We start from the raw sequence: 115,721 nt of genomic DNA on the forward strand, positions 1-115,721 counted from the left end.
ACTTGTATAACTGTAGGCAGGTGGGGTGTGGCTGGGGGAAGTGGGTCACTGATGTACCCTGGATGGTTCCTCCTCCCTGCAGCCCCTGTCTCTCCACTTCCTGATTTCTGGCCACCATGAGGTTAGAGCCCTCCCGCTCCATGCCCTTCCACCGTGATTTCTGCCTCAGCTGGCCATGGACTGACCCTCTGAAACTCTGAGCTCAGATAAACTTCCTCCTATAAGTTTTTCTGGTAGGTACTTTGGTAACAGAGAGGAAAGCTAACAGCGGAGGCGTTCGTTCTCCAATGGCATTTCCTGGATTGTGTCTGAAACCTCTGATGCCCTGTCCTCCTTTGGTTTTTCAACTCCCACTTCTCCAACACTATTAATTTCCACTTTCAAAACAGCCTACACACGCCTGGGGATATAGCTCAGTTGGTAGAGTGCTTGTCTCACATGTATAAGGCCCTGGGTTCAATCCCCAGCGCCACAGGAAAAGAAAAAACAAAACTGCCTAGACAGTTGCTTCTCAGACTTCCACACCAAGCAGTTGGGATTCTTATTAAACTAGATTTTTGATTTAGCAGGTAGGTCTGGGGCCTGCCTTTCCCACAAGGTCTCGGGTGACGGCGATGGCAATGCTGGTCTGGGGACTACATTTTGAGGAGCCAGGGCCCAGAAGACATCTAACTTGAAACACAACTCATCTTCTTTTTATAAACTTGCTCCCATCCTAATTACCACCTTTTTGTCAATGATTTCATTACTTTTTCAATTTCATATTCTTTATAGGGTGTTGCTTTTTTCCATTCTCAATCAGTTAAGAAAGATTTTTTTTTTTTTCCTGCCTTTGGGCTTTTCTCCCTTGGAATCCTATTATTACCATTTAGCTTTTTTCTTATGCAGGCCCTTTCTTTAAAAGAACTCACAGGAATTTATGACCAGATTCATCAAGTCTATATTCTTAGATTTGAACCTCGAGTCTTTCCAGTTTACTATGTGTCAGGCAATGTTCTAGCACTTTTTTTAATGGTCAAAACAAATGTATAGGTGTCCATCTACACCTAAAAATAATAAACATTTAAAAAATTTTTCTACATGTTGATGAAAAGAATGTGCATTCTGTAGCTGTTGGGTGGAATAGCTGTACATGTCAGTTAAGTCCATTTGATTTTACAATTATTTAACGGTTTCTTGACTTTTTTTGTCTGAATGATCTGTCCATTGATGAAAGGAGAATGTTGAAATCCCCTTCTATTGTACTGAAGCCTCTCTCTCCCGTTAGGTCTAATAGTGTTTGGTTTTATAAAATTGGTTATTCCAATATTAGGTTCATATAGATTTATAGTCATATCTTCTTGCTGAATCAATTCCTACATCATTTAAAAAATATATTTTTAGTTGTAGTTGGACATGATATCTTTATTATTTATGTGGTCTGAGGATTGAACCCAGTGCCTCACACATGCAAGGCAGGTACTATACCACTGAGCTACAGTCCCAGCCCTCCTACATCATTATATAGCGATTTATATATTGATTTTCTGTCTCTTCTTGCAGTTTTTGTCTCAAAGTCCATTTTTGATGGATGTAAGAATAGCTGCTACTCCTAGCTTTTAAGTTCCATTTGTTTGGAATACATTTTTATCATTTCACTTTTAGATTGTGCATCTTTTCTTTTGAGGTGAGTTTCTTGTAGGCAATGTGGTGTTTGGTTTCTTATTTAAAAAGATTCATTCAGTCAGTATACATCTTTTAATTGGAGAATTTGTCTATTTATGTTCAAGGTTGTTATTCATAGGTAAGGACTTCTGCCATTGATTTTTTTTTTTCTAGTTATTTTGAATACTTTGTTGTTCTGCTGTTGTTCATCTTTGCAGTTTGATGGTCTATTGTATAGATAATGTTTGATTCTTTTCTATTTCTCTTTTGTGTGTCTTTTTAGTAGAACATATCTTTTCTCATGCTTTCATGGTGGTAATTATCTTTCTCTTCTGGATATAGGATTCCCTTAAGTATCTTTTGTAAGGCTGGTCTGGTTGTGATAAATTCTTTTTTCTTCTTCTTCTTGGAAGGTCTTTAATTTTTCTTCATTTCTGAAGAACAACCTTGCTGGGCATAGTAATTTTGGTTGGCAGTTATTTCCTTTTAGGACTTGAATACTACATTCTACTTCCTACTGGCCTGTAGGGTTCCTGCTGAAAAATCTGCTATTAGTTTATAGGGGACACCCTTAAATGGGACTTGCTGTTTTTCACATGTAGAATTTTTATCTTTTACTTTTGACAGTTTAACTATAATATACTGTAGTGAAGATCTTTTCTGCACATCTATTTGGGATCCTATAAGCTTCCTGTACCTGAGTTCCATATTTTCCCCAAGATTAGGGAAATTTTCTATTTCATTGAACTTCTATGCCCTCAACTTTTTTCTCTCTCTTTAAGGTATTCCATGAATATGAACATTTTTTAAAAGTGGTGTCAAAGATCTTGAATGCTCACTTCATTCTTCGTTTCTTTCTGTTTTCTTGTCTCACTGGAATATTTAAAAAGATTTGTCTTCAAGTTCAGATATTTTTACTTCTGCTTGATCTAGTCTGTTGTTGAGGTTTTCAATTATATTTTTTATTTAACTTATTGAGGTCTTCCATTTCTAAGATTTCTGTTTGAAACTTTTTCAAACTCTCTTTTCTGAATTTATCATTAATTTCCTGCATTGTCTTCATAATTTTATTTAACTATTTATCTGTATTCCTGTGGATGTCATTAAGTTTCTTTATAATCATTCTTTTAAATTCTTTATCAAGCATCTCATCCATTTCAATTTCTTTGGAATCTGTTGCTTAAAAGTTGTTATTCTCGTTTGGAAGTTTTCACTACCTCATTTTTTCATATTTCTTGTGCTTCTATTGAGATTTATGCATCTGGTGGATTAGATATCTCTGCCCCCTTTATGGGGGGGGGTCTTCTTAGCATGTAACTCTCTTGAATATGTATCATGGGGGTATTGATTTCTTATGCAATGTTGACTTTCATTCTAGCTGGTCTCCTTCGCAGTCTCCCTGTAGCTTCTTTGGCTGTGATCATTGACTTTTGCACAGTGTATATCATGGCAAATTTGGAGAGACCCACTGCCTCTGTAGGCTGTGCAGAAGTTGGGTCTAGCAGTTCAGGTGGGTGTGGGGTTCTGTGGGCTGCTCCTCCATGGGAGCAAGGTCCCTGTGAGGCAAGGTGGTTTCCATAGGCACTACTGATACTAGTTGTGCCACTAGCAAGGTCCTCTGGCACTGGTGGACCAAATAGTGGTAGGGGGCCTGAAGCACTTGTCCTTTGACCAATCAATGGTGTGGGCCCAGACTTCAAATGGCAGAAGTGGTGGTAGGAATCACAGCACCTGCTCTGTGGTGCTGACACCTAGTTCTGACAACAGTGCATAGTTAGACAAGGTTTGGGGTGACCATTAGTGGGAATCCAATAAGTCAGGTGGCAGCAGGAACTGTCCTATTTATCTCTGCCATATCAGTGAAAGTGATTGCAGGACCTTGGCCAAAGCCAGGCAAAGTTTCTCTCGGGACCCTCTTTGCTCTGTGTGCCTGGGGATCAGGAAACGGCTAGCCATGAAGTTGCTTAAGGCTCCCTCAGCACAACACTGTGGGCAGGGCAGCAGCAGTGACTGTAGCATTCCCTCCTTGCCCTGTCAGAAGCAAGTCTCTGAGCACCAGTGCAAGGGGAAGAAGTGGTGGGAACTGTGTGAGTTTCTGCCTTGGGTCTTGGCCCTGGTATGTGTCCATGTGCTGCTGGCCACACTCCAAGTCTCAGAGGACAAGCTCTCTAATCTTCTGGCTCAAGGGGGGCACCTTCCATGTTCCTCTGTGTTGCAACACCTGTTCCCTACAATGGAGGTCACCCAGTGGACTTAGATGACACTCACTCTGCTGAGCCAAACTGGGCTCATGAGGCAACAACTCTAAAGGCAGTGCAGTGGAATGTCTGGTATCCCAGAGACAGGAAAGTGAAAGTGTTTCTGACCCCTAGAGTGGCCCAATACCTCAATTCTTAAGATGATCCTGGCAGCTCACTGGCTGGGAGATGTTGGGAGATTCCCTTTCAAAGCAAGGCTACTGTGCAGATTTCAGGTTATTTATCTAAGTGGGCTGCAGGCCGGTGAGGTGAAACTCTCCAGTAGCTAAGATTGCCAGCATCCACACTGATAAGAGTTTCTCAGGTTCTCTTTCACACTTACCCTGCAAGGGGGAGACTCCCCTTCCCCAGTTGTGGAGACAAGATGGCAAATACCAAGGTATTTTGCTTCTCTTAGTATGCCATTATCCCAAGCCTCTGAATTTTATAAGGTTCTGGTTTCTTTCTTCCTAATTTTTGGTGTTCTTCCATGGTTACTTACCCTAAAATGCAGCTATACACCTATTATTTGGGCTCTTCTTTGTGGAGGAGGAAGTGAGTGTTAGAAAGTGTTGGGTGTCTCTGTTTAGCTGTCTTGAATCCCCTCTTTCATTTTTTAAATATTTACATATGTGTATAAATTTTCAAACTGTTAAATTAATCATTAGTCATTTTCCTGAAAAATTTTTTTCTGATTTTTCTGAAGTTCACTGAATTGAAACAATTATTTTGTATTATGTCAGGTTATTCCTGCATGAATCAGCTTGGCAATAGGAAACTAGTAGAGAGGGATTTTGAATTGGAAAAAGGTTTCCTTTGAAAACATGCGTTCCTGATTGTTTTTTGATCTTTGTGGCCATGCACTGGTGTCTGCACATTTGAAGAAGTAGAAATCTATCCCAGTCTTTGCAGACTGACTTTATTTGGGAAAGCCCTTCACCAGTCAGCCCATCCAGAACTTCTGGGCAGGCCATCTGGTATGGTGAATGAACAAGCTTGCTGCTGGAGTCCTCAGGCAGTCTAGCTTGATCTCTGTCAGCAGTCAGCCTGCCCTAGAACCTGGATCTGTGGGTGGGGCCTGGATCCTGGATCCACTGGGTGGACTTGTTGGTTGTATTCATGTTGAGAACTTTGGAGCATGGGTCTGCTAAATAGGGCCAGAGCCTGTATCCATAGGGGCTGGCCTGAAGCCTGAATCCACAGGGCCTGACCTGGTGCTAGGGTGGGTCTTGAGTCTGTGGGGGCTGGCCAGGTGCTGAGGTGGGTCTGGTACCTAAATCCAAGGGGCTAATGACATATCATGTCTGCAGCCGGGATCTGTGGAGCCACCCTGAGTCCAAAGGGGCAGACCTGGGCTTCACTGGTTCCATGGGTGCTAGTGCTGTGGTTGGAAGCAAAGTCTTGGTGCTCACTTTCCATTCTTTTCCCCAAGAAGAGGTATCTCCATGCTGTGCTGCTTGGGGCTGGGGAAAGGGGTGACATGGGTAATGTAAACTGACTTTTTATCTTCTTCATTGTGTCTTTTTCTTATTTCTGAGTTATATCCAGGTGCTATAAAATCTCACTTGGTTTCCTTAGTTCTTGTGAAGATATTTTCATGTGTGGAGAGTTATTCAAACTGTTTTTGTAGGGGGGTTAAATTATGTTTTGTGATTTCTATCTGGGTAAATTTGGCCACATTTCTTATCCTTTGAGCATCAATTTTGTCATTTCTACCTATCTTATAGCGTTATTGGGAGGAGTGAAATACAATAATAATAATACACAGTGCCTGGCTTACTGAGTGGAAGATGTTTTGACCTCTGAGATCCTGATTGTAGAAGTTTTCAGAATCTCTTGAGGATGTGATATTGTGTGCCACGGGATATTTCTTGATCAAGGAACACTGGCATCATATAGAATACAAAAATAACTTTGTAATCACTCCCATCTCATATTTGGAGGGAGTTTGCATAGCTTGAACATTAGGCTTTTGTTTTGTTGCAATGTTATTAGGGATAACTGGGGCAGATGTAGATACAAAAAACTAAACTGACCTAAAAAACAAATGGGAGCAGAGATGGCGGGGATGGGGGCAGGGGAGAAACTGAAGAGAATCGGCATGGTAATAAGGAACTGAGTGGAGAGGGATTTTGAATTGAAAAATGTAAAAGGAAGAGTCAGACAGATGCTGGATGAAGACAAAGTTTGGGGTCAAGAGATGTTTGAAGGATTTTTGTTGTTGTTTGAGTGGTACTGGAGGCTGAAGCCAGGGCCTCGCACATGTTTGGCAAGTGCTGTAGCACTGAGCTACGTCCTCAGCCCCTTTTTAAATTTTGTATTTTGAGACAGGGTCTAAGTTGGCCTCAAACTTTCCATCCTCTACCTCAGACTCCCAAATAGCTGGGATTACGGTGTGCTCCACCATGCCCCGGTCAATAATTTTTATAAGAAATTTTGCTTTAAGACATGTAGGGTTATCCTCTCCTTCCACATCCCCAAGAAATTTGTAGTAACGGCCTCTACTACTCTTCAATGCCTTGAAGGGAGTTTTGTTTGTTAAGTAAAAGGTTTATTTGTTTTGATGCCCAGAGAGAGACAAAAGTTAAGAATGGTGCTGCTCATGAAGGCCTTGATCTCTTTGGCTTTCCTCCATCTGATCTGATCCTTTCACATTAGTAGTCTTCTGGCAGATCAGTAGAGCTGGAGGGCGGTGTAATGGTGAATGCTTTGGGTGGGGAGGATATTGTGGGAGTGACCACCAGCTAGTAATAACCAGCTCCTGGGTAAAACACTCTTTATGCAGGACTGTATTCTGAGTTTCTCTTCCTCAAAGCTTTCATTGAGTATAGAGTAGAGGTAGAGGGACTGACTCAATTGAACATATCATACAAAGCATGAGGCTATGTTTAAATCCTCTGCATAACTGCTTCCCATACTCATTATTTTCCTGCCCTTGTCTACACTTTCCCCAAGCTGGAGATCTGGGAATGGCATATGCTTCCAGCCAACAGGTTCAGAAAAGATACAGAAGCCATTACTATTCCTCTAGCAAAGATGGGCAGGCATGAAGTCTTGAGCAAACATGAGTGTTTGGTGTTTTCCAGATGTTCTCCTATCAATTGTCTATACTGCAAATAGGTATAGAGTATCAACCTGCAGATACCAGCCTGCAGTCTGGGGCTGCTGGGGCTGCCTGGAGTAGGGTTTTACTGGGTTGGAGTCTGAGGCAATGCTGTACTCACTTCCCTCTTTCCCCCACCAGAGGGCGTCTCTCTTTATGCCTTGCTGCCTGGGGCTGAGAGGGGTGGTGTGGTTAAGGTACAACTGCCCTTCCTACTCTCTTCAATATATCTTTTATTTCTATACTATGCCCAGGTGCTGTGACATCTAACCTGGTTTCCTTAGCTCTTAAGAAGGCATTTCATGCATGGGAATAGTTGAAATTGACATTTCCCTGGGGGATGAGTGCTGGAAAATCCTACCCATCATCTTGCTGATGTCCTGATCTAGCATTCTGCAGTGTTGACTCACTCATTCCTTACCACAGCCCTCTGAGGTGGACAGTATTGCTACCTCTACACTAGATGAGGAAACAATCGTGGGTTATGCCAATTGCGAAAGTCAGGCAGCTATTAAGTGTCAAGACTCAGAGAGCCTGTGACCCACATTTAAACTCACCAGAATCTTGATGTGTGACTTTGGCAATTCAGAATGACCTCAACCACTTTCCTAGCTTATAAAATGAAAGAATGGTCTATAATGACTTATAGCTTCTTTCCTTGTCTGCCTATGCAGTCACATTTTTTTAAATATATTTTATTTTTTGGTTTTAGGTGGACACAATATCTTTATTTTTATTTTTATGTGGTGCTGAGAATCAAACCCAGTGCCTCATGCATGCCAGGCAAGCGCCACTACCACTTGAGCCACATCCCCAGCTCCTGCAGTCACATTTTCTATTGCTTAATGTCAATGTTGAGCAGTGTAATCCCAGTTACTCAGGAGACTGAGGCAGAAGGATCATAAGTTCAAAGTCAGCCTGGCCAATTTAGTGAGATCCTGTCTCAAAAAAATAAAAAGGGCTGGGGATGCAGCTCAGTGGTAGAGTGCTTGTCTAGCTTACAAGACTCCTGGGTTCAATTCCCGGTTGTAAGGAAGAAAAGCAAGTGAGGCAATTGCTTTGTCACTCTTCTGTCCTCAATCTCTCTGCTACCACTCCTCCTCCTCTGCCCCCAACCTTGCCTGAACTGCTACTGTGTGACCTTGTTAATCTCTGTTGTATCTAGTATACCCAAACCTGAAATATTAGAAACATTTCATCCCTTAGGATTTCAGCAGGAGATTTCAGCTTTCCTATCCTGCTAGCGCTGACAGTAAAGGATTGCTTTAGGGAACCACCTGCAGCAACGGAAATTGAACTATTGACCAGATAAACTTGAGAAAAGTGTTCAGCTTAAACATGGAAGGAAATCAAGAAAACATACTCATGGCCATTAGAAAAGCTTTTATTTAGAAAATAACTACTTAAATATAGACATCTCCAAATATAAACACTTTTCACAGGAGACCTTGCATTACTGCCTGACACCAGCAGATGCTGTGGCCAAGGAGTCCATGGGGTCTCCTGATTCACCAGGATTTTAAGGCCAAATGTAAGGTTGGAGGAGTAGTGGCTGTGAGGCTGTTTTTAATTCCTTTTCTTAAACAAATTGCAGTTTCAAATTCCAAGCTAGGCTTCGTATCTAGGGAAGATCTCAAGTACAGGAGCTCTGCTAAAACAGGATTTTTAGGGACAGATTCTTAGGGTAAGGGATTAGCAAGAATCTTCCTGTGACTGGGTGGGCGGGGGGTCTTGACAGGCACTTTGGAATCTGTTTGGCTTTCAATATTGTCTCTGAAGCATGGAGGTTAGTGGTGAAACTAATCTAGGATGAGCTCCTTCTGGGACCGTGTATCCTGACTCCTAAGTCCCATGGGCTGTCTTCTGCATCTGCAGATATAACCAAATGGTGGTAGTGAAAGGAAAAAAGCACCTAATCTTCCACCAGGCCTGACTGGATTGAGATTAATATAGAACCAATACTTTTAATGGATGACTGGAGCTCTGACCCTGTTATTCTAGAGAATTCTATCGGTTACTCAGTACGGGGAGAGGTGGCCACGAGACGGAACACACAGATGCATCTAGCAAGGGAGGAACTTTCAGATGAAAGGAAAATGAAGACCTTAAACACTTCTTGGTAAAAGAAAGCGGTTGAGTTTTGTGTAACCAATTTCGGAAAGCAGTGAAATAAAACACTGTATTTTAGCGGCTTTGTATTTGTGTAAGAAGAGAGACAGAAAATGTGTGCTAGACACTGGAGGTGTCTCGGAAGTGTTGAAACACCAGGCTCTGTGCAATCCTGACAAGCTCCTTGCCACCAGCAGAATCACAACCTAAAGGGGCTCCACAAGCCTGGCTTTACTTCATCCAAGTCACAGCTTCAGGTCAGGTAATCGTGGATCACGGGGCCACCCCAGACTCAGTAGGTTACAACTGATGCCAGCACAGCTTCCTGCATATACAGAACACTGGTCTTCTGACCGGAAATTTCTCACTTCCAAAGGCCGACCCCTGCACTTGCCTCTCTTCTCATGGTCACTGAATCACTGGCAAGCCCCAGGGTCCATTTCAAATTCTAGAAATTCTAGTAAGCATCAAGGTTTACAACCCAATCAAGGAGAACAAGACTTGTCTTGTGCCCTACCATGTCACGGTTAAGCAATATGGCAGGGCCTGGGTCTTGGGCGCAGGTGCCTCTTGGCGGCCCACCAGAACCTTTCAGCAGACTGAAAGCCAAGGCAGCAGGGTTGAGCGGCAGGCACACCAGGCTCAGGTGTACTCGGCTTTGCGGATATAGTTGGATGGGACATAGCCTTTCTTCCCGTTAATTTCAGCTAACCACCACTCTGTATTGCCTGTGACATCTTTGAACTCCAGGATTCTGAGTCTCTGATTGGCTGACACACTCAACTCATTTGGGTTTCGTGCCTTGAAGGTGTAGACAGCAAAATAGACCTGTGCGGGGAGAGAGTGTGAGTTAGAAATGGAGCGTGCTGTCCATGGAACGTGCTGGGGGTGGGTGGTAGGGGTGTTTCTGTAGCTGCATTCGGCTACTGAACACTTAAATGTGGCCAGTGAGACAGAGAATTGAATTTTTAATCTTAATTTTTAACTTTAGATCGTTATACATGGCTGGAGGATCCCACAGTGAACAGGGCAGATTCAAAGAAAACCAAAGAACTTAACCATAGATCTCCCAGTTGTGAATCTGAAAACAGCTTTTGTTTTTCTTAAAAAAAAAAAAAAGTGCATTTAAAAAGTGAAAGATATAAAGGCTCTACTCAAATTCACAAGACAGGGACAGGTCATTACAAAAATAGGAAAAAAACTCAAGTAGTGCTAGAATTTCATTTCTAAATTCTACACATAAAACACTTTTTTTTTTTTTTTTGGAACTAAAAACCAAAAGTAGGTTAAATAGCAAGCTTTATACAACATAAGAACAACTAGTAAGCTGGAAGAGCTAGAACTGAAAGAGTGAAAAAAGGTTTCATCAGGACACCTTTTTACTGCCCAGTGATAGTTCTCGGGCGCTCTCTGGACCCCTTTTGCTATCACAGAAGGTGCTCAGTGGTAAGGCAGGGAGGTTCCTGCGAGCTGGGTAAGATCTGTTGGCTCTCGGATCACCCCCAGATCTGGGCAGGCTTCTGCCTCCACGTCTCCTGTGCCCACTCCCACTCCCACTGGGGTAAGCCGGGGCACTTACCTGGTTGCCCTTTGCCTCACTGCTCTCCAGCTCTTCATTTCTATCTTCCAGAGCCTGGGCTGCTCGTGTACATCCTTTTACAAGGTCTCTACCTTGCCCATTTCGTCCTGGTACAGAGGAACCAACCACCTCTGGATGCCTTGAGCTTCGGCAGCAGCTCCTCAGGGCAGCAGCAGGTTGGTTTATATCTCTAGCCGCATCAACAGAGTCCCCTGGCCTGGGCTGGCAGGTGGGGTCTGGATCTGAAGGGCACCTGGAAAGGCCACTCTCTGGACTGCTCAGGTTCAAGGATGCACTGAGAATTCCTTGGTCATACTCCTTCAACAAAGATGCATCTTGAGGCTGCTTTGGGCAAGGCCCAGATGTAAAGGACACGGCCATGCTGCTGGGGTTGAAGGTTAAGGTGCTGTTGCTGTTCTGTCGTGGGAATCTCGGGGAGGAGCCACTGTGCTCTGACTCAGTAGAGGAGTGGCTGCCCACAGAGGCATCTGAGCGTCGAGCATTGTAGGGCCTCAAGAAGGAGCTGTACACAAAGCCTTTGGTGACTGCAGATGTAGCAGAAGGCAGAGGGAGGCAAAAAGCAGGGAACCAACAGTGAGAAACTGGTTTAAAAGCTAGGTTGATGGTAGCAACAAAATAAGATGCCTAGTGACAAAACAGACCAGAATATTCAATCCCAGGATCCAAGGGGCATGGATAGAATGAAAAGCTATGGCTACCTGTCAATTCATTCTTGTCACAATCTTATAACAGGAATAGGAGGCCTGTGGACAATGGAGAGGCTAGTAATTAAAAAATGCTGAGCTTGGTGGCACATGCCTATAATTCCAGCAGCTTTTGGGAGGCTGAAGCAGGAGGACTGAGTTCAAAACCAGCCTCAGCAACTTAGTGAGGCCCTAAGCAATATTAAAAAAAAAAAAAAAAAAAAAAAAAAAAAACTGGGAATGTGGCTGTGGTTAAGTGCCCCTGGGTTAAACCCCTGTACCAAACACACACACACAAAACAAAACTACATGTTTGAGACTGGGCATACAAAGAATTTAGTAGATCATCTAGACCATGGCTAAGTCTCTGCAGAGTGTATGTTCAACAATACATGTGGCAAAGAGGGATCTGAAGACCATCCTTGTGTTGAGGAGCTCCTCATACAAGACCTCATTACAAGTTCGAAGCCAGCCTCAGCAACTTAACAAAACACTACCTCAAAATAAAAAACTAAAAAAGGCTGGGGATATAGTAGAGAGCACCCCTGAGTTCAATCCCCAATACCATTTAAAAAAAAAAAAAAAAAGAGAAGAAATGATTTGGGATACTGTGAACATTGTTCAGTAGAAAGGTGTTCACGGGAGTTCAAATACACAGAGCACATGTACAGCATAAGCTCACTTTTACAAGGGCCTGCCCTCCTGTCTGAGAGGGCACACAATGCTTAAACTCTCCACAGCAACAATGTTAACACTAGGATTATAATTAGTTGCACATTGCTTTGTTCAGAATTTGGCAAAAAAGTTACTAAAAATACTTTTATTTTTCAAAGCTTTTTGGATTTTGGAATCAAGGAAAAAGGATGATAGACTAATGTTATTATTTGTAATCTTATTTGAATTCTGAACCCCCCCCCCCGCCCCGCCGAGCCGCCCCCCCCCCCCCCGCCCCGCCGAGCCGCCCCCCCCCGCTTGAGTTGTTTTAAAAGTCATTCTCTAAATAGTTATAAAGTAAAATTGTTTATAGGGAGAAAATTTAAAAAGTAAACAAAACCCACAGGTTTCCAATCCACACACAAAGGCAAATTTACAGAAAGTGGAGAAGGCAGCTTATCCTGGGGCTTGCGAAGGGGCTCCACCAGGCAGCCCCACTGTCTGGACAACATATAAAGCATGGCAAGATCTTGCAAGATAAGTCAGGGAACCTCTTCTGGAATTTGTCAAAACAGAACCAAAACAGGTTGGTTTTGTTTTGGTAATGATCTGACATGAACATTCTCCAGAGCTGAAGAGGACTTTTTTGGTTGTTTTCCTACTTTAGTTCCTTTCATCTGATATCCAAAATGCTTACCTCCATTGTCAATCAGCCAGCGGTTCTGACTGCCCATGGGGTCTTTCTTTTTGATCACACCCACCAGGTCACCTTCCAAAAGTGAGACATCCAAGTCCTGAGCAGCATTGAAGTTCCGTTCTGCCTGGAAGAGTTTCTCAGGGGGATACCTTGCCAGCAGGGAGGCTCTGAGTTCTTCTGACTGTAGCATGTAACTTGGCTGAAAGGCAACAGAAGAGACACATCAACAAGAAGCCCTGCCTGGCCATTACTCTAGCAGCCATATTTAATCTCATCTTGCAGAGTCTGAGAAGGGAGGCACTAACCATCAACCGCTCACCACCCCATCAGATGCTTTCATAACTGAGTAAGCCCGAGTAGCTAGGCAAAACTCATGGCCTCTTCGTAATGCTTTGGTACCTTTTGTAGTTAAGAAAAAATCAAAATGCCTAAGTAATATCACTGGGTTGTCTTATAATTTGCTAGATGCATCTAAATAATTGAGTTTCTCTATCTTGACTTTACCATCTATAAAAATAAGTAACAGTCATAAAAAGAAAAACTAAAGGTAATAATAAATTTGGTTCTCCCTTTTAAGATAATCTAAAAATCTATGGGATTATAAAGAGCAAAAATATCATTAGCAAAGGCATAGCAGCATATTTTTAGCTTATGAGCCCATATAATCTGTTGTTCCTTACCCTAATGTTTAAAATATGGAAGAACTGAGTTATAAAAGCAGTTGGTGATTAACTGGCCAAAATACCTTTCTAACTCACGATCAAAAATTGGCAGACCTAGCAGATATACCCTTCAATCAATGTATTAATACTTCACTAAGAGCCAAGCTTGACATTCATATCGGGTGTGAGGAAACTACAGATGGCTACTATCAGGTACCAGGAGGCACAATGCTGATGTTCAGGAAAAGTAAATGAAGGCATGAGCCAGTGACAGATGATGCCCAATATAAACTGATCACCTATAGAGAGACAGCCACATCCACCAACACTGAGGAGGAGGATGATATGATACTTGCATAACACTTATTATATGCCAGGGATTTTCTTTTCTTTTTTGGTACTGGGGATTGAACCCATTAAGCCATATTCCCAGTACGTTTTTATATTTAGAGACGGGGCCTCCCTGAGTTGCTTAGCCTTACTAAATTGCTGAGGCTGGCTTTGAACTCATAATCCTCCTGCCTCAGCCTCCCAAGCCACTGGGATTACGGGTGTGCACCACCTCATTTGGCATGCCAGGTGCTTTCCATATATTAACTCATTTTAGCCTGTGAGAACCCTATGATGTAGGTACAGTCATCATCAATGTCTAGAGATGAGGAACTAAGGCCTAGAACAGAAGCAACATGCTCAAGGACAGTGAGTAAGCATCCATCCTGATGAACCCAGATGGTCCAGCTCTGGAGTTCACACTTCATTCTCCCCACCCCCGTTCCAGGAATTGAATACAGGGCCTCACACATGCTAGACAAGCTCTCTACTGCTGAGCTACCCCAGCCTTTTTAAAATTGTTATTTTGAGACAGGGTCTCACTAAGTTGCCCAAGCTGGCCTTAAACTTGTGATCCTTCTGCCTCAGCCTCCTGAGTAGCTGGAATAGCCGGGGTTTGCCACTATGCCCATTTGGAGTTCATACTCTTAACCCCAAGGCTGTGCTACCTCTCAGTCCATACTCACCAGGCCCAGGAGGGGCTTTCGAGCTGACTGGCGGTCTGTCGTTTTCCTCTCAAAAGGCTTTTTGGTAACTGGGAGAGACTCTGGGAAGAAGGTGAAGACCTGGAGTTGCTGCATAACCCTGCTGTGCTCCTCATGGAAGATGGCGATCAGGTTCCCCTCTCTGCCGGCCACTTTGAGTAACTGAGTCGATGGAAAGAGATGAGACGGGAAATGAGAATAGGGATGAAAGATCCCTGGGATCAACAGAGCCTCTTTAGAACCAACTGGAAGCTGGAGTTCTACTGCAGTTTGCCGGTGTGAGCTACCAACCGCAGACAACATAAGAGAGGAAGTGCTCTGCATCGCCGCCTGGGTGGCAGCACTTCCGGGGATTGCTCAAGGTGGAGAAAGTTTTAAAAGCCCCAGGTTTCATTCAGGGCACCATCAAGAGAGAAGAATTTCTGAAGGGCTGGACTGAACGTCACACTGAATCCCGCTAGTTCGGATAACCTTTTGAAAAACCCCACCTTGCGCTCTCAGAAAAGCCCCAGAACTTCAGAGATGGCTTTCCCACAGAAGGTAAGGGACTCACTGAAAGGAGCGGCTGCAACTGTTCCAGCGCCTGCTGCACAAAGTCGCAGTGGGCTTCGGCGTAGCCGTGGATGCAGTTGGTGAAGAGGCCCTGGGCGTACTGCTGGAACTTGGGCAGCTCGTCCAGCAGCTGTGCATTCAGGGCCTCGTAGTTGTTCCGGGCAGACTGGAGCTCCTCCAGGGTCTTCTTGTCCTTTAACTTCTCTGCCCGTTCTGTGCAGTTGTAGAAGTCCAGAAGCTTGTCAAAGCGCTTCTGTACCAACTTGTGGGGCCCTGTAAACATGCTCAGTAACTGATTCAAGGGAGAGATGACAAGCCGCTCTGTCCTCTCCTTCTGTAGGGACAAGAGAGGCACATTGTTCAGAACCCTTTCTTTCCGAGTCTCCAAAACACCTGTGAGGCTGACATTGTCATGCCTGTACCAGCTGCTTTGTTCACAGTGGACACAAGCTGACCCCACGAAGACCTGCAGCTGGGCCCCACTAACAGATTCCATAAAATAGCATACACATCACCAACAACTCTCAAACATCAAGGTATTTTTTTTGTAAAGGATGCTAATCCCACTTTAGCTCCTCAGTTGATGCATGCTAAACTGCACGTGGATATTTTTGCAATAGAAACGAGATGTGATAGGCTGGGGATATGGCTCAGTGGTAGAGCATCTGCCTAGCACATGTGAGAGACTGGGTTTGATCCTCAGAACTGCATGAACACATAAAATAAAGGTATTGTGTTCTCTACAACTTAATTTTTTTTTTTTTTTAAATGAGACCTGATAGTCTACCGGGTAACATTTGTTATGTGTTGTTCATACAGCTTGATTTTTTTTTTTTTTTTTTTTTTTGGGGGGGGGAGGGCAGAGTAATTTTCATATAACTACTTGGTAATATCTGTTTTTTCTTTTCAAATGATTTTTCTTTTCTTTTTAGAAGGACAAACATTGAGGGTAAGGTATTAAACAGATAAAAGAACATAAAAAGGTACTTAGTAGCATCTCATTAAAAGTAATTTACTGTTAGAACACCTGTGAATTTCTCAAGTGTGCCTCCCTGTTTTCCTTCAGCTATGCAGAGAACTCCAAGAAACTCACCCCATCCAATTCTTTTCTTAGTTGTCAATGGATCTTTTATTCTATTTTATTTCTTTATTTTTACATGGTGCTGAGGATCAAACCCAGGGCCTCACACATTGCAGGCAAGTACTCCATCACTGAGCCACAACTGCAGCCCCCACCCAATTCTGTTTTTTTTTTTTTTTTTTTGTACAATTAATCCCATATACACCTGTTTAGAAGTTCCCAAGCAATTTGGCCCTTTCTTCAGAAAATGGCTTATATTTTATAAAGATCTACTTGTTAACATTTTAACTTGAAAGGAATATTTAGAAATAATTATCTTTTAATCAGAATTACCAGTAATGCCAGATTAAATTTCCTAATTTTCTTTTCCTAGTTTGCCCTCTGAAACTAACTTGATCACACACACACAAAAAATCCATTGAATACACACAGGCCCTACTTGTCCCCCAAACTCGGTCATATTCTGAATATAAAGTTAATATGAACATAACTGATGGGCGGAATTAACTGTTGCATGAACTGACATTTGAGATGACCCAGGTACAAGAAATAGGCAGAATAGAGCCACTTACAAAATTTGTAAAGAGCTGGTCACTGATGTAGCGATGCACCTTCTCAAACTGCTCCAGGTCGCGGTGTCCCCTCTCCATGCACAGGTCCCACATGCTCACGGCAGCCACTACTTTCACACAAGCTGATTCCTGGAGCCAGTTAGAGACACAAGTAAGAATACACAGAATTTTCTAGCCTTCATCACTCATCCTGTACAGAAGTCTGAAAGGGTTCCATCATGCAAACTCTCTTCACTAGTACACTATTTCAACTTTGAAACAATAATTTTATAAACATTTATGGGGCACACAAAGAAGCTAAGACTTCTGGTTACAGAAAAACTGGTGAGGTTTAAAGAGCATAACATTTTTCTGTGCCCTCTAGATGACAGGCTTTCTTAATTCACCAAAAAAGTAAATAAAAATTAGAACCAAGATGATTCCTGCAGAATTGATGATCAATCACCTCCCCTCCTGGAGTCCTGGCTCCCGCTTCACCTTCTCGGGAATGACTGCCCCGACCTCCCCTCCCCTGTCCTGCTTCCCCTACTCTGACTTCAACTCCCCTGATGATTTTCACTCTGCTTCTTCCTGTTGCTGCAAAAAATATGAATGCTTGCTAATTGTCTCCATCTCCCTTCCCACTTAGTCAAGACAGTTTGAGTCCAGGGCTGGTTTTCTTTGACTGCCTGGCACAATGTTGGGCTTTGCATTCTGAATTTTTATTTTTTATTTTTTGGTACTGGGGATTGAATACAGGGCTGCTTAACCACTAAGCCACCTCCCCAGCCCTCTTTTATTTTGAGATAGGGCCTCACTAAATTGCTGAGGCTAGTTTTAAACTTGAGATCCTCCTGACTTAGCCTCTCAAGCTGCTAAGATTACAAGCATGGGTCATCATTCCCATACCTGGCTTTGCCTTCTTTATTATGTTTAGGGATGCCTATTAAATTAACTCAAAATCTAAAAGTACTAACAACTCCATGAGGGTATTTCAGGGATAAACAAAGTAAACTGATCGGAATCAAAGCCTATCAATTACTCATACATTGGTTTGATATTTTATAATATTTTTTAGATCTTTTGTCTTTTTGTCCTATATCTATACACATAAATAAATCCAGTACTTTGCTGGGGGAATCCTCCTAATTCCTCTTCAATTCAGAACTAATGTAAAACATGATGTCCTTTTTTCTTTTAGAAAAGTATTATAAAGTCCCCAAATATCAGGCCATATGCCAGTATAGATACCAAATTATATGGTCAATGAATTTTAGTTCTTCCAGGCTCTCTATCAGCCAATCTACCTAATTTTATTATTTGGCAGGACTTTTCATTTTATATAAGTGACACAATTGTTTTACATGTTCTCTCTTCAATTTCTGCCATTGTGGTCAAAATCAAATTGTGCTGTCCACTGAATGGCTATCAATGTTATACATATTCTACCTCAAAATAATATTATCCATTACTATGAAAATGCTTTCTAAGTTGGGGGTTCAGGCTTGCATTTGCTATAGACTCATCAAAATTAGGCAATAACCCAAGAATCTGTAAGGCAAGGGAACACACTTGGTAGCTGCCCTAATATTGTTCTTGTCAAATCTCACTTTAAGCTAATGTGTCCTGGAAAGTTTTATAAGCCTTAGTTTAGACCTAATTACATTTTTTTTTTTAAACCTAAAGGGAGTTATTTCAGATCAGTGGGCATACTCAATAAAAAATGAAAGATCTGGAAAACAATGCTGGATGCCCACATCAGACCTTGTAACTAAAATAATTCCAGCTAGATCAGTGATTTAAACTTAAAATAATGGCACAATAAAAGCACAGGAGATATTTTTTGATCTTGGGATAGGAAAGGCCTTTCTACATGACACCAATCTAAGAAGCCATGTTTTATAGCAACACAATCCACAAAAGCTGAGTTATGGGTCCGGCCTAGATGCCCATCAACATACGGATGGATAAAGAAAATTCGGTATATATACCCAATGCATTTTTATACAGCCATAAAAAATGAAATCATGTCATCTACAGGAAAATGGATGGAACTAAAGAACACCATGTTAAGTAAAATAAACCATACTCAGGAAGTCATAAATTATGTTTTCTCTCATAAGTGGAAGCTAGAGAGTAAAAAAGGGGTAAAGGGGAATTTTCACCAAAAAAGGATAGGGACGAGTGGGGAGGGAAAAGAGGGAAAGGGGAGGTACCAGGCAATAAAACTGACCAAATGTTACGTGCACATATGAGTATATTGTAAAGAATCCTACTATTTTATAATTATGATGTACCAATAAAAGTAAATGAAATTAATGCAACAGTGCTGATCTTGTAAACATTGGATTATTTTTTAAATAACCTACAGGCATTCCAATGAAAAGCACATCTTGGGGCTGGGGCTCAGCGGCAGCACACTTGCCTGGCAAGTGTGAAGCACTAGATTCAATTCTTAGTCCTTTTATTTATTTATACATGGTGCTATCAACAACTAAAAAAAAAGCACATCATGTCAAAATGGTGAGTCTAGATTTCTTAACTTTCATTGAACAATATGCTCCATGAACAAGAAAGTAGACAGAATTTCTAACTAGAGCGATGCTGATACTTACCCGGATATGCTGGAGGTAGAGAGAGAGGTCTCGAATAAAAGATTTAATCAATCTTTCTTGCATTCGGAAATTCTTTTCCGTTTCTTCAAATACTTCATCTTTTATCTGTTCAAAATAAACAAGTGCTGTTAGGAAATTGGGACCTTCTCTCAGTCTATCTTACTGTCAAAATTGTCTTTCTTAGGAACATCTTTCATTTAAATATTAACACTTGGGCTGGGGATGTGGCTCAAGTGGTGGCGCGCTCGCCTGGCATGCGTGCGGCCCGGGTTCGATCCTCGGCACCACATACAAAAACAAAGATGTTGTGACTGCCGAAAATTAAAAAATAAATATTAAAAAAATAAATAAATATTAAGACTTTAATGTTCTCCTGAATCATACTAAACTGAATTTAAACACCTCTGTGTGGCTTGAAAGACCTCTAAAATACACATGGGCCCTCCTATCTCTAGCCTCCCCTCTTCACCATCCCCTGGCCCTGCCACACCTGCTGACCCGAGGCCTTTTCTTGAGGGACTCTCCCTGCCTGGTAGGCCCTGTCCTCTCCCTAGGTCAAACCTGCCCCACTTCCATTAAAGCTCAGATGAACTTTTGGGCCAAGAAGAAGCTCACTTGTTGAAATTTTCGTTTTTCAAAGTATTACTGACATTGGGGGATAAGTGTAAAACTTAGCAACTGAATATTTTCTGGCTTGTACTTTCTTCTAATTGTTATCCTAAATATTTGATATAATAGAATGAAGACTAGAGACTTCAGATCTGCTCTCTGCACTGTTGCTAAACTGCATTTCAAGTCATGCAATCTCCTACCTTTTGTGTCCTTATTGGTAGCACAGAGTATCCAACTAAGTGATCTTTTGAATCCTTTGTAGCTTAATATGTCTACAATTTTAGATTTACCTCCCCAGAGAGATTACAGGTTCCTTAGAGGCTTTAAAAACCACAATAATTATTATATGCCAGCTGATCTGGCCTTCTAATTTGCCTTTGTGTATATTGTAAGTAGCACACCAAGGAACAAATGGAGGGTTGAGGGGTTGGATTCACTTCATCAGTAGCTGCAGGGGCCCTGCTTCCACTGGCTACAAAACCAGAGGAGGGAGCAAGAAGGGAACTGTACCCATTGACAGCAGGCAGCTGCCCCATGGAGCCCTGAAAAGCTGTCAGATGCACTGTGCCTTCAGGGGCAGGGATCTCACCTGGGGAGCAAAGCCAGTGAGGTGCTTCAGGTGACTGCTGACTCGGTTGGATTTCTTGATAATGGAGTGGATGTTCAGCTTGGAAATTTTTTCCATGAGGCTATCTTCATCACCCTTCCGGTACTTGAGCACTAGGGGTTGAGTCAAGATGGTCAGTCAAAAAAGCACTTTCCTGAGCCTGATTAAATGAACCTAACAACCTGAAAACATGCACATTTTCCCCAAAACTAATATAAGATGGAAATAACAACTCAAACTGGAGCTAGTGTTTGTCAAAGAGCTTACAGCTGAGTAGACAAAATATTCCAAATAATCATTTTTGAACAGATTCAATACCTGAAGAATAGCAGAGAGAGGCTGTGGGCAGCTGAGAGAAGAGCTCAAGAGGAAGAGGAGAGGGGCAGAGGGACGAGGGAAAGAACCAAAAGCTGGAGTCAGGGAAATATCTGAGTCTGGTGCCTGGCTCTGTCACTTAACTAAGGTATGGCCTTAAGGAGGTGGCTTTACTTTTTTGAGCCTCATTTTCCTCTGCAATAAAATGCAGAAAGTAATAGTAATTTTGAGCCCTATAATTCCACTAAATTATAGTCTCATATACAAATGAGATCTTTATATCCAGTGGTCTCACATGGTTAAATGGTATACATTAGTTACCTGATTAACAGTGTCGTATGTCAGGCACGATCTGCAGAAATGCCTAGAGATACCAACAGAAGGATTTCAGGGGGAAGACTGGATGGGAGTAGAAAGGACACTGTTGTAGAAAACAAAGACTACATCACATCAGGAGACAGAACCAAGAGAAAGGGCTCCATGGCAGAGAGCTCTCAAAGCCAGTCAGCATCACATATGAATATGGTTGATGTGACCGAGGTAGAAGAGGGAACAATTTTAGATAACTTTAGATAAAGTGTGGAGAGCAGTAGACAGGCAGAGGTTACACAAACTAGTAACTAGTTAGCAGTTACACTACATTATGGATTCTCCAAGGATATGAAAACAAGTCAATCCAGCAATCACCATGCTATGGCAGCATGGTGATTAGGGCCTCAGTATTGATAGCATGGAATGAACTGGATCTATTACTTCTATCTAGAAGGAGGGGTGTCGGTCAACTGATGGTAAGGTGCTGGAAGGGAACGTGAGGGGCAGGAATGAGGGGACCCCGGGAGGCAGGCAGATTGAGGTTTTTCTAAAAAAAGATTAAAAAGTCCCAAGTTTACAGGAGGCAGTTAAGACCTCCAATTACGTGTGTAGAGAAATCTGAGCAGGGATTGAAGAGAACCGCCCTAAATGAGCAGAGCAAAGGAGCGTGCTGCAGACCTCTCCTGGGCAAGCCCTGTCCAGTCTGCCTGGTCTGGGGTCAAGGCTCTCACTGCTTGCTACTTTGTCACTGGCACCTTATTTCCAATGGTCCACAGAGGTGCTTTTCTTACTATTACTCTATTTTTTTTCCCCCCAGATATCACATTTGTTCCAAATTCTACTACCCTTTCTTTACCACAATCCTATTATACCTACCACCTGCCTTGTCCAACCTTGAAGTAATTCTTTCAAGAGGGAAGGCATTCTCACAGGGCACACCCACTTTTCAGCAGTAAAGCTGTTCTTACCCAGGTCCTTTCGACGTTTATATTCATTAATGTTAACATTGATTTCTTTGACAGCAAGGACTGCGCTGGTTAAAGGCACTTTATCTGGGTGAGATTCTGGAGTGGAATTCAGCAGCTCTATTAGCAGCAGTGGGTAGCGCATCACTCTCTGTACTGGTTTGATGAGGAAGGAGCCCAGGTTAATATAATTGGTGCATCCCCTGTAAAGAAGGCAAAAAGAACTTCAGTCAGTTGTCAATAATACAGTGTCTCAGGATTCTGTTATTCCTGAATAGGGCTCTGTCCCTTTACTCTGTTTTTCATTGTCCTTCATTCAACAAATACATTGCTCAATGACTGGCCCACGTTCTAAGAAACATGTTGGTAGGGATCTTTGTTGTTGTGCAGACATTACAGAGAGCACTTACACAGACTAAGACTGTCGCAGACAATATGGATTCACCATTGTATACATGGTCTATTGTTAATTGAAAGTTTGTTATGATTACTTATTGGGCATCTGATAAATACCAAGTACTGTTCTTCTAGGTGCTGGGAATTTAACAGTGATCAAAAAAGTCCCTGCTATGTAGGGATTAGACAGGCAATAAACAAATAAATATAAAAAGTGCTATGGAAAAAATATGGCAAGGAAAGTCTACTTCTAGGTTTCTATCCATAAAGAACATAAATCATAAAATCAGGTTACTACAGTAACATCAATGTTTAGAGCAGCTCAATTTACAATAGCTAAGCTATGGAAGCCAACCTAGGTGCCCTTCATCCAATGAATGGATAAAGAAAATGTGGTACATACACATAATGGGATATTACTCAGCCATAAAGAAGAATGAAATTATGGCATCTGCCAATAAATGGACAGAACTAGAGAAATAAGCCAATCCCCAAAAACCAAAGGCCAAATGTTCTCTCTGATGTGTAGATGCTAACACACAATAGGGGGAGGAGGGAAGAATAGAAGTTCATTGAATTAGAAAAAGGGGAATGAAGGGGGGGATGGGAATAGAAAAGACAATAGAGTAAATTGGACATAACTTTCCTATGTTCATATACGAATACATGATCAGTGTAACTCAACATCATGTACAACCATAAGAATGGGAGGTATGAATGTTTGTAAAATATGTCAAAATACACTCTGCTGTCATGTATATGTAAAAAGAACAAATAAAATAAAAATAAATAAAAGAAAATCACCCTTTGAAGGGTTAGGAAAAATCAACAGAATGAGCTCACACATCAAGTAGCAAGAGCACTTACCATTCACTGTACAGGGTCCTACAGGGCAGCGGGCATGAGGACAAAGACAAAGAGCTTATTAGAGAGATGACATTAATTTTTTTCATTCTTCTTAGAATTTACCTACACACTGGGAAAAAATTACATGGGATAAAAGAAAATGAGGAATGTCTATGGTGGCATATCTAGTCTCTTAAAGTTAGTAATCCCCTATCTTCATTTGATGTATTTATCTGTATATTTATAACTTGCCAAAGACCAGGAAAATCTTATCTAAGAAGGTATACTTGGTCTTCTCATATATGCTCTTTATTTTTATTTTAATACTGAGCATTGAACCTATGCACACTTAATCACTGAGCCACATCTCCACATCCTCAGCTTTTTTTATTCTTTATTCTGAGATAGGATCTCACTAAGTTGCTGAAACTGGCCTTGAATTTGCAATCCTCCTGCCTTAGCCTCCTTGTTCCTGGGATTACAGTGTTATGCCACCACACCTGGTTCTTATACGTTCTTGTTTATTTGGACCAAACTATCTTCTTGAGTGCTGCTTTTCCTTTTTCTTCATCTTCCTTTATTTTCCCCAATACTGGGGATTGAACCTGGGCCTTACGTATGCTAGGTAAGTGCTCTAATTCCTGGCTGCTTCCTACCCAAAATGTTGACTTAATACTTGGTACAGAGGACAAGTGATTTAAATGGTCAAAAATACAAGCAGGAAACCTTTAAGATTTCCATGTATATAATGAGAAAAGGGCAAGCAGGTCATTTAATGGATCCTGTTTAAGATATGACAGACAGTTGTCATAAGAAGTCTGGGCAAATACAGGATGATTGCTACAACAACAATAGAAGCAAAGTGGTCAAATCCTACTTGAGATCTGCCAAGGAGTTCTGAAGATGCTTCTGGATCTTCTCATCCTTCTCATAGATTTCCAGCAGTGAAATGGCCTCATCATGATTCTGGCAGTAGACCCTGTATGTTCCCTCAAGTTCATCCCGGTGGTCAAGAAACACAGGTCCTTTGGAGTACACAGAGGCATACAGCAATGTCAGTAATTTTCTTCTCGTTATCATAAAGTGTATCACCAAATTTTAACGTCAGCTAAATCCTGTTATAAGACTTGAGGAGGCTATCCATCAAATTAATACATTTCCATGTAATAGCTTAAAGTTGGAATCATTTAAAGCAGAATTAACATTTTACAAAACTACAGATTAAACCCAGAAGTGCTCTACCACTGAATTATATCCTCAGCCCTTTCTATTTTATTTTGAGATGGGGTTTCACTAAGTTGCCCAGCCTGGCCTTGAACTTGTGATCCTCCTGCCTCAGCTTCCCAAGCAGCTAGGATTATAGACATGCACCACTGCACTGAGCCCAAGCAAAATGTAGAGAACCACCTTCTTTATGTATTTATTTTTTAGAACCCACACACAGTTATTCCCTGAAGTCCATTTAAGTATAGTAAGGCATTTATAAGCATCCTCCATGTGGGCGTGTGATCAGAACCCTATAAGAATCCCCTCATACTCAAATCTCCAAGAAAATCTGCACAAGGACAAAGAAATCCTTCTACAACAGTGGTTTCTGACTTTTATTTGTGCATAAATTAAAAACATAGGATAAGTGCAATTTATTATGCTATACTATATTATATTGTAATGTTTCAAAAAGCCCTAATCTGTGGTATAACAACACATGTATTTCTTTTTTTTTAAATATTTTTCAGTTGTCAATGGATCTTTATTTTATTTTTTTATTTATATGTGGTGCTGAAAATTGAACCCATAGCTCACACATGCTAGGCAAGTGCTCTACCAGTGAGCCACAAACCCCAGCCCCACATGTACTTTTTTATACAGCATTAAACAAAAAAATACAGCAATCAGCATGACAATCACCATACTTTCAGTGACATAAGAAACCAGGAAACATTGCTTCTAGTTAAGTGTTGCTGAAATTTTAAGATAATTGCAACAATCTAATGTGATATGAACCCCTGACCTCATTTGGTAACAGTCACAGATATTGCTAATACTTCATGGTTGGTTCCTATGTTCACACTTTATACATGTTAAATTTCAGCTCAAAATTTGTAAAAATTTTTTTCTAACCAAATCCATATACTCTGAAATCTATTCACAGGCTCCTGGTCCATGGCCAGTTAGGCATATTGAGCTGGTTCCTAACCAAACTTCTACACAGAAGTTTCTTTTATAGCTGCTTCCTAAGTGTGCGGATTCCCTGGCTTGTTAAAATTATTCTTCCTCTTGCCCTGTTCCTTCTGTCAATATACTCCATCCTTCTACCTTCAGCTTGCAGTGCTCCACAAGAAAACACCTCATCCTTGTTCTCCTCCTTCAAATATGATCCTACTTCCTGCTTCCCCCATGACTATTCCTACTATGGCTCTGGGCATAACCCTCCCTCAGGGGACCCCAACCCATTCTCTATAATGTCACCTTTGTTCTTGTGTTGTGTCCCACAGAACTCCCTGTTCTTGAAAAGATCGGTTTCTTTAAGTTAAATCTATTCCCTGATGTATGACTCCTTTCTCTAAGAGAAACTGGATTGTTTTTTGCCAACCTTACCACCTGCCACCGGTCTCATTGAAGTCTCACTTCCGCCTCCTGCACTCAGCAGACACAGCAGTGAGAGTGAGGCTGCTACTTTTTGGTCTTTGGAGCGACTTTGGAATTCCTGAGCCTCCAATGTGTTCATTCCCACCATCCCAGATTTCCCTGCCTTTTCCTCTGCGTTCTTCCTTCTGTCCCATTCCTGACCAGCATCTGAGAACTCTCACTTGCTGGCGACTAATATCAGTCACACCCTCTGTTCACTGTACATCACCACCAACAAGCAGAGCTACACTCCAGTCTCCAGGGGTGCATGATCCAAAAATGGGCCATGAAATCTACTTAATGGGTCAAGATCAGCATTTTTTAAATGAAATAAAATGGAAAAGGACACATAAGAAAACATCACATATAGTAAAACAACATGTATCCTGTGCCATTATGTAAAACACCCCCCCAAAAAATGTTAAAAATAACTTAAAATCCCAGCCTGCGTCACATAAACTGCTGGGAGATACACTGTAGAGAGGACAGTCTGCATTATGTGCTGCCATTTGTGTGCTGAAAGAAATGGGGCTAAGGAACTGGGGTAGAGAAAATGTGCAACTGATGGTATGTGATAAACCGTCTCTGGGAAGAGACTTAAGGACACTAGTAACTGGTGGCTTCTGGTTGAGAAGAGCAGGGTGGCTGGGAACAGAGAGGAGGCTTTTCATTAAGTTTTTTTTTTTTTGGTACCTTTCTAATTTTGTGCTATGTAAATGTATTAAAATAAAAATTAGACTAAAAATATATTTCTCTTTCTCTCTTTCTGCTTCCTGGCTGCTGTGAAGCAAGCAGCTTTCTTCTGTCAAGTCCTCTTGCCACAATGTTCTGCCTCAACTTGGGCCCAGAGCGATGGAGTTGGCTGACTGTGGACTGAACCTCTGAAACCTTTCAGATTATCTTCAGGCCCCACTTCTTAAAGATCTCATCTCCCAACATCATCACCCTGGGGACCAAACTCACAACATAGGAATCTTGGGGGACAAATCACATTCATACCATAGTGCCTGCTTTGTGCTAGGTACTGGGAATAGAATACTTCTAATTCTGTCATGGGCTGCCTTCTGAGTGGAGGTCCTACTCATTTCATCTGGGATCCAACCCACCCACAGGGGGCCTTCTGCAGGGATGCTCTTCTCATCCAGCTCAGGCTCTGACATCCTGCTTTGGGTCATGGCTGGATGGATGCCCTCCTTACCTTGCTTAACCTGGGACACTTTGTGTCAAGCATCTTTAATGCAGACATACCATCTTCACCCTCCATGAACTCCACACAGAACACTGGCTGCCATCTCCTGCCTGGACACTTTCCTCACCCTATTCAGGCTCTGACACCCAGCTCTCCTTACAGCTCAGAGTTCCTTCCCATCTGCGGATCTTCCCACCTTTTGTTATTTAACATATTTACCTCTAATCTTTTTTCCATATATTTTTAAATATGCTGATAATTAACTATGGTTTTCTATTTTTATCCTGTTTGTAAAAACACATTTGCCCAAGACATTAAGAATATTTCACATAATAAAAATTTTTTAAATATCTTAAATAAAAAAGGAATGTTTCATGTAACATAAATGACACTTAAAAATAAAATAAAAATATACTAAACTTAAGTTTTTAAAAAATTGCTTATATAATTCATATCAATCTGTAAAACCTTTGCTAATGGTTTCACAAAGCTTTTGCCTTTCTTGTCCTTTTCAGACCCTGCACTTATCAGATGATTAAATCCTGTCCTTTACCATTCCCCACTGAAGGAACTGGCTGGCCTTTGGGGTGACAGTCCAAAGCTACACTGCAGTGTTCACCCCCCCCCCCCATATATGTGCCCTGCCTGCAGCCCCTCTGTAAGGCAGGGCCACCCTGGCCTGGCTGCTAAGCCATTCAATTTCCACGATTCTCCATCACTTCTCCCTTTGTGCCTCAACACAGCTAAGCCTGCCACCTGAGCTTTGTTTGACTTAGGACAAGAAACGAAGGGAAGAAGAAAAAATACTAAGTGTCATCCACCAGTGTGATGAAGCCTGGCCTGGGGATTTCCCAGAGGCAAGACCAGCTCAGTGCAGGTGCAACTCTCACAAACCTACACCTCAATTCGCCCTGACAAGAACAGCTTACCCTCCCTTTGTGAAAGAAACAGCTGCCAACTGACCTGGCATGAACATAGGTATGAAGAAGGGGGAAGAATCCCCAGGCTCAGCTGGGTCTGAAAGGAGGGCCTCTTGGTCAGGCGGTCCTCTGACCCCTGACTCTATCTGGCCCAGGCCCTCAGCCTGTTCCTGCTGTCCATCCTATGTAAGAACAAACCATTTGCTATAAACTGTAAAGTCTTGAGTCATCTTTGATGTGAATGGGACTAAAGGAGAAAAGTCACCCTAGGAAGCTGGTTAACTAGGACTAGTAGAGAAAGCTGAACACGACAACAAGTAACAGAACAAACTGGAAGAAAAGCGAGTAATTACTTGATTATAATTAATCCCTCTCATTGCTTTTATAATTCAAATAAATGAATTATAGGTACTTATAAAATCTTATAAATTGGCCCTTATGCTTTATTATTACATTAAAGTTGGGTCACCGTGGCTTCTTTCTAGTCAACTCATCATTGGCTCCTCCTTTCTCACCTTCCTGGCCTCCAGCAGCAAGGCCCCAGGCTGCCGTTTCTTTACTCCTCTATAAAGTGACAAACATACAGTTGTATTCTATGACTGACACAGAGGTTAGTGGTGTGAACTTGGAAGACAAAGACCTGAGCTGAATGTCAGCCCATCGATTACTAGCCATGTATACACAGGCAAATTTCCTTCACTTTCCTCATCTGTAAAACAAGACTCAAGAGTAGAGAACTGAGATCCAGTATGATAATCTTGAGATGCAGAGTGTGTGATAAACACTCAAGAAACATTAACAAGGTTGCACTGTCCTTCACATTCCTCAGCCACTTCCCCCTTCCTTCAGGAGGACAGAGCCCTCATTTTGTTCCCGTATCCACTTTTCCCCAGGTTAAGCTGGGTAAATGCTGCCTAGTCTAACCCAACAGCATGACCCCTTGCCCCATTCCAGTGATCAGTTTAGGAACACTGGGACTCAGTTCTGGACAATGGCTGGGCCACAACCATCAGTCTGAAAGACACCATACTCGTACTCTATGACATCTAAAACTTCTATTACTAACATACTTTACCACCTCAAAACAAGCTGAGGTTAAGAGAAGCAGCAGTCAAGTAACCTCTGAACTAAATAAGTAACATGTCACGTTCCTAGCATAATGTTTAGCACCAGGAAGGCCCCTTCCCACCCCCGACCTCCCATGGCTGAAACAATGGGAGGAGCTCATACCTACAGCATTGCTGATTTCCAGGGCAGCCAATAATTGTTTTGAGACCTTAATCACCATTGGCATATTTCCAAAAAGCCCTTCAAAATCGATGTTTGGTATCTGAGAAAATGAAACAAAGTATAAAGATGCATGGAAATGAAATTAATGGCATATCACTAATATTAGGAACGTCTCTTCAAGGATTTCACAAAATTTGCCCAGGTCATAGTCTTTACTTGCTTTCACCAAAAAGTTTCTAGGACAGAGACTTCCAACCTTTAGTGGCACACTTTATCCTCAATTCAACTATGCTTCAGTTTGGATGTAGAGTATCCCCAAGAGGGCCATGTGTTAAAAGGACTGATTGCTAGCTTGTAGCACTATTGGGCTGTGGGGGATCTTTAAGAGGGAGGGCTTAGTGGAAGGAAGTCAGGTCACTGGGGACATGCCCTTAAAGGGGATCCTGGGACCCTGGCTCCTTCTTTTCTTCTCTCCGATTCCTGGCTGCCATGAGGTAAGCAGCTTTGTTCTACCATGCTCTCCCCACCATGATGTTCTGTCTCACCACAGGTCCCAGAGCAATGGAGCCAGCTAATCAAGAACAGAAACCTCTGAGACTGAACCCAAATAAATCCTTCTTCCTTATAAGTTGCTTACCTCAGGTACTGTGTCACAGCAATGGAAAGCTGACTAATATAAACTACTCTTTGCTCCTTCCCCACCATCACCTTAGTCTATAATTATAGTGCAACAGCCATCAGAGACTTTATTTCAAACCCAATAAATCTGTGGTGAGAACTCCCACATCCTAATGCTTCAGGTTTGGAGGACCACGTTCAAAGCCAGGCTAATTGTGTCCATTAGTTCCCACCTGTGCCTGCTGCAGGGGAATCATAATCCGCTCAATGCACATTTCCAGGTCCCGAATATAGTCTCTTTCTGTCTGAAGAAGTTCTTCCACCACCTTGGCTCTCTTCTCCAACATCCTCTGCTCTGGGTTTTCAGTGGACACAGATCCAGAAGGAGCCACCAGGGAAGAAGACTGAGAGGAGAGGAGTGTCATTTCTAGAAGGAAAAGAGAACTGTTCAGAAGCTCTGAGTGTGAAAGCAGGACTCTTCTTCAACAGCTTAAGTTGGGAAGAAGCATTCCTTGAGAGCTAAATCTCTCTCTGTTCTTAGCCAATCATCAGGGAATCTGACTGAAGGTGTCAGTTCTAAATACAAATGGATGGAGAGCTTAGCAAGCCATGCCTGCAGAGAATTCTGATTGTGCAATACCATTTCTAGACTATCATAAAAAGGAGCCAGCTCACTCAGGAGGACAAACAGTATTTACAAGTTCTTTGTGAAAGAGGCTGGAAAGGGGTGCAGGCCTTATGGAGAACCATACTCAACCAGGTACAATGGAGCACACCTGTAATCTCAGCGGCTCAGGAGGCTCAGACAAAAGATTTGCAAGTTCAAGGTCAGCCCCCGAAACTTAGTGAGATCCTGTCTCAAAATAAAAAAGGGCTGGGGATGTGGCTTAATGGTTTAAGCATCCTTGGGTTCAATCCCTAGTATTAAAGAAAGAAAGAGAACTGCTTTCATTTAATAAGCTATAAGGCCTTCTCCCTGATCTCAGCAGTAAAAATACCAAGCTAGAAAATAAAAACATCGATACTGCACATTAAAAAGAATATTATAGAGAACATACAATGGCAACTTGCCAATGGGAAGATAAAAATTAGGAATCCTCCATCTGAGATCTGGTATGCTGGGCCTGTCATTTATCATTTACTATGATGGTGAATCAACATTAGCCAAAAGTTAGCGAAAAAACCCAACAACTTAGAGTCTTCCTGTTGAAACATCAATCAAGACTCAAAGCAGGTTTGGTTACTTCACATATCCTAGAAGACAGATACAAAATATTCTAAACATGAAGTTCTTTGATGGTATTTTCAATTACAAGAATTTCGCAGAACTAGACTGCATGATTCTAAAAATGTAAACAAATATGTACCTTGTACAGGATGTACCTTGTACAGGATGAGTTATTTATGAAGATGGGACAGCATTTGTTCATTTAAAATGCACATCAACAACTAAAACAAACAATTGAAAGAATTCAACAGGGAAATGATCTCCACTTAGTTTCCTTCAAATTCCTTAAGACCCACTTAAACAACTGCAAATTTGGCAAGTAAATATAATTTTAAGTATGAATATGATTGTGAGAAGCAAAAACACAAGTGTTCCAACCACTATGGGAAGATATAGCATCCTTCACAGATTTTATTCTCGAGAAATCTTTCCTATTGACCCATCTCTAAGGATTTAGGGATTCCAATATTTAAAAAAGAATGCAGCTAGATTCTGGTTTCTAAAATCCCTTCTCCACTAAAAGGAAACAGGGTTCTTTGGAAAAATGGCTAATTTCAGGGAGGGGGCAGGTAATGCTATAGAGGAGCCTGAAATATCCTGTGGCGGAAAGTAAGGAAGACGTGATGGAAGGAGCTCCCACTGACCCAGGCTGGCACAATCTGAATATGAACCTAAGTCAGCATAGCAACAGAATATAATCCACTGAACAGAATAAAAATCTGTAGCAGGGCATACGCCTGTAGTTCCAGTGGCTTGGGAGGCTAAGGTAGGAGGATCCCAAGTTCAAAGCCAGCCTCAGCAACTCAGTAAGACCCTGTCTGTAGATAAAATACTAAAAAGGGCTAGAAAGTGGCTCTGTGGTTAAGTGTTCCAGTACCAAAAAATAAAATAAATGAAAAATAATAATAAAAATCCATAATTTCACACTGATAAGTACATAAATAAATAGAGGAGAAAACAATTTTATGGTAGAATATCAATTCACAAACAGCACAAGAAATGATGGAGTTAGAAAATCACCATTTTGCAATCAGGAGGAAATTTGGTTCGGGTACAAAAAAACACCAACAAACAATTCTGGTGCTATTGGTGAGGCTGAATGATGATCAGAATATGTGCATAGTTTTTTAAATTGCTTATTACAATTTACATATTAGTTATAAAAATGAAAAAAAATAGAGAAATGGAAAATACTATGACCTAGTATTACCAAGAAGGGACTAACACACATGTGCTTCCACATCATGTCTAGAAGCGATACAATATCCCTTGTGCAGTATACCAGTCACAAATGCAGGAGTTGACACAAGTCTTGAAGAAACATCAAACTCAAATTGAGGATTTGTGTCCTTCAAAATGCAATGTCATTAAAGACAAATACCCCTGAGGAACAGTTCCCACAAAACAAGGTTAAGGAGATGATAGCTTAATATATCCTGACTCTATCTTGGATGCTGATTTGAAGAAAAAAGTCACTACAAAGGACACTACTAGGACAATGGTACTGCACTCCTGCAATCCCAACAGCTTGGGAGACTGAAACAGGAGGATTGCAAAGTGCAAGGCCAGCCTGGGCAACAGAGCAAGACCCTGTCTCAAAATGAATTTAAAAAGGCTGAGGATGTCCCTCAGTGATAGAGCATCTCTGGGTTCAGTCCCCAGCATCACAAAGCAAACAAACAAAAAAATGAATAATATGCTAATAATAATGACTACATCAGCTGAAAATTTCCTGAAGTGGCAAATCTACTGTGGCCATACAAGAGAGTACCCATATTCATACAAAATACACACCAATATGTACTGAAGCCTCATACTAAAGGCATAACACATTCAATTTATTCTCAAATAACTGTGAAGAAAAAAAAATTGGGAAAGACAAAGAATTAAAAGCAAAAACATGGCAAAATATTAAATACTGATGATTTTAAATAAAGAATATAAAGGAGACTCTTTGTATTATTGCAGTTTTCTGTAAATATGATATTCAAAACAAAGTTTAAACAGACATAATAGAAAAATATCTTTCTTGAAGAAATATCCTTTTAGTTTTTGGTAGAATAAATGGTATAATTTCAAGTATAACTCTCATTTCATCACAATGCTAAAATATGGTTCTAAATTAATTGTGATGTAGACACTATTTTTACAGTGTTGCATTTATGAGGCAAGTGCTGTTTTCAGTGAGCTACACTCCCGGTGCCATAAAATTTATTCTTAATGGACTTGTTTTACATTTTCTTTGTAACTTCAAAGAAATAGGTTCTTGGTGCCAAATATGACAAGTTTAGAAAAGAAATTCATTTTTAATGCAAGACTAGAAGGTTTTGGAAAGAGAGAACATGTACTGAATTCCTGCTATATATGAATTTACAGTCTATATCCCTGAATTCATTTCATGTGCACACCAAAACTTTAAAGCAGGTATTACTACTACTACTTAATAGATTTAAAAACCTAGGTTTTGAGAAGCTGACCAACACCACCGAGGTTATGCAGCCAGTACATGGCAGTTTTGGAAATACGACCTAAATATATTTAAATCTAAATCCTACGTACTTAGTTACACGCCATTTTGCTTCCCTAGTCTGGAATCTCCACTAGAAAAGGTCAGGGGCCTATTTGCTTCAAATCTTAATAATTCCCTGGACAATATTCTCTTCCAGGATTCCAAGTTTTATTAATTGTGGTAGCTGAAAGCACAAAGTACCAGCAAGCACTTACTCATCAAGCAGAGTATATCCAGAGGGTTCAATTTCTTTTTTACATTAAAACCAAGAAAAAGAAATAACAAATCTTTCAAACTCTCAGCAATTTTTTTTCAGATGTGATTTATAGACTTTTGAACAACCTTTAAAAAACAAAACCCAAAACACTTTGGTGTGATTAAAAACCCCTATGTTTTTGCTAAATTGCAGTTTCCTAGGTATCATCCCTAAGAATCTCATTCAGCAAATCTGGGTGGGAACCACCGCGAATTTGCAAATTTAACAAAACCCCAGGTGTTTCAGAACAGACCAGTGATCTTCAGGCTCCATAAACCTATTAACACTCAGGAATTTTCAAATAGGAGGTCAAATAAAGTTATCTGGCTTGAAGAGACTCCAAATATAAAAACAATTTTCCCTTATTCCACATAATATGCTAATAAAAAAGTCTGATCTAAGAGTATAGTGAGCTGAGGATGTAGCTCAGTAGTTAGGCACTTGCCTCGAATATGTGAGGCCCTGCGTTGGATCCCCAGCACACATGCATGCATACATGAGTAAATAAATAAAATAGTTAGTTTCTGGGACAACCAAGTGAGGGGGAAATGGCCTTTGCCCTTAGTCTGCTACAGTCAGAATAGGCTTGAATCTTGGATTTTCCACTTCTTAGCTGGGGACCCCTGGAAATGTTCACCTCTGGGCCTCAATTTCCCCATCTGTAAAATGAAGAGAATAATACTGGCTTTGCAGAGTCACTAAGGGAATTAAATACAGTAATAAGTTTGTCCTTTCCCCAAGATGGGCCAGAATTTGCTGTGTGCACCACATTAAGATAAAATTCAGAGTAGAAAAATGCCACGTGCGTAGACTCTAATTTTTTTCCCTCTAAGAACAATAACATCTGGGGATTTGCAAGCACACAGAGGAAACTGAGGCTCGGTATCAGATCTTGTATAAAATGCACAGACCAGCTCTCACTTTCTTCCTAGGATGGCCCTGCAGGTGTTAAGGAGCTGGGGCTGTCTGAGAATTCCTTGGGTGGTAGCTCCCGCCTCAAGGCCATTCCTTCTCAAGTTAGTGGTTCATCCCCAGGTTCATTTCCCACACGTCTAAGGAAGCGAGTGCGCTAACTCGCAGCTTCCCGAGGCTCTAACACACACTTCAAAGAGCAACCTCTTCCCTGCCCCGGGAATTTGGTTGCCTTCGGCAGGCAAAACCTCTGTCTCCGGGCGGGCGAGGTCCCAGGCCGCCGGGACCTGGCTCAGGGCCCCCTCTCTTTGTGCCGGCTCCCACGGCTCCCATAGCCCCAGCAGGTACCTGCGGCGCCCAGAGCCCGCTGCGCGCCGACACGGTGGGTCCCGGGCGTCGGCAGACCCGGCAGAACCTTCCCAGAGTTCAAGAATGCTCCTCAAGCCCCCAGGGCCCTTTGAATAGGGTGGGCACGTCCCCCGGGCTTCCCTCATTTCCATGTGAATCGCCCCTAGGCACCCGGCCTATCACGGGGTCAGTGCTAAAGGATGGAGCTGGACTCACACCCTATCGGACTGAGCTGTCGCAGAGCTGGCCTCACCCTGCGCGCTCGAGGCCCTCCTTCATGGTTGTTTTTCCTTTCCTAAAACCCTCATAATTTCACCTCCCGATTTTTAAACCAAGATTATTATCTCTTAATTTTCCTACTCTTTGCTAAGACTTGTTTTGGAGAGGATGCCCTTTTCGGGGAAGAACTGCAAGGCCACTCCATGCCTTCTGGAAAGACAACACTGAGAAGTGGGCACACTTGTCTGCTCAGGCCTCTCTCTGCAGTCCCTTTCCCTGGCCAGGCAGCGCCCTCACTTTGCCAGACCTCAGACTTTTTACTGTAGCTCCTTAACCCTCAGGCCATAGGAATGAGCTGATCTCAGCTGGGCACCCTGGGCAGCCAGAACCCAGAAGCAATTCACAGGAACTGGAGCCCCCTCACACCTTGAAAACACTTATGCTTTAAAGGAACTGGGGTAGAAGAGAGATGCACAACTTGCCATTTTTGTAAGAAAATGAAGAAAGGAAAGGAAAAAGAGAAAAAGAAAAGAAAAATTGCAAACTTCCATACACATTTCTATATATAGGTAAAATATGTAAGTATACAGAGAAAGGTCAGAGAACCTGCCAATTTCATCACAGAGTTTGCCTCAGGGAAGGCTCTGGGATTGGGGATAGAAGCTGGAGTCAATGGAGACTGAGCTCAACCATATTTTGTTTTTGTTTTCCCTGCTGGGGATGGAACTCAGGGCTTCATACATGCCAGTCACAGTCAGGTACTCTATCACTGAGCTACATCTCCAGATCCCAATCTGTATTTTTAATATAACAAAAGAACAAGATATTTTTAAAAAATTTGTCAGGCTACAATACTTCTCTACTGGTGAAAATTTAAGCAATCTGAGAGAAGACAACTTTTGGATAAGAGCCCTTCCCACTGCTTCTAAAATCACACCATAACCTTGTAATGTTGACTATACTGGATGGTGAGCTGCAGGGAGGCTGCTTTCCTCCATCATCTAATGGAGCTCTTTTTAGTTTTAAAATATATTTAAAGAAATGTTTATGGGGCTGGGATTGTGGCTCAGCGGTAGAGCGCTTGCCTAGCACGGGCAGGCCCCGGGTTCGATCCTCAGCACCACATAAAAATAAAGGCATTGTGTTGTGTCCATCTACACCTAAAAAATAAATATTAAAAAAAGAAATGTTTATATGACACTATGTGTCTCAAGAACTGTTCTAAGCACTTTATGAATATTAGGTGTTTTTACTCCTCATAATGATCTTACTATTGTCCCCATTTTGCTGATGAGGCAAGAAGAGTAATCAAGAAGTTGGCCCAGTAAGTGCTGTGAGCCACTGCAGTCCAGTCTCTGCACTTGGCCAGGAGCTGTCTTACCTCCAGTGCTTTTCCCCGGCATCCAAGTCCTGTGAGTTGTGACTATGACTGTGAATTCCACTTCTGAGTTTTGGTGGCCATCTGGTAGTTAGTGATGGTGGTTAGGGGGGGGTGGATTCTAAAACACAACCTAATTTGTTTTTTTTAGTTGTTGATAGACCTTTATTTATTTATATGCAGTGCTAATAATTGAACCCAGTGCCTCACACATGCCAGGCAAGTGCGCTACCGCTGAGCCCCAGCCCCAGCCCCAAACACAGCATAATCTTTAGACCCACAGTCCATGAGACTGTGCACAGTGGAGTATTTGAGCATCATCATATAACTGTATCTATTAAATCCATTGAATATAATGTAAAATTTAAACCCTTCAGATAGTCAAATGTATAGTAGATATTTACATAGTAAATATCCAATAGTGTTCCAGATAATTTATGGCAAAAAAATGATGTGAATTGAAGCAAGTAAAAGGCCTATTTTGTCATATCCTTTAATTTCCAAATGAAAAGAAGAATAAAGAGGAATGGGTCAGCAGATTATAAACTTTAGTATTTTATCTACTTAATACACATACACTTACCCCACCCCCCAGTACTGAGGATGAACCTAGGGCCTCACACATGCTAGACCAGCACTCTATCACTGATTGAACTCCTAGCCACCAAAACCTTTTAACCCAAGGCTTCACTTTCAGGAATTTATCCTACGTAAATAATTAAACAAGTGCCCAAAATATGTACCTACAGGGATATTCACCAATCTTTTAAAAATTTTAAAAGTCACCTGAACAGAAAACAACCAAAATCTCCTCAAAAGGATCCTGGGTTAAAAAAAAAAAAAAAAGGCATATTCATATAGTAGAAAACAATTATACCTACTAAGATATAGATTTTTTATTTATTAATATGAAATTATATCTAATAATTATTGTTGAAAAATCAGGATATAAAACAATTTACAAAAAAATTAGTTTTGCTAAGAGGGGATTTTGTGTGTGTGTGTGTGTGTGTGTAGTACTGGAAATCGAATCAAGAGGCAATTTACTACTGAGCTACATCCCTAACCCTTTTTATTTGAGACAAGTTCTCACTAAATTGCTGGGGCTGGCCTTGTACTTATCCTGCCTCCGGAGTTGCTAGGATTATAGATGTGTGCCACTGCACCGGCTTTAAAAGAGAAACATTTTAAATGCACAGATTTGAAAAGAAAAGTGTGGAAATTCTGATTTTCTCCCTTCTTTTCACTTATTCTCTTTTCTAGTATTTTTATGGAGAACATGTAATATGACAAAGAATAATTAAATAGAGAAAAAGGACAGTTGTTGTGAGATGAGAACATTCTAGCATTAACAGTTTTCAATTTCCTGTTCATCCATTTCAAACTTTCTTCACTTTTTAATAATCTGAGTTTTCTCTCCTAATCTAATCCCTTTAAACTGATGAAGAAAATAGGTAACAAAACACTGTTGAAATAACTTACAAAAACAAAGCAGCAGTACAGTCCTCTGCTCAGCACTCTATCTAGAAGCAATCTTTTTGAGCAAACCCTGAGAGGCAGCAGTCTCTTTAAATTTGCTCATCTCCTCCCAGACCCTCTGGAGGAATCACAAATCCTGGTTTTCCATATTCCCACACCACTCGGGCCAGCCCCTACCCCCCACCCCCCACTCTTTTCCTTTAGCACCTACTCCTCTTGGTTTGGAAGCAGTTTGTCCTGCTCTACGTAAAGCTTTGAGTGCTATGGTCACTGGTCACTGTCTTCTGTAGGGTTCCCAGTAGACTTTATAGACCACCAGCCCTAAACCTCAGAAGAAACTGAAAACCTTCCTGGTGGTTAAATTGCTGCTAATTCAGGCAAGTAGCTGCCAGCAAAATCCCTGCTGGGAGGGATTCCTCTAGACCCAGTTCAAAGCTTCCCCTCCCCCCCCCCCTTCTTCTCTAGGTCCCTTATCTAAGCTAAGGAGCTAACCAGATCTGCTGTTTAATCTGCAACTTTGTAGGCTGCCATGGTAGCGAGTTTAATACTAGGAGCAACTAACATACCATTTCTGAGCATTCGCTAAATACACATAAATCCTCAGGAGGTATGCCGTTGGCAGGCTTAAAACGGAGGTTTTAAGCAGCATAAGTAAAACTATCAATAGGGCAAAGGTAGTTTCTGTAAAACAATGTATTATAAAGAAGTTAGCACTGTTCACTAAGCAAATTCTGAGTATATGTCAGCCAACAAAATTTTTCATGAAGCACCCCCCACACACACACCTACACACACACCCACCACATACACACAACCTGATGTTATATTTATCAAGTCTCTCAAGGGAAGGTTTTATTGTACTCATTAACAAATGGGAAATGGACGACAGAGGAAAGAAATAACTTGCCCACAACCACACAGATAGTAAGACAATACATTCAAAACCAGTATCCTGAGCCCATGCTTTCCATTAAATGTCAAGACCTATTCTGGGTTATATGCCCTCTGCATATGACCAGGACCATTTCCTGCATCATATTTCCTTTTAGTAATAATAACACTTCAGTGAGATTTCAAAATGTGCTCATCTACATGACCCTCTAGCCATTTTTCTATCCTCTGTGAAACCAGACTTTCTCCAGTTTATATTAGATGGTTTACTTTCATTCCTTCTCCTTGCTTTTTTAACAGTTTAACTATCTTTCATAACTGTCTTCCTTCCTACAATGAGTTGAATTATAATCCTGCTTAAAGTTTTAATTATAAAAGTGTATACATATTTAGTAGAGAGCTCCCCAACAAAATGTTGAGAGATGGGGCAATGATAGAGAAAGTAGAAAGCCTTCCAAAGCTTTCTTGAGTCTTGGACAAGTCATTTCATCTGTCTGGACTTCAGGAATAGCAATACAAGTGGGGTTAAACAAGAGAGTCTCTTAAAATAAGGATATTTCCAAGAGAGATCAATATTTGATGGTAAAATCTGATTACCAAAGACTGTGGATTACCAAAGGAATGTGGGGAAAGACCCCTGCTTCCCCTGGCTTAGGTTTCTGGGGATGTATGTGGAGCTGCTTGTGGGGCATGAGAAGGTTCAATGAATACAGCACTGGTGTGCAAGACAAGCCACCTGGGCACTCGCCCTGCCTCCCCTCCTACCTGTGTGATCTTGGACAAGCTCTGTCCCTTTCTCAGAGCTGTTTTCACACCATATGACAAAGGGGTTGGGCCTCTTGGGTCCCTTCCCGCTCAGGAATCTTACATGATTTCCCAATCTTTCACTTCACTTAAGCCCCTCAATTCAGTACAAGCACACTGGCCTCTAATTAGTTCCACAGGAGCATTATTTGTGGGGCCTCTTAGGACTCACCCAGACAGTTAGTCACCTTCTGTCAGCAAGCCCAGAGAACTGGCACTGCTGCTGTTATAAAACCTATAACAACATGGTTTCCTCATGATCTCATGACCTTGAAAGCCCAGCTTACCTCTGTCTTTTCCATCCATTCTGCTCACCACTTTAAGGTTCAAGTTCCAGCTTCTCCATGAAGGCTTCTCTGGCCCTTGGAATACTCTAAACTTCCCTTCTCAAGTTGCAAAACAAAATAATCTCTGCTAGTTGGCTTTCGATATGCATGTTCTGGGCCCTAAAATTGAATATTCCACTTGATAACACACATTTATTGGGCACCTATTATATGCTACATACTATATTAGATTCTGGAAACACCACCTTCATTTCCTGCCTTCATGAAATTTAGACCCCACTGAAAGCATCCAGTATAGCTAATGTGTGCCTAGTATTTTTAGTACTTACCACAGGAACTGCATTGAATAAATGGCAGCAATCATAGTGTTTCAAGCATTGTTGTGCTATGATTATGATGGAAAAACACTACATCAAGACTTTTTTATTTACTATTTTGCCACACCTGGTTAGGATTTAGGACTGCACTGATCTAAATAAGATTTCAGTCTTTGTGGCTTGGATGGGCACTGGAGAGCAGAAGAAACTGAATCCTCTATCCACAAAGCACTGAGTAAAGGACCAGAAGAATTCCACTTTTTTTTTTTTTTTTTTTTTTACCAAGTATTGGTACAGGTTGGCAGTAATCAGTGGCATTTTTGTATTTCAGTAGATGTTAAAATGTACATTTTCCCTCACATTTTAACACCTCTGAAATTTACAGCATGTCACAGCTTAATTAGCCATCTTTATAATGATAAGAGAATGAATTAATCTTATGCAGTGTCATTCAATTGATATTATAGATTCAATGAAATACAAATGTATATTTCATCAACTTGCCTCCTCTCAAGTTTATAACCAGAGGAAAGGGGTTTCTTGATCCCGTGGAACCAGCTCTGCTGTGGAACCAGGCACATGAACTCAGTGTCATTCTACCAGCTGTGGCTACCATCACTGCCACACCCAAGAAGCTTGACAGCCTAATTTTTACATACGGCCTTAGGTGCTTCCTGGTTTCAGAGGACATATCAAATTGGAAAACTCTAGTATCAGGGACATGTCATGATACTGCAAGTTACCCTTGATTCATCCTCTTCCTTCTGCTCCCCATAACATCTTGGTCCAGATGAGAGACCACACCTAAGACTGCACCTCCTTATCCTCAATTCCTTGCCTTCTCTTGGTACCTCTTCCTTTTACAGAGACTCTATAAAAGACACTGCATACCAATATTCTGTTGATGGAACACGATGCACAAATAATTTAGGTAACAGCTTGGGAAGAAAACAGCCCAATTACTTAAGAATATAACTCATGATCCCAGGAAGTAAGGCCTTCGCATTGGATGGGAGATGGCTAGACTGGAGTGTGCTAGTCTCTAGAGTACATCATTGTCTCTAGATCATCAATTACTCCCAACTCTTAAAGGAATATGGCCCTACATTAATTTCTTCTTGCCTCCACACATCCCTTTGCCTCCTATCCACCCATCCATCTTCAAACATTGACATCCTGATTTTAGGAAGAGGGAACTCTTCAGCTCTGCCCCCTTCAGCTGCAGACACATCTTTCATACTTTTTGTAAAAAATCTTGCAAGAGCGCTTTATGTGCCCTCTCTCAATGACCTTACTTCCCAAGATCTCTTCTAAATTTTTGGCAGTTAACACTGCATTCTTTTTTTTTTTTTTTTTTAAAGAGAGAGTGAGAGAAGAGAGAGAGAGAGAGAGAGAGAGAGAGAGAGAATTTTTTTAATATTTATTTTTTAGTTATCGGCGGACACAACAACTAACACTGCATTCTTATTCCTCTAGTTAAATTGTCTTCTCAGTCAACCAGTAACCTCAACTAATCCCCTGGCATTATCCTTGATTCCACACAGCAGTTGAAAATGTTGGCCATTTTCTCTTTAATTCTGATTTTCTCCTGACCTCTCAAATGCTTTTCCCCCATGTGGCCTCCCTCCTCCTCCTGGCCCATGATTGTGGACACCTCTAGGCTCGGCTCCCAGCTACTCCTCTACTCAGAAAGTCCCAGGGATGATATCATCAAGAATGACCTGGCGTGCACAGGTCAGCTCTGACTTCCTCCTTGGCTGGGTCCACACTGCCACTTGGCTTGTAAGATTTCAGGAGTCCTGTTCTCCCTGGTGTGTTTCTCACCACCTTCCATACACGCCTTGAGAGGTATTGTCACTGCATCTCTCTGTATCTTTGCTCATAAATTTTCTCAATTAGGAATGTTCTTGCTTCTGCTTATCTCAACCTAATTTTTCCTTCAAGTTTTAGCCAAGTTCAAACATCTGATGTCTTTTCCATAAGCTGAAGTAAAAACCGATCTTTCTCCCTCTGATTGTTCATATATTACTGTCTGTACTTCTATTCTTTATTTAATTGTTCACAGTTTTACATTTTGTTTCTTCAACAGATCTGCAAACTCCTCTGGGGGTGGGGGAAGGTAGGCTTCTCTGGATACCTCCAATGCTTACTACGGATGTTAGCTAATAAACACCCGTTCAACTGCATTCAAAGGAGATGTGGGATCTGTATGTTGGTATAATAAGCTTGAATAGCAACTCTCTCTACAGAGATCTCATGTTCACTTATTTACAATGAAAAAAAAAATCTTGAATATCACAGTCCTAAAAACTCTTGAGTTGTCAAAGTGCCTTCAAATCTGCAGGTTTTTCTTATCTTGGGAGAAAAACAAAACAGAAGATTTTCTTGGAATCTGCCATTCCACTATAATTACTGTCCAAACTTTTAAGGAATTTCTGTAATTTCCTTATCAACACTCCCTCCCCCGCAAACTCCCCATAGCATGCTTTGTGCTCCAACTACCAAAGGCAGGTCTTTTCTCAGGCCACATCCTGTCTTGCACCTCTGCTGTGTGTCAAATGTTGCATCCCTCTGCAGTGCTTTCTGATTTTCTAAGTTCATTTATGCAGAAGGAATCCATTGCTGTGCTTTCTGGCTTGGATTGTGGTGACACAGCAAAAGCACTGGTCTGGACGTCAAGGGACTCAGATTTCTCACTGATTTAAAGCTTGGCTTAGTTTCCTTGGATATACATTTCTGTTTCTCTGCGCTTTCTCTTCATTTATAAAATAAGTAGGTTGCATTTAAATGTTCCTCAAACATTTTTTACTGTGATCTACACTTTACATTGCAACCTAGTGTGTGTGTGTATACATTTACAAAATGCTATGTATATGTATACATACACATTCACATACACAAAATTATTTGCTACTTATTTTTACTACATGAGATATATTATACAATATTTATACATTCACTTATATTTTATTTTTTCAGAAATTATGGTTGCAATCCACTAAAAACATTTCAAGACCCAAACATGGGTGGTTATTCATTATTTATAAAAACACTGAGCTTAGGTGGGTATAGTGGCATATGCCTGTAATCCCAGTGGTTCAGGAGGCTGAGGCAGGAGGATCACAAGTTCAAAGCCAGCCTCAGTAACTTAGTGAGGTTCTGACTCAAAATAAAACATAAAAAGGGCTGAGGATGTAGCTCAGTGATTAAGTTCAACCCCCCCCCCCAAAAAAAAAACCACTGAACTTGTCAATATATAAGGTTCCTTCTAGTAATAATATGAGAGGATTCTATGGTGCAACCTTCCAACCTTTCTGATGCTAAAGGTTGAACCTTTAGCCTCAACTCTCACCGGCATTCTAGTTTTATATTTCTCTCTGAAAGAGAGTTTTCATTCAGATATCCTAATATCACTTAAATTCAACACAGATAACACGGAATTTGAAACACTAAGTCCTCCTCCCAGCAACCATTTGTGTTAGTAGCAAGTGCAAAACCTTAAATACAACTCTTGGCCTGATGATAGCAGAGCAGCTTTCACCATACTTCTTCTACTGACAACTATTAAAAAAAATCTGGACAAGAGAGTAAAACAATAATTGTATGCAGACATTAAAAAGCAACCAAAAGCAAACAGAAACTGGAGAAACATGACCAAACACAAGAAGAGGAAATTAGATGAGATCCATATTTATTCAATTTTGTCCCCAGGATAATCCCTAGTCTTTTAGCATATAGGGGAATAAAGTAATAATAAAGAATAGAGCCCAAAATGGCAATCTGACCTGATTGAGGAACCAGAGATTTAAGTCTGGGGTTCTGAAGGGGCAAGATATGAAGGGGGAATCCTGGAAAAGGGGAAGCCACACAGAGGAGAACCCCAAAACTTGTATAAAAATTCCCCACGGATCCTTGCATTGAACTATGCACGTTATGAGACTCCAAGGAACAGTAACAGAAAGTAACAACTGGAGCAGAAGAGTCAGCAACCAACAGGTGCTGGGAAGACAGATCTAATATTTGAGACCCTCCAAGTTAGGAGGTTTGATCAACATTTCCAGTTTTCCACTAAAACCTTAGAAAAGCCCCATTTTAGGATTATGGACCACCTCCTAGCACTAGGAGTCCACCACCTAGTCCTAAGGGCAAAATCATAACAGACCTGCCCTAACAAACCCAAAACAGAGGCCTCCAGAGGCGAATGAACTGAAAAGTCAGGCGAAGGAAAGTGGAAAGACCTGGTTTCTGGCCTGGGAGCAGCCACTAAGACCCTTGTTTCTCCAATGGGTTTGGGGTATAGTGGGGGAAAATGGAGAGGAGAAAGGAAGAAAGAGATGGAGTGTTGCATTCGGATCTCAAAGTTGATGTGTTTACAAGTCCAAGGGCAGATGTCCAATGGGGAGCAGTGACTATCAGTCTGAATCTCAGGGAACAGGGGACCATGGAGTGACAGTCTGGTGGGGCCACTTGTAAAGGAGAAGGGAGGAGGGTAGATGAAACACAAAGAAATGGTAGTTCTGAGCACCTTCTGTGTTCCAGACATGGAAGTGCTGTATTTCTCTTATTTCACTGTGAGAAAGGAATTATTTTCATTTTACCGGCAGGAATCTGAAGCTCAGAGAGGTTAAGTGATTTGCTCAAAGTTCCACCGTGAGTAAATGGGGAGACCTATATTTGAACTCAAAGCAGAACTACTCCAATGCTTGTTTCCTTTCTGAAATACTTGGTAAGGGCCACTGACTGTACTCTAAGACAGCTGGTGGAAACCTAGAAAGCAGAAGCATTTCTAGTAAATATGATTTTTTTTTAACTGGTCAGAGAGGATATCAGGGAAGCATAAAAGAAATGCCAAATATAAATAATATTTTCAAAAGTTAAATTCTCAAATACAAAGAAAGACAACTATAAAAATAGAAATGATGTAAGGTGGAACTGAGTTGGTTTCAGAGAGATCAGAGGGCACATTACAACACTCCAGTGAGAAGGGCTTGACTCTGTTAAATCAAACAGAATAGAAACACTTGATTACAGTTAGGAGGCTAAGTACAATAAGGAACTTAAGAGAGGGAGCAAAGTCCACTGAAGGAATAGATGTGGGGGAAAGGGAGGGAAACCATGCAAATACCAACACAGGGAATCACAGAATCAGATTTTTTTTTTTTTAAAGTTGGAAGGAATTTAGAGTCACCCAATCCCTATCATTTCAGAGAGAAATGCACTTAGAAAGAAGAAGAAAAAAAAAAAAAATGAACTAGCTGCTAAATACCTCAACCTCTCAAAAAAAGTCGGTTTAGTTTCATTTTTTCTTTGTAATTGCAGATAGAGAGCCTGCTTTGTCCAGAATGGTGCTGTGGAAATTGGAGTTAAATTGAGCCCATGTTGGATGATTACCAGATAAACCACTGGCAGTTACAGGATCATACTGGGACTTACCCTTTTGGTCTTTGATAGCCCCTAGTACAAATTTAACCAGCCAGACTCTTCCAAAGGAGACTCAGATGAGAAAGTTTCCATTTGGGAGGAGGGTGTGAAAATATTGCAGATCATCCACCTTCTCCAGCTCTAATTAACCTCATCCTCTGGTCTGACCCTAACCTGGTCAGAGCCAGACAGGCTGCTTGGCATGAGTAGAATATATAATATGAAAAAAAGTTCAGGAAAAAGTTCAGAAGTTACAAAACAATACAGCAAAAATAAAGTTCATTTCTTAACCTAAGAAAACACAATGGCAAGAAAGAATCTGTTCATGATCAAAGATTCTTATTTTACACATAACTTAGCAAAGACTCAGTGAGATGAAATGATTTGAATACCTAATATATACAAAGCACTATAAAAAATGGAAATGATCTGAATTCCACCAGAGTTTTAGTGTCCATTATCATTTAAGACTCCAGAATGCCAAGGAATGAACACTCTATACAGAAGTCAAATCTTTTTTTTTCCCCCACTAATGTCTAAAAAAGTATAGAGATTGAGAGAAAGAAGCATGACAGGACAATAAATTTCAGCTTGGTGCCCTGACAATGAACTTGCTGTCTCCACAAGATAAACAAAAATATTATGGTATGAATGGAAAGAGGTTTGAGATTAGAGACAGTTGACAAAACCAAAAGTAAAGGAAAGTTCCCATGAGATCTGTGTCTGGTTTTGAAAGCCACACTGCACGTTTATGGCACTACACATACTCTTGCTCCATAAAATGCCTCACATAGGAATCACATCTCAAAGGTTGTTCTTATGCAAGATACACTAGCTAAGAACTTGGGGGGCAAATTCCTTGAGTGCACCAGAGCTCCCTGGACCTGGTACAAGTACCCTTCCCATCTATTTTCATGCCTTATCCTTTATCCTGTCAGAAGCATGGCTGAGTTCCTACCTTGGGGATTCTTCCTGTTCTGCACAAACTCTGAGCGCCTCAGGGTGCTGGGTGCAGTACGGCGGAAGCAACTATTTCTCCTCCAAGTCTCTGTTAATGTTCTCTCTTCCTCTGAGTACCAGGTGTCCTTCTCTAATGAAGGGCTCTGAGGAATCCCAAAATGATTTTCTCCTTGTTCTCCCCTAGGATATTGATTCTGCAGACCATCTGGGATGATCCCTCTGTCCCTAAGTGCCATGTTTCCTGGTCTGTTGATGCCATTATACTTCAAATTATCTACTTGATGGAGAGAATCTTTTTCTCTATAATTAAGAGATTTATGCTCACAGTTTGCAAAAACAGTATCATAGCCTTTATTTTCTGAATCAGAATTACCCTGATCCATGGTATGAGCCTTTGCGTTGGGATAGATTTTATCATTTTGATAAATGTTCCTGTCCTCTTCATGGTATTTAACAAATTCTTTACCTCCATTGACATTCAAATCTGGTAAATCCATACACTGACCATTAATAGAACACCTAGGAACGTGATACAAATTGTTGAGATCTCTATAGTGCAAGTTAGTATCTTTATAATCCTCAAGACTACAATTAAAATTCCTTAGGCCCATATACCAGTTTTGAGGTTGATATAAATTCCCCAAAGAATCATCCAAATTCCTATAACTGGCCCACTGTTCAGTTCTTTTTAAGTTCTCAGGATTATAATTCAGATCCTTACAATCAATGTAGCCATTTGTCTTCTCATATCCTCCTGCTTTCCGGATTACCTCTGGGCTTCCTGAAAGCCAATTATCCTTCATCCCAGGCCTTACATTCTCATAATTCACATTTTCTGGATTCCTACAATCATCATCACATCCTCCTTGGAGCACACAGTTTTTTCCAATTTCATAGTTCATGTAATTTGGTTCACTCTGCTCAAAATCCCAATATCCACAGTCCCTTTTTCTGTAGGGCCGATTCCTCTCCTTGGACGGGTATGTGGAGTCCAAGCCATTTTCTGCACAAAGTCCATCCTGCACCATCAGGTTCCTCTTCCGGAGACTCCTGCAATCTTCATATTCCCAGCCGGAGCCCGGGGGCCCTTTCTTCTCCACTTCTCTTTCTTTTTTAATCGCGAGAGTTTCACTCATATTTAATACAGACACGAGTTTTACTTCTCTTTGCCATGGGCTCTGGCTGGGCTGAAACACCAACAGGTGGAGTCTAGCCTCAGGCTGGGTCTGTCCTGCTTAAAATGTCTCCCAAAGCACCTGAGACACTCTTCCTGTTGCTCTGGTTGGAGCGTGGAGAGAATGTGAAGTCATTTCAACTTCAAGATCCAATCAGTGAGCTACTATATCTTTCTCTCAAAGGCCAGAAGATAATTAGTAACCAGAGTTCATGTGATTGGAGTTGGCAGGCCTGTTGGTGTTTCCCTCAAGCCGGTCAGACTGGCTCGGCTGCTTCATGTGCTGAAGATAGAAGTATTCTGCTACCCTAAAGGTTTTACAGAAAAAGCAGTGTGAAAGAGAAAGAGCCCCACTTGAAAACCCCAGCTAGGGTCATATATCAGCCTATCTGCCTCTTTAATCCTTTAGTAAGCCCCTAGGTGTATAAACAAATGCTTGCATGTACAGCCCAAAGTGCACTCCATTCCCTGTCCTCCAAGTCCAGCTTTCCAAACCTTGGCCTCTGAATCTCTTCAGGACTCCCTTCTCTTCCCTTTCCTTTACTTAGGGGATGAACACTCCCTCCTTTGAGAGTTCGGTGTCAATGGGATTCAAATTACAAGATACTGTCACTCAAATCACAAGACTTTCAGGTTCTCACTGCCTGAGCCAGCCCACTGAAGGAAGAAAAGTTACTTTTTTTCACTCATCTATGGTGTGTGGGTAATTCTGTGTTATAAAGACTTTTGTCCAGAAGAAGAGAGTTATATATGCTTTCACATTTTCATGTCAAAGAAGCATCAAAGCCATTAGTTTCCTAACTTTCCTTCCTATCCAATTCATACTGAATATTTAGGAACTGGAGAATGAAGCTAGAAATTGTAGAGGCTTGTATTAAAATGCTGAATTAAATTCAACAAACATTAAATAGATACCTATTATACATGAGGCACTGTGGAAGAGAAAAAGGTGAAGCTAACTCCTGCCCTGTACAACAGCAGGAGCCACACACTATTCAGTGACATCACATGGGGTGCATGCTGTGTGACAAGCAAAAGCTGCATGACAACAAAGCAAACTCCCTGGTGTGGCAAGGGAAGAGAGGTGGAGGTGGTGGCATCTGAATAGTTCTTTTGGGAATAAGCAAGAAACTTTCTATGCGGGAAGAAGTAAGAAGTGCCGAATAAGGTTTAAAGGAGAGTATATGTGGGAAAAATAAATAAGCTGAGGGGCCAGATCCCAAGGGATTTGAATGCCATTTGATTTATTCAGGGGAAAATGAAGAGTCTTTGAAGATTTCTGATAGGCTAATAACACCACAAGAGACAGGCTTTAATTAGACTGCTTTTTTAAGCTGTGTTGTCATTTATTGAATGCCCAGAAATGACTCCTTGAACCTTCACCTAATTCCTATTTGTCCATAATTAGACGTCTGCTCTGCTACTTGCAAACTATGTAGTCTCTCTGGGACTCAACCAACCTATCCCTAAGTTGAGGCAGTAGCTTCAGTGACTTATCTGATCCCTCTAGCTTTAATAATCCATAGATCTCTATTCCTCACAACTTCTTTTTTCTTTTCTTCCAAAACCTGAAGTACTTGTGTGCACCTTCTGGGTTCTACACTGACAGTGATAATCTCTAGAATGTCAAAACTTCTGATGTCCTCCTGAGACTTTCACCCACCTGTAGGTTCTCTTGTGCCTTCCAAACCAGCAGCAGCAACAGCAGTGGCAGCAACAGCACCAGCAGTGACAGCGCCACAGTTCCTAATGTTCCAGCAAGCACTATGTGCTATGACTGGTGATACGAAGTTGATATAAATTTTCCTTTTGATCTTCACTATTATGCAAGGTGGGCATGTAATTATTCTTATTTTTCCACAGACAAAAAAAATAATCTGGGAGTTTGAATAACCCATCCAAGACACATTAACAGTACACAGTGTGGCCATGATTTGAACCTGGATCCATTTGACTTCATGACACTTGACAAAGAGAACTACCTTTAGAGGTAGTAACCCTTTAATCTCCCTCAAACCAACAAATAAACCCTACCCTGGTCTAATGCAGAAGAGGATCACTAGGTAGTAAGTGATGGGCCCCCACCTACACTATCCTTCTATCTTGTCTCTGCTCCTGCTTTACTACCCACCCCTCCCCATTCAGGCCCAGTCCTCACTATCAACACATGAGCATGCAGACCCACACAGGAACATTGTCCAGTACTGACTGAATGGCTCAGTAATCTATCACCTATCACCTGAACCCAATAAAGACTGTGATCTAGTTTACTAAGCCAATAGGAGGCTGACATTATTTGGAAACACAACTTTAACCTTGAATTATAATAGAGCAACAGAACAACCTACAAAGAACCTATGAGATGAGGTATGAGGATACTCAGCTTCTAGAAGTTCAATTTCTGCTTATCAGTATGAGCTATGCTTATTTTCTCTGGTTTTCCATTTTCTTATGTGTAAAATGAAGAAGATAATGGTTTCTCTGCTATTTTAAATCTACAATTTTATGGTCTATTCCAAATCCAATTAAAAACAAAGACTAGTCTTTCCTTAACTGTTATGGATAATAAAATTCTCTTTAGCAACTTATTATCTTTGATAAACTAACATGGTAAGAAAAATATACCAAATAACTTGGTGAAGAGAAAGGATTAAAAAAGAGAATTAAATTATAGGTAAGAAGAACACTACTTATAAATGATCCAAAAGAGGTGGTGTGGAGCCAAAAGAAATCATTGTTAGATAAGCAGAGTGAATAGCTGGTTATATTATGGGGGCTCTCTCTGCTTCTCCTTTTCCAAGTCTTATTACCTTTAGGGCCTTAAAGATGCACCCCTGGATTCAGGTCCTAGTACCAGACAAACAACAACGAAAATCCTAAACAACCCTATGAATGGGTTGCTATTTTTGAGTAATAAATCTTTATACAAAGCAATGGTGGCCGAGAGAAGGAAAGAATAAATTTTTCTTTTTCCTGGTGCCAGGATTGCTGGTGAAATGCAATCTTTCCCAGCTTTCCCATTCTCTTTACACAAGGGAAAGGCTCTTTTCAACAGTCCCAAGCAACATCCTGCCCAGGGTACTTGTCATTTGCTACTAGAGGGCGGGTTATCAGCCAGTGACTATGTGGTGATTCCCAGTGTGGGTAGGTCCTGCCATAAGGTCTACAAGTGAAGATGGGGCAGCAGGTTTGGAAAGAGAGAGAAAAGATGGAGAGGCAGAAAAAGAGTAAAAGAAGAAATGGAGGAGATTGAAAATGACATCAAAAAACTAGCAAGAACAGGTAATTCTTGAACATTTGTAAATTACCTGGTGCTGTTCCTCCAGGCTGAAGGTCAGCTCCTCATTTCCTAAGACTGCCTAGTGACACTCTCATTCCTGCAGTTCCTGCTGTTTTCTAGGGAACCTGCAAATACTTCTCATTTTTACCTATACTATTTAGTTCATTGTATTTGCTCATCTCCTTTTAGTGTAGTGAAAAGTCCTGGAGGACAAGGACTAGCACAACTCTGTAGCTAGGATACACAGTAGGTACTTAATGTTTAATGAATCAATGCTTGGAACATTAATTTTGTACATTCTAGATACTAGGTAGAGGGCAGTGTCCTTGGGAGAGTAAGACCACAGACTTTGAAAGCCCTGGACTTGAATCCTGACTTTGCCACTCACTCGCTATATAATCCTGGGAAAGTTACTTAATCTCTTCACCTTTTCAATATTAAATCTGCCATGCTACCCCAATCTGTCCCCTAGCTGTCTCCCTGCTTCCATCTGATCTGGAGGAACTAGCTCTGTTCTGCTCCCAGTCCCATCTCTCCGCTGTTCTCTGCACCCCACCCCTGCTGGCCCTCACAAACTATGCTCCAAGAGTTAGGCCCCTTTCTCATGCATCTTGAACATACCCACCCTAGTGGATCAGTCCCTGGAGCCTAGGAACTCAGGGCAATGTTTTCCATCTTACAAACTTCCACTAGCCCCTTAATCTAATGTCCCTTCCAGTCACCACCCCATTTCTCTGCTTTCTTTTATAGTGAAACTCTGAGGAAGATTTTTGAGCAAGTAGAATATTAAATGCCTCTACTTATTACCTCTCATTCTCTTTTGAATCCATTCCAATAGGGCTCTCATCCCATTCAGTAAAACTGCTCTGACAAGGTCACCAAACTCAATGATCGTTTCTAGGCTTCGTCTTACTTGTCCTCTCAGCTGTAACGGAATCACTTGCTTTCCTTCTGCTTGTCTGGCTACTCCTTCTCCTTTACTGGCTCATCTCCCTGATCTTCCACACTCCTAAACACTGGAATGCCCCAGGGCTGGATTCTGGATAAAATTCTCCTATAGCCCAAATTACCTAGCATACAATAGGAATTCAAGAAAAATCTGTAGATGTGGCTTGGAAGGGGGCTTCTACTCAGGTTCACTGCAGCTGCTGCTCAGCCTAAGAAGGAATGGGGGCGGTAAGGGGGGGTTCTTAAAGAAGATCCCACCTCATGGCTAATGTTGCTCCTAGAATGACAACAGCACCACAGCCCCTGGAAATGAGAGAGGAGAAAGGTACCTGAGATCCAAAGACAAGTTCCCCAATAGAGGAAGAGTCTAAGTGCTGGTGAAAAGGGAGGACTGGCTGGAAAGAGAGAGGATGGAAATAGAGAAAGAGACTAGGGGTGCTGTGCAAGGAAATAAAAGGGCTAAAATATAGAAAAACAAGAGGTATTTGGGGGAAATCTGATGTATTCTAAGGGTGAATGTTCTACATGGGACAGGACTGTAAGAAGAGTTTAGGAAGTATTAGAGCTTAAGATGAATTTAGGGGCTACAAGTCAAGGGAAGTTTCAACTCGAGAAACAAACCTGAGCAGCTTGTGGTATTATCACTGGCATGAATGGGGGAACATTTTGAAAAACTTCAGGATGAGCTAGCAGTTAAAAGTATATCTGCTGGGGCTGGGGATGTGGCTCAAGTGGTAGTGCGCTAGCCTGTCATGCGTGCGGCCCGGGTTCGATCCTCAGCACCACATACAAACAAAGATGTTGTGTCCGCCAATAGCTAAATAAATAAATAAATATTAAAAAAAAAAGTATATCTGCACCAGTCATGGTGGTGCACCCCTATAATCCTAGTGGTTTGGGAAGCTGAAGCAGGAGGATCGAGAGTTCAAAACCAGCCTCAGCAACTTAGCGAGGCCCTAAACAACTCAGCAAGATCCCATCTCTAAATAAAATATTAAAAAAGGGTTGTGGGTGGCTCATTGGTTAAGTGCTCCTGGGTTCAATACCCAGTACCAAAAAAAGACTATATCTGCAAGGAAGGATTAAATACTCTAAACAAAAATCAACACATACATAAATGCTTTTATGCCCATGAATATATTGAATCTAGCAAGCAGCTTTCAACAGAAGAGAGTACTAAAATATGTTAAGATGGCATAAGTTAGTTTGAAAGTTGGCAAGAGTTCCTTGGGATCCCCTGAGTACCTACAGTGTGATACAGTAAAATTGTACATAACACTGTACAAAGAAACAGAACCAGATTGGAATCTGAGTCTTACCACTTATCACTGAAACTTAACAGCAAACCTCAGTTTTCTCATCATGCTCTCAATTACCAAAGTCATATCTCCATTCCTAACCTGTCCCCTGAACTCTGGTTGCTGTGCCACACTGCCCAATCAATATTTCAACCTGGATGTCTTATGGTAACTCAATTTAACCAAAACTGACTCCTGACTCTGCCCTAGACCCTCTCCACCAACCAGCTCCTCCTGTAGCCTTCACCACCTTGATTAATGGCAACTCCTGTCCTTCCAGGTGCTCAACCTCAGGGTTGTCCTTTGCTTTTTTCGTTCTTTTATACCTCACATTTAATCCACTAGTAAGTCCCTTCAGCTCTAACTCAAAGTACATCTCAATCTGAGCACCTCCCATCCCTGCTGCTACCAACCTGGTCCCAGCTTCTGTCTGAATGGCTGCACTGGCCTCCTAACTGGTCTCTCTGCCTCTGCCCAGGGTCTCTTCTCTCAATATGGCAGCCAGCATGCCTTGGTTAAGTTGTGAGATCATACTACCCCTGCTCAAAACACTCTGACAGCTTCTCTTAATGTGAATTGTGAATGACCATGCTTGTTCTGTTCTGGCTGACCTGCACTCTGTGCTGTTCCTCAAACACTAAGCACACTCTCATACTCGCTGTCCTATCTTCCTGGAACAATTCTCCTTCATCCCCCCAGATAGCTTAGCCGGCTCCAGACCCTCTCACCTGCCTTCTCACTTAAATGTCACTTTCCAGAAGGTCTTCTCTGATTTCTTTTCTCTATAATAGATTTCTTTTCTTCATAATAATAAATGCTTGTGACTGAAGGTCTCAGGTTCACTGAAATTCTTTTACTGTGTACTTCAAAGCCTCAGTGAAATCTGAACTGATACTTGGAGTGCCTGGATGACTCCAGCTCTCTCCCCTGTGCCTGAAACTGAGGCTGAGGAATTGTTCGTAAAGCCATACCATGAACTGCTAAGAACAGTGACTCATGGGTCAATTACAACTCAGCCATTCTAAGCTACATTTCTTGACATGTATTAAATCTAAAAGGAAAAATGGGTTACTGTTTTGAATTAACATAGCCTATTAACAGGTTTTGATGACAGTGGTTATTTTATATGAGGAATAAAATCCATTAGAAGTAACTGAGCTCATTTGTACTGAACCAATGCCCTGAACCAGATGCACAAGTCAAGGGTGCTTTTATTTATTTTTTTTATGTTATGACAAACTAAAAAAAAAATATTATTTCCTTTATATAAATTATTATCATCTTAAAAGACCCCAAATTGATTTAGCTACTTGCTAGTTTGGGAAAGAATTCTGAGGTATTCCAAAGAGTCGTCAAAATGACAAATTGCTTTTGTATATAGAAAAACTACAATTTCAATTTTTACAAATCTGCCTAGAATGTTATATATCAGGTTTCTGTAAAGATGCTGTGATTTCCTATCAATAATCCTCCAATTTGATAATCTACTGACTCTTTTTATTTATTTTTATTTTTATTTTATTTTATTTTTTAGAGAGAGAGAGAGAATTTTTTTAATATTTATTTTTTTAGTTTTTGGCGGACACAACATCTTTGCTTGTATGCGGTGCTGAGGTTCGAACCCGGGCCACACGCATGCCAAGCGAGCGCGCTACCGCTTGAGCCACATCTCCAGCCTCTACTGATTCTTTTTAATGAACTATCCAACATCTTGCTGAAAATATTCTTTCCTTAAAAACATATTCTGATTTGATTTACAAGATGTCATTAAAAATAACTGGGAATCTCTATCCAACCTCCCTCTTGGCATTACCTTAAAGGCTGGGAAGAGAAGTTCAGGAGCCAGGTTCCTGATGTGGGAGAGGGTGATTCACTCCACAATTTATTAAACACTGTACTGATTGAGAAACAATAGGGTCCTGGCACTGACCCACATGGAAAGTAACTCTATGGCCATGATTCAAAGGCAGCAAGACAGCACAATTAACTACAGAGGTCCATATCAGTAAGATTAATAGAGTTTCCAAGACACACAAATATGAATGATACTATGACTATGTTATTTTTACTAATCAATGTGTAGCCATCATTTGGCTCACAGTATGTGCTCAAGAAACATTTGCTAAATAAAGAAATGAATACACATTGTGACTGTTTGTCAAATTCAAGTATGTGAACGTCACCCAGAGAAAGAAAAGGACTGAGGTATGTTAAATGAGATTTCCTCAGGGAAACACTAGATGGTTCTGACCAGAGCTTCTAAAAGTAAGATGTGCTGGGAAACCTAAGTGTTTGAGGGACTAACCTGTAATGTTGGAACTGCCTGCAAAGTCAATGGGTTTGTTGATTAATAACTAATTTCACTGGAAGCTCCTTGAGGGCAGAAAGTATATCCATAATGCTCACTGCTATGCACTCTGCCCTCAGCAGGACAGTAAAACTAAATGAGTATTTCCTGAATGGATGAAAGACTGAGCTGAAACCCACACTGCAGCCCACACTGAACAGCATTTTCACTCCCCAACACACACCAGCCATCAATACCATCTAATATTCTACCCCTACTCTGTATTATAATCCCAAATGTAAAACTCCTAATTCTCAGTTAGAGCCAAACACTGGCTTTTTAATTTCTAATAAGTGAAGTCTAAATATTTGGACCAACCATCTCATAGAAAAAAAGCTAAGAAATTTAGAGGAAATATTTAGCCCCCTCCCCACTTGCTTAAAACTATCATGCTGACAAGAAAGTAAAGAAGTAGAGGCTAAAATCAAAGGGAAAATCAGAATGTAAAGAGATGTAAATAACCACAAACACTACATCATGTGAGGGCATTTGCCAGTCCCTGAAAACCTGAACTTTAGTTCAATGGCCCTTTGAGGAAAAGGAGGCAAAACTCAAAGCCCAGAGCCTTTGCAAAGTGAGGAGTCCAAAGGGAGACCTTCTCTATGACAAGCTAAGTTTCTAGAGGACTCCTGAGGATAAACTGAAATTGCACTAATCCTCTTCAGCTGGGGTCCTGATCCCTTGGACATCCAAGGTACAAGACACATTAAGTCTTGGGATTGGTGTAAGTTGGATCTGGGCTGAGAATAATTAATATTTGCATGTGGAAATTTCTTCTCTGCATTTTTTGGAAAAGTTCTGTTCTTTTCTAAATCTTATTCTAAGTTTTTTGTGAGAATAACGGCCAAGAATAAGTGTAGAGACACTGTGGGTTTGAAGGAATCCACTAATATCAAGTTGAAAGCAAGAGGAGAAAATACTAACACAGAGAATAAAGAATTGCTATTGACACCTCCTTTACCCAGGATGAGAGTATGTAGGATGGTGAGAGGTGTGCAAGATCTAATCAGTTAGTTTTGCTTGCAACTGTTGCCATGTTACATGTGTACTTATGAGCAAGTGTGTTCATGGCTCTGTGAACTGATACAGTGAGTCATTCTTGCAAATAGATTAAGTGTTAATAAGCTTATTTGCATAGTATGACCTTTACAAATCTTGTAAATGATGGTACAAGGTATCAAGTTTTGGAAACAAAGTCCTTAAACTGGCAGTTCTAGATGAATGTTCCATCATCTGAATACTTGCCAAAAATGCTTGCCCAGTGTTTTTCAGTATTTAATATTTGCTATGCGTTATATTTTTGGAAACTTTTTGGGGAGGTGCTGGGATTGAATCCAGGCCTTGCACATGCTAAGCACACATTCTACCTCTGAGCTACACTTCCAGCCTTCTCTGTAAATTTTTGTTTGTTTGTGATGTTGGGGATGGAACTCAGGCAGTAGACATATCAAGGAAGTGCTTACTACTGAGCTACATCCCTCAGTGCTCTGTAAATATTTTAACAGAAGAAGCAAAGATATGAATATTGTTGTCCTATACAAAATTAGAAACTAAATGTAAATTAGGAAAAATAATAAATTTCACTGACAAAGGAAAAGGCGGAACAAGCAAACAAAATATTTTCATTGCTAAAATAGAAAGTAATATTAAATGAAGCAAAATGCACCATAACGCCCTACTTAGAGATGCCTTCTTACCACTCAGCAACCAAACCAACAGCAGTGTAAAATGAAAACTTTTTCAGTCTGAAATGAGTCACAAAACAAAGTCAGTACTATCAGGGCAACTAATGTTTTGTGATTTAAAATTCTATTTTAAGAGTAATTTTAAATACTAAATATTTGTGATAATTTTTAAAAACTTTAAATATTTTCTGAGTTTGGTTACTTTTATTCTTACAATTTTCAATATGGAATTTATAAGCACTTTAAACAAAAAACAAGCTTTTTAATCAGTAGGCTGTTAGAGAATCCCTTAGTACGAAATAATAGGTATTACTGCTATCCTGGGAAATGTGTGTTTTTAAAAAGTAATTCCATCGTTTCTTGGATTTTCTTTTTTTTTAAAATGGTGCGCTGCGGATTGAATAGAGAGTGCTTTACCACTAAGCTACATCCCAGTGCTTTTTAAAATTTTTTAAACATTTGCAGTGGGGTCTCACTAAGTTGCTGAGACTGGCCTTGAACTTGGGATCCTCTTGCTTTAGCCCTCTGAGTCACTGGGATTGTAGGTGTGCACAACCACACCCAACTCCTGATCTATCCTTGAAAACCATTCACCCACTACAGTCACGTATGCTAAAAAAGATCACAAAATTCGAGAAAGGAGGGACTATTGTCCCACACACTGCAAATGAGTAAATTTAAACTATTATTAAAATAAATAAATGACCTAACTTGGGTTAAAAAAATTTCATGATAAAATATACCATACAACATTAAAACCTGTCCCATTTTCCTGACAGGCAGCTTACATTCAGCCTAACTATTGGAATCCCATGCACTAGGCTGCAATCTTGAATGTCACAATTGCTCGTTTGCACATTTGTTTGGCAAACAATCACAATAGAATGTTTTCTGGAAAAAAAAAATCTTCCAAGTATATACCATTTTTTAAATTCATTGTTTTTGGTTATGGGTTATAATAGCTTGACTATTAGGATGTGTAATAATAAATTAATTCTCCTAAAATAAAGTGTGAAAAAGGAGATTTTAATATTAAAATTTTAGATAATTATCTTTGTGCTATAATCTCATGTTTATAATACATGATTCTTTGCTGAATTTCTAAATCAGGAATTTTTTTTAATGTTGAACTTAAAATTTTTTGACTTAAAATTTTATTTTTAACTGACACATAAAACATCAAAATTACACAAATACAAAATTATATTATTAATGAGACATTAGCCAAGTTCAGTGGTGCACGCCTGTACTCGCAAAAATTTGGGAGGCTGAGGCAGGAGGATCACAAGTTCAAGGTCAGCCTCAGCAACCTAAGAAGACCCTGTCTCAAAATAAAACATAAAAAGGACTGGAAATGTAACCCAGAGTATCTCTGGGTTAAGTCCTGAGTACTGCAAAAAAAAAAAAAAAAGGTGGGGGTGGGGCAGGACAAGGGTATGATGTGGTGGTTCAATACATCAATAATCAATACATATATAATACACTGTGTAATCTTTTAAATAGACATTTTGTATTAAATGTTCCTTTAACATTTAAAATGATCAAATGTCAACTATCATTAATTTTCTGATTTTGTTAAATATGTTATAGTCACATAAGATGGTAAAGTTAGGGAAAGCTAGTGAAAGGTACATGGGAACTCTATTATTTTTGCAACTTTCCTATAAGTCTAAAATTATTTTAAGATAAAAAGTAAAACATGTTTCAGAAATGTTGTTAATGGAGGAAGTTATATATGTATAGGGGAAAGTGAGATATGGAATATGTCTATACCTTCCTCTCAATTTTGCTGTGAACCTAAAACTGCTCTAAAAATATCAAGTTTTTTTTTTTTTTTTTAAGCCTATTATCAGGTGTGGAACATTTTAACATGGTACTACAATATACAATCCTGTCACAATAGTTTGGTTCACAATAACAATAAGCCATGCCTTTATTTCATATATGTATAAAAGTCTCTAAAAATTTTAGTGTAATCCTAGCACAGTAAAACCATTCACTGATGATTATTATGGTCACTACCATTATTATTTACAGGCATGTAAATGAAGAGTTCTTTTTTCTTTTTTATTAATTTTTTAAATTTATATATGACAGCAGAAAAGTTTTTTTTTTTTAAATACAAAATCATTTGTAATTTGGGAATTACCAAGAATTTCAATTTCTTGTTCCTGAATCCCAAAGATTACTATCCTTCAGGAATTTGTAAACATTAGCTGACACAAATTGACGGAAACAAGTACAAATCATTTCTGGAGTCAGGTGTCTTCATCTCAGGTCTTAAAATTTCCCAAGTTCTGGCTGGTTGTGGGGGTGCACGCCTGTAATCCCAGCAGTTTAGGAGGCTAATACAAGAGGACGGGGAATTTAAAGCTGGCCTCAGCAACTGTGAGGTGCTAAGCAACTCAGAGAGACCCTATCTCTAAATAAAATACAAAAGAGGGCTGGGGGTGTGGCTCAGTGGTTAAGTGCCCCTGAGTTCATCCCTAATACCCTACGCCCCCCAAAATTCCCAAGTTCTATGAGCAGCACACAATGAAAGACAGCCAGATATTCAAGACCACATGAATGAGAACTATGTGCCACCCAAAACAGCCCACTAAGGTTTAGTATTTTGGGATCATACACCAACAACTAGGAAACAAACAAACAAACAAACAAATAAACAACCATTGAAACAGGAGATGACAGGTAACAGAGCAGATTAGAAAAACCAATAGAGCTTCTAGAAAATGAACCTTTATGACTTCTTAATTCCTGGGATTTAAGAAGTAACAATAGTTAAAAAGCCTCACTGTGGGCATGTACAGCATTGGATTATTTTGCTACATTAACTGTGTCTGATCAGGGAGCTGTCATCTCTACACTGACCCTCCTCAGCTCCCCAGGAGTCCAAGTCAGAGCAACAACAGAGGCAGGAGATTCTGAAAGAAGACAAGGTAGAACAGGCCATTCAATCCAATCTCGTTTAGTTACTCAGGTGTGGTAGACTGCTTTTTGTCTCTGTGACTAAAACACCTGACATAACAACTTGAAGGAAAAAAGGTTTATTTTGGCTCATGGTTTCAGACCAAAGTTAGCCAGCTTCATTGTTTTGGGACCTGAGTGAGGCAGAACTCATGGCAGCCAGGAAGCAGGGGAGGATGAGAAGAGGCCATTGATAAGAACAGTCCCCAAGGGTACACTCCCAGTGACCTACTTCCTCCAATCATGAACCACCTGCCTACAGTTTCCACCACCTCCTAGTAGCCCATTCAGCCATCAATGGGTTAATCCACTGATGAGGTAAAAGCCCTTGTGAACCAAACACTTTCCAAAAGCCCCACCTCCAGACATTGCTGCAACAGGGACCACGTCTTTAACATATGAGCTTCTGGACGACATTTCAGATCCAAACCATAACATCAAGCATTTAATGAGCCCCTACTATGTGTGGAACACCACACCAGGTGTATGAGAAATGATACACTGATAGGTATTACCTGTTTTTTCAGTAGGCATCCAACAACTAAATATAATATTGACTAGAATCAGAATATTGAAAATTCTTTAAACCTTAGGCCTTTAAATTTCAAGATTAAAGATTATGCAGGACTGGATTACAGAAATAAAGCCTGGTACTCCAACTGATGAGGGACTATTTATATTGTTGGAAATAACATTTATGAACATTCAAAAAAAAAAGGTCCTTAAGAGGCATCGTCTGTGATTGCAAGGAATAAGTAATTTCAACACACTGACAGCAGATATAAACAATACACCGACTAGCAACACATAAGACCACATTAACTTCCCCAACGCTGTATTTGGTGGATTTGAATTTTTAAAATTCTTCATGATTGAGACTCCAATTACCTACTGTAGGGCTTTCCCAGTATGAAGTTTTTAGTAATTAAAAAAAAATACATAGTAACAATACTGGTTGTATTATTACTAAACTAGTTCTGAAAAGAAGGTCAGGTGAATAAGCAAGAACAGCAATGTCATCACTTAGTACTTCCAGTCCCTTAATCCATGAATCCCTCTGAACACATGGCACAGTGTTCTTAAGCATGAGAGACAAAAATAGTTCAGTGGAACGTGATTCATTCCAAAAAGTGTGGTTTCTGGGAAGTCCTGCTACCTGGAATTTGAGAGCCTTTAGTTTTCTCACCTGTATATGCAACAAAAGAATAGTTTACAAATGTATCTTGAATCTTTTAAGTATGGTCAATAAGAGAAGACCCTAGTACTTGCTATGGCTTTGGGGATGCAACAGCCAGCCAAGGTTCCTTTAGAATTTCTTTTTTTTTTTGTAATCCAAAGTCATCAAGGTACCTGGCATTCCTCCAAGAGCTCAGGTATGCATGTTATAGGAACACCTTCTTAAGGACATGTCTATGTACTTACTTAGTGCTCAAGGACAAGTGTTGCTGTTGTTCCTATTCAGCACAGGTGACGATGGGGCTCAACTGTTCCCTAATTGTCCCAAGACCCCTCCTATGCCATATCTCTGAATTGGAGTTCCCTTAGAACTGTCCTCCTCTCCTGAGCATATTTTGGATAGAGGTTTCCTCTCTGTCTTCACTACTATCTGCTTTCCATCTTTTAAAAAACTACTTGGTTTCTGGCGTTCTAATAGCACCCCCCACTGCCCCTGGGGATTGAACCAGAGGTGCTCTTCCATGGAGCTACATCCCCAGCCCTTTCAATCTTTTTTTGAGACAGGATTTCACTAAATTGTGCAGGATGGCCTTAAACTTGGATCCTCCTGCCTCAGCTGCCTGAATAACTAGGATTACAGGTGTACACCATCATTCCTGATTCCAATAATACTCTTTATTGTGGAAATTTTTAAATTACACATTCCTTATTCTCTTTCAGAGATCTAAGGTAGAAGAAGAGATAGGTCTGCATCCTCAGTCTGCCAACTTGACCTAGGCTCTCTGCACCTCCATTCTTCTGCTTTTATTCTTATTAGTATCCTGCAATTCCTAGATTCTCAGATTACTTTTTATCTTTTCCTTTTCTGATGACGTGTAGGTTCAGAGGTCTTGTACACATGCTAAGAGTGACTAGCAGTCATGAACTCCTAGGGACAGAGGCCAATTGCTCATGGCTCCCTCTCTTATTCTTCCTACTCCATAAATTATTTTTCCTGTGAATCTGGTCAATGTGAAGTCTCCAGAGACTGGAGGCTTCAGAATATGATTTTTTGAATATGCAAAGTGGAAGTAATAAACTGTAGTAGTAAAAAGCATGACCTTAAATCCCAGCTCCCTTGACATATTAATCTCTGTAAGTCTTAGTTTCTTCCTTCCTAAAGCAGCCTTATGAATTATCCCTACACCTTTAAGGAATCCATGAAGACTCTTTACTTACTAGTAAGTTAAGAAATGTTAGCAATTATTATTACTGAAAATGAGTCCTTGGATCACAGAGATACAAGTTGTAATTTTCTCAAGAGTCTTAGCCTGGAAGCCTTTAGTCCTTATAGAACCTGATGAAGAAAGTTATATTTAGGGACTTCTCATCTGCACTACACCAGGGACATCATAGCTGCAGAGGAGGTACACATGTCAATGGGGTACACACATGTCTCTAAGTCTTGCACTTCTTTAAGCAGCAAATGAAGTCAAGGGACACTGGTCATAGAATATAGCAAGACTGAGCAATTTCATTGTAATGACAGAATAAGAAACTAGGTAATGAAAATACAAATATTCTGTCATCAAAGATGGCAACAACCCCTAAAACACAAAGACAGGCTGTTACTGGGACTGGTGGGTGTCAAAAAACAAGTACACGTTATTTTCCTCATCACTCACCTTTCAGTTGCTGGAGTTCCAGATTCAAACTTTCAATGTTATTCTCATAGAACTCCAGATTCTCAAGGGTCTCCGCCCTTAAGGATTCATCCTGCTTCTCGTCCAGCATCAAGTTCAGCTCCTCCTGAGCCCTGGTGTACATGTCCAAGTCCTGTTCCATTTCCTGGATCCTCACTAGTACCAAGGGGCACAGGGATGTCTGGTCTAGACTCTTTTCCATATGCTCAGGGTCTTCCTTCTCTGGAGTGTCCCAGCTAGGATGGTGACAGGAAAGGGGCTTGGGAGAGGCTGCATTCATCCTCTGCTGTGCATAGGGAGGCAAGGGAGCTGGGCGAGAGGGCCTCACAGCCAAGGGGGGTGCAGGTTTTGGGTTATGGTCAACCAGCAAGTGGGAAGAAGGGGATGATGGAGTGCAGGGTCGAGGTGGTGGTGGCCTTAGGGCTTTTCTTCTCTCAGGTAGCATCTGTGGGGGAATTAACTTTGAGGAACCTCGGACAATATCCTTCTCAGAGTTAAAGTCTGTGATTGAAAAGTGGCGTGAAATTTTGTCTATCTCTGTACTAGGCCCTGACAGGCTCTTCTCAAACTCTATCAGCTGTTGAGTCAACTTTGAGTCCAGGTCAATGCTTCCATCTCCCTGTGGAAGTGCTGTTACTTCCACAATGGATCCCTGGCCTTTTGGACTAGGCTTCCTCTCTGATCTCTCTGATGAGGAGCAGAAGCTGGAGGCATTTTCTTTGGAGGCGAGGTGCTTTTTAACACACCTTGTCATACCCTGGAGCTGAAGGCTCAATTGGCTGGGTTTGGCTACCCTTGAGGCTGCAGGGGAAGAGCCCCTGTGAAGCGGAGGCTCTGGCTTCTGAAGAAATCTCTGCTGGGCATACGTTCCTTTGGGAGGTAGGCTGGAATAGTCTCTAGTCCTGGCTTCTAGAGGAAAGTGGCCAGAGAACTGTTCTGCACTTTGGTAGCTCCCTCCTACAGTAGAATAATACTGGTTTTTCTGCAATTGGCAATGAAAAGATACCTGAGGTTGGGAGTAAATACCATTGATGACCTCAAAAGGTTCAGTCACAGAAGGGTCTTTCGCAACAGGCTCTATGTGCTCCGCGCCTGGGCTTCTGGGGGTCCCTTCTGAGAAGACTTCACCTGGATCAGAGTTTTTATTTACATCACATTCAGGAGTCAGGTGATCGAGGGGAGAAGTAGAAGTTTCAGAAATCACATAGTTGGGCATCTCTACTGTGTACTCAAGAGATTCACATCTTGGTTCCTCCATTACTTCCGTGTTCTCCAAATCATCCAAAGAGCTTTCTGGGGTCTTGGTGAGGCTTCCTTCCTGGGGTGGGGCCATGGTTTCTTCCACTCTGGTGTTAGGACATAACTTTACAAATCTGTGAGGAAAGATGCCTGTCCTGCCCTTCAGCCATCCTTCTAGCCAGCCATCTTCCAAGGTTGCCAGTATTCTAATTTTATCCCCTACTTCGAAATCCAACTCATTCGGCTCCAGGGCTTGGAATCTGTAGAGGGCAATTCCATAGGCCCCTGATTGCTCATCCTCCTCATCTGGTCCTCTTTCTTCTTCTCCAAGAGGAATATCTACCTCACCATTAGCAATGCAGTCTTCTCCATTTCCAGCACTTACCAACTCATCCACAGTCCTCAAAGGCCCCAAAAGTTCTACAAAACCTTCTGGAAAAATGCCTCTTCGACCCTCTAACTCCCCCTCAAACCAGCCTGGCTCAGGAACTCCAATAATGGTAATGACATCCCCCTCCCTGAAGTCCAGCTCCTCATCCAGCTGGGCAGAAAGCCCCATCAGGGCACGTGCTTGACCCATGGAATATTCAGGAATCTGAAGCTGTGTACTCTGTGAGTGCCACTGTCGGCTTTGAGATGAGAGGCAGAGCTCTCGGACACACGAAGATGGGAAGAAGCCCCGGGCACCCCAGCAGCTTCTGCCCTGCAGCCAGCCTCCAGTGGAAGTGCCATCAAGAATCACCAGGTCACCTGAAGAAAGAGAAAGAATGACCTCAGCATCATCCCAGCAGAGCATTACTGTAATCAATAGAGCAAGGTATCACTTCAAACATCGAACGAATCAAGGAAATACATACCTAGAATTTTAAGAGCATGAACACTTGTAAAATCGAACGAATGGAAACATTCCTATAAACCTAGGGTTTTCAGAGTGATCCATGGAACCTTAGGGGTGGGCCCCTGAGATCCTTTCAGAGGATCTGTGAGATCAAAACTAATGAATACTTTATCCACATTTTCCACTGCATTGACATTTGCAATGACTATAAAAGCAATGGGGATAAAACTGCTGGCGATGCATAAACCAAGGCAGCGGCAACAAAGCACACAGAACTGTTGTAGTAGAGTCACTGTATTCTTCACCACCAAGTGCTCAATGGTGTAAAAAGCAAATCCAGTCGCAGTTAAGAACATACTTGATGAAGTTACATTTGTTGTATTAAATTTCAACTCTTGAGAATGCTTCCTTTGTAACATTCTGTGTGACAACATGAGAATTACACACACAGAGCTTTTGCTGTCTGTCTTGAGGAAAAGTAGTTGAGCGGCCAAGTTATATGCTTGAACCAACTGCTGTTTTTCACCCAACACTGTTTTATGTGAAAGAATGACTGGCAGATAGTTTATTCAGGCCTGGATAGCCTGGAGACATTTCCTCTAAAAGGGAAGAAATGAGTCTGTAACCTCAAGGAAAATAAGCAAAAATATTTGTTGCCCATGGTAAAATTCCAACTTCCAAGCTAAAATAAGAAGGAAAACTCTTATCTACAACCATGAACTTGACAGCTTTCCATAGTTGAATATTTTTCTGATGAGATCACTAGAAATATTAACAAGTGTAATTGTTGGTGTTGTATAATAAAATGGCCCACATTTGGTAATAACTCATTGAATCAATATTTTCTACATATCCAATGCATGATGTTATAAAATCATTCATGGTTAAAAGATTCATTAAAACCCAAACAGACTAATGGATTTTAGTGTAGTAGTATGAAAAGTTCACTGATATGATTTCAGTTCCCACACTGCAACTAATCCTTAAAAAAACTACCATTGTTGCATTTTTGTACAGTGTTAAAGAAAAATATTCACAATTATCTGAAAAGACTATTAAAAGACTCCTCTCTCTTATTACATATCTGTGTGAGGCTGGATTTTTTAGAATATACTTCTAACAAAACAACATATTATAATAGATTAAATACAGATGCAAGTATGAAAATCCAGCTTTATTCCATTAAATCAAACATTAAAAAGATTTATAAAAATGTAAACCAATGTCATTCCTCGCTAAATTTGATTGGAAAGTTAGTTTTTTAAAAAATAAAAATGCTATTTATGTTAATATGTAATGAGTTTCAGTTAATTGATAAATACTTTAATTCCCAGTTTTAATATCTAATTCAAATTTCAATAGATATAACCTTTTGAGGTCTCAATATCTTTTTTTTTTTTTTTTTGGTACTGAGGATTTAACCCGGGGGCACTTAACCACTGAGCCTCAACCCCAGCTGTTTTTTAAATTTTATTTAGAGAAAGGTTCTCACTGAGTTGCTTAGAGCCTTGCTAACTTGCTGAGGCTGGCTTTGAACTCACAATCCTCCTGCCTCAGTCTTCCAAGACATTGGGATTACAACTGTAATCCACTGCACCTGGCTTATGTCTTTTATGAGTGTGTTGGGATTGTAAAACCCAAAAGTGGAATAAATGCTGCTGTAAATAATATTATAGTTCAAGCTTCTGGGCCTAATATAGCTCTTTGGATAGGATCCACCATGGATTTAACTGCTCACACTATGTTGTTTATTATCATAAATGGAACAGTTAAGAAAGATGTCTTCAGGAATTGGTTCTTCATTGGAGGCCCAGGATACAATTTTATCATATCCCTCCTTTACCCAAACTTTTACCATAGGCATGAAGAGCCTATTGCCCAATGACATCCTCTCTAACAAACTTTTTTTTTTTTCCCAGTTCTGGAAAATAAATCCAGGGCCTCACTCATCTACCTCTGAGTTACATCCCAACCTTTTTTATTTTATTTTGAGACAGAATCTCGCTAAGTTGCTGAGATGGGCCTTAAACTTTTGATCCTTTTGCTTCAGCTTCCTGAGTTTCTAGGACTCTAGGTGTACACCATCGCACCTAGCAAATCATAGTATTCTTATACCCCAAATAAATAAAAATAAGTTTTTTTTCTGGATACGCTCGAAGAGGTTTACTTGCCAAGCTACCAAAAACAAAAAACCAAAAACATTATTCTTTTTTAACCCCAAAGCAACCTAATGTTCATGATGATCCAGTCCTAACCTCTTCCCTTTCTAAACCATCCCCTAGGATCTCCTCTATGAGATGAGACCCTATTCCACAAGGGGATTTTCACTGTTCCCCATACAAAGCCATGCCATTATGAACTCCAAACCCTTATGCATACTATATCTCTCCATCTCAAACCCTAATATGCTTTTCTAAAAAACCTTAGAAACTATGTTCATTTTGGCTATCTTACCTACAAAACTGCTCTTATCACTAATTCTGGCACTTGTACTTTTACATACTATACAGCACCTAAAGTAAGTTTTAGACTTAGTGCAAGGTATCAAATATATTTTCCTGATATTATATTATTTTGACTAAGTGTTCCTGAAAAATAGGAACGTCTTGGTCCTATATTTCTGTACTTCTTTAATTTATGATTCTGTATCCATGGTTAGAGTTTTGGATCCTAAGAATTATCAGTGTTTTTTTTCCCCTACTGGCCCTAAGGCCTGCCATTAGGATGACAAAGGGAACTCACTGGTGATGTGTCTCTGTTCAGACACAATGGGCCTCTTGGTGAATAGGAAAATAAAAGCTGCCCTAACTCCCACTCTTCAGGCTTTGAACTGAACCGGCTTTCTTAAAGCTGTAGAATTACAGTATTTTCTTTGTTAGGCCAGATCTCTATGAACTTGTGAAAGAGAGTTTGTTTTCCTGTCTATTTTCAGTGAAATGACTGTTTTGGGAGGCTTTATCATGTGGCAGACTATAATTCTATTGGTTATTTCTACTTAATAAAGGTAAATTAAAAAAAAAAAAAGAATCGTAATTAAGACCCTGGAAGACACTCTTGTTTTGTTTTTGTTTTTGTTTTTGTTTTTTTGGCTCAATGCCCTTACTTTCCAGTCCTGCCTTTCCCTGAATGTTCTGCATGAGTTTCTCATTTTCGTGAGTCATGAAAGCTCTTCCTCTGAGACCCGGGGTGACTCCTTAGAAATGAGGGCTTCCTAGTGGTCATTTCAAGACTTCCCAAAGCACCAAAATGAGAAACTCCTGGAGTGGTATGACAGATTTGAAAAGAGAAAAATAGGAAATGTGGAGACCGTGGGGTCAGCCCGAATCTTTGGTACAAGCACAACCAAACCCAGCCACAAACTGCTTGTTTTCTCTAGTTGGATTTTTTATTTGAACAGGAAATGAATATGGATTAAAATGATAAGAACAAATGCAAATCTTAGAATCTGATATAAGAACTCTGAAGAACTAGGTGACTCACTGACTCTGACTCCAGATGCCCAGAGAACTGTGTGCTTCTTGAAGACTGACCACATATTTTAGTTTCCCCATGTAAATCATATGAGAACTTTCATAATAATAATTTATAACACATGTGCTTTGACAGATAAATACTATTTATTTATTTTGCAGTATTAGGGATTGAACCCAGGGTCTCACACATGCTAGGGAAGTACTCTACCACTGAGCTACATTCCCAGCCCTTTTTATTTCTTATTTTGAGACAGGTCTCACTAAGTTATCCAGGCTGACCTTGAACTTGATATCCTCCTGCTCAATTTATTTTTCATGGATTTTTTTTGTGTGGTGGGAGAGGGGGTCTAGAAACATGAGGCTATAGGTGAGGCACAAGTGTTCTGTCATGTAGAGCAATCATTAATTATATTCTATCACTTCCTATAATACATCATTTTTTTTCCCTCTCCTTGGTCTCTGTCTTTCCTTATCATAGTCCCTTGTTTGTTTTGTTTTCTCCTCTCTTTAGTGGCCCTGGCCTTCTGTATTGACCCTTCTTCTAAAAGATAGTCTTGTTCTTGTGTTTAAATGTAGCTCAAAATGCAAGGAACAGTGGAAACAACTGGGTAGCTTTCGGAAAAGGAGGAAGGGTGACACCTGCTGGAAGAACCACTAGTGATTCTGATTCTGGGTAGAATCTCCCTGGGAAAACGTAGGTGCATACAAAACTTCATGGAATGGTTGAGGAAACTCAGCCCCAGAGCACATCAAGTAACCTCAGAAAAATAGGTTAAGACTTGGGCTGGGGATGTGGCTTAAGTGGTAGGACGCTCGCCTGGCATGTGTGCGGCCCGGGTTCGATGCTCAGCACCACATACAAATAAAGATGTTGTGTCCGCCGAAAACTAAAAAATAAATATTAAAATTCTCTCTCTCTCTCTCAAAAAAAAAAATAGGTTAAGACTAATAAAAATAGCTAAAATTTATTGAGTGTTTACCTTTTGCCACATGCTTCACATGTAGAACCTCATTTAATTCTCACAATTACCCCAGGGTGGTTTTTATTTTCCCCATCTTTTATTTTTTAAATTTTTTTATAATATTAACTACAGACTTTTCTTTTTAATTATTTTTTAGTTATAGTTGAACACAATACCTTTATTTTATTTATTTTTATATGGTGCTAAGAATCGAACTAGGGCCTTGCATGTGCTAGGCAAGCACTCTACCACTGAGCCACAACTCCAGCCCATTTCCCCATCTTTTAGAAAAGGAAACTGAGGCTGAGAGACTTAGCTCAAGGTCATAGCTATTAAGTGGAAGAGTTGGATTTAAGGTAGAGCAGTCAGAATTCTTATTCTTAAGTTATATTACCTGCTATTGATATAGATAGATAGATAGATAGATAGATATAGATATATAGATATATATAATTTACATATGTGCATGTATAATTTTTTCTTTATTAATACTGATGATACTGCTTAAAGGTAAATAAATAACAACTGAAAGGCAGCATGGTGAATAGGAAATTAAAGTTAAAATAAGATCTTCAGATTTCATGAAACAAAACAGATCTCAAACATTATTCCACATACTCTTAAGGTTTCCCATCTCTTTCTGATAAATTTATCACTGAAACTTTGTGACCAGGGATAGAGAAAGAACCATAAGAGTAAGCATTAGCAGTATCAGAGGATAGGGATAAGGGAGTGTGTACTACTCATGAGCTGAAACACTGATCTAATGGGGGAAAAATTCAGTCTAAGAAGTAGAAGAGCCATTCCAAACACTAGATTTCAAAATCAGTAGACCTAGACTGGAATCTGATAAACTATATGTGGTTATAAAACAATGTTTTCATTTTATAGTGATTTTTACATCCAATTAGCAAAATTAATGCCTGTTGATATGACCTGTCATGTATTAGAAAACAAGAGGAACTAAAATTAGGTCAGTATTTCAAGTTAAACATCCCAGAAAAATACAAATGGTGTAGGTATACCTAACTTTCCAGTCCAAGAAAGTGTGTGCTTTCAGACTAGAGAACACATATAGGAGCTGGCTGGCAGCAGATACACAAAAAAATGAGATAAAACCACTGATAATTAGTTCACCGCTTTCTACCTCCTCCCACACACACCATGCCCCCTGCCCTGATCCTCTTTCTTTGGGCTCCATTTACATCATTAATCTTACTAGGATTAACTAGTCAATAGGTAGTTAAAATAAGATCTATAAATTTTGGAACCCTGCTTGACCTTGATACAGTCTTGATACAGGTGATTCAGGCTGAAAGTTGGCACAAGTATCTTCTAAGAATTTCTCAGATGGCCCTAGGATTCCTGAAATCTGCATTTTAATTTCAAATCCAGTTCATCTTTCCATAGTAGGTTTCAGCAGAAAATCCTTCTTTTTTATTTTTGTACCAAGACTTGACTATAATAAGATGTAATTATAAAGCAAACAAGCTAATTCCAGAAATGACATCCCTTAAATTCCTCATAATGTTGTAGATAGAAATACTGCATATTTCCATCCAGTATATTCTTCTATCCACTATGTACACCAGGAACCAGGGAAATATCCTACTATCTACATCCTGGGCACAGCTATGATAGAAGCCAGGGCACTTTCACCCTTTCTCCTCTCTAGGTCAGGGGCGGGTCTGATATGGACTCCAGACTATCACTGGGAGAGCTATCAGTAAGGACAAAGTCCCTGCTATAATCTGCTTCTATTCTGACAGAAATTATCCAAAGACTGTATACAGAGTTAAGTGCAAGAAACTCCCTGGTGGTGCACACCTCTAATCCCAGCTACTCAGGATGCCAAGATGGGAGGATTACAAATTCTAGGCCAGGCTGGGCAATTTGGCAAGACCCTGTCTCAAAATAAAATAAAAATACAATTTAAAAAGATTAGTAATGTAGCTTAATGGTAGAACACATGTCTAGCTTGTTCAAGGCCCTTGTTTCAACAAATCCCGAGTAACAAAACACCCCAAATTACAAGTTTCCTTCCTTCTCACTGACTGGGGGTTAGAGAAGTTTGTGAGGTTTCTCTCAGTGGGGTGGGGGTGAGGGATGGGGAGCATACCATTTAAGAAATTAAGTGTATCCCTTTAGTATCATACTCAAAAGAATAAGTAACAATATTAGTAACACAACTATGAAGCTCAAACTTTTTTGTTTGTTTGTTTGTTTGTTTGTTTTTTCAGCCCTGGGGATTGAACCCAGGGGCACTCTACCACTGATTTAGGTCCCTAACCATTTTTCTTTTTTATCTTTATACAGGGCCTTGCTAAATTGCTGAGGCTGCCCTCAAATTTACAATCATCCTACCTCAACCTCCCAAATTGCTGGGATTACAGGCGTGTGCCACTGTGCCTGGTGACATTCTGGCATTTTGATGACTGAGTCATCACAAAATTGGATGGATTGTAAGTCTTAATCTGTGAAACACTACTAGTTTCTGTGTTTATGCAGAAATGTACAGATTTAACTAAGTATTTTTGTTGAAATGGTTTACAGTCTATCTTTAAAAGTTTATAGTCTATTAGAATGCAAGAAGTAAAAAATACTTGAAATATCTTTGAGACATGACTAAGACTATCCATTTTAAATTGTTTCCCTTTAAACTGGTTCTGGTGAGAACTTTTGTTACATTAGCTACTGGTATAGGAGTAAAATGGAGTTGTTTGCATTTGTCTCTTAAATTACCACATCAAAACTACTATATTACTATTATGCATTAATAAGTAGTGATGTTGTTAGCAAAACCATAGCAGTATTTATGGGAAAAAAGATAAATATAAAGTGTGGCTACAGCATGGGGGGCAGTAGAAAGATAATACTGAGAATAAGGTGATATGAGTCCACCTCCTAAGGCCAAACTTCTCACCTGAAGCTAAAGCCTTTGAACCCAAGTACAGTTAAAATAATACCCACTTTGCTTACCTTGACAGTCTGCGCTGAGAATTAGATGAGAGTGCATTTGTGCAAAAATTATAAAATGCTACAAAGATATTATGTATTATTATTATTGCCTGTGCTACCTTGGTGTTTCTGAGGACTCTCCAGATGTTGGCCACTTAATAAAAATTCAAAGACCTATTTTATGAATGGGCAGACTCCACCAACCTCATCTTCGGATCAGCTTACCTCGATGGAGGGGAAGGCTATTGAATTCTTGGGATGTAAATTCACAGATGCAGACAAATAACCTCTCTCCCTCTTTTAGACTGGGGATGGTCACAATTTCCACAAAACTGCTGGGGAATTGTCCTGAAAATAAAATCAAACATACTGACTAGTGATACTCAATATTAAATATTATATTTTCTTTTAATATTGGAATTTCTTTTTCTATTTATGTATAAGGACAAAAACTTTTTCTGAGTCCCTTAATAGAACCTTAACTAAAAGCTCAGAGTACTAATAATTGGAGAATCTTTGTAGACTAAATACAGTACACAAAATCTGAGGCATGCAGGAGACAGAGAATACAATTCAGTAAGCGTTTACAATGCCACAAAGCACACTGCAAAAGAAAACATGAGCCAGGCAGTCTTGGTCTTCAAAGATCTGAAAAAATCTGGGTTAGACATAAATAATAACTCAATCCTAAAACCCTATGTCTCAATGTAAGTACACAAATTGCTAAAGAAGCTCAGAGAAGGCCGATAATGGGTCAGGAAGAACATGAAAGTTCTTAGGAAAAAGATCATATTTGTCTGAAGATAGTAGGATTTTAACAGGTGGTTGTAGAAGGACAGTACCTGCTATTTGGAAAGAAAAGAAAGGTTTATGGGTTTTACATTCTGAAGTCTGTGGAATCTGTCTACTTATCTTCAGACCTACCATCTTGGTCCAAGCTATCATTGCCTCCTACTTGAGTGACTGCAATAAACTTCAACTTGCCTTCCAACCTTAGGTTTTGCTCCTTCCTATCATTCTCCAATCTGCAGCAGGTAGCTTCCAAGAGACAAATCTGACTAGGCTTAAAGTGCTTTCCCAGTTTCCCACTTAATTCCTTGCCTGGCATACTCTGGTTCCATGATCAGCTCCTGCTCCTCTCTTCAGCCTCCCAGCCTGCTCTACCACTCATGCTTCATGCCTTACTGAACTTCTCTTGGTCCCTCCATGTTCACTCTCACCCCAAGGCCTATGAACAAGCAAGTCTCTCTGCTTTGCTAACTACCCAGCAGTTTTTGTCTCTGAAGAGAGGTCACTTTTACTAGGAGGTAATCTATCTCTCAAATGTGGGTTAATGTCCACAGTGTCCGCTTTCAGGACTATATCACATACTTAAACCTGACATAAATGTATGCGAGTCAAGGATTGGATTAACACAGGTGCATGTTGTGTTAATGAAAGAAATCCATGTTGAGGTTGAGAGATATATATGTTAATTTTATATATATAAAAGTAACCAGAAGTATGAAATGTGGGAGGCAGGTAGCAGCCAGGGCAGAGGGTGGCTTTAACTAATTGGGTTCAACTGCAAATCTAGGAAGGAGTGAACAGAATGAGTTAGGTTCCCTTGAAAAGAAAGAAAGAGTAAAAATTGTTAAAAGAAGACAGCCAGAAGAAACAAGTGGGAAGCACCTTATGTTCCATTGATCAGAGACAATCTGATTGTGAAAATAAATGATAAATAGTAAGGGTTCTGAAGAAAGGAATAATTGGTATTTTGATAAGAGAAATAAGTGCTGAATATGTGGTATTATGGCTGGTATTGTGGCTCAGTGGTAGAGTTCTCGCCTAGCATGCATGAGGCACTGGGTTCAATCCTCAGCATCACATAAATGTGAAATAAAGATATTGTGTCCACCTAAAACTATAAAATAAATATTAAAAAATAGTGCTGAATACAAAGGATAAAGAGCTGGGAAGAAGCCAGCCCACATTGATGCACACAAGCTGCAGAGCCTGATGAGGACCTGGACTGACATCCCATCACTTGTCATCTTTTGCTGATCCTCTGCATGGTCCTCACCACTCTCAAACTCTACAGTCACATCTTGACCCTGGTGAGAGCCACAAATTCTCCCTAGACCCTCTCCTCAGCCGGCCATCAGCTCCACCCCAGTTGAAGCCTGCCTTAGTTCCTGACCTGATCACCATGGTCTGAGTGAGTATGCATCTGCTGGACTTAAAGCCTTAAAGCTTGAGACTTTTGATCTGACACTTGAACTTTGCACATAGAGGGAATGTCTGTCATTAGCCTGTCATGCTTAAGTGTATTTGCAGTGCTTAGAATTAATTAATCTAGAATTGTTTGCTGTGAATTAATTAATCTAGAATTGTTTGCTGTGAATTAATCTAGAAGTGTTTGCTGTGAATTGATTATGTCTATTGCAGTGACTATCATTAAGGATTGTCATTTTCTTGATTAAGAACCTATAGAGTGAAATTGTATTGAGTGATTTGAGTGAATAAAGCATTGTCTAGGGGTAAAAAAAGAGAGAGAGAGAGAGAACTAGGAAGAAAGAAGAAAGACAGGGATGGAAAACCAGGCTGGGGCTGTTGGCATCTAAGCATTCAGCTCCTGAAGGAATTGGTAAGGAGAGATGGAAAGATGACAAGCTTTCTCCTCACAGGTAAGACCTCCGTGTGATTATAGAAGAAAACAGACAGGATTCTGAAGTTAGTGACTTAGGCCTCTCATTTAACCTCTATTTTTAACGTGGAAAGAAGGGAGTGGCTATCGTCCATTGTGCACAGGAGGAATTAAAGCCTCTTACCTGTAACATCCTCCTTCTTTCCTAGAAGCCAAAATTCATCCACCACTGCCAGCACCTCGATGACATCTCCCACAAAGAGGGGCAGCTCTTCTGATACGCTAGGGCAGAAGTCAAAGATGGCTCGAACTACCGAGCCAGTCTCCATGGTTCAAACTGGAAAGCCCAAACAAACAAAAGCATCAATATCTAAGACATAATATAAATCTATTTATTTAGAATGATAAAGCTTAAAATATAAGCATACTTAAAATGAAGCCAAAGTTATACAAAAGTTTGTAGTTTATGTTTTAAAAAATCAAAAGTACTTTTTCATTCTGTCTGCTTTTGTCTTTTTTTTTTTTTTTTTTTTTTTTAATCTTTTATTGTGAGACAGGGTCGAAGTTGCCCAGGCTGGCCATGAATTTGTGACCCTTTCCCTTTAGTCTCCCAAGTGAATGGGATTAGAGATGTGTGCCACTGTGGCTGGCTTCATTCATTTTTTTAAAATTTATTTTTTAGTTGTAGTTGGACACAATACATTTATTTATTTATTTTTATGTGGTGCTGAGGATCGAACCCAGGGCCTCGCATGTGCTAGGTGAGTGCTCTACCACTGAGCCACAAACCAAGCCCTCATTCATGTTTTTCAAAATAATAAATTCTTCACATATTTTCATTTAATTCTCAAAGTAAATCTGGAATTGGAAAAATTAAAAAGGCAACCTTTGCCTCTGAGTGATAGAAGAGATTCAAGTTGGCAGCACATGTAGGCTTTTCAGATGCCTGAAGAGAGCAGCCTGGAACTGATGTTTAAAAAGTACCACAAAATGCAGTACTTTTAAAATGGACTATAAAAACTACAATTTTTAGATACGGCATTTCATTTATTCCCCATTATCATCTTAAAGGTTAGGATACTGAGGTTGGTAGGTTAGAAAACTTAATTTGTCCAAGATCACAGAGCTCGCTGCAGCAGGGCCAGGGCCCATACTGAGGGCACCTGGCTCTTACTGACCAAGATTGCATCTGCAAAAATACAGAGTGCAACCCTCTGAAGAGCAGCAGGACCACACCTCCACGGGGTGAGATTTAAAACACACTGAAAAGTAAAAAAATCCATGAAAAGAAAGAGATAGGGGTGTGTGGATGCAGCCTCCAGACAATTGAGTACACTATACCAGATCATTTATGTTTCAGGTTCAGAGGTGCCTGTGGCCCAACAGGGGAGAGTCCCTGCACTGCCCTCCATCTGTGCTGTAAGCAGATGACGAGTCTGTTCCCATGACACGTGTAGCTGTGGTTCCAGGGTGTGCCTAAGCACTAAAAGACAGGACACAACCAGTGTGCTGTATCCACCTGTGAACAACCAGCCGTGCATCACTAGAGCCATGTCCTGCCTAGGCCTTCAACAGGAGCAGCTGAAGATCCCTGCTGACCAGTTCCCAGGCCTATTTCTTTATTCACCTCAAGTACTCATTTGGTGTTGGTGGAGATGAGGTCTCTAACTTTCATCTCCGTACAACTATAATCTGACAAAAAAGCTCTAAGAGTCTAGAGACAAAAAAATAACAGATGGTTGTAGTCTTATTAAGTTTATAATCTAAGAAAACATTCACATGGAAAAATGTAATAGGTATTTAATAAAGAGTTCAGTGTACCAATGCAGAGTTATCTATAAGATTTTAATGTGCCAGGCAACACAATTAAATATTATGTATTTAATTTGTACTGTTGAGTAAAAGTAGTTTATTTTTGTGTTACTGGGGTTATTCTTTTCTATGAGATGATTTGGGTCCATAGTGAAAAGCAGAAGTGGCTAGTAATATTTCCCACATCCTCTGTCCTTTCTTACCACAGATTTTTTCTCTTTTTATATTTGTTCTTTTTAGTTATACATAACTGTAGAATGTATTTTGACATATTATACATACATGGAGTACAAAATCCCATCCTTCTGGTTGCACATGATGTGGAACTACATTGGTCATGTATTCATATATGAATATAGGAAAGTAATTGATTCTACTATCTTTCCTATTCTCATTCCCCCTCCCTTCCCTTCATTCCCCTTTGTCTAATCCAAAGTACTTCTATTCTTCCCTACCCTCCCCACCTTATTGTGAGTTATCATGGGCATATCAGAGAAAAATTTGGTTTTGGGGTTTGGGGGACTGGTTTATTTTACTCAGCATGATAGTCTCTAGTTCCATCCATTTATCAGTAAATGCCATAATTTCATTTCTCTTTATGGCTGAGTAATATTCCATTGTTACCATATATTTCATTTCCTTTCTTTTTTTTTTCTTTTTTTTTTTTTGTGGGGCTGGGGATGGAACACAGGGTTTTGTGCATGCTAGGCAAGCGTTTTACCCCTGAGCTATATACCCAGATCCCAGATTTACTTTAAGTTTAAAAAAATCAAACTATAATTATATGCTGAGAACACAGCATAATGTAAGTGCAAAGCATAGGGTTCTACTGTCAAAGAGACCAAGACTCCAAACCCAGCTCCATTATTTATTAGCCATTTCACTCCAGACATGTCACTTAAACTCTCTAGGCTTCAACTTCCTTGTCCTGAGAAATGGAGAGAATAATACTTTTATAATAATCATTAAGAAGATGAGTATAGCTGGGTACAGTGGCATAGGACTGTAATCCCAGTGGCTCAGGAGGCCTAGGCAGGAGGATCACAAGTTCAAAGCCAGCCTTAACAACTTAATGAGGGCCTAAGCAAGTCAGCAAAACCCTGTCTCTAAATAAAATATAAAAATATAAAAAGGGCTGGGGATGTGGCTCAGAGGTTAAGTCCCCCTGGGATCAATCCCCAGTACCAAAAATAAAAATAAATTTGAAAAAAGAATGAGTATAATGATAAAATAATTATAACAGTGCCTAATGCTTACCAAGTATTGACTATATGCCATGCATCCTTCCCTCACTGAGTCCTCAAACCCTATCATATATTATTAGCCCCCATCTGACAGGTGAGGACATAGGCTCACAAGGTGATGTGATCTGTCCAACATCATATAACAAGTCAGAGGCAGAATGAGAACAAATCTGTTTCCAAAGCCTTCACTAGTCTGCTAATCATGTGACAGCATCTACAACAGGGCTGGTTACATTAGCAATTAACACAAAGCATTTCATTACCCAAAAGCTCAAGTCTGTGTCACTGATCACCAGAGAATATGCTGTTTCAAGTATATAAACATCATAGAACTTCCCATTTCAACATCTCCAAACTTGGTTAATTCTGACCATGTTTAAAAATAGACACATTAAATACCCCCTGACCTTTTCCATGGAAGAAACTGAACATGACTTTCTCTTTGGTTGATGGATGCAAGTTCCTTAAGGCCATACATTACTGTATTGCATTGTAATAATAATCCCAGTGCAGTAAAACTTTCTCTCTCCACCTCAGCCTATACCCTGCTCTCAATCTTCTCCATCAATATTTCCACCCACCTTTTTTTGCGGGGTGGGGAGGTTACCAGGAATTAAATTCAGGGACACTCAACCACTGAGTCACATCCCCAACCCTATTTTGTATTTTATTTAGAGACAGACTCTCATTGAGTTGCCTAGCACCTCGCTTTTGCTGAGGCTGGTTTTGAACTCATGATCCTCCTGCTTTAGCCTCCCAAGCCACTGGGATTACAGGTGTGCGCCATGCCCGGCTTCCACCCACTTTCTAGATTGCTATTTACTATCTGCTGGGAATGAAGGACCACACATACACTACAAAAATTATTTAAGGTTCCCAGACACATATGTTTAAATGACAAAATGACACTCTTCTGTGGTGGTAAAAGTCAGTACTAGAGTTTTTCAACAGTTATTTCTTATGTGCTCTGAGGTCCCTTGCTTATTTTCTGGCCATCTTCCAGAGGACTGAAGTGGCTAGATGTCAGATTTCCACAGAAGGGTGGTGTCTAAGTATTTTTTTTTTCTTTTTAGAAAACTAATTGTAATATTTGCAAATCTCTTAGTCATCTATATGTTTTTAAAACAACTCCTCAGGGTTGAGCCAAATAGGTATTATTTTCCTTCTTATTGTACATTCTTCTCAAATTCCATCTCACCGTCTAACTAAATATGTACCTCATTATCTAAAACATCAAGTAAAGAATTCATGAAAGTCCCAGAGATTACTTAGAGAGCTACCCCTCTTACACTTTAGTCCTTATGATCGGAAAGCATTAATGCTTCTCCCTAGAACCTTTCCCTCTACCAGAAAATGACTCAGAAGCAAAGAAGAATCTGGTTTAAAATACTTTTACTGACTGACCTACTCTGTTAGAATGAGTGCGTAATCACTGAGAAATATATACCCTAGAAGGGTACTGAAGTCACAAACTTGCTGAATTACATGATTCATGTGTGAGACCAGAAAGCAGGGCTTCACATGCCCTATTTTGCATATAATTTGGTGGATTTCATCTTGGTCTCCCCTGTCCTGCACATACCATTATTATTCATTCAGGGCCATTTGAGAAGCCTGAGCATCTATTTTGAAACTCAATCATTAATGGCTTCTATAAGCTGTCCCACCACTCCAGATAGAAGCAAAAAAGAATTGCAGAGGAAATCAGTACACAGATGAGCTTGACAGAAAACAGGAAATTACTGTCCAAATGGCATGACTTCAGGGACATCAGAAAAGTCTGCTATGGAAACAACCCCTTCTTCTTCCCTGGATGATGAATGCCTGCATTTCTACCTCTGGAGAGATGCTCTGTTTGAAATATGAATATCTTTGGAAAGATAATTCTCCAAACCCTTCTAGAATATAAACTCTGTGAGGAAAGTTCTCAAATGCTTCACTAAAACATAGAAATATACATGAAATATATGAATTCATACCAAACTCTCTAGTTCCACTTATCTAAAATTAAACAAACCATCTGTTTCTCACAAGTAGTTTCGCTTTCTAGCTTGCCTATGTATGACTCTGGCAGTGGTGTCATCTAAATATTCCAGCTCAAGCATTAAAATAAAGAACTTGTCCTTTATTCTCAGTAGCTGATGTACACTAATAACAACAGCTACCACTTGATCATCTGCATGTACCAGATGCTAAGCCAGGAGCCACAGCAAGATGGACAGACAGCAAGGCTCCAGTACCAGGGTGCCTGGGCTCAGATTCTACCACAACCGCTGAGCATTTACTTACAACCTCTTTAGCTCACAGGTAGCTAATCCAGAACCAGAATTCAGATTTGTTGACTCCCTGGTCCATGTTCTTTCTACTACAAACATTGTTTCTCTTAAATATCATTGCCTTTCCATCAAAATCTTCCAGACCTCCATTTTCCTGTTTCCCCAACATTTTATCATGAAAATTTTCAATCAGTGAGTTTGAAAGAATTTTATACCTACTGCCTAGATTCTACCAGTAACACCTGACTGCTGTTAACTTATCATATATCATCCATCCTTTTATCCATTTATTGATTCATATTTTTTTGATGTTTTTAAGGCATTCTTTTTTATGTATTTTAAAATAAACTACAGGCATTTCCCACTAAACTTTGGCATACATATCTTAACAAGAGCTCAATACTTGTTTAGTTTTTTTTTTTTTTAATTATTAAGTACCTTTTTCCTCTTTTCTTAGACAAAGTTACAATTCTTTTCTCCCGACTAAGATGTCAATGAACCTGTTTTCTCTCTCCTGAATGTTGATTTTAATATATTGCTCAGTTGCTTACGAGTTTACAAAGTCTTCCTATTTTTTAATAATTCATTAACATATTCAACAAATATTTGTCAAGCCAAATGGAGTCCATCAAAATTCCATGAAGGTTAACTCAATATTCTTTAAATGTTTATTCTCTGATCTTGGTGGCTGACAATAACATTTAGACTCTCCTCTAGTGCCCTAAGCAATTAAACTCCTACCTCAGAGATTCAACCCTGCTTAAGAAAAAATAAAGCCCTACAGATAACCTGAGCACAAATTACAGAAGGAGATAGTCTTACTCATCCAAGGGTAGGGTCAGGGGACAATTAGGTCTGCTGTGATTTTTTAGTGCCTCAAGGAGGTTTTAACATCTTCTATGGACTAATGCCTTTGGCCATTACCTCTTACTCCAGCTTTCCTCCCACGATGTGTCCAGGAACATTCAAGATGGTGTGTCATGGTGTAGTCCCTGCCTCCAAGAAGCTTAGCTTAGCCCTGCCATCTCCCAAAACTATTCTGAGGACCCTAATTTCTGTGCTCTAAAACACAAGAGCACTGTGATCATTATAAGCTTAAAGGAAAGCTATGGACAACGTTTCCCTCTTGGAGGGGCATTTAAAAATACTCCTGTATTAAAGACAGAGACAATCTAACTAAGAATCCTTTTTAATCCCATTCTCTAGACCTCCCTGACCACACCACACTTTTTTTCAGGTCATGCTTTAAATTTTTTTCAACCTCACTCCCCCATTCAACATGCTCAATATAAGTAGGTCCAATTTAAATGGTCTCTGCTCCCATTAAATACCCAGAACTCCATTTTTTGTTTGCACAGTTTCTTTTGCCCATGGTACGGAGGTCCCTCTCTTTGCACATACTTAAACACTTCCCACAGCCTCATTCCTTAGAATGATGCTACTCTCCTGCTCAAGTCTCCCTCCATCTTTCACATTTTAACTCCTATCGCCCTTACTCTTATATCATCTTATAGATTTGTGAGTCATCAGATTGGACTTCTAAAAGTTAAGCCCAAGAGAACAAATGCATTAATAGAGATATGGTAAGAAATAAAATAAAATTTTACAATATACATCACGTAGCTCAAGAATCCTTCAGCAGAAGGTTGAATACACAAAATATGGTATATATACACAATGGAATATTATTCTACCTTAAAAAGAAGGAAAATACTGACATATACTACCACATGGATGAACCTCGAGGATATTATGCTAATAAACCAGACACAAAAGGATAAATACTGTATGATTCCACTTCTGTGAAGTACACTGAGTTGTCAAATTCAGAGATGGAAAGTAGGAAGGTTCACACCTGTAAGCCCTGCTACTTGGGAAGCTGAGGCAGGGGAATCACAAGTTCAAGGCCAGTCTGGCCAACTTAGAGAGACCCTTTCTCAAAATAAAAAAATAAAAAGGTCTCGGGATGTGGCTCAATGGTAGAGCACTTGCCTAGCTCTACCTGGGTTCAATCCCCTGTACACAAAGGAAGTGATGGAGGGAAAGAAAGTAGAAGGGCAGTTGTCAGGGGCTTGGGAGGGGGAGTGGGGAGTTGTTATTTGGGTGTAACATTTCCAATTAAGAAAAAGAAAATGTTCTGGAGTAGGATGATGATAATGGTTACATATCAATGTAAATGTACTTAATGGCACAGAATTATACACTTAAAATGGTAAATTTTATGCTCTATACATTTACCACAATAAAATGTTTTTAAATGTAGGTCATAAAATGTGACAGAATGTGAAAGGTGCCCTGGGAACTTCAGCTATTTTTAATAAGCAACATATCTACAAGTCTGGACAGTTTGTTAAGAATTACCTGAGATCACAAACTATTAACTTTTACCCTGATAGATACTGATATCAACCAGCTTAATAAGTAATTTCTATGCAGACTTTGGGGTAAAGGTCTGAACTTGGAACAGTCTGTGGGTACTGAACATTTGCCCTTCTAGTTCCGCCGTCCTCTACCCTGCTCTGTGTCTAGGAGGCTGACCATAAGTATTACACCCAGTCCTCCCCTGGCCTCTGGCTTCCAGCTGGGATCAGTTCACGGGTGGTACCAAAGGAGACTGAAGGCAGAGGCATCTTGAGGTTGGGGCATTTCGCTCCCCTGGCTCTTTCTCTGCTGCGTTGTGAGTTGGCTGTCTCCTTTCAAAGACCTGGGCTACCATCAGAAAGCCCCATCCGAACAGCTCTCTCCAGTCAGGTACTGTCTTGTTCCATGGCCCTTCAGGGGGAGGGCAGCTCTCCTGCTAACCTTGGTACATGGCACAATCCTTTAGTATTTTCCCTACATCTGTTCATTCTGTTTTAAGATGGACCTCCTCAAAATTACCCAATTGGAATGTGTTTCTGCTTTCTGCAGGGCCCTGGAGTGATACACACCCAAAAGGATTCTTAGGATTTATGAGCACTATGCATGAGAAGAATGGAGATAGAGAGTATAGGAGACTATAAAATAGTTTCCTAAAGCTACCACTGTAAATCCAGGAAAGAGAGAGAGGTGCCAGAGATACACATTTTGAAGGCTTTAAAAACATTGAGAAAAATTAATGCCTGGGTCCCGACATCACCAACCAACCAACCAATCATCAATCAATCAAACAAACAAACAAACAAACAAACAAAAAACTCCAAAACCAAATTTAGCAGTATATTCAGCCAGTATATTCTTTCAAAAAGTACTGGTAACATCTTCTACGTTCTTCCAGAACGAAGTTTCTGCAGGGGTCTCCTTTACTGAAAGGCAGCAGACTGCTGATTCTTCTCCCTCTCTGTTCCTGCCCTGGCTGGTGCTGGCAAAGCACACCTGGACTCCTACTCCCTGGGAGGAGCTGGGAAGGAGGCTCCTCTTTGCAGGGACTCTGCAAGATAGGTTCCTTCAAAAGATATGCTTTCACGAGCATCTCAAAAATTTCTATGTCTTGGAACTTTGCTTTTTTCAAAAGTAAAACATGACCTTTGGGGAATTGAGAGTCCATTTTAACGATTTCAAGTCCCAGCAGTGAGATGGAATATTACATCTTAGAAGCAATTGCATGTTTCTCTTATATTGGACAACACAGGGCTAAAAGTATATATTTTTTTCTTTGTGAGAAAGGAAAAGAGGTGTTAAAAAATGAAGTCTAAAACTGCTTCAGGAAGGAAGGAAGGAAATGAAAGAAGCTAGGAAAACAGCACTTCCCCTGCTGCTTATGTCACTGGAGTTCATGTTGGACAGAAGGTCAGCAATCACTGCCAGGTGATTCCTCAGAGAACTGGCAGCACATGAACAGGAGGAGTACAGCCATCCTGACTGTGGTGACCTCTAGGGCGGAGGAGGACAGCTAGAGCCATCTGTGGGCTCCCTCAATAGATGTCCTCCCTCCTTCCCTGAAGTGTGCTCCAGTTCAACTAGCTGTGGAGTGTTGGAGAAAAGGAGAACTCTGCTCTGACTCAGATGGGATAATTAGAGAAAATAGGGTAGAGGAGTAAAGGAATCTGCTATCACACATTAACATTTGGCTTATCTCAAAGTTGTCCCAGTTTGAAAGCAACAACCTCAGCAGACTGAACAGGAGATAAGTCAGAGTTCCTGCCAACCATCAAAGGGTCCTTCAGTCCTTCTCAGGATTTGAACTAAACAACCTTCATCTAAAAACACCCAAGTATTTGTATAAAGTTTGTTTTGACAAAGACAGAATCAAAGCTTCAATACTGACCCCCCCCAAATAGCAGTTTTAACTAACTTAAGACTTCCACCTCACCCTAGGAGTTGATGTATGTTTTCCTACATTTCCTTTTTAAAGAAACTGTTTACGTATATCTATCTCAATTTTGTCTTTTCGACAAAATTGTGCTGATGGAGAAGATCTCATGACTAATACTTCAGGATCTATAATGCTGGTGGAAATTCACATTTAAAAACATTTTCAAATGGTTTAACCTAGGAGTTCCTTAAGTATTCTCTCAGACTTACATTTCTTAAATCATGCATATATCTCAATTATGGGTGGAAATTTAAAAATCACTGACTCATAGCTAAATAAATTGGACATGTCTGAGCTAAGTACCTTAGTACACATTAAAATAAATTGCTCCACTACATTGCATATGTAACAAATGTGCAGATAATCCATATGACAGTACAGATTAAGGCGAAACTATAAAGTGAAACTTTAGGGTGTGACTGCAGATAACAAGGAGTACCATGTACATGTAAAAACAGGCAGTTTTTGAGACAGTTTCCAGAAGATGCTAAGAAAATGTATTAACCCATCATTCCAAGCTGAGAGGACAAATGTTTCAGAGATGTGCAAGGCCAGCACGGTGTTTCTTTTCCTTATCTATTCAAGTACAAGCTAGCTTTTTGGCTACAGAAGACTTAAAAAGACACAAGGAATTTCTCTACCCTTCAGTCTATTTCAAAGTATAAAATATTATTGATATCTTGAAAGAAAGAATCAGGAGTTAAGAAAACTGAAGATTCTGAAGCGGGGCGGGGGGGGGGTACCTAGAAAACAAACCATCCACTTAGAGTTAAAACTATCAGAGACCATTCTCAGGAGAGATGATTCTGGGTCATTTTAAGGAGTACCAACATCTAAGCACCATGGTAATTGGGGACTTGCAGCTTTCTACAAACAATAAAACTGTCACTTGCTTTTTATAGAAACCAGGGTCACTAGTAGAAAGGGACATGTATATATGGAATCTCTGGTATTACTATTCCAGGTGAAATCAGAGAATATGCCAAGACACAACACACCCAGTGAATGGAGGTTGCTCAGATGTTGTAAACCTGGAAGATTTAATGTCCAACAGGCAGTCCTTCTCCCCGTCTCAGACAAAAAAAGATGCACACCTTTCTCACCAATTCAAGAAGGAACACAGGAACAACAGTGAATAAAGCTAATACTATTCTAGAAAAAATCTTGACCCCCCTTAATTTATTAAAGTTATGATTTTAAAATTTGGTTCTTTAACTGTCATTAATAATAACCAAACACAACACACCAGGATAAAACGACAATGATATAATATGTTAAAGGAAACTCTCCACAAAAGAAGGATCAAAGATTTCAAACCAAATTTAAGGAAGGAGAAAAGGAAAAATATAAAGCCCCATAAGAAAACTACAAGCTTGGATAGTATGTAGCATAACATTTGACAGAGAAGAAAGAAAACAAACTGTATGGGTTTGGAACAACACCCAGAGGTTAGGATATCTCTATACTATCAAATCCCAGAGTACAAACAACAGAGTGAACCTGAAACTGCAATATAAGAAAGAAAACAAGCCTATCAGTCCTGTGGTGTGTGGGAACTCAGGCCTCAACATCAACATATGAATGAGATCTCTGACAGGAGAGGAAGGAGAAAACCTGATGTAAAGAAAACAATACATCCATATATACACGTCCCTTTACAGTAGTGGCCCTGGTTTCTGCAAATAGTATATCTACTGGAAACCTGTGAATCTGGGGGTAACATTATGAATAGTAACAAAAATGGGGATGGGGTGCTGGGGATGTAGCTGAGCAGTAGAATGCCTCAGGTTCAATTCCCAGTACAGCAAATAAATACAATGTATGAACTACACAGCAATAAAATTCCATCTGTATCTCATCCCATTCTGTTATTGTCATATATGTTACTCTGAAATATTTTGCAGAGGTTTTAAAGTATCTCAGTAATTTTTCAAAACTCCTCCAATCAAAGGGAGGAGTCTAATTCCCCTCCTCTTGAGTGTAAGCTATCTTTAGTAATTCACTTCTACCTAATGTGGTAGTAAGGACAGTGTGTGATTTCCAAGACTGGGTTGTAAGGCACTCAGCCTCAAGAAAAGGCTCATGTGGTGAGGAACTTAGGCCTCCCGCCAACAACCACATGAACAAGAATATCTCAGAGTCCATTAAAGTCTTCAAATGAAGACAGCCCTGGCCAACATCTTCATGGCAACCTCATAAGACTGAGCCAGAGCCACCCAGCTGAACTACTCCTGAATTTCCAGCCCACAGAAAATAAACATTTATTTTAAGCCTATGAGTTTAGGAGTCATTTGTTATAGCACAGATGTCCAATTGCTTTAAATTCTTCATGTGCTAAATCCATCATTTGGGTCATAAACATGGTCGGCTATATCTTTTTCTCTACAGTCTAAATCTAATTTATTTTTTCTTTTTGTGGTGCCAGGAACTGAACCCAGGGACCCATCATGCCAGGCAAGTGCTCTACCACTGAGCTATATTCCTATCCCTTTTTGCTTTTAATTTGGAGACAGGGTCTTGCTAAATGGCCCAGGCTGGCCCCAGATTTGTGATCCTCCTTCCTCAGACTCCTTAGGCACTGGGATTATAGGCATGCACCATTTACCCAGTAAGATCACATTTTTCCTTATTTGTCATATTTTTACTTCTTGGTATTCTGATAATATTTATTGTGTGCTAAATATTGTGGATAATATGCTATATGCAGTCTGGATTACTTTGTCTTTCGTTAATGAGTGTTGAATTTTGGTTTGACAGGCAGTTAAATTACTGGAGGATCCCTTGATCCTCTTAAGCTGGGCTTTCTGCCATGAATGGTTGTTCTATTTTTATTTTGTCCTTAGTCTCAGTGGTCTGGCCTTTCTTTGAGGGTATTGTTCTAACTGCTAAAGTTGTCCTTTTGAGGTCTCAAATGAATACTGAATATTCCTCAAGGTCTCTCTACTCTGGTTAGACCAGAAATCCAACATTTTTGAGCACTGTGCACCCTCAGATACACTGTTCAACTTGTACCACACGAAGTCACTCTCTGTCAGGCCTCACAGAGGTCTGCCCTGTAAATTTCTGATCCAGTCCTTGAGAAAAGAAAAATCTGGTGTAAGACTCTGACCCAGACCCATTTGCTGTTCCCTGACCTCCAATTCTCTGTCCTACAAATCCCATTTGCAGCCCCAAACTCTGATCTCTGTCTCCTCAGCTATGAGTGACTATTGCTCTCATTTGAGCTTCACCTTCCAGTGCTGTAGATGAGAAAATGACTCCAGGCAAAGAGTCAAGGTGAATTGGGGGCTCACCTGGTGTTTCCTTTCTCTCCAGGATCACAGACGTGTGCTGCCAGGTGTTCAATGACTGAAAACAGTGTCCTCAGTCCCACCCCACCCCGCAGGCTATAGCTCTTTACCCTGGAAGTATAGGTCTCAGACCATTACTCTATTAGATAATAAACACAGTGTGCAATGGCATTTTTTTTTGGTTTACAAGTGTTTCATATTAAAGTTTCCTGGTTAGATTAGAATGTCTTTTTGTTTGTTTTTAACTATGAAATCCTTTTGTATACGTGAATGACAAGCTTTTCCCTAAGATTAGAGGCCACCATCAGAGTGTAAAGACAGAATTCCACTCAGTGGCTTGGGAGGCTAAGATGGAGGATCAGGAGTTCAAACCAGCCTTAGCACCGGTGGCGAGGTGCTAAGCAACTCAGTGAGACTCTTGTCTTTAAAAAAAAAATACAAAATAGGGCTGGGGATGTGGCTCAGTGGTAGAGTGCTCCTGAGTTCAATCCCTAGTACCAAAAAAAAAAAAAAAAAAAGACAGTTCCTTCTCCAGCTTTCTAGCATTCTGTAGAATCAACAGATTTTTTTTTTTTTATACCATTGGGTCCAGAAAAGGAAGAAGGGCACTAAAGATGCCTAAACTAAGTTTCCCAGTAGTCAGGTGAAGGGGAGTTTAGAATAGGTAAAATATGATTTAGATAAATTAAAAAATGTCTTTATATGATAGTGTTGGGAATTCAAATTTATACTAGCAACACAGAACTAAAACAAGTTCAAGATCAGGGAATCACTAGAGCATTGGAATTCACAATTTATCCTCATTCCTCTAACATTACTCTGACATACTCTAAGAAATTTTAGCCATTCCTGTGCCCATGCCCATTCACCTCTGTATTCACACCCTGCTTGGCTATTCGTGTTCATAATATACTCTAGTAGGCTGAATTGTTATTTCAAGGTGTAAGTTCCTTGCTTAGCACCTGGCCATCTTAATTGACAGCCATCATTTTAAGAAAAATTCCGCTTTCCGCCCAAGGGCCTTTCTGGGAAGGTCTCACCACTCCCTCATACCAACCCCACCCTAACTGCAGCATTAGGCACACATATAAATCTCATCATGGGGGTGAACGATTATCTTTTATATTCCACTCAAATTTGACCTCCTCTATTTAGCTCTAGGACAAGTCCCATCTCCTGTGTGCTCTACAGGGCGGGGTTCTTCTTGTTGTATTCACTGGTGTCCATCAAGGACCCAAGCACTACCTGATACATAGCAGGCCTTCTAGGATACTTGAACATACTGAACTACTTCAACTCGCACATTGAAATACATTCACATTCTGGAGGAACTTTGGACTGGGCAAAGGGGAAGAGGGGAGAAGGAAAGGGGGTAGGTAAGAGGGTGGAATGAGATGGACATCATTACCCTAGGTATGTGAATGATTGCACAAATGGTGTAACTCTATATCATGTACAGAGAAATGAGAAGTTGTGCTCCATTTGTGTATAATGAAACAAAATGCATTCTGCTGTCATGTATAACTAACTAGAAAAATTTTAAAAATAAATAAAATACATTCACATTCCCCATGAGCATGCTACTCTTCCCCACAGCTCTATACAGGGCCTCACAGGCCTTGCTTCCAGGTTGGGAAGGCTGGGCTTTGGTTTTTTTAGGCAATTGGAAACACCTAAAGATTTCTGATTAGGCAAGTATAATGGTGGAATTAGAATTGGTTGAAAGTATCTGAACACCCTAAATTAAAAAAAAAAAAAAAAGAAAAAGAAAAATGTGTGTTTGTGTTTGTGTGTGTGTAAATTTTTTCAAAGATAAAGAATAATCATTCTGATTGTTTTTCTTTGTATCTTTTTTAAAAAACAGATTGACACATAATTCACTTGCCATATAATTCACTCATTTAGAGAGTACAAATGGGTTTTTACCATATTGACAGATGAGTGACCATTATCACCATGGGTTTTAGGACTTTCAACACCTCATAAATAAATATCATATCCATTAACTGTCACTTCCCACTTCCCCAACAGCCCCTCTCCCCTTTTGCCCCATATTAACACTAATTTACTCTCCCTGTATGTAGATTTGGCTATTCTGGGCATGTCACCTAAATGGAATCCTGCAACATGTGGTGTTTCTAGTGATTGGCTACGTTTTCTTAGCACAATATTTTCAAGGTGTTCAGATCATTTTCAGGCAGAAATATGATCAGCTCAAAACATATGTAATAATTCAGAGTCAGACTGCCTGGATTTATACCCTAGCTCCCTCCCTTATTAGAGCTACAGAATTTGGAACAAGTTATTTAACTTCCCTCCATCTTGATTTTCTCATCTGTAAAATGGGTTTAATAATAGAACAATATTATAAGAAATTTACTTATTTTATAATAGAAATTTAAATAGCTTCCCAAATCTTCCCACTACCCCCACCAGCACACCCTGAAATTTTCCTGTACTTCAAGTTTTAGTAAATATTCTATACTTGTACTTTTCATCTATCAAATGGAAATGCATGGTAGGTAATATAGTGTCTGATTAAGTGAACCTTCACTGAATAGGGCTACATAAAAGAGCAAATTTAAAAATAGAAATCATATTCACTACCAAATGTATTAAGTAATAACTATATACATATCAGTTAAGAGCTCAGACTCTAAGGTCAGAATGAATTTCAATTTCTAGTTTTGCAATTTGTCAAGCTGTGACCTTAGGCAAGTTACTTGGAAACCTCTCTAAAGCTTAGTCTCCGCCTCTGTAAACTGAAGATAATAATAGTAATTTACTTCATAGGGTGTGATAAGGATTAAGTTTGATAATGTTGGTAAAACATTTCATACAATTCCTGACAAATAGTAAGTAATGTGAGAACAGTGATGTTAAGAGAGGAGGAGGAGGAGGAGGAGGAAGACTGTTATCATCCAGACTGCAACATAAATAATACAGATGAGGCTGAGGCAGCAAGTTCTGGGAGGAGCTAACATCTCAAAAGTTTTTCTGTCTTCTTGAGAGGAAGGGGGAGTAATGTGACTCCTTGTGGTTACTGGCTACCAGGACAAAGCAACTGACATCCCCCTCTACCCTAAGCTCTAAATATGAGCTGTGTATTCACAACATAACCACAAGGATTTGGCAGCAATTCACAAATGAGATCCCTGGATATGGGTCCAAGAAAACCTTTGCCAAATGCCTTCTAGGGATAGAGGAGGGATATGAAATTAATTTATTTAGTCTTCTAAAAAAAAATCCTCTACTTCTAGGAAAAACGTTGGCACTATTGTTAAATCCTTTAAACACATCAACCTAGGATCTCACCACCTCTTCCTGGGGGAACTGCAATAGCTTCCCACTTGCTACCTACCAGTCTCATCTTCCTCTGTCCTGTTTTCCACATGCAACTAGGATTATCTCTGAAAAACCAAAACCTCATATTTCTCTACTGCCTGAAGTTCTTCAAGGGCTCCTTACCCGTCACCTTCAGGAAGTTCTAAAACTCCTCTTCAGACCAAAGCTCATCATAATCTGGACCTGGGCCCCAGATCTGGTCTCATTTCCTGTACCTTCCTCCTAGCACACACCCTAGATTTTAGCCTCACCCCAAACTGGCAGTTCTCTGCAAGCCACGTGTACTTTTGCACCTGCTTGTTCCTTTGCCCGTGGGAAAAACACATTAAAAAAGAGAACTGAGCCAGGCATGGTGGCACACACCTGTAATTCCAATGGCTTGGGAGGCTGAGACCGGAGGATTTTGAGTTCAAAACCAGCCTCAGCAACTTAGCAAGGCTCCAAGCAACTCAGCAAGACCCTGTCTCTAAATAAAATACAAAAAAGGGCTGGGGATGTGGCTCAGTGGTTGACTCCCCAGTACCAAAAAAAAAAAAAAAAAAAAAAAAAAAAGGAGAGAGAGAGAAAGAGAACTGAAACACAACACAGTAACTGTTCTCATTAAACATAAAGCATGACACAGCATTACAAAACACATTACTATAATAGTTATAACCACAGGCTGCTTTTCAGTACACTGTTTCTTAGATATATTGTTGTTACCCATGATCAGGTGTGAATATGAAGTGCTCACTTTTATTGTTCACTAATAATTTCAAGAAAGAACTATCTGTAAACCAGCAAATTGCCTCTGATTGACATTTTTGGTAAATAATAGTTCTATTTTAATTTTTATGCATTTCGAGTCACATTAGAAGAGAATATTGACCAAGCTTGAATCCCACCTAAGGAATATAAGAAGAAAGTGTGAACATACTGGTAAAATTCAACCTGAAGATTTTAATTGAGTTACTGCTAATCAATATTCTTAATCGAAGTTAAAAACTAAGCTTTATGACAAATGTATATAAATAAAGTAAATGTATAATAAATTAATTGAATGTCTTTCCTTTCTATCAAATTTTTAGCCTTGGTTTTTTAACTATTTGGCTTTAAAACCAGATGAAAATTCTGACATTAAGATACTTTATTGTTTCAATCTGTAATTACTAACTAAATCCAAACACAGCTTCACACTTCAGCAATTTTCATTCTTCTTACTTTAATATTGATTCATTGCCCCTGTAAAACCACCACAATTGATTAGCAGGCAAGGGCAACAATGAACAAAAAAATAAATAAATAAATAAAACAAAATTGAGTTTCTTCATATCTACAATGGTCTAGTTATTGTGATTACTGAACAATATCTAGATACTATAGTAAAAACAACAGATACTGAAAATGATGGGTTTGAAAAATATATGTACAAGTGTCATGATCCACAGTCTCATGAGCTGCTCAGGAATTTAAGACTGCAACAGGCACTCATAAAGCCTGGGTCCAATGTAAACTCCCTCTCCTCTTACCTGACCCTCTGGGGATTCTCAGACAGCTCCTGATAAGCAGATCTAAATGTAAGACAAAAATATCCCAGGGAGATTCTGGCACTGAGCCCCAGAAATCCTTAAAGCAACAAGTACTGTCTAAAAAGAAGAAAACCAGAGCACTTGTTTGCAGTTCTCTCCCCTAACTCTCAAAACACCTAGCCAAGAGGGAGTAATAAATTTCTTCCAAGGCATAGTGTGTTTAGATAGAGATGGTCTGCTATAGATAATGTTATTTCCTGACACCTGGGACGTTTTGGAAGATTCCTCAGAAATGACCTTGGGGCCAGATCAAACTATATAGGCCAGTGATTTCTTTCTATTTATGGAAGCCTCAATAACTTGGAACCTCCTGTAAAGACCATCACAGTAAAGGACAAAGTTAACTCACTACAAAGACAACATGAAGTTATGACAAAAACCCTTTTTAAAAATCTAGAACGTGGAAAACTGTAGAACAAATGGCCAATTTCTTCAACAAATAAATTGTAAACAAAAAATTTAAATGTAGAAAGAGGAACTTATAAATTAAAAGCTACTTAAGAAATATATTAACTAAATGCAACACATATATCTTTCTTGGAATCTTATTTTTAAAAGATGAATTATTCAAAAAATGAGACAAATAGGAAATTTTGAACATTGATTAGAATCTTGATTATATTAAGGAACTACTGATATTTTTAGGTAACAATTATGGTGTTGTCATATATAAATAAAAAGGAATCCCATTTTTTTTTAAAGTCAGAACCAAAACAGGTCTACAAAACAGCAAAAGGAATAGGAAAACCAACTCACTTTACAGATTTTTTTGTCTAGTAATGGGGATTGAACCCAGGGGTGCTCTACCTCGGAACCACATCTCCAGCCCTTTTTACTTTTTATTTTGAGACAGTCTCTCTCTAAGTTGCTGAGGCTGACCTTGAACTTTCCATCCTCCTTTCTTGGCCTCCCAAGTTGTTGGGATTTTAAGTGTGGGCCACCTACTTTATAGATCTTGAGAGGTGAATGTATGGATATTGGTTGGATTATTCTATGTTCAACTTTGTAAATCTGAAACACTTCATAACAAAGTCTTTCCATCCCTACACAACTGATATGCTGGTGAGCCAGTCTAGCACCCGTGAGAAAGGACTCATCTCAGCAACCGCCAGGCTGCACACCTGTTACTCACTGTCCTCAGGCACTAGTTCACATTGGACCCACTGTGGGTAAGAGCAGGGACCCTGGAGGCAAAAAGACATGAGTCTGAACAGGGCACAATTCTTACTGAACTGTATATGAGATTTCCCATGTATAAAATGAGGGTTATAAACAGCACCTTCTGGGCTGGGGTTGTGGCTCAGAGGTAGAGCACTCTCCTGTGTATGCATGAGGCAGTGGGCTCGATCCTCAGCATCACATAAAAATAAAAATATTATGTCCACCTATAACTAAAAAATAAATGTTTTTTTTTAAAAATAAAATAAACAGCACCTTCCACATAAAATTATTCTGAAGATTAAATGAGTCAATGCATTTAGTACGGTAACTGGGTGAAATATTAGCTGCACTTATTGTTTGATTGTTGCTGTTGTTGTTATATATTCCTTTCCTTCACTTGAATCCAGACTGTTGGTGAAACCCACTAAAATGGAAAGAAGAGACATTTAAACCAGAATTAATAATATATTTATTCTCTAGGAAAGATAATAGAATGAATCAGACATAACTTTCCTATATTCATTATGAATACACCACCAGTGAAACTCCAAATCATGAACAACCACAGGAATGCGATCCTAATTAGAAGAAGTTATACTCCATGGATGTATAATATGTCGAAATAAACTCTACTGTCATGTATATCTAAAAAGAATTTTTTTAATGGAGAAAAAAATAATATATTTATTCTTTTTGGGGGATACTGGGGATTGAACTCAGGGGCACTCAATCACTTAGCCACATAGAGACAGAGTCTGAGTCATTTAGCATCTTGCTCTTTGCTGAGGCTGGCTTTGAACTCACTATCCTCCTGCTTCAGCCTCCGGAGCCACTGGAATTACAGGTAGCACCACTGAACCTGGCTATATATTTATTCTTATCTTGACTGTTAAAAGAAAGAAAAAGACACCCATTTGATGAGAGTGGAATGAGGGGACATGGAAGTAAATCAGTGCACATAAGTAGATTTGGAGCAGACATGAGTGCCTGATATCATGAGGAAGATTGTGGGTAGCAACAAATAAGTATCAAGCAGGAGAGCAATAAACAAAAGCAAAGCTAGCCCTGAGTCCAGCAATGTTCTCTACAGGATAGACTAGGTCTGTGTCACTGGCCTTGAGGACAGCACTATAATGTATTATTATTATTAATAGCATTCTAGCAGGGCATTGGGGCACATGCCTGTAATCCCAGCTGCTTGGGAGGCTAAGGTAGGAGGACTGAAAGTTCAAAGCCAGCTTCAGCAACTTAGCAAGGCCCTAAGCAACTTAGCAAGACCTCAAAATAAATAATAAAAAAGGAGCTGGGGATATGGCTCAATGGTTAAGCACCCCTGGGTTTTTGATACAAAAAAAAGGGGGGGAAGTATTCTGTATGATGCTAATACAATTTGAGATCTTGCTTTAGAATAAAGTGACTAGGTATATAAAATATACCATTCATCACGACAACTCCACCCCAGGTCTAGAACACTTATTGTTCAGAAGTGAGAGAAAAGGCAAAAAAGTGTCCACATTGCTGGTAATGGGAGGAAAGAATACGCTAGAAAAGGGAGGATGTGGGCTGTGAAGCTGGGGAGTGAAGCACAACTCGGCACATCCATTGCAACTTTTTCTGCTGATGGGGCAGGCTCATTTATCCTAAGAGAATTACTGTGTGAAAACAATGCCGAGTGTGTGCTGGACTCAGAACTCGTGGCTGGAGGTCAGCAGTCAGCACTGACTACTCTCTGGAGGGCCCTACTCCACGGTGCATCTGTCAGCAACACACACACTCACCCTCTGCTTTGGGGAAAGTGCAGGTCCCCAGCAGGGGCTGCTGCACATGTAGCTGTGTCTGGGCTGAAGATTGACCTTGGCTGTGCAAAAGAGGTCAAGGAGGAAATGGGGACTCCCTGGAAGGGAGGCCAAGAGAACTTTCTTTCCTCACCCCTCTCTTGAGTTTTGGGCTCTGGATTCCAAGCTGCCTCTTGACTGACTGATACATTTTATGAATTCATCAGTGAGGCCAGCTATAAGCCAGGAATTGTTGGAGGTACCTGGGATATGACCACAAACACAAGAGATTCTTGCCCTTGAAGAACTCTCTACTAGAGGGACAGGGAAGGCAGAGGACTATGTTTTAGAGTGGCAAGTATTAGGGCAAAATGAACCAAAATAAAACAAAGCATGGTAAACGAAGGGGTGAGAGGGAGGATAGCTGGATGGAGATTGAACCTGCCCACTGATAGGAATGTCAATTTAGGAATTCTGTCACTTCCTGCCATTTATGGCCACTTGGCCTCACCACATACCACAGCAGCAAAGATGATTAGGGAAACAAAATTATTGTGTTGGGGTTTATTTCAGAGTCAAAAGAAAAATCAATTACTATTTTTTTAAAAGATGGAAGCAAGTGTGGTCTAAAGAGAGAAGGTGAAACCAAGGAACTGAACCAAAACAAAAGGATATCAAACCCTTCCTGCTCTTCCTGCCCCACAGGGTAGTCTTTGGTCTGCAGGGATTCGGACTATACTGCTCCACATTGTGATAATGGAGCTGGGCTGTCAGTACACAGTTGCTCCCCCAGGATCCCAAGTTATCCATGAGCTAGCTCATTAGTTATAAGCTAATCCTATCTTTGTAATTGTCCCTCACCCCAATGACCAATCAAAGCAAGATGAACAAAAGTTGATGGGCTAACCCCCCAAAAGGGATGATGCAAAATTGCAGAATGCAATTTTAAATGTACTCCCCTCCTCCATGAACATACCTCCCCCAACCACCCAAAAAAAGACCAGAGAGGGAAGTAAGATTGTTACAGGAATTGGACCCAGAAGGCAGGATTACAGAGTTGTTTTCTATATTTTGTGAACTTTCTACAATGAAGATGTATAATTCTTATAATTAGGGGAAAAAATAGCTGGAAAGAGGGGTTGGGGGGAGGGAGATGACCATGGAAACCAACTTCCCTACACCCTTGCAGTGATCATCACTGAAGACTTTCCTATGGCTCTCACTGAAGAACTACCTCACTATTTCTTGAGATATATTTAGCTAAGATTTACACCTGGATAGAGACTGATCCAGAGTAACAAAACTGTAATTTCACATATCTTATATTTATATTCGTGCTGACAGCTGCAGTTATGATGCTGAACATGGATTGCTCTCTCACTCTTCATACCAGCTATTTAAATTCTGACTCTTAATAGCAGGAGAAAAAGCTGACCGAATCATGAAATAAGCTCATATTAGAATCTTGGGATATTTACCATAAATTGATATATGTAGGGTGCAGAAATATTGAGGACTCTTATTTATCATCTATTTGAAAATACCTCAGTGTAGATTTAGGACTTTGGCTTTGAACCTGACTGGTGCCATCTTATTTCCTGGAGGACAAATCCTGAAAAAGTTTTCAATAAGGCATAACAATCATTTATGATGAAAGCTCTAAGTAAATTAGGAATAGAGGGAAACATCTTAACTTGGTAAAAAGGTTATACTCAAAACCCAAAACAAACAAACAGAAATGGTTAGACTCCTCTTAAATTTGAGATTAAGACAAAGATGCCCCCAGTAACTGTTTTGACATAGTCCTGGAAGTTTTGGATATTCTTTAAGGAAAGAAAAAGAAATATGAGACTTAAGGATAGAGAAGAAGCAACAAAACTATCACTGTGTTCAAAGGCTATTATTAACCACGTGGAAAAACAAACAATCAACAGATAATTTGAATAAGACAGCAAAGCCAGGCTGCACGATACAAGATCAGCTTAGAAGAATCCACACTACATCTCTTCAACTACTAATAACCAACTTGAAAATAAAGTTAAAAAGAAACATGATTCACAACAGTAACAAAAGTAAGTATTCAGAAATTAATTTAACCAAAATAGCCTCCTAGACTTTTATAGGGAAAACTTTAAAGTTCTAATAACAGGTTTAAAAATGAGCTGACAAAGTATTAAGAGATAAAATTTGGTGATGGTCTACAACAACTCAAAGGGGTCAGTGGGAAAAATGTACATAGAAATATAGAAAGGAAGTAATAAAGCAAATATGGCAAAAGGCTAACGTTTGGTGATTCTGGGTAAGGAATACATAGGAGTTCTTTGTACTACTCTTAAAACTTTTCTGTTAGTTTTTAATTATTTCCAAGTTTTAAGAAATGCTAGGGGAAAAAAATCCAAATCACTGGAAAGGCATGTTACATGCCCTTGGATGGAATATGTTACCATCAAAAAGATGTCAAACTTCCCCAAAGTAATTTATAAATTTAACATAATCCCAATAAAATTCCTCAAAAATATAAATTTTTAATAACTTGGTAAACTCACGATAAATTTATATGAAAAAATAAAAGTTGGTCCAGGAAGAGCTAAATAAACTTTAAAATGAATGACCTGTGGTGCCAGTTATTACAACAACCACAAAGTCACTGTAATAAAATCAGAGCAATAAAAAATGGAGTAAGAACTTCAACTAATGGCACCAAAGAGAGGCTAAGACAGACCAGTGGATCCATGAAAATCACATGAGAGGAAGGGGGTACCACACTCAGTGAATGAAAGCATGTTTTTTTGTTTGTTTGTTTTTTTAGATGCTACTGGAACAACTGGTTCAATAAATAGCAGGAATAAATCAGGATTGGATCAGTGTCTAACACCTTATGCAAATGTGGGCTATAGATGCATTAAAATCAAAGGCATGCCCTAGAGATCAAGAAAGGTTTCTTAAACAAAACTTCAAAAGCATAAATCATAAGTAAAAGGATTTTGTTGATTACATCAAAATTAACATTTTTTTCCCTTAGTCTGGGTGTGGTGGCATATGTCTTTAATCCCAGCCACTTTGGAAGCTGAGGCAGAAAGGATTTAAAGTTCAAGGTTGGCCTGGGCACATTAGCAGACCCTGTTTTAAAAAAAGAAAAGAGAAAGAAAGGCTGTGGCAGAATGCTTGTCTAGCATGTGTGAGTCTCTGGGTTCAATCCCAGCCCCACACAAAAGTAAAAGAAAAAAGAACATCATTTTCTTGATCAAGGGATGACAAATGACCAAATGAGAAGATATCTACAAAGTCTATACATGCCAAGGAGCAAATATCTACATTATAAAATCACTTTTGCAAGTAAATAGCAACAACAAAACAACTATCTGCTCCAACACAAAATGCCAAAGATATGAACAAGCAATTTACAGAAGAAGCTATGATATCAAGAGATGTTCAAAACTGTTACTAATCAAAGAAAAACTAAAGTGACAAGACATCACTTTGTACTTATTTGAAAAAGTGGACAGTTGAACAAAGCAAAAGGTTGGTGGAACATGAAGACATAAGAACCTCACATGCTTCTTGAGGGAGGGACAGAGACTGGTGCAGCCATTTTGGAGATGAATATGGTACCATTTAGTCAAATTCAGTCCATGCAAACCTAAAATCCAGCAGTGCTCTTCTGAATATATGCCCTACAGAAATATTATGTAGCTTTATAAGAGGAAATGTGTGAAGATGTTCTTTGCAGCAATATATGTGGTGTTGGGGAGATGGGTCAACCTAAGTATCCATACATCACTCAGAGTACAGGTAAGAACAACTGTGGTAGATACACAACAGCAGGGAGTGTGATGCAGCACTCAGAAGCAAAGAGTCAGATGCACACATAGCAATAGGCATGATTCCTAAAAGCAGTACTTAGGGGAAAAGAAACAAAATGCACTAAAGCGTTATAAATTAAAATACATAAATATAAAGCAAACACTTCCAGTTTGCAAGATCCTACAGACAAAAAGATACCTGTGAAATGCATTAAAATGAGCACCTATGAGACATGAGGTGAGTGGGAATGGGGCAGAGGAATTTAAAAACAAGAAATCATTTAGACCCTTTGTGTGTTATAAAAGAAGAATTCAAATGACCTATGATAAACACAAAATTAGAATTGTTTCCTTCCCAAAAGTTCCAAATTTTCCTAACAACAAAAGCTACTCTGGTTGCCAACTCTGTTGATGAGTAACAGCTTTTCATCCCTTTTCAGGCAGGAAGGGAAATTCAGGGATCAGCAGGGTATGAAAGAGATCAGCAGAGAATATTGACAGACCAGTGTTTTGTCTCATGCCCTGACAACTGGACTGAAAAGGACCTGATACCACTTGATTTGGGGTGATTCAGTTCAAGATGGGTTGGTGTCAAGTTTTCAGGTCACTTGAAACCATGTGCTTTTTTAGAACCTCTCCCCACACAATCCTCTTGCCTCCCTGTTGAAATATTGCACAGAAGCTAGAATCTCAAAATCTTGAACTAGAGGGGCTGGGGGACATAGCTCCTGACATGCAGGAAAGTTAAATCCCCAGCACTACTACCAAAACAGAACAAAAAATCTTTAGCTAGAGGGAATCATTCTATGGAAACAAAGGCCCAGAGAAGAATTTTGGTTTAGGGTCACACAGCTAGACAAACTCCATCACTGAGCTACACCTCCAGCTCTCAACCCTTTCAGCTATACTTCACCATCAGCTTCTCTGATCAAACACCTATAAAGGCTTCTCCTTCACTCAAAGTCAAGGCCAAAATCCTTTAATGGCCTACATTGATGCACCTCTCCCCATTCTCACACCCTCTCATCTGTTGTCACTTTCTCCTCATCCACATTCAGCCTGCCTGGCCACCATGAATGATCTTGCCTTTCTGTCCCTCAAGTGTGCCAAACCTGCTATTGCATCAGAGCTGGGAACTTGCTCATCCTTTGCCTCCTGTTCACTCCCTCAACTCCTTGAAGTCTCAGATCAAAAGTCATCTCAGAGCAGGACACAGTGGCAAATGCCTGTAATTCCAGATATGCAGGAGGCGGAGGCAGAAGGATCGCAGGTTTCAGGCCAGCTTAAGCAATTTAGCAAGTCCTCATCTCAAAATAAAAAGAAAAAGGGATAGGGTTATAGCTTTGTCTGTTTTGCTCACAATTGCATCCCTCCACCTATGACAGTGCCCAGCTCATACGGGTACTCAAAGAATATTGTTGACTGAGTCAGGACCCAAATGCATCCCTCAGACTTCAGAGTCCTGCACACCCCATTTGCCCCATTGTGCCATCAATTCTCTGTAGTCACACCTTTTAGTCAGAAGACCAACAAATCCAAAAGTGAAATGACACACTTTAATTATGTCTATTTTTACCTTCCAGGGTTACTCTTTTTAGAATCAAGGATAAAGTACCTAACCAGAAGTTAATGCCTTGGAGTGTTTAACAGCTCTTTCATTATAGAGCTGCTCTGTGATCTGGATTTAGGGCTGCTACTTTAGACCTCTCTGCCTTTCCAGGAAAAAGACTATCTCCTAATTAACTCCTGACCAACAAGACTATATTATCCTATTTTGAAAATTAGTTTATTCAGATATTTCACTAGACAGAATATAATAAACTATCTCATATTAATTGAATTAATGTTGTGAAAAATTTCAGCCATATTCTGAATGAATTTTAAAGATGTTTTAGCAGAAAACCTAGCACAGGAGAAGTTCACTGGCAATATCTTGTTACAATGCATGTTATAGGTAATATATTAACTAACAGAATAATACTCCTAGAAAATAAATCAAGTCTTATACCTGGTAATGGGTACACAAATCTCCATTTGCATTCTATTTTAATATATTTTTTTTAAATCCCCCAAATTTAAGACTAAAGTATCTATAGTTTGAAGTACTGCTTTTCATTTACTTTAGCCCAATACAGACTGATTTGGAAGATTGGGGATCATAATGAACTTGAGGCAGGGTGCAGTGGTGCATACCCATACTCTCAGTGGCTCAGGAAGCTGAGGCAGGAAGATCACAAGTTCAAGGCCAGATTCAGCAATTTAGCAAGGCCCTACATAACTTAGCAAGACTCTGCTTCAAAACAAGAAATAAGAAGGCTGTGGATGTAGCTCAGTGGTAAAGTGCCCTTGAGTTAAATCCTCAGTATCAATCAATCAATAAATAAACAAACTTAATGCTTCACTATGCACCATCGCAAGAGGAGTTTCCTTCTGAGACAGAAGTAACAAGTTGCCTGGCTCTGGAAGCTTCCTATATGGTAGTTTTCAAGCATAGAGTAGATAAAAAATTAACCTAGGTCACTTAACCCTTTTTCAGAAGCAGAGCCTCATAGAGTGTCACTATGTTGTAAGTGAACACCTATGGGCTGAGGTTATAGTTCAGTGGTAGAGTGCTTGCCTAGCAATACCACATAAAAATAAATAAATAAAATAAAGGTATTGTGTCCATCTACAACTAAAAATAATAATAATAATAAAAAAGAATGAGCACCTACTTTTAGATCTTAGGAGATCTTAGATGGTGATTCAAGAATCAAGATTCATCTTGTTCTCTAAGAGAAATAGTGTAAATCCAATCAGTGCTTTTTAAGGAGGTTCTGCATTGCCACATGGATGAACCAGGAATGTGAAGAGGATCTCTTCAGGTAAGAAGTGCACTCAGGAGAATGGAGAGAGAAAAGAGAGATCGGCCCTGCTTTGTGGCTGCAAGACAAATAACTCATACACATTTGAACAGAGTCTACAGAGATTATTATATTTCAGCCAAAAAATACAATATGAATGTTGCAGAAGAGCCATCTTATCACATTTTCTGAGTCAGGATGTTCTTGGCTTATTGCAAAAGTTATGTTACACTGTACAGAACCAGGCCAGATTTAGCTCTTCTCCACAATACACCAAGTACTCCATTACAGTCTCCAAATTCAAATGAATTTAACACTGAAGTATTGGTAATCTGAAAATCACTTTTTACTTACTTTAGCCCCAAACTGATAGAATAATAATGAATTTGAAGATCCACTATGCATCATGCAGAATTTTGAAACTGTTTTTTGTTAAAACTTTTTGTTTTTGTTGCAATGAGTGACATGTGCTACATATTAACATGCAAAATCAGAGAATGTGAAAGGTAGAAGGAGAGCTTAGAGATGCCTTAATTCAATATTTTAGAGAAAAAAATGGGTGCTGAGGTATAAACTTAGTTGCTCATCACATTTACTCTGCAAGAATAATGCAACACAGCACTGATTTTGAGAAATCACATCTGTATGCTGTCAGTACTTCAGATTTACAAAACATACTAATCAGTGCTATTCACCCCTTGCAACTCAGTTATGTAAATGAGTGGACTAAACTATGCTCAAACCCTAAATAATAGAGTTCCATTAACTTGTCACACATCATAGCATCGCTAATTATGAAAAGAAAGTGTTTCAACACAACATGTTCATATTACTGTAAAAGAATTACTATAAAACAGACCTAAAATCAGCAATATTACAGAATAACACGAGTACCAAAAATATTTACCTTTCACTACAGTATAATTGAGACAGTAAAGGATAATGAGATTGTAGTTAAAGTTGGTTTTGGCTTTGATTTTGTTTTTAAAATTTAACTCTACACGCCATGCATTCTTCACAGTTGCTAATTTGCACCAGACCCTGGCTGTCTGGTAACTCCAATATCCCTTTATTCAAGTGACAGCATCTCTGACACATGGATTCTTGGCGGACATCAGTACCTGCAGCAGCAACACAAGTGTCCGTGGGGTACCTGCAACACTCCACCATGTAACCAAAGCTGCATCTCCAGCTAAACAGGTCCTACTCTTGCTTGGGAAACTAACCATCCTATCCCCCGACACAGAATCACGGACTCCCAGACCCACGGGCAGCGTGGCTTGGCGCATTTGTAAAAGCAAGGGGCTGGGCTAATGCCGAACTCTTTCCAGCTCTCCGATTCCGCCCCAGTGCCGAGTGGCAAGGCGGAGCAGTGGAAAGAGCCCCGGGCTTGACAACACTTGAAAAGCCCAAGTCCGCGCCCTCTGACTGCTCTCCAGCCCCGGGGGCCCGCGGCGGCCTGGCGGTCCGCTACAGGACCGCCCTGAGCGGGCTCCGGACGCCGAGCGCGGCGTCTCCCGGGGAAGGGGCGGCGCAGGCCCGGCCGCGCGGTGCGTCCCGCAGGACTGCGGTAACCTCTGCCCGCGGCCCTGGACAGCGGCCACGGCCCCTCGTCCGGCCCTGCCAGGCCCCGGCCCGCCCCGGCCCTGACCTGCTCTTCGCCGCCCGGAGGTCCCTCGGCGCGGCTGGCAGTGGCGGCCGCCCGTCCCGGGCCCGCTGTCACCTCCGCCCCTGGCAGCGGTGGGCGGACCGATCCCGTGTGACTCAGCGCGCCGCCCCGCCTACCGCCTCATGCCGGGGCTTCCGCCTCGGCCCGCGCTCCCGCTGCCCCGGGTCGCCAAGCTCCGCTCCCCGCGCGCCCACCTCCCCGGCGCCCGCCCCGCGCTCACGCCCCCTGGTGGTCGGCCTGGCCTAGCCGCCCCGCGACGTCAGAGAGGCGGCGCTCCGAGCGCCTCTGCTTGGGAAACTGAGGCACCCGGACTCCGCTACCGCGGGGCATTCAACCCTCGGAGCTGCTCCGGCTGGGAGTAAGTTCCTCACCTCACTCAAAGTTCCCTCGCCCCCACGCCATCAGTCAACTAGAAAAAAAGAACGTTCCCTTCAGAGATGCTGTCCTCTTTGCTCCCTTCAGGCAGTCTTCATTACCTGTCACACAATACTCGCTGGTGTTCACTTCTGTCCATTCCACTCTCTCCCTGTCACCCCGCTCCCGCACCACCACCACCATCAGGAAAAGTCTCAGTACAGCTTTGAGAATTTAAGAGCAAGGACCAAAGGAATACAAGAAGTAGGCAGGGATGAGAGAACACCCCCAAATATCTCTCGAATCCCCCCCCCCGAGATTTCTTCTTTGTGCACAAAAGATCACAGATCACAAAGTCATTTTGCTTGGCCATGTTGTTTGAATTGATGTGTTGTAAGTTTCTGGGATCTAGGAGATTCTAAAGAATGCAGCAGGTCTATCACCATGCATGCAGAGCAGAGATAAGCGTTTATTTTAAAAATTTCACTGGATATGTTATTTCCCTTTCCTCTTTTTTTTAATCATTATGAAATTTATCATCCTAATCATTTTTAAACATGCAGTTCAGTGGCATTAAAGCATTCACACTGATGCAACCATCATCACCATCCCTCTCCCAAAAAGAGAGCTTTTCATCTTCCCAAAAGGAAACTGTCCCCATTCCCTACCTCCTGACAATCACCCTTCTACTGTCGGTCTCCATGAATTTCACTATTCTGGATACATCACATGAGTGGAATCACACAATACTTGTTCTTTCTTGTTAGGCTTATTTCACCTAATGCTGGGAGCCATCAGCCAAGTAGGTATGACAATTTCCTTGCCAGCGTACCACATGCATCAATGACTTTCAAAAGTTATTGGGAGACATAAAATTCTTTTCAGGATAATGTCTCTTTAGCATCATTGCCAGAATTCCTATCTTCATCCCCGTGCCAGTGAAGACAAAGATAAAAACAAACTACAGCTTCTATGATAGCTATCACAATAAACTGTATAAACTGATGCTATCAATGAATATAACTCAACAAGTAATGCTCAATTAAGGAGTCAACTTACTTTGGGAGGAAAACGGACTTTGGGAGGAGACGGACATATTGATAGATTCCTCCACTTTGAACTGCTTACAGATCGTTTGGTACAGCGAATTGTGGTAATGCTGGCATATCTTTGCTGATGGTGTCACCAGTGATGCAATTTTTATTTCCTTGCCAGTGCACCACATGTTAATTGTGGTAATGCTGGCATATCTTTGCTGATGGTGTCACCAGTGATGCAATTTTTCCAAAGGAACTGTCAATTGGCTTGGTGTCGTGGCATTTCTTTATCCTCCTCCCTTCTGCTAGTGATGGTCTAAAATTTGGGGGCCAATGGCTATATGCTGGACCGGTAGTCAGTGACGGGTATGATCCAATTGCAGTGGTATCAACCTAAGACAGGAGGCTGACGCCTAAAGGTCAGTTTTCCGATGACAGGTAAGAACCATATGTTGAATTGGACAACCTACCAGGCACAGTCCTTAAGCCACATTAACCTCACTCCCCCACTGGCACCAAGGCCAAATTTGGGGGCCAACAGAGGTGAGGCAAAGAACCTCACCCCCCCCCACTGGTGCATAGATCTATCCACAAGTATGGCTGTATGCTGGACCAGTAGTCAGTGACGGGTATGATCCAGTTGTAGTGGTATCAACCTAAGACAGGAGGCTGACGCCTAAAGGTCAGTTTTCCGATGACGGGTAAGAACCATATGTTGAATTGGACAACCTACCAGGCACGGTCCTTAAGCCACATTACTTGTTGTTTAATTAATCAGAAGGGGGGAGATGCTGGGAGCCATCAGCCAAGTAGGTATGACAATTTCCTTGTCAGAGTACCCCCTTGTTTCTTTAGTGGAAGGACTCGTGGAAATAGGACATTTTGCAGCGACATTGCATGTAAGGTGACCTTGCTCAAGGGGCGGATCCGTGTTTAGGGTGTTCCTGGTTTAGCATAATAGGAGATTAGGGTGTTCCCCGTTTAGAATAGGGCGTATCCTGCTGCCTGAGTTCCTCTTGAGTTCTTAGGGTCAGATAGTATATTTTGGGAGACAGAAGCCCAGGAAGTGTGGATTTGGGCAGAGAACGTGGATTTCCCCGGAATGTGTTTGTAGACGGCTGGTGTGAGTTCGGGAATAAAGAATTGCTGTTTGAATCTACAAGCTGTGTGGAGGCTCGTGATTTGTGCCCAGCCAGAGACTGCGGCAACCTAAAATAATGTCCTCACAGTTCATCCATGTTGTAGCATGTGCCAGAATCCTCTTTTTAAGGCTGAATAATATCCATTGTTCCTATAATACCACATTTTATTTATGCATTCATCCTTTGATGGACATTTGGGTTGTTTTTACCTTTTGACTGTTGTGAATAATGCTACTATGAACACTAATGTATGTTATCTACTAAAGTCCGTGCTTTGAATGTTTTTTATATCTCCATCCAGAAATGAAATTATTGGGTCAGATGGTAATTCTATGTTTAATTTTTCATGATATTGTTAAGCTGTTTTTCTCCTTTGCTTTTTGAAGCATGTGAATACTGAGGGGAGAAAATTTTGTAGTAAAATATTAATGTTGTGGGTTTTGTTAAAATTTTTAGAAAATATTTCATTTGTCTGTAAAACTGTGACTTTTCCTCAAGAAGGTAATTAATATTATGCAAGGTTGTACATGCCTGTAATCCTAGCTACTGGGGAAGCTGAGTCATGAGGATTACAAGTTCCAGGCCAGCCTGGGCAACTCAAAATAAAAACTAAAAAGGGCTGGGGGGTGTAACTTGGTGGTAGAGCACCCCTACATCTAATCCCCAGTACTAAAAGAAAGAAACAAAATAGAAAAGAAAGCTGCAAATCTATTGCCTTTATTTTTGAATAACAATATCATTTTCCAAAATAAAAACATTAATTATAGTTTTGTTTTTTGCAAATGTACTTTTCTAATGATTTTTTGAGCCAAATATGCATATGAAATCAAGATGAAGTAAAAAATCAAGCTTTTCATTTTAAAAATAAAATGTCAGATTGTCTTAACATATACTTATCCCAATCTAAACTTTTTTAGTTCACCTAAAAGAGTCAATTTCAAAATAATTTGATTATTGAATCTCAGAAGTAGGTTCTTTAGTGTGTACATTAAAGTTTAAGAATGACTGACCTAGTCCCAGCAGCCTTGGAAGCTGAGACAGGAGGATCACAAGTTGGAGAGCTGCCTCAGCAATTTATGGAGGCCCTAAGCAACTTAGTGAGAGCTTGTCTCAAAATAAAAGGGCAGGGAATGTGGCTCAGTGGTAAAGCACTCCTGGGTTAAATCCTCATTACTAAAAAAACAAAAAACTGACTTTGGACATTTCAAAGATTCTAAAACATCAAAGATAAAATAATATTTTCCCACTCACCAAAGATTTACTGTATTTTAACAATGTAACAGGAGTTTTTCTACGTGTTTGGGATTCAGCCTGATCAACTGTTGGGGTAAACACAAATCAGTGCCTAGGAAGTCTTAGGCCTGGTGAGATAAGGATTCTCAAGAATGTGATAATAAAGAAAACAGAGAAGGGAAACTGGCCATTTCCCTTGACTCCAATCTTTTTTTTTTTTTTTTTACTACCAGGGATTAAACCCAGGGGCACTTAAGTACTGAACCATTCCCCACTATTTTTAAAATTTTTTTGAGACAAGGCTTCACTAAGTTGTTGAGGCTGGTATCAAATTTGGAATCCTCCTGCCTCAGCCTGCTGAATTATTGGGATTACAGGCATGCACCACCATGCCTGGCTTGCCTCCTATCCTTAAGTGAAGATCAAAGCGGAGCAACCTTGGATGTAAAGTAAAACAATATACTCATAAAATATCTGAAGAAATCCACTGTATAGTGAGCATGTGACCTATCCCATATATTTTCCTTGCTTGTAGGTGCAATGCAGCACTCCAGCCTGTTACCATGGTGGAACAAGTAATAAAATGTCCAAAGCCTCTCCGTAGTCTTCCAAGTTCTTTCTTTTGGAATGTTAAACAGTACACTGGGGTTTTTGTAGCCTTAAGGTTGAACACCAACACACACAACAAGCTCCTTGTTCTCATGGAGAACATACTAGAGAGATGTGACAGACAATAAAGAAGTAAATAATAAACAAGACAATCATGGGTGTGGGGAGTGTTTTGAAGGAAATAAACCAGATGATATGTTAGATTAGATTGCAGGGAATTAAACCCTAATGCCCTAGGCATTCATTGCATGTAAAGAACTAACTTCTCTTCTTTGCAACAGGCATGGTACAAATTATAAACAGTCTTTGAGAAGACTGAGAGAAGAGTCACTTGACACACTGTCTGTGTACTGTGGGTCAGGGAGGGATCTAGGCTGATACAGGGCAAAGGCATATGTGGGAAACTTGTTTGAATATAAAGCGGGTGGAGAAGTCCCTCTTGGAGATGTAATATTTTCTTGAGATAAGATCGATGTGAAAGAATCAGCCATATAAAGAGCTGAGGAGGCTCTTTTCAGAAAGAGGAACTGCAGGTGAGAAGCCTTGAAATGGAAAGCAACTTGATAAATTTCAGAAACAGAAAAGAAGTCAGTGTGAGCAAGTGAGCTGGTATTATTTGAGATTAGAAGGCAAACAGGAGTGAGGACCATTCTAGGCAGGTAGAAATTCCAAGCCTCAGTAAGGAGACTGAATGTTATGATAAATCAATATATTGATGCATGATAAATATCTCCCATTGAAGGGACCCGAAATGAAAAGGATCAAGAGAAAACAATGTGTGTGAAGCTGTTTTGTTATCAAGGACAATCTCTACATATATGATATTAAATCTGAAATGTATATACTTATCCCTCTACTCCTGATAAGCCTTAATAAACCAAATCACAGAATGGCTCAATTTCTGTGTATTTTGATTCATCTCATTGATTAAAGCTATTTGAGTATGCCATCCTTAGATCTTGTATCTGAACCAAAATCCAATCTGACAGGATGTCCTGCATCTGAACTTCCACCGCTATGATGGGCAGCATCGCAAACTAACAGCTGAGCACAGCTTGGCCCCATAGAAAAGCCACCTCACTCTGGCTTCATCCTGCAGTATGCCACATCATAGACATAAGCTGCTGTTGACAATGGCAGCAGATGAGAAACTAATCAAAGTCAGCCTTGCTCATGGTGTCTAGCTGTTAATCCTGAAGCATCCAGGGGCTCAGCTCCTTCTTATTCCTGTCATTAAAGAAGATACTTAGAGGTGAAATACAAAAGACATAGGTTGAATTCTGCCAGGAAGGAAGAGGCATTATATGGAAACAATTATTAACTATTTATCAAAATGGTGCCAGAATGCATCTGGGAGTCTCAGATGGAGGTAGAGGAGGGTCAGTACTCAGGCTGGACGGGGACAAGCAGGGGAAGTCCTGTGCCCTCAGAGAAGCCATGAGTCAGGATGGTTTTGATGGGAGCATCTCTCTGGTGGGCTTCTGCTAGAAGACAAGAAAGGCCATTTGGTTTGACTTAGGAATAGACTTCAAGGGGCAGGAGTAAAGCCATTTCCTGTTTTGTTCTTCCTAGAAGAGGAGGGCCCTGTGAGGAAGTTTCTAAGTTATTTAAAAAAAAAAAAAAAAAGGACTCAAATTTCTCTTCAGGGCTGCTATGATATGTTTATATAATGTTGCCATGGGTCTTTTTTTCTTCCTACCTACTTGCAGAAGCTTGAACTGCTTTAATATAAAGTAGAAAATTATTTCACACTCAGAAATAAAAACCATTCTAAATGAGCAAACCTACCTTACTATAAAAATGCCTGGTATGGAGACTGGGGTTGTGACTCAGTGGTACAGTGCTTGTCTAACACATGTGAGGCACTGGGTTCAATCCTTAGCACCACATATAAATAAATAAATTAAATATTGTGTCCCCCACAAAATTTGCCTGGTTGGAGTGATATTTTTGGAAAAACTCATTCATCTTATATATCTGTCAAGATATATCTCTTCCTGTTTATAGGAAGAGACAAAAAGAAAGAAGATATTTAAGGATCTGAAAGGATGAAAGGAATAGAGAAAACTGCTTTTTGCCAATAACAAATCTTTTTTTTTTTTTTTTTTTTGGATAGGGTTTGGCTCAACTGCCTACCCAGACTGGTCTTGAACTTTTCTATCCTCCTGCCTCAGCTGCCTGAGTCACTAGGACTACAGGTATGTTTCTCCCTGCCAAGCTAGAATCAATACTTTAAAAGAAAAATTTTTATAAGCCATCTGTTTTATTTTCCTGGTTGTTCAAATTAATGAAACAAGGTAATAAAAGCTTGTCTTTTTCTTCTTCAAATAACATTTTTTTAAAATATACCATGACAACAAACTAGCAAAGTAGTCACTTTGGTCCTTAGCTTATGAGAAATCTGAGGCCACATGAGGTTAAATAGCTTACCTAGTCCTTCCTATTCCCATACATTCATCAATCTATATTGCTTTTCTCTATAATCTTTTACTCTAAGGAAATCATCATAATAATTCTTGACTACATGGTATAACACCTTTCTATTTTTTGTTTAATATGTTTATTTAAATTTGGTCACTTTATTTTTTTTAGAAAATTTTTTTCTTTAAAGTTATGTTTAATATATATATTTTTTTGTTTTTTGGAGGGTGGGGTATTAGGGATTGAACTCAGGAGCACTCAACCACTGAGCCACATCCCCAGCCCTATTTTTCATTTTATTTAGAGACTGGGTCTCACTGAATTGTTTAGAACCTTGCTGTTGTTCAGGCTGGCTTTGAACTTGCAATCCTCCTGCCTCGGCACACATACACACACACACACACACACATACACATACACACACTCGAGTCACTGGGATTTCAGGTGTGCACCACAATGCCCAGCTTGGTCAGTTTATTTTTTAAAGAAAAATTTCATACCACAAGTGCAAAACTAGTAGAGGTTATAATTCATAGAAGGTAAACATCAAAATAAATACAATGTAAGCAAGATTGTTTTTAGACTCTAGTTCTGAGTCTGAAACCCACTCATTCATTTGTTTAAAAAAAAAAATGAAACTAGCTAGTGTTAGAATATTAAGACCAAATAAAACATTGTCCTTGAAGTGTGTTCAGAAGAATCTAAAGAAATGAATAAGAAAATAACTTTTGCACTAAATGAGCTATTGCTAGGATAGTGCATCACAGAAAATTATCCCCTGCATCACACAGATTTGTCCTAATGGTCCTCTTGAACATGGCTTGTAATTCTGTACCCATATTTTGGAAACTACCTGATTTGTCCAAGATACTATATTATTATTATGTTTTCCAGAACTAAGTATTAAACCCATGGCCTCTTGTATGTGAGGAAAGTGCTCTAATATTGAGCTATATTTCCAGCCTTTTATTATATTTTAATATTTTTTATTTTATTTTGAAATGGTCTTGCTAAGTTGCCCAGGCTGGCCCTTGAATTTGTGATCCTCCTCCTTCAGCCTCTGGAAGACCTGAGAATACAGTATCTGGCTTGCCCAAGATTTCCGAATATGTAAAAGGCAAAGCCATCATCTGCCAAGTTTCAAAGTCTCCACAACTCATCTCGTTTGGGAACTTTGATCTGGATCTGCTGTGTTTGCCTTCCCTCACAATGTTTTATTCTGGTGCATCCATGGGCTTTAGTGATGTTATGACCCTCACTGTTTTTCCTGAAAAGGTGCCACCATTTGTATCTTACACTAAGAGAAAACAGACTCTTGGGAGGGCATGGGGGACTGTGTTTCTGGTGATGTGACACTGTTCTTCTCAGACACAGTCTCAGAAATCATTGCCTATTTAAGCAGCTGACCCCCTTGCTGACTCTTGTTGAACTTGTGGCCTATTTCATGTCCTCCACCCAGATTTGATAATAATGTGTTCGAGATTAGTGTGCAACGTGTCATAGAAGTGAGTCATCTGACTTCAGACTGTACTAAGGCAAACAAAGGAGGGCACTGGGTGATAAAGCCATCATGATTCTCTGGCCTCTGACAGGGCTGATCCCCATGGCAGAGTGGTTGGCTTCTTAATTTCCTGTGGATGGTGAGTTTGTTGAAGGCAAGACTATTGAATTATCTTTATATCCCTGTTGTCTATCAAGTGCCTGGTACATAAGTGTCTCTAGTACACATTTGTTGAATGATGGAATTTGCTTGAGTTAAAAATCACAGTAAAATTTTTTTTTTTCGTCCTGGGCATTGAACCCAGGGGCATTTAACTACTGAGCCATACCCCTAACCTCTTTTTATGTTTTTTAATTTAGGGCAGGGTCTTGATAAAGTGCTCAGGGCCTCACTAAATTGCTGAGGCTGGTATCAAACTTGCAATCCTCCTGCCAAAGCCTGGAGTCACAGGAATTTCAGGTGTGTGCCACCATGCCCAGCAAATCACAGTAAAATTTAAATGGTGCTTAAATTCAATAAAATGGTTATTTCCTCCCCTACACCACCTATTCCTCTTTTTTTTTTTTGGTAACAGATTTATAACTTTTTTTAAAAATGAGAACCATTTATTTTATGTTATCAATCTTCCCTATCCCTCTGCACCTTCCAGGAGTAGTCATATGGCCCAAGACTGACTAATCAGAGTCATTATGATATTTTTAGGGACAGTCACATAACTCAATTCATGTTATTGAGAGTCAAACCCTAAGGATCAATAGCTTGTTGCTAGTTGGATAGAATATAAGCTTGAAGACATTGTTGGTCATCTTGTCCCCTCATGAGCAGAGATTGTGTGAGAAAGAAGTTACTGTCAAAAATAATGAAATCCAGAAACGAATATATATGCTAGACCACATAAAGGAAGCTGTGTCTGACGTCCCTATTTATAAATTTTTAGTTACGTGAGACATTCAAAGTTTCATTTTCCAATTCCTGACTCACTAATGCTAATCTAAAATGAAACATATACTGTTCTTAGTAAAAATGGAAAAAATTTGATTTATGAGATTTTTTAATGTTAAGATGTAATTTTCCTAATTTTTGGCATCCAAGTTATTTATGAATCAGTGGTGATATTAGGTAGAAACTGTATTTTTTTCTAATTGTCCTTAATAAAAATTTGAAAGCTAGCTCCAAAAGACAGTGGATCCTGTATCCCTCCATTTAAAAAAAATTATATTGGTTTGTAAAATAAAAGTCTTCTATAAACTACATGTGTGTAAACATTTGGGTATTTTTTAAAAAGAATAAAATTGTGGTCATTTCTTTGGCTTATTCATACTTCATCTGATTCCAGAACAGATTTAAGGAAACTCATTAACTCCTTTGATCTGATGCTCAGCATGGAGGCTCCTTTCCAAAGATCTTATTGGGCACAACCTAAAAGGAAGTCAAAGAGGCCTTTTGTCCCTCTGCCTGTGGGGTGAATATCGATCCAAGGAATGATTTTATTTGCCACCTCCCCAGGACTGTGCAATAGGAGTCATCAGAGACAAGCAACGCCCCTGAAGACTTTTTCTGGGCTGCTGCCTAACTACAGGGCCATGGCTGTAAGCCCCCTCAGGTGCCCCCAGTCAGAGGGGCAAGGGTGAAAGGGTGCAGGGCGTCTGTGACATCTGAAGAAAATAAAGGTAGGAGAAAGGAAGACCCCTGAGGGGAGAGATCCTGGGGAGGAGTGGGAGAGAAGGTGAACTGGTGGAAGGAGTCTTTTTAAATGGTGAATGAAATTTAAGTTTTAGGAGAAGGGAAGGTACTGATGTTTGCTTAGGCATCTGCCCCGGGGAATGTTTACTCGAGGTTTAACAGCCAGAATGAAGTTAGTGTTGAAGTAGAAATAAAGCCATAGTCCAGGAAGGAGGTGGGTATGAGGGGGCGGGAGCAGGGTGTGTGTCAGGAATATGTGTGCTAGACAAATCGTGGTGAAGATGTCTCTCTGGACACAACAGTTTATCCAGTTCTGGTAGCAGATTTGTTTGGAGCCATGCTGTCCCACTTTCTAGATCCTGGGTTTTGAGATGATTGGTCCAAGTTAGGGTGTCTTCTGTTGCCATGGAAAAAGTGAGTCTTACTAGTTCACTTATGACTAGACTTAGTGTGGTTTGGATGCTACACTATTGGACCTATGTTGAGTGAGACTTTTAGCATGTTGAGATCATAAGTCAGGAAATTAAGCATACACATACACACACACACACACTCTCTCTCTCTCTCTCTCTCTCTCTCTCTCTCTCTCTCTCTCTTCCCTGCTACAGGGTTCTTGGGTTTGCTACTTCTACTTGGTGCTTTTTTTTTTTTTTTTTTGCGGGGGGCGGGGGGGGGGAGGGAGGATTGTACCAGGGATTGAATTCAAGGCAATCACTGAGCCACATCACTACCCTATTTTGTGTTTCATTGACAGTCAAACCCCAAGGATCAATAGCTTGTTGCTAGTTTGATAGAACTCTGAGTTGCTTGGCACCTTGTTGTTGCTGAGGCTGGCTTTGAACTTGTGATCCTCCTGCCTCAGCCTTCTGAGCCACTGGGATTATAGGCATATGCCACTGTGCCCAGCCTGCCTGAAACTTTTATCGTATCCTTCATGAGTCTTCTTTCTTGTTCTTTCCCTATCAGCCAAGTATTACCTCTTTAGAGAGGCCTTCCCTGATCATCTTATATCAAAATCCTCCTTACCGGTTGCAGTGGCGCACATCTGTAATCCCAACCACTCAGGAGGCTAAGGCCAAAGGATCATGAGTTCAAAGCCAGACTCAGCAATTTAGTGAAGCCCTAAGCAACTTAACAAG

At 40.2% G+C, this 115,721-nt stretch overlaps 1 protein-coding gene across 3 annotated transcripts; it reads right to left on the minus strand.

Annotated features, from left to right (window-relative positions):
• Positions 1–8,352: 8,352 nt before the first annotated feature.
• Positions 8,353–104,657, minus strand: Dnmbp (dynamin binding protein). Of its 3 annotated transcripts, none has more exons than XM_076834520.1 (17): positions 104,585–104,657; positions 75,707–75,859; positions 73,122–73,244; positions 63,409–65,415; positions 30,094–30,287; positions 29,243–29,342; positions 24,153–24,300; positions 23,297–23,314; positions 22,037–22,236; positions 20,424–20,554; positions 19,223–19,327; positions 16,629–16,757; positions 14,977–15,309; positions 14,406–14,585; positions 12,728–12,926; positions 10,673–11,217; positions 8,353–9,921 (listed from the first exon to the last, which is right to left on the minus strand). In XM_076834520.1, the coding sequence occupies exons 2-17, from the start codon at positions 75,849–75,851 to the stop codon at positions 9,736–9,738; spliced, it is 4,743 nt and encodes a 1,580-aa protein (XP_076690635.1). In that variant the 5' UTR covers positions 75,852–75,859; positions 104,585–104,657; the 3' UTR covers positions 8,353–9,735. The 3 variants fall into 3 exon arrangements, with proteins under 3 accessions (XP_076690635.1, XP_076690636.1, XP_076690637.1); XM_076834521.1 differs by lacking the exon at positions 104,585–104,657 and adding an exon at positions 102,805–102,890; XM_076834522.1 differs by lacking the exons at positions 63,409–65,415; positions 73,122–73,244; positions 75,707–75,859; positions 104,585–104,657 and adding an exon at positions 46,868–48,005.
• Between the last annotated feature and the right edge of the window lie 11,064 nt (positions 104,658–115,721).

This window comes from Callospermophilus lateralis, chromosome 15, assembly GCF_048772815.1.
Source record: "Callospermophilus lateralis isolate mCalLat2 chromosome 15, mCalLat2.hap1, whole genome shotgun sequence".
Lineage (NCBI taxonomy): Eukaryota > Metazoa > Chordata > Mammalia > Rodentia > Sciuridae > Callospermophilus > Callospermophilus lateralis.

Coding starts and splice junctions, on each gene's coding strand:
- Dnmbp (XM_076834520.1), bottom strand. CDS start 75,851: ATGGAGACTGGCTCGGTAGTTCGAGCCATCTTTGACTTCTGCCCTAGC. Junction 73,245..75,706: donor AAAGAAGGAGGATGTTACAG/GTAAGAGGCTTT, acceptor TTTTATTTTCAG/GACAATTCCCCAGCAGTTTT. Junction 24,301..29,242: donor GGAAATCAGCAATGCTGTAG/GTATGAGCTCCT, acceptor TGTACTCCAAAG/GACCTGTGTTTCTTGACCAC.